At 35.1% G+C, this 127595-nt stretch overlaps 6 protein-coding genes across 6 annotated transcripts; 5 read left to right on the top strand and 1 right to left on the bottom strand.

Annotated features, from left to right (window-relative positions):
* The first annotated feature begins 6724 nt into the window (after positions 1–6724).
* On the top strand, positions 6725–8622 carry LOC132546238 (toll-like receptor 13). The gene is given in 4 exon segments (XM_060209946.1): positions 6725–6806; positions 6809–7226; positions 7228–7553; positions 7556–8622. Coding segments are annotated over 4 exon segments (1893 nt in total).
* A 9733-nt stretch (positions 8623–18355) lies between these two features.
* Positions 18356–20553, top strand: LOC132546179 (toll-like receptor 13). The gene has a single exon (XM_060209888.1). It carries the CDS (start codon positions 18356–18358, stop codon positions 20489–20491), a length of 2136 nt encoding a protein of 711 aa, XP_060065871.1. The 3' UTR covers positions 20492–20553.
* A 9136-nt stretch (positions 20554–29689) lies between these two features.
* Positions 29690–40018, top strand: LOC132546176 (tumor necrosis factor receptor superfamily member 1B-like). Its single transcript, XM_060209885.1, has 4 exons — positions 29690–29751; positions 31443–31971; positions 37995–38171; positions 38964–40018. The coding sequence occupies exons 1-4, from the start codon at positions 29701–29703 to the stop codon at positions 39458–39460; spliced, it is 1254 nt and encodes a 417-aa protein (XP_060065868.1). The 5' UTR covers positions 29690–29700; the 3' UTR covers positions 39461–40018.
* An 18756-nt stretch (positions 40019–58774) lies between these two features.
* LOC132546162 (uncharacterized) lies at positions 58775–72948 on the top strand. The gene is made up of 7 exons (XM_060209868.1): positions 58775–58891; positions 60321–62682; positions 65028–65159; positions 67909–68013; positions 68574–68661; positions 69753–69858; positions 70381–72948. Exons 2-7 carry the CDS (start codon positions 60321–60323, stop codon positions 70462–70464), a joined length of 2877 nt encoding a protein of 958 aa, XP_060065851.1. The 5' UTR covers positions 58775–58891; the 3' UTR covers positions 70465–72948.
* Positions 72949–73166: 218 nt separating this feature from the next.
* Positions 73167–101505, bottom strand: LOC132546191 (cytoplasmic FMR1-interacting protein-like). Its single transcript, XM_060209901.1, has 30 exons — positions 101434–101505; positions 99891–100121; positions 99222–99299; positions 92922–93023; positions 92309–92490; positions 91449–91674; positions 90469–90573; positions 89994–90197; positions 89156–89272; positions 88195–88272; positions 87410–87553; positions 86967–87037; positions 86038–86185; positions 85299–85452; positions 84644–84726; positions 84337–84410; positions 83910–84006; positions 83567–83643; positions 83270–83378; positions 82543–82662; positions 82139–82338; positions 81567–81654; positions 80672–80815; positions 80176–80266; positions 79712–79842; positions 79319–79397; positions 79024–79139; positions 77992–78230; positions 77158–77305; positions 73167–76654 (listed from the first exon to the last, which is right to left on the bottom strand). The coding sequence occupies exons 2-30, from the start codon at positions 100101–100103 to the stop codon at positions 76487–76489; spliced, it is 3786 nt and encodes a 1261-aa protein (XP_060065884.1). The 5' UTR covers positions 100104–100121; positions 101434–101505; the 3' UTR covers positions 73167–76486.
* Positions 101506–107271: 5766 nt separating this feature from the next.
* On the top strand, positions 107272–126478 carry LOC132546237 (sodium-coupled monocarboxylate transporter 2-like). Its single transcript, XM_060209945.1, has 16 exons — positions 107272–107616; positions 108561–108629; positions 108806–108857; positions 109555–109622; positions 113203–113283; positions 113759–113832; positions 114394–114531; positions 115049–115184; positions 115730–115818; positions 116709–116821; positions 119931–120001; positions 120986–121072; positions 123290–123459; positions 124203–124306; positions 125908–126026; positions 126377–126478. Exons 1-16 carry the CDS (start codon positions 107272–107274, stop codon positions 126476–126478), a joined length of 1818 nt encoding a protein of 605 aa, XP_060065928.1.
* The last annotated feature ends 1117 nt before the right edge of the window (positions 126479–127595 follow it).

Raw genomic sequence — 127595 nt, 5'->3', positions numbered from 1 at the left:
ACAGCTTCATTAATAAGAATGGAGAAGAATGTTAATACATATTTTTGTTTAAATTGATATAAGTAAGACTTATGCCTTATTTGAACGTAGATAACAAAACAATGTATTTTACAGGCATTGCATTAATGATTTTGCAAATACATTTTCCTTCATCCCTTTTTATGGTGTCAATTTTTTTCTCTAGTGCCTTTCTTTAAGTTAATTGTTATCCATGTGTAGACAGTATCATGCGTGCACTGTTTATTCCTAAATGTTTGTTAATTGTTTATTGTTCGCTGCATACCACTTGCTGTATACAACATACTGCTTGCTGTATACAACATACTGCTTGCTGTATACAACATACTGCTTGCTGTATACAACATACTGCTTGCTGTATACAACATACCATTTGCTGTATACAACATACTGCTTGATGTATACAACATACCATTTGCTGTATACAACATACTACTTGCTGTTTACAACATACTACTTGCTGTATACAACATACTACTTGCTGTATACAACATACTGCTTGCTGTATACAACATACTGCTTGCTGTATACAACATACTGCTTGCTGTATACAACATACTGCTTGCTGTATACAACATACTGCTTGCTGTATACAACATACTGCTTGCTGTATACAACATACTACTTGCTGTATACAACATACCGCTTGCTGTATACAACATACTACTTGATGTATACAACATACTGCTTGATGTATACAACATACCGCTTGCTGTATACAACATACTGCTTGATGTATACAACATACTACTTGCTGTATACAACATACTGCTTGCTGTATACAACATACCGCTTGCTGTATACAACATACTGCTTGCTGTATACAACATACTGCTTGCTGCATACAACATACCGCTTGCTGTATACAGCATACTGCTTGCTGTATACAACATACTGCTTGATGTATACAACATACTGCTTGCTGCATACAACATACCGCTTGCTGCATACAACATACCGCTTGCTGTATACAACATACTGCTTGCTGTATACAACATACTGCTTGCTGCATACAACATACCGCTTGCTGTATACAACATACTGCTTGCTGTATACAACATACTGCTTGCTGTATACAACATACCATTTGCTGTATACAACATACCATTTGCTGTATACAACATACTGCTTGCTGTATACAACATACCGCTTGATGTATACAACATACTGCTTGCTGTATACAACATACTGCTTGATGTATACAACATACCGCTTGATGTATACAACATACTGCTTGCTGTATACAACATACTGCTTGCTGTATACAACATACCGCTTGATGTATACAACATACTACTTGCTGTATACAACATACCGCTTGCTGTATACAACATACTGCTTGATGTATACAACATACTACTTGCTGTATACAACATACCGCTTGCTGTATACAACATACCGCTTTGTGTATACAACATACTGCTTGCTGTATACAACATACTGCTTGATGTATACAACATACTACTTGCTGTATACAACATACTGCTTGCTGTATACAACATACCGCTTGATGTATACAACATACTGCTTGCTGTATACAACATACCGCTTGCTGTATACAACATACTGCTTGCTGGATTTCAGTAATTCACTTGTTGCATCTTATTCCTCACTGCTTGCTAGACTAGATTGCAATTGCTGATTATTTTCTAGAGGGAAGAAGAAACGCCAGTTTTATTTTCAATTATAACTTACCTGATTCATTGATGATTAGTCCATTGTTTGGGTTTCTCAATTTTTTCGTTATTACTGGATATGTTTTGATGATTTTCGTTGTCCCATCACAGACGGCGTTTGCGTGAAAAGCGTTAAAACAAGGGTACCCTGCGCCGTCTTCTGATCAAATCAGTAGTGTGTGTGTCCACCCCTGGGTTCAGTCGCTGCTCTTTCTCTCTTCTCTCCTTAACATTGACCCCATCAAGGTGTTTATTGTCCTTTGAGGGATATTATTCCACTCCTGAATAAGGGCTCACGCGAGTTGAGCAATGTCATATGAGACGTTGACGCGCGTCCCATAACTGCGCTACTGGGGACAAATCTGGACTGTATGATGACCAATCAAATACTGGGACGTTGTTTTGAGTCAGATAGTCACGACACACAGCAAAATGGGGCCTCGCGTTGTACAGAAGCAACGGAAAGTTACGATGATGGATAAGAGGAAGGACGAGATCTTTCCATTACTCAAGCGTCAGAAAATCCACGACGTCGATAGACACGTTGTCGTCCATCTCACCTGTACCATGTGAAGCAAGACTTGTCCGTAAACAAGACGCATCTCCAATGGGCCAAGCGAAGCTGATATGGTGCATGTGCAAGTAGCCACTGCATTCGATGTTGGCGTTGCCTCTGCGTGAGTGGCGAACTAACACAGGGACGTCGTGGCCTTCAATGAAACTCCTGTAACCCTTTCTTAACCGTTCCTTGACAGAATGGCCGACCATGAGTTCCAACAATTTGGCATGCCGTCTCCGTCGCCGTTTGAAATCAGTTACGGAGGGGCGAGAGGCGTATGCCTCTATCTTGACGTCGCGACGTTACGCGAGGGCGTCCGCTCCTGAGACGGTCATCCAATCTTTCTGTGGCTTTGAGACGCCCAACAAGATATTGTTGTCTCATGTACACCATATTGCCTGGCTCCATGACGTTGCGAATGCCCTTGCATTATTAGAGCAATGAGCCTACCCTATCGATAATCGCTTCGAAAAGAAACTATGTGTAGCTGATCTGTACTGTTCCAATGTTCGATTTATTATGAATTGCCAGCAGAAATGGTGCAGGAGTACCCCGGTCGCAAGTTTTCTTCAAAAATCTAATACATCAGCCATCAATGTAAAGCCACGTTTAAAACATACACCTGTGAATAGCACATTTCAATAGAAATTTAATAATACACAATGTTATTTCAATTGAATTATTTAGTTCTCAATGTAAATAAAGTGATAGCGATAGGGCAGACACTATATCGAAATTAAAAAATATGCCATTGAAATGGTATGTCACCTTTGCTGGCTTTAGGTAAGGATCACTAGTTTTTTTTTCCAGTTGGACAGTGTATCACGATAAATGCGAATTATTGGAATAAAGACGACGGTCGTCTATGGTAGTTGTGTGTTGAGTGTGGAGCTATCTGCCTAGCGATATCTTTTAAATCAATATTAATACCTGCCAAGACAAGGCAGTCAAGATGACAGTTGCTTTACAACCAGGGTATTGACAGAAGAACGTGCTATTTATAATCAGGTCAACATTTGTGCACGCTTGCAGGTAGCTTCCCCAAAACTTTCGCGCACCGCATGATATCTCCGTTTTTCATAGCTTAATCAATTTATAGAATGCATAACCAGAACCATTTATATCACCATAATTGAAGGAGTAAATACCACCTTTCAATACCAAATTCAGAATTATATACTGTAGAGCCAATATAGAATATCACAGTACAGTGTTTTGGCTTTCAATGACTCATCCTTGACGCTGAGGCCCAAATAAGCAATAAAGAAAATACACGGCAAAAAATGTGAAAAAATTATGTCATATTTAAAAATGTGACTACACGGACTACAACAGTTGCAGTTTTTTCTTCTATGTTAACTGAAAATTACCATGTGTCAGTACATAGTTTTAAGATTTTGATATCTTAAGTAAACTAGAAGCTGAGTCTGAGGAAAAAATAGTGTCAGCAGCGTACACGAACATTTTAATACAAATATCTCTTAGAAACAGTACACCACGTGATGTATTAAGACATTCATTTACACTCATTTACACACACTGAATAAAGAATTAGAGTTTTTCTTTTCCTTTTTTTAGGAATATTTTCAAATTTTCCTTTTCCCACTACTCCTACACATTTTGAAAACATTTCTGTTTAAACTATCAAAACCTTAGGTTATTTTCAAAATAGCAGTATTGCATACGACTTTTTGCAAGTATATGTATATATTATGAAATTATTCTGGACACAAAAAGTTAAGGATCATACATAAATAGGATTTTTTTCTATCATTGAAATAAATTAAGCCTGACACTCCTTGAGCACTGTTTTATCACTAATGTAGGCACAATAACAATAACTAAGAGCCTAGACTAAACTTGCGATAAGACATCATGTAACAGTGTAAAAGGCAATTGTGGCTTTATGTGTGAAATGAACATCATGTCAAACCACAAATTGTGTGCTTCTTCTGAATGTCCTGTCATTTTGCATCCTGTTTTAAACATTTGTTAACATGAGACGCCACATGACAGCTACAGAGGCTGGCCTAGAATTCAGGATGCTGCAAGCAGATCAATCACAAATAACGAACTTAAGAGTGCCATTTCTCGATTATGTTATTTATCCCAGATTATCGGAAACGTCACTGAGACACCTCGATCGGGCAGACAACGGTATACGACAGCCCGTCTGGACCATTATTTAAGCACTCTTGCTACGCGAAATCGGTTTGCAAGTTCCACTAGGTTAGAAAACGACTTCTGTCAAACAACTGGGAGAACAATTTCTGCACAAACAGTGAGGAATCAACTCACAGACCGCTGCACGCCTTTGAAGCTCGACAGCATTGTGCAACTGACTTTGCGAATTGGCGACTACGTCAGTGACGGCCTATTCTTTTAACGGATGAGACTAGTTTTTGGGTGAACTGCCATGTTGGCAGGAGATGTGTTTGGCATAGGGTGGGTGAGAGGTGTGCTGACTGCGTGGCTGAGCATGACCGTTTCGGTGGGAACTCGGTAATAGTTAGGGTAGGGATCAGTTATAATTGTCGGACTGACTTGTACGTGATTGAAGGTGGTAGTTCCACAGGTTCACGGAACCGGGATGAAATCCTTCATCCAAATGTAAGACCCTTTGCAGGTGCTTTCATCCCTGACTTAGTAATGATGATAATGTTCGACCACCTGACAGCAGCTTGCTGATGCTCCTATTCAGGAATGACCTCGAATTTCCCAAATGGCTGTACGGTTCCTGATTCGCAGCATGCCAATCCCATGTTGTGCCATTATTTGGGCAAATGAATTACACACTCACCATTGATAGTGTTGCTGAACCCATTGCATTTTGAAAGCGTTATTGGGACTTTGTTTCGAGGGTTATGAACATTGTATGTAATCATATACGACACGCATGAATAAAATCTCTTTGTTTTCTTATTGTTTAACTTCTCTTTTGTTTTTCGTATTCAAAAAAGTGTTTGCTTTTGATACAAATAAATTTATTTTCAGCTTATCAATTTATTAGTCTTTTTTTATTGAAAATGTCAGCGTTGTCTGGATATATTTTATTTTGTGAATATGTATATTGACAATTTTGATGAAAGAAATCTTGAACTTGAGTAATAATACAAAAATGCTGAGACCAGTTTAGTAGCTTTTAGTTTAAACAACTCTTGTTGATTAATCATGCTCTTATTAAAGAATGAATAGTGAAGAAATAATACCTTTTGTCAAACTGGATAGAAATTTTACTTTATCACGGAAAACATGAAATACTTTTGAAACTACCGGAATAAATACTTCATTAAATTTTGCAAAAGTCTACCTACCTACCAACCTACCTACCTACCCCAGTGTCTACATACATTGTACCTACCTACCTACCTACCTACCTACATTGTATCTATCTTCATACCATCTACCTACCTACCTACCTACCTACCTACCTACCTACCTACCCTACCTACCTACCTACCTAACTACATTGTACCTACCTACCTATCATCCTACCTACCGACCTGCCTACCTACCTTCCTACATCGTACCTACCTACATTGTACTTACCTACCTAACTAACTACATTCTACCTACCTACCTAACTACATGGTACCTATCTACCTATTATCCTACCTACCGACCTGCCTACCTACCTTCCTACATCGTACCTACCTATATTGTACCTACCTACCTACCTACCTAACTACATTCTACCTAACTACCTACCATCCTACCTACCTACCTTCCTACTACCTACCTACTTCAGTTGTACCTACCTACATACCTGCCTACCTACCTAACTAACTACATTGTACCTACCTACCATCCTACAAACCTACTATCCTACTACCTACGTACGTACCTAACTAACTACATTGTACCTACCTACCTATCATCCTACCTACCGACCTGCCTACCTACCTACCTACTTCAATTGTACCTACCTACATAACGGCCTACCTACCTACTTACCTAACTAACTAACTAACTACATTGTACCTATTTACCATCCCACAAACCTACCTTCCTACTACCTACGTACCTACCTACCTATCATCCTACCTACCGACCTGCCTACCTACCTACCTACTTCAATTGTACCTACCTACATACCGGCCTACCTACCTACCTACCTATTTTTTTTCTATCAGGTACCGTAAGCGACGAGAAACAAAACCATTAACAGTATGTGAATACGCGCTAATGTCTCAATTTCATTTACATGGCATTAAACTTTTTTTAAAAGCATTAATGCATATATCTCTAAAGGGTGGAGAAATATCCTTATCTAATCACACAGCTCTATTCCAACATCAAAAACGTAATCATTACATTAATTTTCATAATAATTATTGACTATTTTTACTTTCAGGCCAATATTGTCATCACCATGTATCAACGCTTAGGAACGACTTTGATGCTGTTGGTATTCTACCTGAGTTGGGAACACTATGAAAGTTTCAATCATGTAGATCGGTGTCCTGAGACCATGTGCAAGTGTTATCCTAAAACGATGCTGGTTAACTGTACTGGAAGTGCTTTGTATTATGTTCCGGTTTTCCCGGCGTATACACGACTGTAATATTTACAAAGACAAACTTTCCGAAAATAACGGGGAAGTTTTTGTTCAATCTGACCTTAGTCCAAGTGGAAAGATTACATTTCATCGATATTTTGACTAACATGATAGACCCGGATGCATTCACCAATCTAACGAACATGTTTACCTTGGAGATCAGCAGAAATGGTGACTTATGGCAGAATGTAATATCAAACATTCTACAGTATTCGCCTAGAATACGAATTCTTTCGTTAAAATCCAATGACTGGAAGACCATTCGGAAAGACATGTTCTCAGGAGTACATAATTCCTCAATTCAAACGTTGTCCTTCAGTGACAATTTAATCGAGAATATATATGGAAGTTATTTCTCTAGTTTGCATTTTCTGCAAAATTTGGATTTATCGAACTATGTTATCTCGAACTTCAATTGCATCTACTTCAATATCCTATATAAATCTGGCAAACAATGCCATGCGAAAATTACCGTCTTTTTCTGGACCGACCGGACAGTCAACAGGAAAAATCAAGAAACTTGTCTTTCGTCAAAATTACCTTCATGATCTGGATGAATATTCTTTTCAGTGTTTACCATTTTTGCGAAATCTATATCTTGATAAGACTTCTCTCGTAACTATACGCAATAACACATTTGCACGGTTACCAAAACTTTCAATGACTTACATCGGTGATCATTTACGTTACATTGAAGGATTTGCATTCAACTCTTCAAGTCTTAAAAAGATTCCCAATCTCTTCGGGAATTGTTTACACCATTGGTTAAGTTAGAGAAGCTTATACTACAGAACACTGCCTTAAAAGCACTTCCTCGCAACGTCTTTCAGCAAATGCCTAATTTGAGATCTTTGATCCTTATCGGGAACTACATAAGTGGTTGGAACGACGACCCTGAAGTGTTTGGTAACGTAACATCACTACGAAGCTTATATCTTGACGGAAATAACATAAAAGTTATAAACAAGACGCCATTTCAGGAAAGTTTCCTAAATTCGTTAGATGAATTTTGTATCACTGATAACCCCTTTTCATGCACGTGCGATTTGATGTGGTTCCTTGACTGGATGAAGTCCACAAAACATACGAAAATTGTCAACTATCCTCGGAGATATACTTGTAGATTTCCTCCTGAAATGAACAACGTGCTGTTGAAGAATTACAATCCTACTGTGGAAACGTGTTCACGTTTGAATTTTCCACTCATCAGAAACATCTGTATCGCTGTATTCGTACCGTCAGCTATCATTCTTATCGCTATATCACTCGCCTATAAATTTCGTTTCCGACTAAACTACTGGCTTCACATTCTTGGAATAAAGAGAGTTGGTTACAAACGAATTAAGGATGACCGGGACTACGAATACGATGCTTTCGTTATCTATTCAAATGACAACAGGGACTTTATTTTCGATCACATGATCCCAGAATTGGAGGAGAAAGCTGGTTGTAGGCTATGCGTACATGAAAGAGATTTCGAGGTAGGGCGGTTCATTCTGGACAATATAACGAGAAAATTTGAGGTCAGTAAAAACATCATTCTTGTCTTGTCCAGAGATTTCCTAAACAGCGAATGGTGTAAGTTCGAACTTGTGTTGACTCAGTCGAAAACTGCATTGGAGGGCCCCGGGGTGTTAACGGTGATATTACTTGAGGAACTAGACACTGCTGTATTACCTTCCTCTGTTCGGGCTATCCTGGATACCGTCACATACACTGAATGGTCGCAAGAGAACGTTAGGCAGAGCAGAATATGGGCCAAAGTGATAACTGCATTGAATACAAACGGTTTAAGTGGTGAAGCTCACTGACATATTCAACGTCATTCTTAGTTTAATATTCCAGTACCGGAGATGGTACAAAAAACACAATAGCTGATTTCAATACAAAATTAAAATAAGATACAGTAGAGTGAAATAAACAATTAATATCAAGAAAATCAAAATTGTTAAGGAGACATTTCAAAATGGAGATGGGCATCTGCACTCATCCAATGATTTAGTAGAAGTCGTAATTTTCAAATTTCTGATCATTTGAAAAGAACGTCATTCTGAGCTGTTTAAAATGATTAAAAACGCGTCATGCAGGTTACTGCAAACCTCGGGGACTAAAAGTCCACTAGCTGTGTCTACCATCTGCAAAAGACACTTAAGGAAATAATATCTTCCAATGCAGAGGCTACACATTATCATAAATTTCATAATGAAGTGTTAGTCAATCAACAATAACATATCAGGCCCCACCTGTATAAAACATCTCAACTTGAGATTTCCTCAAGTCGAGATTTTCCTCAGCTGATATCTCCTCAAAAACGGCTTGTATAAAATTTTCTCAAGGAACAGGAGGAAGGCATCGGCTAGGATGTCCTGAAATTCCTTGAGGAATTTCCATGCAAGATATTTTCAAGGAGATATTAGCTAAGGAAAATCTCGACTTGAGGAAATCTCAAGTTGAGATGTTTTATACAAGTGGGGCCTGATCTTTTGTACCGTTTTTATCATAACATTCTGAACAACAAATGACATCTTCATTGTTTTATCTTATTAACAAAATGTAAATATGCCTTGTTCATTGACAGCAATGAAATACCACGCCGTGAAATGTTATATCAATATGAATCATCTGCTTCTATCAATTTCACACAAACTGAGTTTCACGATACCGTTAGATGTTAGAGAGTTTTTCTCTTCACAATATTGATGACAGACAAGCGTCACTCTCTAACGTCAGTTAAAATTAAATAAAGCTATACATTACCATCTAGAAAACTTCGCTTCTATGACATTGGGTTATCTTAAACCATGTCACTATTTTGATATATTTAAACGTGACATTTACATTGCAGCTATCTCAGGAACCAGTATAATAATAGGGAAAAAATGTACATTGAATAGCTTACAAACTAAAAGTTAGATACAACAGAATCAAATTATGAAGTAAACTATATGAAACAGCTGTTTCGGCCTTCTTAGAGTTGTCCGTGATACTTTGGTCAAAATTTGTTGAAAAACCTAGAAGGCCGAGGAAGAACCAACTTGGTCGACATAAGTGTTAAACACTGACTGGAATATACACTAAACTTCCAACATTTCCATCAATTTCAAAATTGATGTTAAGTTTCACAGCTCATCAATATAACCTTATACAGAAGAATGCAATGCACATGTACAATATACGGTTGGCAACATTCTCAAGCAAAATATGAAAATTAACCGACATTGTAAAAGACACGGAAAAAATGATAGCTTGGCGGACAGCTGAATACTTATTGTATGTATTAAAGTAATACAATTGTGAATAGATTACCTAGATAATATAGATATTTTTCTATTAGGTACCGCAAGCGGAGAGACAAAATCAGTAACATATTTTGATATAACTTTACCTGAATGAAATGGATCTAGCCTTCTATCAGATTACTGCTGCAAATTCAATGTGATCTCGATATCTACCTTCTTCTGAACATAGGTGGTGATACGATACTCGAAACTCATATTTAAGCCTAATGAAAATTATCTAGGATATGTTTTGTTTGATAGTGCTGTAGAATAAAAGGGACTAACAATAATTTATACAGATAGCATTCGATGAATTAACAACAAACTCATACCGTCGTTGAAAAAAGAATAAGTAAAGGGTAAAAATCATCATGTACCTACTTTTAGTTGGTATATAATAAAATTTGATTATATGATCTGTCCAAAAAACAATAGCTAAAAGTCTTTTTTTAATTTTTTTTTTATTTTGTTTTTCAAGATTTTACAAAGGTATGCAACACACGATATATACTAGACTCACATACACATACACACCCTGGCACACATCACACTACACCAATGTACACTCACTCAAAACATGCACTCATTATTTCCTACTCTTTCCTCTTTGCTGACATGACATACAATGTACTACTGTGTTTCATTCACAAGCCCCAATAATAATACAAACTCAATTACTGCTATCATCATCATCATCATCATCATCATCATCATCATCGTCATCATCATCACATAGTTATCATCATGATCATCGTATCATCATCACTTCATTATCATCATCATCACCATATCATCATCATCATCATCATCATCATCATCATATCATCATCAGCAGTAACACATATTCAGCATAGTAATCATCATATCATCATCACCACTCCATCATCAACCTTTCATCCTCATTATTACATCATACACTGATCAACAACAGAGCTGTTTATTATTATTAGTGTTTTGCCTCATCATCATCTATTCACACCTAATCCCCAAACTTTATTCAAAATTATATGTTTTCAATAGTGTAATCCCAAACCAGAAGTGCAAGCATGGATTGGGAGTAGCGAGATACGCCCCACATAACAGCCTTTCCATGTTTCAACTTCTGCTTGTTTGAAACAAAGTGTAATTTACATTAAAAAAAACTAAAAAAAAAAAAAAAAAAAAAACCTTTGTAAATAAAAGGTGTGAATAGCTGGTGATGATTCTTTGTTATCTGCCCTTGTTGTCAAAGATTACACAGAGCATAGTACAGCCAGACTAAATGATAGCATAGAGGAAATATCAATAATTTACATTATACATAGATTGCTCTCTCTCACTCTAGGAAGATAAGGGATGGGGAGGGGGAAATGACATAAGAAGTCCATAGGATGTTGAAACAAATTTTTTGCTAAAGACAGTGAAACAAAGATATGACAGCAATGTCAAGGATAAAAAGTATTATGATTATTTAAATATTCAATTGGATAAGGTTTTCCCATTTTTTCCAATCATTTGTGAACTTTTGTAAGACATGTTTTTGCTATTTGAAATATATTTTTGAACAGAATAGTGATTTTGTATAATCTTTACAATGGCGTTGATATTGAGAGTAGCATGGAGGCATCTTGTTTTATATATATAATGTTTAATCATAAGAATTACTTCATTGTCAACTCTAAAGCTAGGGCTATTGTTCCTTTTAATTCCAAGTATAAAAGACTGTTTGTTGACTGAGAATGGTGTTAATAAAGAATCTGTTAGTGTTTCAAATGATTGTAAAAAGTTTTACACTTCCTGACATTCCCAAAGGAGATGAGTGATCGATTCTCTTTCTGAGTTGCATAGATTACAAAGTGGACTGGACACAAGTTTTGCCTTAAAAAGCCTACTATTAGTTGTCAGAATGTGATGAGAGATCCTATACTGGAGCCATTGAAGTTTGGTATTTTTTGTAATTTGAAATGGCATTTTGTAGAAAATTTCCCAATCACTATTTGTTAAATCAAACTGCTCTCCCCATTTAGCTTTACCAGTTGGCTCTGTCCGAGTTGTATTTAAAATATTATAAAATATTTTTGAACCTTTTAAATGCTCGAAAAACATCTTTATATATAATGGTATTACAGGCCGTTGAGAGTCATTCTTCACAGGTGGATTATCTCTTAGGATTTTTAAACTGCAGAAATGATACCTTGATAGTTCAAAAAGTTAGTTGTCACATTGTATATTCTCTGAAAGTCTTGAAAACTAAGAAAATTATTAGTATTACCTGCTTCTAGGAAGTCTGCTATTGTTCTTATCCCTTTTCTATACCATTGCTTATAAAAAATTGATTTTCCAGATAGAGTGATATTTCTATTAAACCATATAGGTATTTCCAAAACTGAGTTTTCCTTTCCTGTACACATTTCAATTGTTGATTGTAGTTTGTACCATACTCTGAAAACATCTTTCCAAAATTTATTTTTGATTTCATTTTTGCAGTTTTGTATATACTCACCTCCAATATTCAGTAGGATGTCAATGTTTACATTAGTCTGTAATATTGCAGACCACTTACCTGCTTTATGATAAAGTCTCCTTACCCAACTTAGTTTTAATGCATCTGCAAAAGCTCTTATATTTATCATTTTTAAACCACCATTTATAAGGTCTTGCATCACTACATTTCTCTTGATTTTGTCTATTTTACTACTCCACAAAAATTCAAATATGATAGATTCGATTGTCTTAAATGTTTTTTCATCAGGATTTGGTAAAGCTATAAAGAGGTGGTTGAGCTGAGAAATTAAAAGGGATTTTATTATGTGTATTTTACCTATTGGTGTAAGATTTCTTCTTTTCCATGTATTTATAAGAACTTTTAGCTTTACTATTTTCTTGTCATAATTAATTTTTGGCATAGCATGAAGATTGACATCAAATTCTACTCCTAGAAGAGTAAACCGCTCTTGCCCCCATTGTAGATTCAAATCTGGTAAAAAAGTATCTTCACTATACTTCTACCCTATCCATATAATCTGGGTCTTATCAATGTTTACTTTAAGACCTGAAATGCTATTATATGTATGAAGTTCTTTTAAAGATTCCGATAATGATGGTTCAGATCCATCAAGTGTGAAAAAAGTGTCATCAGCGTATTGAGATAGCAAAATAGGAAGCTCACCTGCTTTGATGCCTTTAATTCTATAGTTATTTCTAATTCTAATCGCTAGAACTTCAGCACAGAGGATGAAAATATAGGGTGCGAGCAGGTCGCCTTGTCTACAGCCCTTTCTAATATCAAAGAAAGCAGATAAGTTACCTCCCTGGTTAATTGAAGCTGATACATTTTATGTAGCGTTTTAAACCATACAATAATATCATTTTTGAATCCAAAATAGATTAAAACCTTTTCAATAAACTTCCAAGAGACAGAGTCAAACGCTTTTTCAAAGTCTACCATTAAAATCATACCTGGTACATCATTTTCTTCTGCATATTGCATTAAATCATATAGTAGTCTAGTGTTTTCTCCTATATAGCGTCCCAATATAAAACCAGTTTGATCCATATTAATTAGCCTGTCTAAAACTAACTTAATTCTATTAGAAATAACCCCTGATGCTATTTTGTATGTAACATTTAATAAGGATATTGGACGCCAGTTTTTAATAAAATGTCTAGGCTTATTCCCTTTAGGAAGGCAGGTGATCACTGTTTGTCTCTGAGTAACTGAATGTTCTCTATGTGAATACCCATAATTTAAAGACCTGACAACATAAACACCTATCTTATTCCAAAAAAAAATTTTAAAAATTCTGCAGTGAACCCATCTGACCCAGGACTTTTGTTGTTTTTCATATTCTTTAAACATTTACTGGCTTCTTCTAATGTGATTAAACCTTCTAAATTTTCAGCTTCTGTTTCAGAGAGTTTAGGAATACTGTTAAAATTTAGATATTCATTTAGATTAATGTCTGTAATATTTCCTTCTTCATATAGATTCTCATAAAACAATTTTACTGTTTCTAAAATCTCTTCCGGTTTTATAATTATGTCTCCTTCATCTGTCTGAACTTTCGGAATTATTTTTGATGTAAAGTTTCTATTTAATCCAAAAAAATAGCTTGTTGGTTTTTCCCCTTCCTCTATCCATTGTGCTCTAGATCTCACTAAACTGCCTTTCATTCGAAGTATTCTAATCTGCTCTAATTCTCTTTTCTTAGATTCTATCTGGTTTATATCAATATTATCCTCATTTTCTAAAACCTGTATGCTATCTTTTAATCCATTTTCTCTCATATTTCTCTGTTTTTTCCTGTATGATGAATAGGAAATACTCTTTCCTCTTATATTCATTAAAAGAACCTCTAAAAACAGTTGGTCATTTATAAGTAGTTGCAAATCTGTATCTGAAATAAATTCTAAATTTTCAAGATTATAAATTGGTACACAGTATTCTTTTTTTGTTTCTAAAATGACATTCTTAACCAGTTCTGCATATTCTTGATCATATAGCAATGAGTTGTTAAATTTCCATAGCCCTTTACCTTTTTTAAAATCATTGAACTGAAGAGAAATGTTTGGAAAGGAGTGGTCAGACCTGTAACCTGGTTCGATAGTTGCCCTTTTTATACTAGTTAAAAGGGAGTCTGAAATAAGAAAGAAGTCTAGTCTAGACTGTTTCAGTGGGTTTTCCGTTCTCCAAGTATATCGTCTTTGATTGGGGTAGCACTGTCTGTAAATATCAATAAGGTTTTTGTGCTCTATTATTTCTAAAAGTTTATCTCGTGCTTGGGGATTATGAGTGTTTTTGTAAGTCTTATCATAGTCAATCTCCGGATTTAGAACTAAATTAAAACACCACATACCACTATTTTCTCATTACCAAAATACTCTATAGTTTCTAACAAGTTATTTAAAAAATCTGGGTTGTCTGAATTAGGGCCGTATAAGGTAATCAAAGTAAAAGTAACTGACTCAACATCTACTTCAATTGCCAAGAAGTTCCCATTTACATCTCTTTTTTCTTTCTTTAAATTCGAAATTGTTATTAAACAGGATAGCAACACCCCTCGAGTTTGACTTATACGAACTAAAAAAGCATTCATATCCCCATTCATTCCTAATTATGTTTTCTTGCGTTTCTACGAAGTGTGTGTCTTGTAAACAAAAAATATTGTATTTCTTTTCTCGGAAAAATGAGAAAACATCTTTCCGTTTAAATTTGTCACCTAAACCTTGACAGTTTGCCGACAGAATAGTGATGTCATCCGAACCCATTGCTATACAAGTACTTCAAAGCTGAGTCTTTTAAATAATGTTCAACATCCAATGGAGAAAGAGAGAAGATAAGAGAGATACAAAAGAAAGGAAAACATTTTAAAATGGACATTTGAGGTCAAAATAGTTCACAACCACTAACTTTCACACCGTCATCTTGTCTTGTTCCATGACGCCCAAGTACAACCGGAAGTAGAAACAAAATATGGAAGTAGTATAAGAAAAGAAGATCCGGTAGCCGGACATCAAACTCCGGAAACTATTACAAAGAGGGATATTTTCGGTATAATATAATCGCAATTAATTTCGTAGCGTGTAACTCTTTTAAGAAATATCAGTAATTAAATAAATAGATAAATAAATAAATAATGCACTGTGCTGTGCATCTGCTAACAGAAATAGAGAACGGGAAAAATATAATGCTATAGCATACGTAACATAACGTTTAAAAATCAGTGATCACGGAAGTGTAACCTTATCTGAGTACAAGAATTCACACCAGTTGCCGTTGCACGTACACGTAATCCTCTGAAAACACACATTTATTCTTCAGAAAACACACATACACTATACATAAAAACACTGAGGATATTTTGTCAGGATAAGATATAATTTCTCGACATTCGGGCTCAATGGTCCCGGTTAGTCCAATGCCGAGCTATCATTCAGATCTATTCTAGCCAGCGTATTTGAAATTTGAATCATTCAGAAGATGTTCTTCGGTGAGTGGCGTATCATAGAATAATCTCCTAATTTTATTCTTGTCTTGTCACTTTAAGTACAGCGAACAGTTTTCCGTCCACACTAAACGTGTTCTTTACACATTCCAGTCCGTATGCTTTACGTAGTCTCTCCTGGTTATATTTCGTTAGGTCCTCTGATACAGAATATTGCGAGTCCTTCAACACCTTCCTGGCACTCAGAATGTCATGTTTTTTCCTCCTTTGGGTAAACTTGACGATTACACTCCTCCTTTTACTAACCTGAAATCTACCTAATCTGTGCGCGAAGTCGATATCGTCACTGTGAAGCGGCACTTTCAACTTCGATTTCACGAATTTCACTACCTTTTCCACACATTCTTCCACTGTTTCACCTTCTTTAGGGTCTTCCTGTCCATAAATTCTAATAGAGTTTTTTCTTCCTTGCTGTTCAAGGTCATTATACTTTATTTCGCTTTCCTTTTTGCTTTGTTGAAGTTCTGATACTTCATTCTCTAGGAATCCAACAGTTCCTCGAAGACTCTCATTCTCTTCTTCTAACTCGGTAATTCTGTCCTGTAAGGATTCCACTAGTTCCTTATTTTCATGCCGGATATCTTCTCTAAGTTCTTCTTTCAGATGTAACAGTTTCTGATCAAGAATATCATTAGTGACCATGTTGGTTAGAATTCTAGTAATATCGTCCAATCGTTGAGTAATAGATTGCTCACTATTTTTCGCTGAAGAAGTTGAGGTTCTAGTAGGTGGAGTCATCGTGTACTAGCCTGTAAATCTACTTCACGTGCACCACAGGTATATACCACAGGTAATTCTATAGGTGTGTCCGTTAGCAGTTGTCACCGCGTATTGTCCCTAAACCATTGTGTATTTTCAACGTCCAAAGCTCACTTTTCTTCCAGTTTCGTAACCTTCTGGTAAGATATGTTGAATTTTGAAGTTGTTAACCAAGCATTGTCGAAATCTTGTTGTTTTCCGAATTATAAAAAATGCAAAAAATTAGGTCTTTTACCGGAGCCAAAATAAGTTGGACGCTATCGGTCCGCGTGACCTTGACCTTTCATAGCTAAAAGTCTTATAACATTAATATTTAGATATTTAAAATCAGGATGAAATCAATTTCCATTTGATCTATATGATATTAAGATGGCTTCTGTTTTATTGAAAGTAAGTAGTATATCCTATTTATATGCACATTTAAAAAAATTTGTTGATATGTCATATCTCAAAGTAACCGCTTATAAACTTGTAATAGAGATATCTAATCTCTAATTATGTCCTTATGTACTCATATGTACTTTTTTGTATGTGCAACCCCGCGATGTTGACATTGATCAATCATTATCCAATACTGTTACGAAATATTTTAACAAGTTTCGGATGTTTTTTTCAGTTGTGTCAAGTGTATTATAGTGGAAACGGAAAGCATTGCACATGGCGTGGGCACTCATGAAATATTTTAGATACTTTTTCCTATGCATTTTCACATCAGTAGTAGTACTGCATTACAAGGAAGAAGATAAATTACTCCAGAATTTATATCCATCTGATGAAGGATAGCGTGATGTGATCAGAGCTTATTTTCTCCTTTTGTTCCAGACTAAGTTGGTAAGCATAAACAGTATACAAGTTTATATGATCAGAAGTGCAATTTCTTGAGTAATTACGTCTGAAACTTGGCTGGTTTATTCAATACGCGATTTGAGCTTAAAGTTTTTGTTTCATGTTTTTTCTAAGATGGCTCTAGGGTATTCCTCTATATCGGATATAAATAACTGACTGTTATAAAATACGTTGAGTTCAAGTTAAATGTTATTTTGGATAAATTTTATCGAAATATTGATATTTTATGTGAATATAAGCTAGTTTGGCGGACAGCTGAATAATTGTTGCATGTATCAAAGAAAGACTTGTTACCGGACGGTGTAGTATTACAGGAAGTTATCTGAAAAAGATACATACTGATAAAAACTATCAACATTAGGCTTTTAACGTTGAACATGATAACTCATTCATTTGTGAATAGATTACCTAGATAATAAAGATATTTTTTCTATTAGGTACCGTAAGCGACGGGAAACGAAACCAGTAACAGTATGTGCATGCGAGTTAATGCTTCCATTTATATAGCATTAAGCGGGATTCTGTTTTTTAAGTTTTCACGCATATATTTCTAAAGGGTGGAGAAATATCCTAATCTAATCACACAGCTCTATACCAACATCAACAAGGTAATCATTACATTAATTTTCATAATAATTATTGGCTATTTGCATTCACAGACCCATATTGTCATCACCATGTATCAACGCTTAGGAACGACTTTGATGCTGTTGGTATTCTACCTATGTTGGGAACACTATGAAAGTTTCAATCATGTAGATCGGTGTCCTGTGACCATGTGCAAGTGTTATCCTAAAACAATGATGGTTAACTGTACTGGAAGTGCTGTGCATTATGTTCCGGTTTTCCCGGCGTATACACGAACTGTAATATTTACAAAGACAAACTTTCCGAAAATAACGGGGAAGTTTTTGTTCAATCTGACCTTAGTCCAAGTGGAAAGATTACATTTCATCGATACTTTGACTAACATGATAGACCCGGATGCATTCACCAATCTAACGAACATGTTTTCCTTGGAGATCAGCAGAAATGGTGACTTACCGCAGAATGTAATATCAAACATTCTACAGTATTCGCCTAGAATACGAATTCTTTCGTTAAAATCCAATCTCTGGAAGACCATTCGGAAAGACATGTTCTCGGAAGTACATAATTCCTCAATTCAAACGTTGTCCTTCAGTGACAATTTAATCGAGAATATATATGGAAGTTATTTCTCTAGTTTGCATTTTCTGCAAAATTTGGATTTATCGAACAATCTTATCTCGAACTTCAATTGCACCGGATTTGAGTCTACTTCAATATCCTATATACACCTGGCAAACAATGCCATGCGAGAGTTGCCATCTTTTTGTGGACCGACCGGACAGTCTACAGGAAAAATCAAGACACTTATCTTTCGTCAAAATTACCTCCATAATCTGGATGAATATTCTTTTCAGTGTTTACCATTTTTGCGAAATCTATATCTTGATAAGACTTCTCTCGTAACTATACGCAATAACACATTTGCACGGTTACCAAAACTGGAAAAACTCTCAATGACTTCCAACGGTGATCATTTACGTTACATTGAAGGATTTGCATTCAACTCTTCAAGTCTTAAAAAGTTGTACTTTGGACAAAATCGATACAGATTTGAAAAGGTCTCTTGGCTATATGGGAAGTTGTTTCATTCCTTACCGAACCTCTTGTTGCTTGATCTCACAGGAAATTTCTTACCTTCGGATTCCCAATCTCTTCGGGAATTGTTTACACCATTGGTTAAGTTAGAGAAGCTTATACTACAGAAAACAGCCTTGAAAGGACTTCCTCGCAACGTCTTTCAGCAAATGCCTAATTTGAGATCTTTGATCCTTATCGGGAACTACATAAGTGGTTGGAACGACGACCCTGAAGTGTTTGGTAACGTAACATCACTACGAAGCTTATACCTTGACGGAAATAACATAAAAGTCGTAAATAAGACGTCATTTCAGGAAAGTTTCCTAAATTCGTTAGATAAATTTTGTATCACCAATAACCCCTTTTCATGCACGTGCGATTTGATGTGGTTCCTTGACTGGATGAAGTCCACAAAACATACGGAAATTGTCAACTATCCTCGGAGATATACTTGTAGATTTCCTCCTGAAATGAACAACGTGCTGTTGAAGAATTACAATCCTACTGTGGAAACGTGTTCACGTTTGAATTTTCCACTCATCAGAAACATCTGTATCGCTGTATTCGTACCGTCAGCTATCATTCTTATCACTATATCACTCGCCTATAAATTTCGTTTCCGATTGAACTACTGGCTGCACATTCTTGGAATAAAGAGAGTTGGTTACAAACGAATTAAGGATGACCGGGACTACGAATACGATGCTTTCGTTATCTATTCAAATGACAGCAGGGACTTTATTTTCGATCACATGATCCCAGAATTGGAGGAGAAAGCTGGTTGTAGGCTATGCGTACATGAAAGAGATTTCGAGGTAGGGCGGTTCATTCTGGACAATATAACGAGAAAATTTGAGGTCAGTAAAAACATCATTCTTGTCTTGTCCAGAGATTTCCTAAACAGCGAATGGTGTAAGTTCGAACTTGTGTTGACTCAGTCGAAAACCGCAGTGGAGGGCCCCGGGGTGTTAACGGTGATATTACTTGAGGAACTAGACACTGCTGTATTACCCTCCTCTGTTCGGGCCATCCTGGACACCGTCACATACACTGAATGGTCGCAAGAGAACGTTAGGCAGAGCAGGATATGGGCCAAAGTGATAACTGCATTGAATGCACACGGTTTAGACGGTGGAGCTCATTGACACATTTACCACCATTCTCTTGAGAATAGTTTGATCATGGGATACATATGTGGTGTTTCATGCTGCTGATATCTGATTGTCTCTTTTCGAATGATATATCCAGGATACCCACATTCGTATTTGATTTTCTGTCATGAAGATGTGCCAATGTCAAGTATTAACAAACTAACATTCGTGTATCATTACACATACATTCTCTTCAACTGTTTTCCGGGACAACATTTTACAAAACTCTTTTGCGAGATAGTCATGATGATAAACACGCAATACAAAGACATGTAAAGAATTGGATTTAGACTATATATAGTGTGGTTTTACTTCCTTTATGTTCGCTTCCCGGTTAGTTTAGAGTACATTCCTGATTGTGTCCTGGCTCCTAAACAAAGTGGCCATCCTTAAAGTAATCTCTCACCACTCGGTAAATCTAGCTCCAATGAAGAAAAGTTCTTTTCCCTTCCTGTTTACAATATGGTATTAACTGTACTTTCGTTTTTATAAGTGAATATCTGTTTTCGTTCTTGTTATAATAGTATTACACGATGTTACAATTTATATTCCAATGAATTAATGCGGTAGTAGTCTGAGGGTTAAACCGATTTCTTAATCTTGACTAGGATCAAGTGTCTTCCCCGTAGCATTTAGCCTTCAAAAAGTTAAGTGTTATTGACTCTTATTGTTATATTCACAGACTGCATCTAGCAGTGCTACAGGTCAAAAGTATGCAGAGGCACAGGAAACCGTGCTTCAACATGTTTTTTTCAAATCCACAAGGGAAGAACTCTTTAGGCCTTACACTGACTAGTCCTTACATGTATAATATCCTCTTTACTTTAAGAAGAAAAGTAATATACTGTACAATCAGCATGCTTTTTTTAAAAACAAAAGGTGTATATGAGCCAAAACCCAATATTTTGAATAAAGGATATTTGAGTCATTAATCTTGTATTGATTTTAGGGATTTATTTTCATTAACGCAATATAAATTTGTTGGATTCAATAGTCACGAGGACTTTGAAAATATCATAGTAACTGATTATCAATATAAATGAATAAACAAATAACAAGCCAACAGCTACTCAGAACTCTTATTCAGGCAAACAGCACAGGGATTATTGTGACCTATTCACAGTGCTGTTGCAGCATGAATAAATGACTTCTCTCTTACCTACAAAACATTATTAACTGACTATTTACAAGTCAAGTCTCGTGCCCAGTTCCTCCATCTCATCTCCATGGCTCAATTGACCTTGTGTATAATTTGCAGTTTCCGTGCTCTCACTTAGATGTCTCCGATTCCTACGAAATAACTTTCCACTTTCATTACTCCTAACAATGTATAACCTAGGCTTGGCTGACTTACGAACTATGTTCCTGTGTTATTTGATGTTTTCATTCCGATTGCAGTACCTTCTTCAATTGGCGACAACTCCTTAACTCCTTTCCCTCTATCATAAAAGAATGTTTTTGTTTGGTCTTTTGTGTGTCTCATTTTCTCGCTGTCATACCTGCAGGGTTTAAGGATCTACTGATCAGTGGTTGAGCTGATGACAGGTTGATACGTTCAAGTGGTGTTGTGCTATAATATGGCAACGCTTTTCTTCAATACTGTTTCACAATCTGGCTCATCAATCTACACGTTTGAACTTGCGGACTTGACGTTTCATTGTGCAATATCATTAGTTAGAACGTTTTTAATTCTGTAGAAGTAAACTGAGGTCCATTGTCAGAGCGCAGTGCCGTGGGTAACTCATGACAGGCGGACTTCTTGGCTTCAATGACGGAGGTAGTAGTTCCAGACTTGCGTTTGACAGCATAAATGTACTTGGAATTGCAATCCACAAGTATTAGGTAGCTCTTAGACTTCAGCTCGAAAAAGTCTCAAGACAGTAAGATCTGCTATAGGAGTAAGCTTTAGGGGCCCTGCTCCTTCTTGCTTCTAATGTCCAGTACACAATGAACAGTTACTGACAGTGTCCTCTATATCTGAGATCATACCTGGCCAATACATGAACTCTCTAGCGCGGCTTTCACACTTAGTAATTACAAGGTGTTAGTTGTGAGTGCGATTTGGCATCTCTTCCCTCATGTTAGGCGGAATGACAATTCTGCTGCACTATCTAGAATCGAGAGTTGATCTCCGGAATCCCAGCAGGAGTTTGCTTTAACGCAAACCTCATTCTTTGAGTCTGGCCAACATTTGTGTATTGTGACCATCAATACCTTAAGTTCACTGATATGTCAGATTTCATCAAAGACATTGAATCCTCTCACACACTACAGTCAACTGCTGGTAGGGTAGACGATCTTGTCGAAGCATTCAGTTCTGGTATAAATGACCTGATAGACAAACATGCACGGCTGCAGACCATCAATGGTAACTTCCGAGTCGTTTAAAAGCTTCGCAATACTAACTTTTCTCAAACTTGCACATAATTTAGAGCAGAGTGTAGCATTATGAACAAAATGGCGGCCTAGACATACAGGGTATATTGGAATTTTAAACAAATATTCCGGCAAGTAAACTTTGTAGAACGTTCTCGTGCGATCAGATCATCTAATTTAGTCAATATATACCCGGATCAGTTGTTGTATAGTCGCCATCTTCATTAACAAAAAAATAAGTGTTATTATAGAAGTTCTTATTTAATAACTAGCAAATCGGTAATAAGTATTGATATATTGGTGTATGATGTACGAAATCTGCGTTTTTCATTGAATAAAAACCGCTAGCAGGATTCACCGAAGTAACATCAGGATACTAGTACAACACGAATTCCACTGATATCGTTTAATTCCGTTTTATTGTTGCATTAATAACTAGTTTTAGGTTCTATATCTATCATCATACCATCAGTTTACATTGTTGACAAGATGTAGAACTATCTAATTTCGCCACCGTGGTTTTATCGGATATTTGCACCACAATACATAAACATTTAGCCGCCTTGTTACTAAAGGAAAAAGTAGTAGATAAGGTTTTTTGCATGTCCCTTGTTTTATACTACATAGCGACGGCATTATGAAGTTATGAACTGTTTGCTCCACAATATATTAGCAACTGGTCTATAAATAATTCGTCAGGTAACTAGCTTCTTAAGGAAAGTAGTCTATAAGTGGTTGGGTGTGTTCAATAGTAATTCAAACAAGATGGCGGCTAATGTACGAGCAGACGTATTAAACTGGAATTCAATATTTAGACAAATAAACCTTGTGCAAAAACCTTGTGTGCTCAGATCATTTTATTAAGTCAAGATATACTCAGAACAGATGTTATATAGTCATAATAGTCATTATCATAAAAATTATCATAATTATGAAAATATTTGTTTACTGTTTTCTGAATGAAGAGCGAGTCGTGTCCTAAATTTCTTATTCTTGAGGGTATACATTCAAAACCGTAAATACGTTGTTTTTTGTCATAATAAGGCATGACATCATAACTATATCTACAGTTTATGTGTATTAGTGAAACTGACAGATTTGGCGATGTCTTGTTTGAAACTGTCTACTTCCCCGATCTTTATATGTCACAGTTATTCAAGAGTTCGTTCCTAGTCTCATAGGGAAGTCATAATAAACCCACTGGGATATATTATATTTAAATATACGATGTGATGTTCCGTCTTCCTAAATAGTCTTTTCTATTAGAGAAATTGATGTTGCCTACTTGAATTTACCAAGATTTACATGGTGGATGTTGTGGATGAAGCACAAGACGCGTACTCTTCCGGACCACATTTTTTTTACCTTATGAAGGGTATCCATATCAATAATTTATAAATCATAAACAATAACGAGGGTACAGACACCAACCATAAACAACACAAAGGTACAAACACCAACCATAAACAACATAAAGGTACAAACACCAACCATAAACAACATAAAGGTACAAACACCAACCATAAACAACACAAAGGTACAAACACCAACCATAAACAACAACGAAGGTACAAACACCAACCATAAACAACACAAAGGTACAAACACCAACCAAAAACAACACAATGGTACAAACACCAACCATAAACAACACAAAGGTACAAACACCAACCATAAACAACAACGAAGGTACAGACACCAACCATAAACAACATAAAGCTACAAACACCAACCATAAATAACAACGACAGTACCAACACCAACCATAAACAACAACGAAGGTACAAACACCAACCATAAACAACAACTAAGGTACAAACACCAACCATCAACAACAACGAAGGTACAAACACCAACCATAAACAACACAAAGATACAAACACCAACCATAAACAACAAAAGGTACAAACACCAACCCTAAACAACAACGACAGTACCAACACCAACCATAAACAACAACGAAGGTACAAACACCAACCATAAACAACAACGAAGGTACAAACACCAACCATAAACAACAACGAAGGTACAAACACCAACCATCAACAACAACGAAGGTACAAACACCAACCATAAACAACAAATGGTACAAACACCAACCCTAAACAACACAATGGTACAAACACCAACCATAAACAACACAAAGGTACAAACACCAACCATAAACAACAACGAAGGTACAGACACCAACCATAAACAACATAAAGCTACAAACACCAACCATAAACAACAACGAAGGTACAAACACCAACCATAAACAACAACGAAGGTACAAACACCAACCATAAACAACAACTAAGGTACAAACACCAACCATCAACAACAACGAAGGTACAAACACCAACCATAAACAACACAAAGATACAAACACCAACCATAAACAACAAAAGGTACAAACACCAACCCTAAACAACAACGACAGTACCAACACCAACCATAAACAACAACGAAGGTACAAACACCAACCATAAACAACAACGAAGGTACAAACACCAACCATAAACAACAACTAAGGTACAAACACCAACCATCAACAACAACGAAGGTACAAACACCAACCATAAACAACAAATGGTACAAACACCAACCCTAAACAACACAAAGGTACAAACACCAACCATAAACAACAACGAAGGTACAAACACCAACCATAAACAGCAACGAAGGTACAAACACCAACCATAAACAACAACGAAGGTACAAACACCAACCATAAACAACAACGAAGGTACAAACACCAACCATAAACAACAACGAAGGTACAAACACCAACCATAAACAACACAATGGTACAAACACCAACCATAAACAACACAAAGGTACAAACACCAACCATAAACAACACTCAGGTACAAACACCAACCATTAACAACACAATGGTACAAACACCAACCATAAACAACACAATGGTACAAACACCAACCATAAACAACAACGAAGGTACAGACACCAACCATAAACAACACAATGGTACAAACACCAACCATAAACAACAACGAAGGTACAAACACCAACCATAAACAACACAAAGGTACAGACACCAACCATAAACAACACAAAGGTACAAGCACCAACCATAAACAACAACGAAGGTACAAACACCAATCATAAACAGCAACGGAGGGTTTAACAACAAACGTAAATAACAAAATGGTACAAACACCAATCGTTAAAAGTGCCAAGAGAATTGCAGGGGACGGGACTTCCAATATATCAATGAAACGAGATGGCCGTACCGTTCATTATTCACAACATTAAACAGCATGATAATGACAAGTTAAGTTACAGAAGTATACACATCAGCCACAAGTGAGTTTATATTTACAGTCCTATTATGGACTTAGTTCATGTACTTCGTTCACGGAGTCTTCACTCATGATTAATGTTTTGGCTGACAGCCATCACATGTGCAAAATTATCCAATAAAATCATTTTATAATATTTGTGAGTAAACCACTACATAAAGCTATGACCTAATTACACCAATCCGGCTAATGTAACTCACAGACATAACTATAACAAACAAGAACAACGGGCTGTCGAACATCTGCGGAATCAAAGCGATACTGACTTACGACGACGATAATCAAAGGATTCAAATAGTTATTAATCAAGCTGAAAGGGATGTGTAGAAAACAAAAGAACAAACGTTATCGATTACAAGACTTAAGACTATTTTCTATCATATCATATTCAATATAATATAGAATATATTCACACGGTTGGTTGTAGAGATTCTAAACCTATTTCGGTGCCATAATCACTTCAATATATCCTTCTATACAATCACATTAATGTAGGCCAGCTGTGATCGTTTTGAATTCCTTCCTAAATGGACACAAATGCCGTCCTTTTGCATATCTCATCATAATCTGTGATTTTTTTTTATTGTTAATTGAATTTATTATCGAATATAATAAAAATCATAACCACCTCTTTGGCTGCTGTTTTGCCTAATGAAAGGATTAACCCATATGTAAGAACAACTGAAGTACAAACACCAGTAATACAGAACAAAAGTACACACAAGTAATAATTAATAGAACAAAGGAGATACAAACACCAGTAATATAGAACAAAAGTACACACAAGTAATAATTAATAGATCAAAGGCGATACAAACACCAGTTATATAGAAGGAAGTATACACAAGTAATAATTAATAGAACAAAGGAGATACAAACACCAGTAATATAGAAGGAAGTACACACAAGTAATAATTAATAGATCAAAGGAGATACAAACACCAGTTATATAGAACAAAAGTACACACAAGTAATAATTAATAGATCAAAGGCGATACAAACACCAGTTATACAGAACAAAAGGAAGTACCCACAAGAAATAAATTATTACTTACTTGATACCCAAAGTGTCAGGAAATTTTTATTGAACCAGAACTGCCATCCTGCGGATAACTAATACCTTCCCGCTGATGCGAAGATTTAGTTTCAGTCCAGTGATCTCTGCGTTTGATGTATGACCTTGAATTTCCCTCGATATGTACCATTCCCCTGCCATGTCCGTTCTCATTACCTTATGATAATCGTCTGTATCGAGTGAACATTATATATCTCCCTTTAAAAATGTATACCTTGCGAGCTTTATTTTTTAATTAGCTGGAAGGAGGATGAAGGAAGCACACAGAAACAAAATGATACAAAAATTCTCACTCTTGAAAATGAAATGACATCTTTAGTTATAATTACAATGCTCAAATCATAAATACCTTACCGGCTCAGTTTACTTCCATTCATTCCTCTCTGAACAAACAAAAAACACTCTTAAATACATACACTAGATTCTTATTATATTGTTTTTGATAAATATGTGCAAGAGACAAATAGTTGATAGTTTTATTTCAGGTTAGATCTAACACTCAAAGTTTTCTCTATATCAGACTTTGTTATCCGTATTGATCAGTTGAATCGATAACTTGAATCGAATGAAGTCCATGTGTTATTGCATAATTCTGAATGAATAGATACTTTAACAATAAAAATAAACATATCGTATGTTACTTTCTTTTAATTCCAAACCCCACAAATAATCCAAGGGCTTTAAAAACTGGTTCAGACTTTTTGTGTCAACAGTACAAATCCGTTAAAACATAGCGACATGATTTTAATTAACACATGCGAATTATTTTCAAAATTGCTTTATGGAATAAACTGGAATAATATTGTAATGATACAATTACAATAGTACAACTGGCTAGCTTTACTGATAACGAAGAACGAAAGTAGCTTTCGGAGGAAGGCGATAATCGAGAAACCAACTCTGCAAATGGCGTACTCAAAAGGCAGCTACATTTGTACTCGTTATCACGGAGACTCTAAGCAGACTAGAAGAGATTGGGCCTACAAAATATTGTAGACGTATTTATCATACATTAATGATTTTCACTAAGGAAATATGCATTAGGCTGTTATATTATCTTGTAATATATGTTTTGTTGATAATGTTGTTTGCCATTTATTCAGAAGAACTATGTAACTAAAGTTAAGAAAAAGAGAGTTAAATTGATAAATTTACCTTTAGAACGAGACATTATTCAGAAACTGAAATTGTTCTTAAGTGTGCAATTCTCAGAAACTACATACGTATCATCGGCTTTGTAATCTGATCAAGGAGACTCGGTTTGTTGTTGTATGGAAGCCCATTTGGGGCTTATTAGATATATTTATTTTTATTTTCATTTCCCGTTGTTGGTTGTCTTGCTGTTTGTTATTTACATAAAGTTTACTAATTCGGACTTACTATATCACAGGTTTGACACCATGATCACCTAACATATTTTCCTTTCAAGACACCAGCAATTAATTTGTAAAGTTAGATTTATTTGAGAAACCTTACATCAATCTACTTACGGAAGCCGAGGACACGTATACATGTCATCCGTCTTTTTTCTACACTGTGGTCATAAGAAAACACCAGTGTATTCAGAAATCTGTGATATGGACGTGACAGAAAAAAAAACAAATACGAAAACCCTCTACTGTACCTCTATAGTTATGATTGACCTCATTGCCAAACAAGTTTTCATTTTAAGAGTAAATATAGAAATATGTTTTGGAGACATGCCAAAGTATCAAATGTTTTTACTCCTTAATTGAATAGGGACATTTTAGCAAAACAGGTCACCTACATGTCGCCAAGATTTAAATAAACGCATTACTTGTACAATTCGAACTATTTATAAATATGATCCGATCGGAAAACCTCTTCTTTTGATAATTAAAATTTAAGATGGCGTCTTATGGAACATTTAAGAGAGATCTGCAATGAGATATTGTATTTAGACTAACATTAATTGTATAAAGTAATAATAGACTTCCTTTAGCTATATATAGCTGTCGACAAATGAATTATATCTAGTTCCTGGTCGTGTAGACCACGGACTTATATCTAGTTCCTGGTCGTGTAGACCACGGACTTATATACACATGTGTATATAAGTCCGTGTGTAGACAAACCCTTTACAGCTAATCAACATTCATATTACAACAAAAACACGCCCTTTTTAATTGAGGTTCTTAACGTCTGTAACAAATATTTAAATATTCATTTGATATCATAGAAAAACATTTATTTTCATCTCTGATTATATGCTTGTTTCATATTTTAAAAGTCAATTGATTTATGTATGTTCATACGATAGTACTTGTAACCGTCACCTGAAATTTGATTTATTCGTTTGCGTGTAGTCTAAAAATAGCCACAACACACATATCGCTTTGAGCTTAAAATAGTCGGAGCGGGGAAACCAACTTATGTGTCATATCACGTCTGGATCTAAAACATGGTATACCATAATACGAAGAAAAATGTTGTTGCCGTTTCTCGTCTTGATGTCTTTCACTGTTCACCAAACCGAGGTAAGACGTAAACGATCACTCTGTAAGTAACTGGTACAGAACTGAACTTCTGTTCACAGACGTAGTCTGTCGTATGTTAAAGGTAGGAAGAGATATGTGGTTGGGTGTATGTATGTATGTGTGTCTCATGTAATGATATTTTTGATACACAAGGTATGACTTCCTATACAACCATTCCGACGTGTTTTCTGAGTGTTCAGACGTAATATTTCCAAATCATACATCATATCTGTAATACATCTCTACATCTATCTATGTCTTAAGAAACATTTGACACTGGACACTGCAATTGCGGGGCGAAACATAGGTAATAGATCTAAACACGTTTATGTATATCTTAGATAACACAAAATCAGCAGTGAAGCCGAACTTTCTCACAGTAAAATATCGTAACATGTTTATATGTAAAGTTACTTATCAATACATATCAATTGCTATCTTTTTACATACTTTTTTCTGATCGTAATATACAAAAATAAACTACGTCTCAGCGCTTTACTGACCCAGTTCAATTGTGTAGAATGTTGTACAGTTTACATATATATATATAGAGAGAGAGAAAATTAAACACTTAACATGACAATGTAATGTACATGTAATGTAATCACCTGAAGATGGCCGCGAGGCCTGAAAACGTTAGTGATATATTTGTTTGTCATGTTAAGTGATTAATTTTCTCTGTATATATGATACGCAAAGTTTTTTTTATCTTTTTAAATTATATATATATATATATATATATATATATATTTGTCAAATAGTATTCAATAACAATGATAATTATATACTTATCGTAACTTATTTGAAATCTTATGATATGATGTCATGTAGGAAATTGTCAAAAAGTTAGGGCCATTTGTGGCTCCCGCTCCGCCCCCACCCACGCCCCCACCCCTGCTTCCTACGCCAGTGGAATGAATCAGACGGTGAAAAAACAGGATTTCCGGAATTTTCTTACATGACCACGACAAATGAAAGTTGTTGAATTAATTTAATGAACTTCTGTGTGTATTTTTATTCAGTAAAATGAAGAAATGTATCCCTTTTTAAAAAGTTCAAATGAGAAAATTGTGGGGGCAAAAAGATATGATAACCCCTCCACTCAAAAAAAGAGCAATATCATTCCCTGTAAGCCGACGAAGCATGCAAAACGAATCTAAATTTAGACCACTGTCATCCAAAAACTCCTTGAATGAAAAATTCCACGAAACTGACTCATTGTTTGGTTAAAGGAAACCTGAGAAGTTTCAAGTACAGCATATATATAGACCCATCATGATGTTAAGTCACTCACTCGGTGAAAAAACCTCCGCCCAATGTTTTGATATGTTGATAGAATGAAAAGTTCCCCATCTCTTTTATAATTAAATAAATTAGTATAATTGAAAAACAAAAATTTGGAATAGAAAATATAATTAGTATAATTGAAAAACAAAACAAAACTCTTCCTTACACTTTTTAAATGACGTTTACAAATCTAGTCGCTAGTTTAACATCAATGAGGACATTAATACTATTCGAAAAACTCGGGGAAATCCAATCATATTTACATTCAAACATCCGGTTCGTTTCAGTCTAACTAAATCTAATTCAATGCCTAATGTTCTGAGCATACATTATACGTGATTAGCAAAAAAACACGGAAGTACTTACTGGTAAAATTATGTTAATTGGTAATTTGGTAATTTCAGGGACACCGACTGAACAAAGCGACATGTCAGACAAGGAAACATCACTTTTTGGACATATCTCTTAAAGGAGAAACGTTGTGTAAGACATGCACTTCTTGTAGACCAGGATACAAACAGGTAACTCGATGTACAAAGGTTAACAACACGCACTGTGAGCCGTGTAGGCCAGGAACGTACGCCTACAACAACGCCAAGCGTTGCCATCCGTGTCGGCACTGTGTTCGAGGACGCAGACACGGGCGGAAATGCAGGAAGATAGAAAAGGCACAGTGTTGGTGTCCGAAACGTACATACTACCGTAGAGGAAATTGTATCCCGTGCACAAGATGTCAAGCAGGTTCATACGTCAAGTCACGATGCTCCTTTACAAAGGACACCAACTGCCAAGAGTGTCCTCAAGGCACTTTTTTCTCAAGGTCAAAAAATTTCTCAAAATTCTGCGCAAAATGTCATGAATGTCGTCACGGTGAAATGATAGACCAGCCATGTAACTCAACTCATGACACCGTCTGTGGTAAATGTAAACCGGGTATGTACCCTGATTTACTATAGGGTAGGAGAGTATTCCTAGTAGCATTACTTTGGTTCCTAACAGCGTCTAAAATGTCCCTATATAGTGTTTCAAGGATTTTTTTTATTCTAACGGCTCAGTGTTACCTAAACTAAATAATGTCCATAGAAGGTTGTGATCAGAATGGATCAGCGTACCCTAAACTAAATAATGTCCATAGAAGGTTGTGATCAGAACGTCTCAGCTTACCCTAAACTAAATAATGTCCATAGAAGGTTGTGATCAGAACGTCTCAGCTTACCCTAAACTAAATAATGTCCATAGAAGGTTGTGATCAGAACGGATCAGCGTACCCTAAACTAAATAATGTCCATAGAAAGTTGTGATCAGAACGGATCAGCTTACCCTAAACTAAATAATGTCCATAGAAGGTTGTGATCAGAATGGATCAGCGTACCCTAAACTAAATAATGTCCATAGAAGGTTGTGATCAGAATGGATCAGCGTACCCTAAACTAAATAATGTCCATAGAAGGTTGTGATCAGAACGTCTCAGCTTACCCTAAACTAAATAATGTCCATAGAAGGTTGTGATTAGAACGGTCCAGCTTTACCTAAACTAAATAATGTCCATAGAAAGTTGTGATCAGAACGGATCAGCGTACCCTAAACTAAATAATGTCCTTAGAAGGTTGTGATCAGAACGTCTTAGCTTATCCTAAACTAGATAATGTCCATAGAAGGTTGTGATCAGAACGGCTCAGCTTACCCTAAACTAAATAATGTCCATAGAAGGTTGTAATCAGAATGGATCAGCGTACCCTAAACTAAATAATGTCCATAGAAGGTTGTGATCAGAACGTCTTAGCTTACCCTAAACTAAATAATGTCCATAGAAGGTTGTGATTAGAACGGTCCAGCTTTACCTAAACTAAATAATGTCCATAGAAGGTTGTGATCAGAACGTCTCAGCTTACCCTAAACTAAATAATGTCCATAGAAGGTTGTGATCAGAACGTCTCAGCTTACCCTAAACTAAATAATGTCCATAGAAGGTTGTGATTAGAACGGCTCAGCTTACCCTAAACTAAATAATGTCCATAGAAGGTTGTGATCAGAACGTCTCAGCTTACCCTAAACTAAATAATGTCCATAGAAGGTTGTGATCAGAACGTTTCAGCTTACCATAAACTAAATAATGTCCATAGAAGGTTGTAATCAGAATGGATCAGCGTACCCTAAACTAAATAATGTCCATAGAAGGTTGTGATCAGAACGTCTCAGCTTACCCTAAACTAAATAATGTCCATAGAAGGTTGTGATCAGAACGTCTCAGCTTACCCTAAACTAAATAATGTCCATAGAAGGTTGTAATCAGAATGGATCAGCGTACCCTAAACTAAATAATGTCCATAGAAGGTTGTGATCAGAACGTCTTAGCTTATCCTAAACTAGATAATGTCCATAGAAGGTTGTGATTAGAACAGTCCAGCTTTACCTAAACTAAATAATGTCCAGAGAAGGTTGTGATTAGAACGGCTCAGCTTACCCTAAACTAAATAATGTCCATAGAAGGTTGTGATTAGAACGGCTCAGCTTACCCTAAACTAAATAATGTCCATAGAAGGTTGTGATCAGAACGTCTCAGCGTACCCTAAACTAAATAATGTCCATAGAAGGTTGTGATCAGAATGGATCAGCGTACCCTAAACTAAATAATGTCCATAGAAGGTTGTGATCAGAACGTCTCAGCGTACCCTAAACTAAATAATGTCCATAGAAGGTTGTGATCAGAACGTCTCAGCTTACCCTAAACTAAATAATGTCCATAGAAGGTTGTGATCAGAACGTCTCAGCGTACCCTAAACTAAATAATGTCCATAGAAGGTTGTGATCAGAACGTCTCAGCTTACCCTAAACTAAATAATGTCCATAGAAGGTTGTGATCAGAACGTCTCAGCTTACCCTAAACTAAATAATGTCCATAGAAGGTTGTGATCAGCGTACCTAAACTAAATAATGTCCATAGAAGGTTGTGATCAGCTTACCCTAAACTAAATAATGTCCATAGAAGGTTGTGATCAGAACCCTAAACTAAATAATGTCCATAGAAGGTTGTGATCAGAACGATACCCTAAACTAAATAATGTCCATAGAAGGTTGTGATCAGAACGTCTCAGCTTACCCTAAACTAAATAATGTCCATAGAAGGTTGTGATCAGAACGTCTCAGCTTACCCTAAACTAAATAATGTCCATAGAAGGTTGTAATCAGAATGGATCAGCTTACCCTAAACTAAATAATGTCCATAGAAGGTTGTGATTAGAACGGCTCAGCTTACTCTAAACTAAATAATGTCCAAAGAAGGTTGTGATCAGAACGTCTCAGCTTACCCTAAACTAAATAATGTCCATAGAAGGTTGTGATCAGAATAGATAGGCGTACCCTAAACTAAATAATGTCCATAGAAGGTTGTGATCAGAATGGATCAGCGTACCCTAAACTAAATAATGTCCATAGTATGTTGTGATCAGAATGGATCAGCGTACCCTAAACTAAATAATGTCCATAGAAGGTTGTGATCAGAACGTCTCAGCTTTCCCTAAACTAAATAATGTCCATAGAAGGTTGTGATCAGAACGTCTCAGCGTACCCTAAACTAAATAATGTCCATAGAAGGTTGTGATCAGAACGTCTCAGCGTACCCTAAACTAAATAATGTCCATAGAAGGTTGTGATCAGAACGTCTCAGCGTACCCTAAACTAAATAATGTCCATAGAAGGTTGTGATCAGAATGGATCAGCGTACCCTAAACTAAATAATGTCCATAGAAGGTTGTGATCAGAATGGATCAGCGTACCCTAAACTAAATAATGTCCATAGAAGGTTGTGATCAGAATGGATCAGCGTACCCTAAACTAAATAATGTCCATAGAAGGTTGTGATCAGAACGTCTCAGCTTACCCTAAACTAAATAATGTCCATAGAAGGTTGTGATCAGAACGTCCTAAACTAGCTTTGTGACCCTAAACTAAATAATGTCCATAGAAGGTTGTGATCTAGAACGGTTCTAAATAGCTTTTGTGACCTAAACTAAATAATGTCCATAGAAGGTTGTGATCAGAACGTCTCAGCTTACCCTAAACTAAATAATGTCCATAGAAGGTTGTGATCAGAACGTCTCAGCGTACCCTAAACTAAATAATGTCCATAGAAGGTTGTGATCAGAATGGATCAGCGTACCCTGAACTAAATAATGTCCTTAGAAGGTTGTGATCAGAAAGAACGTCTCAGCGTACCCTAAACTAAATAATGTCCATAGAAGGTTGTGATCAGAACGTCTCAGCTTACCCTAAACTAAATAATGTCCATAGAAGGTTGTAATCAGAATGGATCAGCGTACCCTAAACTAAATAATGTCCATAGAAGGTTGTGATCAGAACGTCTTAGCTTACCCTAAACTAGATAATGTCCATAGAAGGTTGTGATCAGAACGTCTTAGCTTACCCTAAACTAAATAATGTCCATAGAAGGTTGTGATCAGAACGTCTCAGCGTACCCTAAACTAAATAATGTCCATAGAAGGTTGTGATCAGAACGTCTCAGCTTACCCTAAACTAAATAATGTCCATAGAAGGTTGTGATCAGAACGTCTCAGCGTACCCTAAACTAAATAATGTCCATAGTATGTTGTGATCAGAACGTCTCAGCTTACCCTAAACTAAATAATGTCCATAGAAGGTTGTTATCACAATGGATAAGCGTATCCTAAACTAAATAATGTCCATAGAAGGTTGTGATCAGAACGTCTCAGCTTACCCTAAACTAAATAATGTCCATAGAAGGTTGTAATCAGAATGGATCAGCGTACCATAAACTAAATAATGTCCATAGAAGGTTGTGATCAGAACGTCTCAGCTTACCCTAAACTAAATAATGTCCATAGAAGGTTGTGATCAGAATGGATAAGCGTACCCTAAACTAAATAATGTCCATAGAAGGTTGTGATCAGAACGTCTCAGCTTACCCTAAACTAAATAATGTCCATAGAAGGTTGTGCCTAGAACGGTTCAGCTTTACCTAAACTAAATAATGTCCATAGAAAGTTGTGATCAGAATGGATCAGCGTACCCTAAACTAAATAATGTCCATAGAAGGTTGTGATCAGAACGTCTCAGCTTACCCTAAACTAAATAATGTCCATAGAAGGTTGTGATTAGAACGGCTCAGTTTTACCTAAACTAAATGATTTCCATAGAAGGTTGTTATTAGAACGGTCCAGCTTTACCTAAAATAAATAATGTCCATAGAAGGTTGTGATCAGAATGGATCAGTTTTACCTGAACTAAATGATGTCCAACGACTGTTATTATATGTAATTAAGCGATATCCACACAACTACTCGGATTTACCTGTGATTTTACCATGGACACGGAATCATTGTGTTACTTAATCATGTCCATCGAAGGTATTTTCTTTATGCTTCAATTTAAATGCAACTGCTTATTTGCTTCTACAAACATTGTTCTTAAGAATGAAATCGACTTACCAGGACTAGACATATTCTTATTGTAAAAACTATTTAAACGGTCACATTCTCAAAGAGAACAAGGTAGGTATAAAACGGCGGAACTAACAGGCAAACTAACGAGCATCAAAGACCTCCAGTTTTATTCCGCAGAATATTTCTCAATGAGATCTATATGAAAACCATAAAACATCTCCATAATTTTTATTAATTTGTTTGCCAGTCAGTTGATGACTTATTGCACGAAAATCATGATAATGGGAATAGGCCCTTAAATATCAAATCAATGTTAATCATAGGTTGGGGATACATGAATGTCATTATCAAGAAATTGGAAATTTTGAAATCATCACGCTTATCAGACAGCTTGGAGGAAAGCTGTACATGTTGGTTTCGTTATAGGAAATGTTCGAGACAAGCGGTTCATCATAGGATGTCGTGTCCTTAACGCCGAGTACATGTGTATTAAACCGTGTCAGTATTTTCATTTGAAATTACTTCCTTCTCTCATCTCGTCAGGTCGCTAGGCAATAACCTGTATAGTGGGAGAAACCTTTTTGAATATCCTAGAGTCAACAATCGTTTATTTGTTTAGGCTTTCCTGAAACCATCTCTTTGTTCATGACGACACACTCTGAATCATTAATTACTTATTATACGTAATACAGAAAGTTTATTTGGTGGGAAGCTGAAAGAGATTTGTCAAATAAAGGGAGCTAACCTAAAACTAAAAAGTCTTTTTATGTCAGCGAACAGAGAAATAAGGAAAGTTGATTTAGCGTCACTGTTGATATGTAAACAATTGAGTGATAATGTACGTTCTGTTGTGTCTTCCCCGTGTATTTAAAGGTACCTCACTGTATGCTATGTGCATGGCCATCCCACTAATTTTTATATAAAATCGATACCAAGACTTAATTAAACATATTTTATATGTTGGTTTTCTAACGGGTGAATTTGCCCTATATTTTTACTCACAGGAATGTTCCGAATGGTGAGCTCGGGTGAATGTACCCTATATTTTTACTTACAGGAATGTTCCGATTGGTGAGCACGGGTAAAATGTGCCCTATACTTTTACGTACAGGAATGTTCCGAATGGTGAGCTCGGGTGAATGTACCCTATACTTTTACTTACAGGAATGTTCCGATTGGTGAGCACGGGTAAATGTACCATATACTTTTACTTACAGGAATGTTCCGAATGGTGAGCTCGGGTGAATGTACCCTATACTTTTACTTACAGGAATGTTCCGATTGGTGAGTACGGGTGAATGTATACTATGTTTTTACTTACAGGAATGTTTCGAAAGGTGAGCACGGGTGAATGTGCTGTATATTTTTACTTACAGGAATGTTCCGATTGGTGAGCACGGGTAAATGTACCATATACTTTTACTTATAGGAATGTTCCGAATGGTGAGCTCGGGTAAATGTGCCCTATACTTTTACTTACAGGAATGTTCCGAATGGTGAGCACGGGTGACTGTACCGTATACTTTTACTTAACAGGAATGTTCCGATTGGTGAGCTCGGGTGAATGTGTCCTATGTTCGTATTGTTATCCGGATGTGAATGGAAGTTACTCTGACGTCATTATCGTAGACGAATGCCGTACACGGAACCCTGATCAATCCAGGATATGTATGCCCTCTGCCGCCAGGTTCTTGGAATACAGCAACAATACAGGTAAAATATCCACCCAACTTCTGCGCCATTCTTGTTTTCTAAACAAATGCTACTGATGAATTTATCCCATAAAACCAGTGATGTTTGTTTTCACTGTCAAATGTTTCCAAAAATAAAATTCAGGGAAAGTTCTACCCGTAAAGATTCAGCGACACAAACACATATAGTCATATACTGATAGGGAAAACGATTTTCAAGACACATAACATGACTACAGTGACTACATGCTGTGTTTTAAGCGAAATAGTTTAATTGGTTTTGTCATATGGTAGAAAACTTCTGTGAGGCCAAACTTTGCAAAACTTTGTCATAACTTTTAATGTTTTTGAAAACGGCTAGGGAATATTGAACAGTGGGAAAAGGAAAGACGGATTCAATGATGATGTAATAATATCACTAGTAACACTACCTGTGTCAACAAAATTGGTCAGAACGGATTCTGTTCATTTTCATAATTGAGCTATGAGGGAGTCTCTTTTACCTATCAGTCAATTGCTAATGATTTTTTCTTAGACTATTAATAATAGCACTCATGGTTATATTCTGTAACAAAAAAAAAAAAAAAACATATTCTATGAGATATCATATATATGCTTGAACATATGGTTGACACAAATGTACCGGTCGCAGTACGGATTTTGTTGTCGATTTTGCTTCATCTGTGTAGCTAAACATGTGATAACTTTAAAGATGAAAATATTATCTTTCATAGCGATCACAAGTTTGAAATATTGAAATAATTGGTATGAACCATTTAAATATATCCTAAAGTCTTTGTTATTTCATTTTCAGATCTTAATTCAACTGTTAAAAGTGTGTCGGATGAGGTTGAAATGAATTCACTTGTCTCAACTGGGCTTTTCGAAGGTGACTATTATGAACTTATTTCTGTGGTATGCATTGTGTTAACACTTTGCGTTTTAAGTCTTTCGTTAAGTGTATATATTCGCATGATATTTGTGAAAAGAAGATATTCATCTTCCAAATGTGAAAATAAATCTCCAACTGCGCAAAGAAACCTAATGGACGAGTATTTGGCTGAACAAAGATCTTCAAATTCAAACACTATAGTCAGATCAAATAGCGAGCTAATAGCAGTTACAAAGACCTATCTAAAACGGCAAGAGACGACTTTGTCATTAGAAACAGGTAAAAAAATACTCTACAGGGAAGACGAGTTTTATTCGCCTATCATATGGAGTGTTGGTAAAGGCCCTTCTTCTATAACATCGTACTCCGATATGTTTTCAGTTTCCACAACAGAAAATGTCGCTAACTCTTTAACCTGAATGCAAGTACGTTATGTAACTGATATTCTATATTATCAAGCAAAACATCTGATATGATAATATCTAGCACTTGGAAATGCGTTGGTTTTTAAAGAAAATGGATCCATTCAAATAATTTACTTATGAAGACCCTGATATTAGATAAAAGTTGACCGTATGATGATTAAGTGTTTCAGATAAAGAAAGGAGGGCTTTCAAAAATCACAAAAATACTTTTAGAAAGAAATTTTCACATAAGCAGTGCTAATTGGTGAGGAATTATCACACTCTGAGATACAGTTGCCTCTCCGCCAGTCGGTTTGATGATTTTGATAAAAAAAAATTCAGCAAATATTTGTTGTTTCATCATTACCGTGAATAAAGGTATCGTTTCAAATGAAAATCTTATGTGAAACAATCATCCCACAAATCTTTTTTGTGAAAAGTTTGATATGGCAGTAAATTTCATAACATACTATGATTTTAGATGCAATGTCAAGGTCATTTAACATGTCTTATATCAAAGAAATTGATCTACTTTCAAACAACAATGTTTATTAATTAAACATTGGAGAAATAAGGAAGATTTCGTAAATATTATATATATATATATATATATATATATATATATATCTGTCAAGGAAATTACAAATAATATTACATACACGGAATTTGGCGATTACTTGTTAACTAGATACATAACAAATAACTTTAATATTACAATTTAACCTTTTGTAATGAATGTTGGATACTAACACAAATTTTATGCAACGTAACCTAAGAAACAGAAATATGTATATGTTGTGGAACTGAGGTCTGTGTTTTGTGTTTACCTTCAACACAAACAACGATATTTAATCATATGTATTTATCTATTTTTTAAAAATTTATTTAAAACTTATTTCTTTAATCGAGCAAAGAGTGCAAATTGTGGATTGATGAATGAAACATTTGCTGTTTGTGTTGTAGATAAACATCTCCTTAAATTCTGGCTATATTTATTATTGGATGTTGTCATGAACATTCCGTTTGATCCTCTGTTTGATCATGTATCTAATGATGTCAAAGTGTGTGACATATATACCAAGTTCTAGTATTGTTTGGGGTTTTCAAAACTAAATATGAATACGAGATATTGTTTTCTATATCTGATGAAAAAATACAGTATACTAAGAGTACTTGTGAGTGTTCTGGAGACAAAAATCCTTCATCCACTTAATGGATTTCTAAAACAAGTAGATCAATGCGGATTAAGTACATACTGTATAGAATATATATTAGTTTAATAATAAGATTATCTTGACGTTTTTATCTGTCTCCGGTTTTGTTCCAGATGTGGTTTGGAGTTGTTTACATAATATACATTATATACATATACATTATTACATATATGTTCTGTTTTTCGGTATAGGTAAAATGTATAGCCTTGTATAGACTTGATATAGATCAAAATGACATGTCCTCACTTTGAACAATTTCTGTAAAAATAATTCTATTTTTTCCCGATTTCCTGGTCCACAAAATGATTAAGCATGCACACCGTTTTGTTGTGTAGTTCTGTTAACTACTACACATATATATGTTCGTATTTATTTGTTTCATATTTCTTCTACAGTTAAATTTACTTATTTCATATCTACAGTGTACATACATATACATCTATATAAATAATTAATTTTTATATTTGCCGTTAATGAGAAACTCATGAAGAAACGGTTGTATCTAAGCATTTTAAGACATCATAAAAATTAACTGTCATGTTACGACAGACGTTATCTGCAAAGGGTGAAAAGGTCAAGCCGTGCTTTACAATGGTATTATTTTTTAATTGTACTAACTTACATCTTGTATATTATATATGTTATTTGTACACTTTTTATAAAATAAAGATATTCTAAAATCGGCCTTCAAGTTTGGTCGGAATTATTCGTCTTCTGATATCGACTTTATTAATTTGTTGTGAATCGTTGCAAAACAGTATTTTTAATCAGGTACATTTGTACAAGCAACAGAATACACCAACATCATTCAAGCTTGTAAAGTAGTATATCATTTATATCTACATGATATACACATATACTTGACCTTGCTCTAATGTTACCGGTATTCAGTTGTTACAAAACCTAATTCTTTTCATGTTCATTTCTTGATTTTAAAACAACAAACCCAGTTAACAAAACAAAAACAGCACATAAGCCTTACACACAAACAATCATACTTAACACACTTGCATATTTGGTATAGTAGAAGGGCAATAACTCTGTCGATATCTGCTTTAATATAACAGATATATTCTACCCTATCAAATATACCTTACTAAAATTCTAGTAAAGGAATTAGTTAAAACACATAGCTGAAACATTCTGGACCTTTCAGACACTCGCCCAAAGCTGTGGTGTGGAGGTTTCTTTCAATTTCCCTCCATGCAGGTATTCTGGGTAATTCAACCAACAGCTTTTCACTAAAGTAATAAAAATTTATCTCATAAATACCTGAAACCTTATGAATATAATGTAATGTACAAAGAAATAGAATTTAATCAAAAAATATTTTTAAATCTTTACAGACTCAATTTCTCTTTCTTCTTGAAATTACTCAATCTTGTTTAAAATAAAATTTTATAATAACTTTCAGAAGTAATAAAAATCCAAAAAAAAAATTAAACGAATTGAGTAAAACAAACTTACCAAATGAATACTTGACTTCTCTCAAATTTAAAAAGTCTTTTACGTCACTGGTCAAGAGCAAAGTGCCCAAGGTGGCCGGAGCCCCTACACAAATAAACTAAGGCACCTGCCCTGACCAATCATATGGCATATGTTCTTAGTCAGGTGTCATAACAACTCACCCTCATGCACACACAGTATGTTCATATCCCATACCTATTCATGCAACCTTTCACCGCTGTAGACCATAATAGACTCTTCCCCCTAAATGGATGGCAATGTCTACCAAAGTTATTTAGGTCCAGACAGCAATTTTCTTTCCAGACAACCGTATATAACATATAAACAAACCTAATACCTACAATATTATACAATTATACTAGTCATTTATTTATAACTGGATTTAGATATAGCCAATAACGATCTAAATATATATTTTATTACAATATTATCTGATATGTAAAAAGTACTAAATTTATTTAATTAAGGAGCTAATGCACATCACAGTCTAGACTTTGTCTTTTCTTTCGATCACACTGGACTACCTCATAGTCTTCAAAATCTATACCTGTAACATCACTGACGAGTTATAATAAGACGAAACAGCTGTATGGTGTAGTCAAATTAGTTGTGTGACTTTAGTGTTTGTAACTGAATTTATATTAAAGGTGATATTCACTTGTGTGTCGTTTGTGCCAAGGCCTGTCCAAACTTGCTGTCTCAATTTCTATTTCCATGGGAGAAATTGTGCGTTTGTAAAGTAGTCTTATTTTCGTTACAGAATTATATTTGTACTGTTGTTGACATTTTGTGCATGTATATTAATATACAGTCGTTGTCAAAATAAATGAATACAAAACTTTATCGCGTGATGAATCAACTTCAATTTTAGAGTTCTGGTCTACTTAACAACTGTACTAATATCTATTAACGGTTACACCTATCAATCGAAGGAGAAATGGTGCTAGTACCGAAAAAATGGCATAATGGCAGAAAATGTATCACCTGTAAGTCCTTTTTTTGTATGTTCAGTATCACTTTCACCTTCTGAATATGCTATCATACATTTAACATCTATCATGTATATGAAAGGACCGCAAGGACAGGACAGGACAAATTCCATATTTTGCTATTTTCAAAGAAAATACAGAAGATCAATACTGTGTAAATACAGAAAATCAGAGAAAACATTCTGCTTCTCTTAAATTTTTTATGAAACTGCGAATGTTTAATTCTTTTATTTCAATGTTGTCAAAAAATATTAAATTAAGAAGTGTATCTTTTCAATATTGGTTCAAAAATTATTTTTAACATTATTCGGTCATGAGAGACACGAATAGACTGAGTTATTGTGTAACGATTGCTTGTAAGCATTCCAGACAATCTTGTTATCACCTTGCACTGTTACTGAGTATCGTCGACCTTCAGTCTGTAACATTACATACAGGTATAAACAGGTGATTATTTAAAGCTATCACAATGCACTAGGATCGGATAACTGTGCATTTACATAGCAACAGTCATGAAGAATCCAATAAGGTGTCTAGTGATGAATCACAGAAAATCTGACTAACGTTCACGCTCTGGCTTATAAGTAGCATCTTCATGATACGAAAAAAACTTAACTCTCACGAAAATATTGACACAATATCAATGTTAAAGTCTTTTGGCACATATCTGTCCAAATGCACTATACAATATTTACTAATAAAGACTAATAATATTGTACATATGATCGTGTCCCGCAATGTTTACGTAGAAATAGTTCTTATGAGAAACATATGGTCGTACCCCACAATGTTTACATATATCTATTAATTATATTAAACATATAATCGTGCCACACAATGTTTACATATAAATATTTATGTTGATAAACACACCATCGTGAGGATCTAACATTAGTGCCGAGGTAATATTGGATATATCAAAAGAGCTTAGGAGCCTTCATGCGTTTGATAAATTCCATATAACATGGATGAGAGTGTTAGATTCTGTTTATCATATATTCTGTATTTATGAAAAATAAGCGAAAACTCTCGAGTAATTTTTCCTACAAGACATTGTCTTGAATGGTACATTTTTCGCTACCGAGACAATCATATGACGACATAAAAACTTGACTTATTCATTACGTCACAAAAGTTTTATCAAACGTGTGTTTTTTATGATATTTGTGACATGAGTGTATGACATGACACAACAGGGCAGTTCTGTGATAAAGGATCTTACTTAACAATAAACAACAAGAAAATACCAACAAATCAACATAATTGTATTCTGAAAATATAACGTAAAAGAATAATAAGACCAGGTGTCCTGGAGAGTAAGAGTCTTGTGATACATCGATGTCAAGCCAACGGAATCAACAGGCGACCTAATGAGCATCAAACATCGTCAACTTTATATCGCAAAGAGAAATAGAATGTTTGTCAATGAGATCACCATGACAACCGTAAAACTTCCCCATATTTTTTTTTATCAACGTGCATCTTTCGAAACCCTGTGTTAAGAGTTTGTCCGTCAGTTGACTTCTTCCACGAAAATCGCGATAATGGGAACAGGCGACTTTTGAATACCATAAGGTGGGGATGCAGGAGGGCTTGCTATCCAGAAATGGAACATTTATAATAGGAAAATTAAAATCCTCACGCTTGGTGGAGACCTGTCCATGTATTTTAAAACTTTCAACTGTAACCTTTCTTTCTAAATTGTGTAATAAAAGTAAATTTCTTTTCACTTTATATGAAATCTAATGAAACTCGTCCCGAAGTCTATTTGTTTCCTCGTAAAATTAAAAACTTCTAAAGAAACACTCGTTTCATCAAATATCATATGAAAACTCGCATATATATTTATGAATTATGAAAAAAGTATGAAGAAAAAATTGGCTGTTAGATGGCTACAGCCTCAGTCCAATTCAAGATGACACAATTGTTTACCTCTTTGTCCGTCTGTCCAAGTACTTGTTGGAGGGGATGAGTCAAAGATCAAGGGCACTATTGTAGTTACATAACTCTTCGTGGGTCGTGCTATACACGGAATTTATAAAAGAAGATTTCTAGATTGTGTTGCCATTGGTAGAAAGCCGATGTTAATAGGTTCAGACAATAAACTGCTATTTGAAGCAATACACATCAACTCAACAAGAACATAACATTACGATTAAAGCTGTTTGGATGTCTGATACGATCGTATGATACATATATTGACAAACTACAATGTCATGTTGGTACCGCCCATTTGTCTGATCGATATCGTTGCGTGCTGCAGAAGATGCTGTAGGGAACCCGCTAATCAAATTCCAATCTACTTAAAATGACAGAGCAGTATATATAAGGTGAGCTTGAGATACAATTTCAGTGTTACAATTTCATTAGCAACTGTTGCTTTCGAAGACATTGAGAGCTGAGGAAACTCACTTGTTTGACATAGCGCAGGTATAAAAGTTTATGCACAGAACCGACTGAGTGATTGGACGGCAGTATATTTCCAAAGAAACCAGGACTTATTGGGACTATGACATTGTGTAATAAACCCAATATAAATACACGGATATTGCATGACAGTAGTCTGGTGATTAGTACATACTTGTGTTCGAGGTGGTCGTGAACATTTTTTTAGTTTGCATTGAAAAAATAACAAGAGGAGAAAGCATTCTTGTGAAATCAACAAAGATTGTAGAACAATGTCCGTGGGAGTTGAACAGCAGCAATACGCATGTGGATGTGGACCGAGTTCGTCAACTAAGGGAGTGGGCGACTACGAGGTTAAGTCAGGCCAGCTGTACATGTTTCGTCATCAGGACGGTATCACAGTTAAGGTGCCCGTGTTCGTACGAGTCTACAGGAACTTTTTCGAGCACTATGCAGTGATATGCGGAAGCCAGATGTTAACTAACAATTCTCTGTACGTAAGTTTAAAGACTTGCGTTGTTACGGCAAGCGAGACGTGTGACAGAGATATAATTGTGATTCCTGACAATGGGGAGGGAGGTGCGGTCACTTTCCAGACCACATTTTCTAGTGACGTAGCTGACTGGATATCAGTGCTGCAGCCGTCGCAGTCAATCCAAGGCATTCGTAGGAAATCTAATCCTCTCATAATGCCTAAAGTCCCACTGATGCCAATGTTGCAAGAACTTAACGAGGAATCGGAAGTTTGATTTCGACCATTTGTTGCCTGTACTGTTACTAACATGGTGTGTATGCTAATGTGATCCATTGTATGGTAGGTCTTATGTGATTTTCGTTACATTGTTTCCAGTGACTATTGTTTTGCAATCCACCACAGACAATAAATGTTACTGTCCATGTTCTGGAAGTCAAATGTTATTACTTAAAGAGTCGACTATTCACCATGAAACATGTGTCTATATGTTCTGAATGCTCCACAAAAGGAAAAGTTTTCCTGGTTACACCGAGACGATAACATAATGACAATGTGAAAATTAGTTTTAGTGATAATACAGAGAGATGATAGCTTGATATAGAAAAAAGTTCACTTGTCTACATAAGGACATGTTGTTCTACTGGCAATGAAACAATTGTTCAGATGGTAGTGAGACAGTTGACCTACTAGTTGTGGTCTCATGATGGTGAGACCATTGGTGTACTGGTTGTGAGACCGTTGGCCTACTGGCTGTGAGACCGTTGACCTACTGGCTGTGAGACAGTTGAGACAGTTGACCTACTGGTAGTGAGACAGTTGGTCACCGTGTGACAGGAGAAGTTGTTCTACAGATAGTAATACAAATGGCCTACAGGTAGTTTGACAGTTGATCACCTTGTGACAGGATGAGTTGTTCTACAAGTAGTTTGACAGTTGGTCACCTTGTGACAGGAGAAGTTGTTATACAAGTAGTTTGACAGTTGGTCACCTTGTGACAGGAGGAGTTGTTCTACAAGTAATTTGACAGTTTGTCACCTTGTGACAGGAGGAGTTGTTCTACAGGTAGTAATACAAATGACCTACAGGTGTTTTGACAGTTGGTCACCTTGTGACAGGAGAAGTTGTTCTACAAGTAGTTTGACAGTCGGTCACCTTGTGACAGGAGGAGTTGTTCTACAGGTAGTAATACAAATGGCCTACAGGTGGTTTGACAGTTGGTCACCTTGTGACAGGAGGAGTTGTTCTACTGGTAGTTTGACAGTCGGTCACCTTGTGACAGGAGGAGTTGTTCTACAGGTAGTTTGACAGTCGGTCACCTTGTGACAGGAGGAGTTGTTCTACAAGTGGTTTGACAATTGGTCACCTTGTGACAGGATGAGTTGTTGGAAATTGAACTGAATTTGAATTGAATTGACCTACTGATTATGATGCAGCTGGTTTACCTACGGCAGAGGAGTTGCTCTGTTGGTTTCGAAAAGGCGCCTGGTGAAGGCAGAAATCATTGCTTTGCGTAAGGAGGCAGAATTAGAACACCAGTAAACTTGAATTTTGTTAAATTGTTTACGTCATGTTGTACATCGGTCAAAATAAGTATTTTTATATATATTACTGAAGTTGATTGCTTGTATTATTGTTTGATCCACGTTATATAAAGTCAGAAATCAAATACCATGCACTGTGCTTTTTTTATTTTTCACTTGATATTATTGTATGTCAATCTCTTGAGTGCCACGTTCTAATAACAAGAACTTGAAGGTAATCGAATCCATCTGATATATAATAAATTTGTCGAACTTCATATCTGACCGCGACATTTTCCTCTTCGTGCCGAAGATAAAGTTCCAGAGAATCCGTGATGATGCATCTATCGAATATTATATAGTATGAGTATATTCGCCCAACATGGTCCCAAGATCTCTTGATATCATAACACAATTTATCGTCAACATCCTAACATGAAATTTGAAGTCTTTACAAGGTGGTTCTCATCTCTTCTAGCATGATCTTTAATTTTCAGAGATACATATACTTTTGTTGAAATCTCTTGAACATCATCGTGTATGTCTGATCAATCTCGTCAACGTTCTGACAATAAAAAATTATTTTGTTACTTGTTACACGGTGATGTTATATCACAAACTATGTAATTATATTACGGCCCCATTAAAAAGGTGAGCGTTTCGCCGACGCATGCGCGGTTGAACGCGGTAGATTCGGTTGGGCTTCTGACGTGATTTTTTCACGGCAAACAACATTCAACCTATAGAATGGCCCTAATATAGCCTCAACATGTTTCCCATTGAGCATTTGTGTGATGAGGTGAACAGACATATTAGGAAACGTCAACCCCCTCCCCTCTCCCCTCCAACCAACCGTCCCAGGTGATCGGAGCACAACATTCCCTTAAGGCCACTTAATGTTCTCATGAATTCAATGCATATAGGAAAATCCGCAAAGGGTTCTTGCAATAGGTACCCACACCATGTACAGAAGTGTCATTTTGGTTTTTCGCGGGTATTCCACTTTGAGTAACTACTGACGACACGATTGACCTCACACAGGCTTTTCATCAACAGTATTGTAAAGAGTAGACTTGTCTCTTCTTATTGATACAAGATTTTGTACAAATTTCCCAAAATATCATAGGCTATTGATTGCAAAATTTAATTGTGCGTTTCTTTTTTTGTTGAGTATATATCAATCTGACTTGTCTTAACAAATCTACAGCTGTGAAAAGATAAGAAATATTCTCAATCTTGTTTATTTCTTTTGAAATTTTTCACTAAAAACTATTTCTAACCGGTCTTCAAACAACCTGGCCTGGATGCGAAATATAAAAATCAATGCATAAATTATTTTCAAATTGTGACATAGCAATTAAGATCAAAGATATAGAGCGGACATGACTTCGTGTTTGACGTATAAATCTCCGTTACCGTCGTTTGCAGAGCTGTCATTACCACGTTATCAACTACAACATGGTCAACACTAAATTCACCACGTCTTTCTTTACAAGCGAGTCGACTGTAACAGACAAAATAAATGATCGTATCCACGGATATAACACGATATAACCAGCAATAAGAATATGACTACATGAAAACAGTATATGTCGCTTTACAACATTAATTTCACGTCAATTAACAGTGCGACGAAGTGACTCTCTCTTCTGGTCTATCATTCGTCACCTTATTGGACAGAAAAGGGTATTTTGCCTCTTGCCAGACTGAGGCTGATAAGTAAACACACAAATCAACTGGAAGAGTATGGAGCTTTTTTGCGTCCTTGCTTTTAAATGGGTTCAAGAAAACTCGTAATCCGGACGAATTTAGGCTGGAAACGAATTATCCGGATTATCGATAGTCTAATGTACTAATGACATTTCCAACTATATCTGGAATTTGTTGACCACGTAAACTGAGAGTTTATTAAATTTTTAGAAGTCCAGGAGCCAGGATTACAGAAAAAAGTAAGATGGCATTACATTATTACTTTGGGATGTAAATATCACTGGCCACGGGAACGTTGTTTTCTGAAAGTACTACAAGGTTGCTGATAATCTTTTGGTTCTGATGAACGATATATGCTAGGTCTTAAATAATAAATACGAACTAGCATTTGTTAAAACCCAAATCAAGCTAAGGCGATGAAAATCTTAATTCTATAACAGGTTCTGATATAATATTGGAGTTTTGTCTGTAGATTTTATGAATAATAATCTGAAATACAACATTAGATCTGACTGCGTATTCTATGAGAGAGAGAGGGGGGCGAGAGAGAGAGAGAGAGAGAGAGAGAGAGAGAGAGAGAGAGAGAGACAGAGAGAGAGAGAGACAGAGACAGAGAGAGAGAGAGAGAGAGAGAGAGAGAGAGAGAGAGAGAGAGAGAGAGAGAGAGAGAGAGAGAGAGAGAGAGAGAGAGAGAGAGAGAGAGACAGAGACAGAGACAGAGAGAGAGTACCACTGTGCATCCTAAAACAATGGAGGCTTTTTTTCTATGTAAATTTTGCATTCGGTCATATTAATGACACATATCTACAAAACTATGTTGACATTAATAGTTTGAAAGAGGAGAGGATAGTTCTATATCAATGTATTTGTGTCTGACATACATTTAGCTTCAGCAATGAAAGTAAGGGCAGTCAGTTTGATACTTCTATGTTCACGCCAACTATAAACACTAATTAGGGTTTTTCACTTACTGGTGAAAAGACCTATTGTTTTTGTTATGTTTCTTATTATTATTATTATTCCAATTTTGTGGGTTCGTAATCTTTTAAATGTAAATATATAGATATACATTCTATTCACCTTTATGTAGATACGTATATGAACTTGTCGATGCCGAATTTTTAAGTAGGTCAAAAATCCAATATGGCCGCCATGACGTCATAAGTTAAAAACTTAAAAACGACGATATCTCCAAAATCGTTGATTATACAGAATTTGTGCAATTATATTATTTTTAGAGAATTTCCTTATCTAAATTTTTGTCATGACATGTTATCAGAGAATATGTCAAATAAAAAAGCTCGCTGTTGGGTGAAGTTTTCAAAATTTAACAAATTTTTAATTTTTTTCAATTTTGAACTTTCTTGAAATTTTCTTCTTCAGATCGATGCAGAACATCCTTCCGATGAATTTAATGTTTTGTTTTTCGGTAGATTGTCGCCAAAGAAGTGAAAAGCCCACAAAATTGTTAGCAACAATTTCTAGTTCTTATTATTATTCTTATTATTCTTCTTCCAATATTGTGGGTTCGTAATCTTTTAAATTGTAAAAGCTAGATATACAGTCTATTCACCTATTTGTAGATACGTACATGAACTTGTCGATGCCGATTTTTTAAGTGGGTCAAAAATCCAATATGGCCGCCATGACGTCATAAGTTAAAAACATAAAAAACGTCAATATTTCGAAAACCATTGATTGTACAGAGTTTGTGCAATAATATTATTTGTAGAGAATTTCCTTATCTAAATTTTTGTCATGACATGTTATCAGAAAATATGTCAATTAAAAAAGCTCGCTTATATGAAGCAAATGTAACTGGCAACAAAGTTTGATAATATAAATGACCTTGACCCACTTTCAAGGTCACAGAGGTCAATTAACTAAGAATAGTTAAATGACAGTTTCTCACTTTCTAGAAGGCACACAATGATGAAAATTGATTATAAACCTTCTGTTGACACTTCCTATTGATTGTCATAAGAAAAACTTCCCTAAAATTTCAACTTCCGGTTTTCAGTAGGGCACAAATTTGGAAAGAGCTATTTAGGGTACCAAACTTTGAAAAACTACTTCTCAAGTTCTGGAAGGCCTAGAGGCTTGATATTTCACACATAGGAAGCTTCCTAGTGATTGTCATAAGAAAAACATCCCTCAAAATGTCAACTTCCGGTTTCCGAAAGGGGTCAAAGTTCAAATATACAAAATAGGGTACCAGTGTTTAACAATCTTCTTGTCAAGTTTCACAAGGTCTAGAGAACTAATATTGGGGATATATTATGTAGTTATATCTCCTTAACGTTTCAAGATTCAAAGCTCATCTTTTGATATGTTGTAGAGACTAACAAACAAAGAAACTTTCTCATATATTGTTATCAGGATGATAAATGTCAACTTCCGGTCAACTTGTCGCCAAAGAAGTGAAAAGCCCGCAAAATTGTTAGCAACAATTTCTAGTTGTAACTTGTATCTGTGTTAATGTTTTGATATCTTAACTTTTGAAGGAGATTCATCAAGAGTTCAAATATTAAAGACCTTAGAACTGTTTTCGAAATGATATACTTACTATAATATGCTTTATCGGCACAAATACAACATACAGATATGCTCTAGACACGAAATTTTGGCATGTCGCTGTAACGGTGTTATTAAGTGATTTCTGTACATTGTCTTAGAATTATTAATGTGTACATTATCCTAGTTCAAATATAAGTAAATTTATGATCTGGACAAGAAATTTTATCAAGGGGAAATAACTTTGTAATTAAGGGATTGCGGACCCTAAATTCGATACATCGCACATCGTCTTAGTACGACAAATGAATACACCAAGTTCCATTACCCTGGCATAAATGAAAGCACTGTTATGCTGCGGACACGAAATTTTAACTAATGAAAATGAACTGCACTGCATATTGTCATTATGAAACTGATGTACAAACCAAATACTATGATCATTGCTTAAATGTTGACAAATTCATTTTCTTGACACGAAAATGAATGAAGGAAAGACGAACGTACAAAGTGGCATCTATATTCTTCGTGGTAAATTTTTTTCGAGGAATGTAAAAATAGATGTATGTCAGCAGGATCTTTGTTTGAAATCTGAACTAAAATATAACAAGAAGCCCGCAGGCAACTGTTCAAATGGATATTTCATATAAAAACATTTTCTACGTAACAACATTGAATATTTTCTAAAAGAAGAAGGATGTTTAAGCCACAGCTAAATTCAGTCAAAGTACCTCCAACCAAACAGAAGAAGAATTTCAAATGTTAACGTCTATCATATTGGGCCCTGTCTGTCTGCCGTCTTGGGACTAGACTCTCGTTTTTTACAACATTCTGTCCTCTCCACCCCAAGATATTCGAAAGCAAATCTGGTCAGAATCCCTTCCGTGTAACAGCAGAAAATGTTTTTTTCTAAGATTTTTCCACTTTTCGTCCTATTGACTAGGGAGGTCATTGTCACCAGTAATACAAAAAAATTGTTCCATTCACCAAAAGATGTATCAGAATAAGTTTAGACGTTATACAGAATCAGAAAGAGTGTGAAGAATATGATAATTCACCCTATTTGGTTACAAATCCATTGTTTATAAAAAAAAAATGGTTTTTCCTTTTTTTTCAAAATTCCCTCATCCGACCGAACAGAAGAATGATTTTATTGCTATTCTTATTTCTTTTACTTGGACTCGCCCAAAATAGGACCAGACCTACCTTTTATACAAACCTGAGTCCCCCTCCACCCAACGATGCCTCAGACCAAATCTGGATAAAATCCTGTTAAGTTCCTATCTAACAGAAATTTCTTAATTCTCTTTACTGAACCCAGCCTTTTTAAGCTCCTGGGGGCCAAAACTGACCATTCAAACAAAATTTGCTCGTGATTTCATTCTTATTTGTGTAGTACTGTGTTATGTATCAGAATAACACAAAATGAGTTTTCTGAACCTAATATAACTTAAAATCTGATTTATTTGTCTGTATTTTACTATACAATACCAGTCGACCATTCATAGCGTTTCCATAAACAACACAAACCAAAGGGAAAAGCGGAGGACAATCATTACCAATACATACACGTGGAATAATGTACGTACAACACGTGTTCGCAAAAATTTCAATAACCTGAAGTCGACTTACGAAACTAATTGATCCCTGCAAATGGCGATTGGACAGGAAATTAATAGATTGGCGAACGGCAATACGGTAGCTTCTAGCTTGCATGCGGTATAGTGCAACGTCAACCAAAGTCACGTTCCAAACCAACACGTGCTTGTATTTTTTTTTATTTCCACGAACTAGAATGTCACGTGTGATTTCTTATTTCAATATGAAGATTGCTTTTGTTTACAGCATTGACCTCCCTTAATAGATTTCTTAATGCAATACTTACCATTGATTATGTTCTCAGACAAATCCAGACTACATAGCACTACGGTTAACCAGAATACATGTGCAGCCTACAGGGGTCAATCATCACAAAGACTGATTTACTATTCTGCTATGAATTCAAGGTAAATCCAAGAAATTATTGGTTTGCAAACAGACGTAGAAACAGTGTCTGTAACTTTATTTGTTTATTTGATGCTATGTAATGGCATTGCTCGCCCCAGAAACGTTTGTCAATAATAAATGAAACAGCGATACAGCATGCCATAAGGCAGTCTTTCCAAACAAAACTTTTTTGAATTGGGGAAAGAATACAAATATAGCTTATCCCCTCAGGAGCCCCGGTTCCAAAAATAAATACGATTACAAAATGAAGTATTGATTTTGAATAACAAAATTACCCACCAGTATTGGAAATCAACGACATAGACTCTTCTGCACCAGGCGTTTATCTCGATCTTTTAATGCAAAGAAACTAGTATGGTCAGCTGTATGATAAGCGTGATGTTTCATTTTCCCGGTTGTGAATTCACCATTTCTTACTAGCAACAATTCTGCATCCCTAACCAATGGTGTTAACATGTTCAAGGGGATACTCCGAACATCACGATTTTAGCGCAAGATGATCACAACTGACAGACAAAATTTAGCGTGTTCAAGATGATCACAACTGTATGGTCTGTTTATTTGTACGGTATAGAGATTGCTGTTGTTGGTGCTCGTAAGTTTGCCTATTGGCTCCGTTGTTGTATAACCTGTTCTCATTTGCGAACATGACATTACTTATTCGGATTGACGAACATTTAAATTCAAACAAATGAGGAGACGGGATATGTTTTAAGCCAAATCTGGACCATTCGGCTGCCTCAGTCTAAGAGACGATGCATTGCTCCTAAGCCTTAAACCGGAAATCAGTCATGTTGATGAGCAGACGTGCTCTTATCTTGAATGGTTAAAATTGTATTTTTCAACGAGATTTTGATCACATGCATTTCGGACCAATAACGTATATATTCGTTGAGTTAATTTGAATTATTGAAGACTTAAAGTATTTTGTCGGAGTGTGTTGTGGGCAATGAAGTTCCAGCCACGCTTCAATTTAAAATTGATCACATGGGCAGCTTGTTGCTTTTGAAAACCACACAAATCAAGCGATTGCTAGGCGCGCTATAATTGTCTACGATATTTTCGTAACTTACTTATAAAAAAAATAGTTTATCAATCAAGAACTCCCTAGTGTTGGAAGGCATAATAGTGTTGTATGCTAAACCTCCATTTGCTGTAAGTAAATATCCTGCTATTTTGCATATCTTCAGTGTGTCCGTACAGTGCATTTCCCGAGGTGAATGAGGTACTGCATTCGTGTTGCACTTCTCCAAGCACTGCAGATTTGTAGAAACACCTTTCACACATTTACCGTAAACGGGCGAACAACAAAAAAGGACGAAATCTGAGACCTACAAAAAAAAAGAATTGTCAATAGACACGCAATATAACATGTATTATAATGCAATAAAATAGGAAATCATATTGAACACTCCCTCCACACACACACACCACATACACACACAAAAATAAAAACAATTCCTTAACTATGACCATGTGGTTTTTAAAATGGAAAGAACATAATGAAACTAGTTATAATTAATTCACAAAAACCTAAACAACAAAAAGCGAAAAACCTGGTCTGTAAATGTAGAGACTAATATGGAATAGCTTACAGAGTTAAGGGCAGGATCACCGAAGGGCCAATGACACGGTCACCAACAACGTCGGGAGAAGTATTAAACTACAGGTGCTAGTGTGATGTCACCAAAGGGGTCCAGAACAAGGTCACCATCGGGTTCTGGTAAACATAAACACGCGGAATAGACTTTCCAACATCAAAGGAATGGAGGAGATCCTAGCATGCAGGAACACTATACAGTCCATGGCGCCTCAGGCATATCGCAGGTCGCCGGTTGGTATACTCAATCATGATTTGTCTGAAAAAGTCTATGCTTGTGGATTTTCTGCTTATATTGTTATAAATCTATATTTAGAAAAAAATAAAGAAGCTTGGTTTCCGGCGCAAGTTCTTTAATATCTGATGCACTTATGATGTCTTTGCCCGCTACCAACACAGGTATGTCGGAAAGCCTCTTTACCTCTGCACCCACTCGGTCGACCGTCCCCTTTCCGTGTGCAGCTTCTAGGAAATTCCAGGCTCCTTCCTTCCACCTGCTTTATCCTCACGTGCACTTCTTCCTTCTCTGTTGATTTTCTTTCTAGACCTTTGCCCGATCCTTCGTCACCTTGCAGCTCATACAACATACGGACAGTATGCAATAAACGCTAATCAAAAATTCAATAAATGGATTAAAAGAGCTTGTTGGAACCACGCTTATAGATTAACAACATGCACAGAAAATAATGGAAATAAATTGATAAATACTACAGGCTAAAAAGACAATTAGCATGCTTAAACAAGAAACATCAAGAGTGTATCGGAAGTCGACAGACCGTAACGACTTATCACGTCTAAATTCTTAAAATCAATTAGGAATATAGGGGGGAATACTATTTTCGGGAACTTTGTTCATGCAACAACCTAGGCTTGCCAGGAAAATCACAATTGGCTTTGTTTTGAAGACGTGTTGAAATCCTGCTGTTGTATTCTATATATTTACAACAGGAAATAAATTAGACGCGGTGTTTCAAATGATTCATTTCAAAACACACTACTTTTAGAATACCAACGAAATCAGACAGCAAAGTAATGTGGTGTCTTTGTCTCAAAAGGGCACTTTTAAACGTCACTATGTCCAAATTTTACACCATATTTAAATGCGTTATTTAAATATGCAAATTAGATTTTACCCGATAAATCCGGTCTAAGCTTGATCAGAAACAACATATTATGAAAAAGTAATTAAAAGGACTAGAAACGTTAGTTTTTAATCAGCCAGCAATTTTCTTTTTCTATTAAACTTTTAAAAAACAATATTAATGACACGCAGTAAAATGATAAAATGAACTTGTTTATATTTCATTTAATATATGACCAGCCAGTAACAAAAAATTAAACCCAGGCTGATCTTTTATAAAGATTATACATAATGCATAGAAAATGAAAATGCATTTCACTTCAATGCCATGCATGTTTAAAACACCAAAAAGGGTTAACTATGCATTCACGAGCATCATGAATGTTACTCTTAGTTCATAATACCCATTTTAACTGAGTTGAGTAAAAAAAAGAAATTAGTTTCAACAAAACCGATGATTTTTCCTGATTGAACGTAAATCACACAATTTTCGTCAACTTAATTATGCGGCGTTTCATGGTCATTGAGGGAGCATAAGAAATATTCAGCAAGTCAGGTGTAACAGCTGTTCCGTTTCTATATTTTCATCATATGTCATTAAATTTACCGTCAATTTGTGTCATCATCTCTCTTGCTTCGACAAATGCAGCATCCGGAATAGTGACGCAATAGTAATGTTCACAGGCACGCTTACAGATATGGGGTTTAGATAAAATAATATACAGAATTTCCGATTTAGAAACCGTGCCAGATTTCTTGCTTACGACCTCTTTAGAGTAAATTTCAGTGAGACAGCTGAATATAGATGTGGTAACCCATGTGAAGATTTTGATGACAATTTTTTATTCTGTGTCTAATACACACAGAACCGAAACCGTCCGTTACAACCATTCAGTGAGAATTTCACGTTTGGTTTACTTATATACGGTTATCCGAAGTAAAGAATTGGTCATATCTTAGAAGCAAAATCAGTTCAAAATTACATAAGTCGAAATAAGCGGTTTGAATTAATGTAACCGACTCTTCTCCCCCCACCTCTCTCTCTCTCTCTCTCTCTCTCTCTCTCTCTCTCTCTCTCTCTCTCTCTCTCTCTCTCTCTCTCTCTCTCTCTCTCTCTCTCTCTCTCTCTCTCTCTCTCTCTCTCTCTCTCTCTCTCTCTCTCTCTCTCTCTCTCTCTCTCTCTCTCTCTCTCTCTCTCTCTCTCTCTCTCTCTCTCTCTCTCTCTCTCTCTCTCTCTCTCTCTCTCTCTCTCTCTCTCTCTCTCTCTCTCTCTCTCTCTCTCTCTCTCTCTCAACTCTCTCTCTCTCTCTCCTCTCTCTCTCTCTCTCTCTTTTTCTATTAAACTTTTAAAAAACAATATTATTGACACGCAGTAAAATGATACAATGAACTTGTTTATATTTCATTTAATATATGACCAGCCAGTAACAAAAAATTAAACCCAGGCTGATCTTTTGAAAAGATTATACATAATGCATGGAAAATGAAAACACATACTGAAAGCGTCATTTTTTTACTGTAATACAGGTTAGCTTAAAGAAAAACAGAAAGAACACAATTCGTTTCACCGATAGCATACCACATTTGTATACTGTTTTCGGCGTGTATATGTAGGACGTGGGTTACAGGGTTTGATAATATGGACTTTCCCCCTATGTACACAAATACAAAAAAAATAATAATACTAAAATACTAATGTGTTCGATATTTGAAGGGAACAAATAAGATTTCAAGCATACTGAAAGCCTCGTTTTATACTGTAATACATTTTTTTTTTATTTTATACAAAAAAATATGGTAAAATTATTTATTTTGTTTATTTTTTTCCGGCAGAAATCGGGAACACCCACCCCTATATATTTGCTTAATCTAACGGTTGTGGGTAATCATGCCACAGCGAGGCTTTTTTTAATGTTGAATTGAATGCGTCTTCTGTACAGAAAGTTTGAAGCTTTTTGTTCAGCGCACTGTTCTTTTGATTGAAGTATTTGTGTACATAAACATTTGATTTACTTCATTAGTATAAATCACATCTGCTTGTGGGCATGATTGTGATTTTTTTTAAACATGGCAAGTTAGGTGCTTAATTTATAGCTACGCGTGTTGTCATTTTTACGCTTTTGAAAGGATCTGTTAAGTATCTGGACGTTATGAATTTTTTTCATATCTTATTTTAAAACACACATTATCATGTCCTCAAACACATTTTAGTATACATTCATGAAATGCTCACTTTTCCAATTTGTGAGCTTGGATGCTCATAACGTTTTCAGAGTAGGCATCTGCACGTCATGTTGTTGTATTCGAACGCGCCGCAATACAGATAGGTCCTTCCGGTTATGGACACATGGCTGCTCCAAAGCACTTTACTAGTTTTCCAAGAGACTATGGGTGATGTCTAGAGAAAACTCTGTCAAAACACTTTAAAATTTATGCGATATAAGTTTTTGGCAGAAGCTAACAGTAAGTATGTCTGGACCTCATGCTCGTGGTTAACTTATCAACGACACTGTCTTGGGCCACTTATTCACTTCGACTAAAATTTTAAAATGTTCAAAATGTCCCATTACGAAGACATAAAGCGGATCCTCAAAATTTTTGTTGACTGCCATAGGAAAATCACGAGACCAGAACTCAAATACCTGGGTCCAAGAAAATCATTTTCTTAATGGTATTGTCTTTTTGGGACAATTCCAATATCGTGACCAATTTTGAGGTCAATGTGTATCGGTCAAAGTACCTAGTGATCTCATTGTTTTTATTCCTCAGATCAAAATTTGAAAGGGGATACAACGATTTTTGGGACTCAAATATTTGATTCCTGGACTCGTGCTTTTCCTGTGGGACGAACTAAAATTTTCAGAACCCACTACATGTTTTTGTAACTGGACTCATCAAAATTTTGGAATTGGTGCTATGGATTCACAAGAAAAATATTCTACAAAAATTACTGGGATATTGCCATTGTAATTCTGATGTCTATTAGCGGCCATCATTCCATAATCTGTTCTTTCCATTTCTCTGTCTGTCTGCATTATAATTTTCATACAACAACTTAAGTTCAAATTAAACTAAGCAAACTGCTTCCAGATTGGGAGTGCATGCTTGGAATTGCTTTTCAGCCCAAAGATCACCATTTTCGCACAATAACATATGTTGAAGTGGACCAATCAATCTCAAACTAAATGTGTCGCTGCTTTCTTATTGGGAGTGCTTGTAAGACTAGGAATTTATTATCTAGGTCAAACCTCAAGGTTACTGTTACTATAAATAGTAAATTGATTCCTACTCAAATAGTCAAGTTCTTATACATGTATATTTACATGTATGCATTGATACAATCAATAAAATGATTCAATTAAGCATTTGGTTGACTTAATGCAGTGAGTAGGGTGACGAATGGATTTGATCTTGAGACAAATTTAATAAACTTAGAAGCAGTTCTTAACTTTGTCTCAAGACAAAACTCAATTCGTCATCCTATGAAATCAACCAAAGCAAGATTCAATGCTTATATTTTAGTTAAGACAATGACAGTCTGACTACAGTGGACTGTTGACATAGCATTATCTTATTTCTTGTCAAACTACAGTGGACTGGCAACAGAGCATCAACTTATTTCTTGGCAAACTACAGTGGACTGGTGACATAGCATCAACTTATTTCTTGTCAAACTACAGTGGACTGGTGACATAGCATCAACTTATTTCTTGGCAAACTACAGTGGACTGGTGACATAGCATCATCCTATTTCTTGTCAAACTACAGTGGACTGGTGACATAGCATCAACTTACTTCTTGTCAAACTGCTGAATTCCAAACAATTAAATTTCCAATGGCTGTTAGTTTGTGTAGTTCTTCTCTGACTGTAAATATGCTTTCTGCATTATAGATGTTTCTGAAGATGGCAGATCCACTTTCCAGACTTCTGTGTTCTCGAGTCACAGATATATGTTGGAGAAGTTTTTCATCGGGCCTCAAGAGAAAGCCTTACATTTCTCATTCAATCTGCAGTGCTAATGTCAAGGCACCACTTTTTAGAATTCAGTCCCAACATATTGCTGTCAGAAGTGGAATTGGTTACAAAAAAATATGGCCATTTTGTCGACATCAATGTTTTTCTTCGCATACTAGATCAGACTTGCTCATCAAAGAATCAGGTATTAGAAGCCATGGTGGTGTTGTAGTGAATTGTCAAAAAGGACAAGAAGTATTGAAAGATTTTCTGAAGGTGGCTAAATCTCGAGGAATGAAAGTGAACAGCAGGGAAATAGTGAAAACTGTTGATGATGTTATTTCTGCTGTTTACCCCAATGGTAATTATCCCTTTTTAGTTCTGAACGATAACTTTAAAAGTGGAAAATCTTTAGGGAAAATTGGATTAATTGGAGAAACAAGTGGTAAGCAGATGTTTGCAGAACAGTTTTTATTGAAAGACTTCTTCACCTGTCCAGAGATTGAACCACTGTTGTCGCTGATCAATGAAAATTTACAAACTATGACTGCAAGTGAGAAAGCTCATGTTTACCTGTGTCTTAGTTATCTTGGAATTTACGAAGTACATGCCAACCACCCAGTGATGCACAAGCTCTTCTTTGTTTTAGCTGAGCCAGCAGGGGAACTTGGCTATGAAGATATCAGGAAGTTTCAGATGGTTTTAGTAAAATGTTTGAATCCAGAAGTGTTAAGATATAAATTTTTACTTCCACATTTGAAGCACCTCAGTTCAGTGGGTTACCTGAATGTACAGAATAAGCAACAGTTTGTCCAAGCCATATCCTATAACGTTGAGACCATGCATATGATCGGAGACCGCTTTCGATTCCCTACTGATTTCTCCCAGGTTTGGCATGCTCTTGTCACAGATGAAAGTATAATGCAATGTCCAGATACTATTGTGACTATTTTAAACCATTTATCTTATTCTTCAAAAGATAACATTCCGCATGTCATTGAAAAAGATATTTTTGACAGAATAGAAAAAAGTCTATTACTACAGATAGCTGATATGGACATGAGAACTTTTGTTAAACTAGCTGCTGTATGCACAAAGCTACCAAGATATATCTTTTCTGAAAAATTGCAAAAAACACTTTCAGATCATTGTGAGAAAATATTACACAACACACAAAATTTGAGTATTACAGAAATGCTAAGTATAATGGCGTTTTACAGAATGGAGAATTTTTGTCTCTCACCTGATTCCTTAGCTATCCTTACTAATCATATGGAGCAGAAATTTCCACATCTGCAACAAGCTTATTCTTTTGACTTTCTGAAAATGTTGGTTGAAATGATGACAAAACATAGATTTGAAAACAAACATTTTGATGGACTGATGGCACTAATGAAAACACACTCTGATGCTGAAATGTTTAAAAGTGTTTTCAAATTTGAAATTTTATTGATGAGATGGAAGCTGTACAGCCTGCCTCAAGAGGCATTCAGGAAATATATACAGATAAATCTACTTAACAAGAGAGGGTTTGGACGTAACAGAAGGTTATTACCTGTTGTTTTAGGATATATTCATGAAAAAGTAGATGATCCGGTCATGAAAAAGGATTTGATGGACAGGATGTTATCTCTCTGTAGAGGCGAAAAAGAATTGAAGAGACTGTTTACTGTTTGTTTAAGTCTCATTTATGTTATGAACGTTTACAATAATCAACAGATTGCCTTTTATGAAGTGATTCTGCAACTGATCAATACAAAAATGGCTGACATAAAAGACTTGGACGAGTTGGTAGCTTGCTTTTTGTTAGGCTTTGATTTCAGGGAATGCTGCCGCAGGTCTTTAAGTGTGAGGAATACTCTAAGCAACTTGGTAGACAGACTTTCAGAAGTGATTCTACTTCCACATCAAAGATCAAGTGCTGTTTGGCTTGGTAAAGAAATAGGTCATCACTTCTATAACCGATCAAAGGACTTTTTCCATCTTACGACACCTGCTGTGGACCAGCTGGTCAAAAACATCTTGAAGGAAGAACAAACATGTGAATTGGACTGTTTTATTGCACTGTCAAATCTAATAGCTTGCGGTGAGATGAGTAAATCAAGACGGAAAGAATTAGAAAAGTTTGCCGATGTGATATTTGAAGAAAATATGGATTTCATGAGGATAGACTACTTATTACTGTGTGTGGACAACTTGTGTTTAGCAGGTGTATATCCCAAAAAGACTTTAACAGCCATCCTGTCCAAAAATTTTCTAGATGTTGTGGATGAAAGCATCACAAAGAATTCTAGCCGAGGTAAGTTCATAGATTTTCACTACTTTTTAATAGTTTGTATCTGGAATTATGAAGAGTAGTTAATTATCGTGGGCAAATTAAAATTGATATTGACATATAATGTGTACACTGGGTAACCTCAGTTAGAACTGGTGATCAGTGACCAAGATCCAAACCCAGGATCTCTGGCTTAAGTTCTAAGGTTACTTTATATTTGTACTGTTATGAAACAGCCTGACCTGTGAAGTACATTATGAAACTGGTTTTACTACCTGGACAATGTGAATACATAGGAAAAGAAACAAACTACAGTGTGAAAAATAATAATAATAATAAAAACTACACAAATAAATATATATCGGAAATATACAGAAATTGAGTTCAGGAATCATGCTTTTCTTGAAGGATTCAATTTTTAGCTCACCTAGCCTAGTTTTTCTTTAAACAGCTTCTTCTCAATAACCATTTGACCAAATGTTTTGATATTTGATTGGTATGTTCCTACAAAGATGGCAAAAGAAATGACTTTGACCTATGTTCAAGGTCACCGGTGTCAAATTTATTATACCCTTAAAATGACTCTCATGAAATAAGAGGCCTAGAGGCATGATATTTGGTTGTGTTCCCAGGACGAAGCCTGACAAAGTCAGTGAAAAGAAATGACCTTGACTTATGTTCAAGGTCACGGGTCAAAATCTATTACAACCGTTAAACAACTTCGGATTTACCAAGATGTGCAGAAGTATGGTATTCTACTGATAGATTGCTAGGATAAAGCCTAACATATCAGGTTTGCCAGTTTTTGTTCTAAAATATTTTATTATTAACCCCTCACGGCGACCACAGTGGGAATTTACACAATGTAGCATTCCGTTCATACACATGTACGTATGTTCACTTTTTGTCATTCCTCTAGCAGATTTCCTTTGTTTCCCAGTTGTACCCTTTTGATTTTTAGACTGGTCTGAAAAGCTCCTGGTGAAATTCGGTGTTTATAATGAATTTGGATATAGCAGGTTTCTATTTATTTACTCAAAGTAATTTTTAGGTATGCTGAAGTGTAATGTATCTCTCAAATTTATACCTGTTCAATTCTAGTTTATTGCATAAACTTCTGGTCATTTTAATTTTAGGACTCAAAGGAGAAATGAAACAAAATGTCAGATGATATTTTTGATGTCCTGTATTGATATCTTGTATCAGCAAATCTTTTTTAAAATCATTTTATGATATAAGATTGGCTCAGAGCAAAGCTCCCAGAAGTAAAGAAGACTAATATTAATGTAAATAGAGATGTTGTGCCTGTTTGTACCAGGTCAGATGATATTTTCTATCAATGATAATGAACAAAGACTCTGCTGAAGCATCAGTTTCACTGACAAAAATCAGCGACTTCATCAAATAAGTGTTCAGTATCTGCTCGCCTCATTCGTCGCTACTAAATACAGCTTTCCTGTCACTAATAAAACAGATATTTATGAAATGTTAATTGACTTTGTCATATTATGCTTGTTACAAATTTTTACATGCCTTTCGAATCGTGGATATCAGTGATGATTTATGGTCCTTAGAGATTTGTTATAACCCCGTTTTTTTATTGTAGTAAACATAATTTGCAATACATTTATTCAGTGAATTAAGTTTGATTGACAGCTAGTGTGGAGAAACTCCAGGCAAAATTCCCATCTTTCACAGTCTATTTATAGGCTTTGATACTGCATGTTACTTATTATAAATAACACATTCTGCTGTATGTAAATTATGTAATAGTAATGCATGTATTGGAGATGCTTAAATAATGATTATTAGTGTGTGTTATTTGCTATTTTGGTGAAAATGGCATATATTTCACTCATTGCATACAGGTTTTTCAAAATATGATGACATTAGAAAAAAAAACAACACATTTCAATGTAATGACATAATCTATGCAGAGGTAACTTTGGTATACTAACGTATTAATGGAGTTGAAAAAAATTGTGTTAAATGTTTTGCATTTTATAGTAATTACATAAGAAGTTATTATAATTTACATTAATCACGCTAGTTTGCTCAGACGGAAAGTTGGCATAAAGGGTATAGAGTCTGAGGAAACCTAGATGAATGGGAACGTGACCTTATATCTTAGACTTTTCAAGTCTGTTCTGGGAATCAAACCTCAGACATCTAGATAAAAGATAAGAGCAATACCACTGCACCACTGAACAACCCCAAATTGGTATTGCGGTAACAGTTCAAAAGAATATGAATATACATATCCATAGAGTGATACATGTACATATCACTTGCAATCGCACAGTGCACTGGCTGTATATTTTATTATGGAATATCTCAACAAGAATTTCTGAATTTCTTTTGTTTTTCAGTTGTTTCCACTGCACATATTGAATACCATTTGCTTCGATTGAATCGTGCTGTTGTCCTTGACTGTCCAGCTTTGGACATTCCTTGGTTCTGTGGGCATGTTGATGTTCCACACAAGATCCATAAAGAGAAACGTATGTATGTTTTAGATCTGTTCTGACAGCACTGTTTTAGATCTGTTTTAACAACACTGTTTTAGATCTATTTTGACAACACTGTTTTAGATCTATTTTGACAACACTGTTTTAGATCTGTTCTGACAACACTGTTTTAGGTCTGTTTTGACAACACTGTTTCAGATCTGTTCTGACAACAGTTTTAGATCTGTGCTGACAACACTGTTTTAGATCTGTTCTGACAGCACTGTTTTAGATCTATTTTGACAACACTGTTTTAGATCTGTTTTGACAACACTGTTTTAGATCTGTTCTGACAGCACTGTTTTGACAACACTGTTTCAGATCTGTTCTGACAACAGTTTTAGATCTGTGCTGACAACACTGTTTTAGATCTGTTCTGACAACACTGTTTTAGATCTATTTTGACAACACTGTTTTAGATCTGTTCTGACAACACTGTTTTAGATCTGTTTTGACAACACTGTTTTAGATCTGTTCTGACAGCACTGTTTTGACAACACTGTTTTAGATCTGTTCTGACAGCACTGTTTTGACAACACTGTTTTAGATCTGTTCTGACAACACTGTTTTAGATCTGTTCTGACAACACTGTTTTAGATCTGTTCTGACAACACTGTTTTAGATCTATTCTGACAACACTGTTTTAGATCTGTTCTGACAACACTATTTGAGATCTGATCTGACAACACTGTTTTAGATCTATTCTGACAATACTGTTTTAGATCTGTTCTGACAACACTGTTTTAGATCTATTCTGACAACACTGTTTTAGATCTGTTCTGACAACACTATTTGAGATCTGATCTGACAACACTGTTTTAGATCTATTCTGACAATACTGTTTTAGATCTGTTCTGACAACACTGTTTTAGATCTGTTCTGACAACACTGTTTTAGATCTGTTCTGACAACACTGTTTTAGATCTATTCTGACAACACTGTTTTAGATCTGTTCTGACAACACTATTTGAGATCTGATCTGACAACACTGTTTTAGATCTGTTCTGACAACACTGTTTTAGATCTGATCTGACAACACTGTTTTAGATCTATTCTGACAATACTGTTTTAGATCTGTGCTGACAACACTGTTTTAGATCTATTCTGACAATACTGTTTTAGATCTGTGCTGACAACACTGTTTTAGATCTGTTCTGACAACACTGTTTTAGATCTGTGCTGACAACACTGTTTTAGATCTGTGCTGACAACACTATTTGAGATCTGATCTGACAGCACTGTTTTAGATCTATTCTGACAACACTGTTTTAGATCTGTGCTGACAACACTGTTTTAGATCTGTGCTGACAACACTATTTGAGATCTGTACTGACAACACTGTTTTAGATCTATTCTGACAACACTGTTTTAAATATATTCTGACAATGCTAACTTTGATATTACTACATATCTTTGTCAAAAAAAATGCTCCTTGTCTGAAAATCAGTGTGCTCATATCAAGATAATGCCAACAGACAATATGGTGTACAATTTTAGATTGCCCAACTTGTCCAAGAGCTGGTTGAGATTTTTTTACTAACCTTGACCAAATGTTTACTAACTCAAATTTTAACATATGTTTTCAAGAAAATGTTTTTAAATCACCATATATTAAAAGAGAACAAAAATATATGCAGGTCATCCAGTCCAAACAAAGCACTTCATGTATATATCATTTGCCCCAATGAGCATAACCAAGTCTGTCTTCGCATCAAATTGACAAATATTGATGTTTTCACTAATGTGTCTAGTTTGCTTCAACTTATAGACCTAGTGGGCTATAGAAAAGTATACATTGTCTGAGCCAACTGACCTGAGAAGTTTTTCATCGCATATAAAAAGATTGCATAATCTTTATCCATAGATTAATACACATGGCGAAACAAGGCAATTCGAATGATGCTCACAATGGCCTGTTTTGGGGGGGGGGCAACATGGGACAAAATCTCATGGTGATATGTTGCTTGTGTGCAATGTGTGGTACTGTGTGCTGTGTGTCATTTGTTGTTAACTTTAATAAACCTTTTTTACTTCTTCTAGTAAACTTCTAAACTGATTTCAATTAATTTTGGCAGAAAACTTAATGGCCAAAGATGAACCAGAAGTGTAAATTATTTTATCCCCATTTCCCAGAGGTCTGAGGGGCGGGGCCAAAAGGGTTGAAATTGGCTCAAATTTCAAAAATCTTCTCAACATCAGATATGGTAGAATCAAATGCTCTTCCTGAATAGAGGTGTCTTAAGGTGCTTTGCCATAATTGTGAATTTTACGACTCCAGGGTCTCACATTTCCCTTGGAAAGGGGGTAAAGTTTACTATTATTTATTAAGGAAGGGTCCTAAGGTGTTCAATTTTATGACCCCAGGGTCCTACATTTCACCCTGGGCAGAGGTAAAGTTTACTATTACTACTAGTATTATTTATATAGAAAAAATAAATTTGTTAGCATACCATGTAATTTGATTTATTTACATTAAAATGATTTTAAACTTAATATAAGATGGCAGTTTGATAGTAGGCACATATTGATCCTGGCTGACCCTCAGGGACTGGGCCCCAAAAGTGGAAGTTAGACAATACATTTTCATATTTTGCTTCAAAACATTACTCCTTCCTTCTTAATGCTTGGGTAGATTTCAACCAAATCTGAATCATTATTACAGATGGGTAATCATTTCCTAATTCAGAAAGCCGATCCTCAGGAGCCAACTCTTGTTTAACATTTCTGTTTGTTTTTATCTTAGATCTGTGGAGGTATTGTAAAAGAACTCAGGAAGCGCTGTGCAGTATTCTTGGTGGAAAAGAATTCCTGAGTGAGAATTCAACAACTCGATTCAAGCATGTCGTAGGTAAGAAAGGAAGGATAATTATATACCTTGGTGGAGAATATATGTAGCAGTTTAATTCACTCCAAGAGACCAAATGTCAGTTGTAAAATCCCACAGAAAGCCATTTATTCCATATGAAGACTGTCCTTGTTCTAATTAACAGAGGTAGAATACACACCATGACTGTCCTTGTTCTAATTAGCAGAGTTAGAATACACACCATGACTGTCCTTGCTGTAATTAGCAGAGGTAGAATACACACCATGACTGTCCTTGTTCTAGTTAACAGAGATGGAATACACACCATGACTGTCCTTGTTCTAATTAACAGAGATAGAATACACACCATGACTGTCCTTGTTCTAATTAACAGAGGTAAAATACACACCATGACTGTCCTTGTTCTAAATAACAGAGATAGAATACACACCATGACTGTCCTTGTTCTAATTAACAGAGTTAGAATACACACCATGACTGTCCTTGCTGTAATTAGCAGAGATAGAATACATACAAAGACAGTCCTTACTAGATATAAGAGTTAATACTTTTACTGATATAATAAATTCTTTTCATTTCAGATTTTCAGTGTTTTATAGATGCAGATGGCACTCCAGTTCAACCAGACACATTAGATCTGAGCCAACCTCTACCAGCTAGTATAAAAAGGTCAGAAATTCTCCAAAAGTTGTATTATATATACATTCATTTGTTTTGTTAGGAGAAATATCTATATAAATAGATAATCAAAACTATTTGTTTTTGCAATATGATGTCATCTGACCAGTGACCTGTGCCATGCATAAACATTTTACATTTTTAATTTTTCTAGAGTTCCACCATTGGGATTCAGCTAAACTTACCAGAAATAATCTAGATATGGTTATGCAATATTGTTGCCATCCTTGAAAAACATTTTTAATTTCTGAGGTTCCACATGTGCCATTGAGTTGGAAGTTGGTTGAGATGTTCAGGAATGGAAACTGACCAAATGGGTTGTTATTCAGTTTTGTGAAAAGTTCTATGTGGCAGCCATTTCGTAACGTGACTGCACAATCATTGTTTCCATGAACAACACCTATTTAGATCTTCTCAAGTTCCATCTGCAGGATTCAACTGAAACTTGCTTGCAATGATCCTAACATAGTCATCAACCAAGTGTTGTTATATTTCGTTTGGTTTGGATATCAGTTATGGCCACAATCTTGACAAAAACATTTTAACCGTCTTAAATTCCATTGGTACCATTGAGATGAAAGTTAGTGGGGAGGTTAAGGACAAAGCATTGTTATTTTACTGAAAATTAAAAATTTGGGACATGGCTTGAACTTGCCTGAAATGATTTTGAGATGGTCTGGATCATATAGAGTTAGTTTTTAGGTATGCCCGAATCCGAGATGCCCCGGGTCCCCCAGACCATTCACTCAATTAGTCAGGATCTTAGTCTTTTTACAGTATATGTTCTTAACCACTTTTTGTCAGTTCTGTGTATAATCACTCTGATGTAGAGTTACTTCCCTTTGTTTTACATGCCAGCGAAGGGATATGATTAACGGCTGAGAGGAGCAGAGGACTAGATGTGATAAGATGAATACAGTCATGTTATCAGTGTTAGTCCGGGGATCTGATCCCATCTTTGGATATGTATTAGTAATTCTACTTTCTAAATGATGATATTTTGCCAGGTACGTGGTACCAGTCTTCTTGAGTAGTTGTTATCTGGGATATCAAACTTTAAAACCAGTTCTTATATTATTCAGGGTCGCTGTAGATGTGATTCCTGACAGCATTTGGGGTAATAAACCTGATGTCATGTACCAAGAAAAGAAGAGACATCTGAAAAAGGAAGGCTACAAATATATACAAGTAAGTTAAATACACATTGAAGTTTCTTCCTTATGAATACAGTGTAATCAATTTCTGACCTCGTAGTTGTTTGTTAATACCCAACAATTCTATGCCATATTCTCTTGGCTGGCTAAAATTCCTTGATATCTCAACCTTCAGAAAAAACTTTATTTTCATAATTATCTAAAGAGGTTTGGATTAAAATTGGAATAAAACAGCATTGGGTCTTTTAAATTCTGCTAAATTTGTGAATTCCTGATAGTAAGGTGCTATAGATAGAATAATGTTAATGACATCACTGCTTCTTTGATTTGATTAACCAAAAAATACAACAGACTATTTGGATTTACATTGTTTATATAACATGGCCAATGCCATTTGTACAATGCATGTTGTTTTTATTTTGAAAATTCCTGACACTGCAATCATGCAAACCCTTTAACAAACATTCATCACCCCCTCTCCCCCCACGCCACTCCTCTTTTCTTTTAATATGCCTTCAACTTTGTTTAACATATGAATGATTCATGATTCTTGCAGGTGAATAGGGACCGCATGCTTGGACTGGCTTTATCAGAAAACAGATTTATTGAAGAGTTCTATGCTGAAGAAATTTTCAACTAGATACGATGTACCGATGTACAAGGATAGCGAGTTCAAGAGATATTGAGTGAAAATTGAATCAAGGATCTAGTCATTTCTTTAATCTCAACTTCATCGACAAATTTGGACTAAGACACAATATGGAATAATTCTGCATTTTTTGAAAAAAGTGGTTTCAGAACAAGTTAGATGATGGTACAGAGTAGGAACAAATTACTGCTTATCTGGCCAAAATTCAAAAGTGTGGATATTCTATAGTCTCCCCAGACTTACTTGTTCAGAATGGCAGATGTTAAAGTGTTGTTACCATTGGAGCAGATGAGTGAGGCAGGTGTTTCCTGTCCTATCCCACCATACAAACATATAGTGTTGTTCTACATAACTGATGGATACTGTGTTCATTGTTCAGAGCTATCACCACATGTGTTCCTATGTGCCGTACAGGCTCGGGTAATGAACATTTTTCTACGTTTGTCTCTCTGTATATGTTTGTGTGAATTGAAAATTGTACAACTAAAAATATTTGACCTATTTACTCAAAACTCCACACTGTAATTATTTTTGGTACTGTACTATGACAGTGCTACAGAAACACTATGGTAGCAATACGACAGTGCTACAGAAACGCTATGGTAGTACTATAAGAGTGATATAGAAACGCTATGGTAGTACTATAAGAGTGATATAGAAACGCTATGGTAGTACTATAACAGTGCTACAGAAACGCTATGGTAGTACTATAGGAGTGATATAGAAATGCTATGGTAGTACTACGACAGTGCTACAGAAATGCTATGGTAGTACTACGACAGTGCTACAGAAACACTATGGTAGTACTACAACAGTGCTACAGAAACGGTATGGTAGTACTATGACAGTGCTACAGAAATACTATGGTAGTACTGTGACAGTGCTACAGAAGCGCTATGGTAGTACTACGACAGTGCTACAGAAACACTATGGTAGTACTACAACAGTGCTACAGAAACGGTATGGTAGTACTATGACAGTGCTACAGAAACGCTATGGTAGTACTATAACAGTGCTACAGAAATGCTATAGTAGTACTGTAACAGTGCTACAGAAATTGTATGTTTGAAGTAAATACTGTGCACCTTTCTGATTTACAGTATAATACATATGTTACGTTGGAGATAGAGTTTCTAGAGTGCATAAACTCTTGGTATCAATGCACTCATACAGCATTTGAAACACCTAGGTGAGATAATACATAAAGAAGGAGTTGTAAGGGTTACCTCGGCCAAGTTTATTGCTTGAAAGTGTATAGCAATGCAATCATATAAAACAAGAGAGAAATGGGATTTATAGGGCTGTAAATGACATTCCTCAACCAGTTTATGTCTGTATGTTAAACATTGTTATGAACCCGATGTGATATAATAAGGCAATCAAATATCTATAAAGATGTCAATCAAGCTGTTTAGACTTTAAAGTATATCTCATGTTGATTAAAGGATGATAATTTTGTATGGAGGCAATTTTATTTGTTTATGTGAAGTGATATTATGGAGAGATAATGTGAAAAAATAATTATTTAAGGTTGTATGCTATCATCTTCATATGGTGAATGACCAGGTAAATTAGTTTGTTTGCTGGGTTTATGTTAGGTTGTATCAGACATTTCAACCTCTGGTTAAGATCTTCAGATCTGACATTTTATTCCTACTTGAGACGGTTTGTGTTTTTTAGGAAGCTGATATCACAGATCATCCTGTGCTATTGTGGTTGTATTCTTGGCAAGACATTACTCAATGGCTTGGAAATGACATGTGATGGTGTGATGGGCCTCTTGTATCTTGTTCAATGAAGTAGCCACCACTTACTATAAGGAGACCCTACTTCAAAGTCACCCCAGCTTTTTCACTTAGCAATATACCCAGCAAATCACACAAAAACCAATTCTGCTGCATTTCCACGCTCACCCATCTGCAAGTGCCTAATTTGGCATGTGTCTTTAGAAAGCAGAGGGGAATATCACCAGCTAATAGTGGTTCACATGCCCACCTCATACAGTTTACTTTTGAATAACTTTTATTGGATGGAGTTTTTTTTCTTTTTTCTATTTTGGTAATTTGACATTCCATTAAATCTTTTACATTATATGAATTGACCATTGTTAATGAAAAACCCAAAAGTATTTAATGAAATTTGATCACTTTGATATATGTTTGAGATTATGGATTACTAGGAGATAAGTGAAACTGTGATGAATTCTTTATGTAGTCCCATAAGTCTTTACTTATCCGTTAATTCAAAATAGAGAGTATTTTATACTTATGTTAATGTCATATTCCCTTCAGAATAAGGATAACCAAGCCATTATGATTTTAACTAACATTTGTCATGTTTGTGCCTTCGAAGTCAAAATTTTTTCATTGTGTTGCCAGAATTTGGAACACTGATATTTGTAAATAATTTAAAACTATAAGCTATTGATGAATCCTATTTATCAATCACCACGTGAGATCTTGTGTATGTACATAAATAGACAAATGTTTTTTTTACAATAAAAAGATTATTTATTCATTGTGTCAGTTTGTACTTTCATCCTTCATGGAGAGATCAATGATTGCTTTTATGAAACTTTTTGCAGATATTGGTACATATCAAATATTTTATTAAAACAATGCCCTATCCCATCAACAGAGACATGTCATTATGGGATCTCTTGGTAAGACGGAGACAAAAGAAGAAACAAAAAATTGTATTTATGATTTATTGAATTTTGTTTACATATGGTTATCATTTCTACATAATAAAATACAAAGTTTGTATCATGTTACTCTGGCGTTATAGAACTTGTATTGCACAGAACATTAATGTCTACAGTTTCATGGTGAAGTGTTAAGACATAAGCATGGTATAAAAGGTTTTCTACTTACAATAAAGAATTATATAAATGACCGGGATCACACAACAAAATCAGGCTAGTCTTCTCACACATGATTTCAGTGACTCTAAAAACACACCCAAGTCTTTACATGTGATTATTCTGCTTGCTTTGTTTTATCAGTTTTATTTTAAAATGGGAATTAAATGAAATTAAATGAAAATTTTAAGTAATTTTGAGTTTTTCACACCATCACTAAAAGGTTTTGCTCTCAAACAACCATGAAAGTATTTTGTTGACAGTATCAAATATTACACCAAAGTTGCATATTTGTCAGTTTGTGACTTCAAATACCAGAGCCATGGTATCCTTATTACTGTCAAATTAAGTGACTTTTTTTTCTACAACAAAAATACTTCTCTTTAGTTGACATATTCACAGTATCAACAAAAGAAACCCCTTTATAGTTTGTCATGGCCATTACTGAATTTTAAGTACAATTTATAATTTTACCATTGCCATACCTGAAAGAACAGGTAATAGTTATATTAACATAACTGGTAAATAGACCTACCATAATGGGCATTCACAGAACCTCTACCAACAAACTTGTCTTCATATCAACAGAAAATGATGGATTCTAACAGGTTTCAAAATATCCTAAGATAAAGCTAAAATATTTCTTCAAAAAGTTTCAAGTTCTTTTAAATTAGTAAATATTACAAAAATTTATGATAAAAAATGTTTGTACTTAAGTGCAAACAGAACAGGCACAAGGTTTTACTGGTGTCTTTATATCACAACGCTAAACATTGTCTAAACCAAACTGTAATCAGTTTTACCCTGTAGTCTCTCCAGAAAGCAAATATCTTCTTATCATAGATTAGATAAAGAGAATGTAACTACTACAAGGTTGATTTCAGAAGGATGTGTGATACAGATCTACTTCATAGAATATCAACAGATTCCAAAAAGGAGAAAAAGTTAAATAATCACAGAAATTGATTCTTTTTAAGGTATTGAGCTAACTTTTCATCAGAACAGTGTGATCAGATCCTAACTACTACTCCACATAGCTCTAGTATATTATTATATTTATCAGAAAAAATTGTAACTGGAAGTATCAAAAATTGATCATGCTTAATCAGAGATTCTTGTAAAACATGAGAAATAAAAGAAAAAAATATTCATATGAGGAAAGTAGAGACTTAAATAATGACATTATGATCAATTAAGGTATTTATTGATTTCTGAAATATCATTTTGGAGATATTTGCACAGATCAGCGGATATTTGAACAGATCAGAGAAAAGTGTCAATTACAGTAGCAATAATTCAAAATATGAGACAACAAAACTGCGGTTGAAAGTTATTTTTCATCTGACGAAAGTAATGTACATGAAGATAGACTTGCTCATTTCCCTTCATATTTGATTAATGTATTCATATATGTAAACATTCCTTTAAAATATCAACATACTAAAAGATATTAAGTCAATTACATCCAAATCTCTAAATAACACTCTTTTTTATTTGTATCTGAAGCAAAACTGGATAAAAATATACACACACACTACAAATACAAACATATTTAAATATATGTATTGACAACCAGAGTTCTAGATTATATCTACCATATCCTTATGTAGTTAATGTGTAATTATGGCAGTAAACACACAAAGGCTCAAAATTACACACATGCATGTATCTCTTTACATATGAAATATGTGAATCAAAGCTTGTTTACAATAATATTGTCTAATTATACCCCTCCCTCCTCCACAAAGAAGTCCGTCATTTGTTTTTCTAATACATCTAGATCTGATTACTTTAATCTAGAAACTGTTACCAATACTAATTTGCTTCTCTTTTAAAGATTTCATCACACAAAAATGAAATATATACCAATGTATTTTCCTTTAGATTTTTTAATCTCGTGACTTAATTTTTTTTTTCTAAAACACAGACGCAACTATTTCTTAATACATAAATGTGAAGTGATTTTGTCAATTATACTTTGTCCCAGAACTGTAAACTCACAAACATTTCAAATTACTGTTCATGATCTTTGAAGTCCAATGCTGAAAAGAATACCATCCGGTCCTTAGAATACATTTTAAACAAAGCTCTACCTGTTGTGTAATAGAAAATATTTCAATACATATGGAAGACTGCTGCACTTCTTCAACATTATATAAAATATTGTAAATGTGTCGGAAACACAAAAATGCCCTGACAAGCAACCATGGAGAAGTTTGAAACTTTTCAGTGTCATGCCTTTGTTAAGTGGTGTACTCTAAATTTAGGTATTGGTTGACCATGAATGGGTTGCCAAGTAAATCATCGCAACTACAGTGGCTATGGCCTTCAAAATATTGTCATTTACAGAGTTTTTTTTAATTCCTTAAGGAGTAAGGCAAGACTCCAATTTTGGTTTTATCATTTTTATGAGTATTTAATTAAAATTCTTAAAGTTTGATAGCAATAACTCAAATCAACCATAACCAGATCATACTTGGTCTGCATATTTTCATATACAAATACATACCAAATTACTGTTCTGCATCAGTAAATCAACACAAAATAATGACAGAGTGACAGCCAGAGGAACACCATTTGCCCTAACCATGAGGGGCAGGTTATCTTTACATCATGTATGACGAATGCATGAAGCTGTGATAAACTATTTGTCCGTTGATTTAATCTCATATGTTGATATCTTCGTAAATAATTAGCGAGCCATCAAATAAATATCTTGTGTCTCTGATGAGTTACACGAGGCTGAACTGTTACTGCCAACAATGCCTCTTTTAACTTTTCTACTGATCACATATATTATTTGGACTAAGCTGGTTACAATCTGCCATTCAAACTCTCCAGGCGATACACAGTCTCTGTAGGATACACAGTCTCAGCGAGATACATAAACTCTCCCAGGAATACACAGACATAACTACCTGTCTGTCCTTAAGCTTTTCACTGTAGCCATTTTTCCAAGGTCTTAAAAAAAATTAATGTGACCTCCCATCATCTTAAAGCAGATTTTGACACAGGTGAGACATATTTAACCTAATATGTCAGTAACTGTGACATGTGACTTGGAATCCATCAATATGTAATGTCACAACAAAACCTGGTACAGGTCAGACTGTATCTTGTAAATGCCCAACAAGTTAACAGTCCTGGTGCTGTTCATATTGTAGTGGCTAAGGATTGGTGGATAGGTGGTTGGAAACACCTCACATGTTCTACAGGTATACTGTCGGAGTCATTGGTCTTTAGATATTTGTTCAACACAGCAAATATTTGATTGTTTAATATTTGGAATTTCCTGATTCTGTCCACCATCTTCTTTAATTGCTGTAAGAGAGGAATACATATTGATGTTATACGACAGTCTACTGTATATATTATATATATATGATATCATTTCAGAGATTTAAAATGTATATGGTAATTTGTATTAAGGAAACAAAAACAAAGACTTTATTGATGGTTGTCTTTTTCCTTAGACAATGGAGTTAAAGTACATGTATGCCAGTCAGCTACTTGATATGAAGAATCTATTCAGTACTTAACTGAGAACTCACAGAATAACTAATCTATTTTGATACAGATCAAAGTAAATGTTGAAAATATGTTACATACATTTTTTTTAGCAAGGTTTGACATTCCTCAATTCTGAGTCTGCATTTACCTGTGTCTCCTGAGTTACATGTATTTACAATTCCCTAAACATAACCTGAAGTCCCCTGAGTTACATGTACTTAAATTCCCTTGACATAACCTGAAGTCTCCTGAGTTACATGTACTTACAATTCCCTAGACATAACCTTAAGTCCCCTGAGTTATATGGTACTTACAATTCCTTTGACATTTTCATCTTTCATGTCTACCCTGTTGACCTTGAGGATGTGGTAGCTGAAGTCGAGGGCTTCAAACCTCCTCTGCTGGTTAAGAAGGATGATAAGAGCACATCCTGCCCAGTTCAGACCCTCACCATACAACTGCCTATAATAGAAAAGTCACACATGATTTAAGACTACAGTACACTTCTACTTGTATGCTAGAGGAGAATATTCTCGTTGTTTATAAATTGTTAGTCTTCATTGATGCCTTCAAAATGCTAACAGTACCCATTACTGAGATTACAGTCAAATTTGAACAAGAGTATGCAGCAAATTACAATCCCCCATCAAATACAAAATTATATGCAAAACAAACTTTTGCTTTGGTGTAGGTCAAAGGTCAAAATACAGATTTAAGTGACCTATTTCTGATAAAGATAAAGATCTTCACAACAGTAAAAGTATGACTTTCCAGTGACAAGTAATGTAGGCAACAGATCCAGGAAAAGATAGCGGACAGACATATGGATGGACATTATGCCAAACTAGTTCCCCCTCCCCCTGTTTCCCAGTAGTGGAAATTCTGAATTTAATATCACTTTATGTAGACACTGTATCCACTAAAATGTGCATTATCATCAACCAAACAATGATTGTTTGTTACATTCATTATATTCATAATGGAAATCAGTATATAATCTTAAGTCAATGCGCTAGTTATATTTACATATTACACTTTACCTTGTTTTCATTATTTTATCAAGATATGGAGAATATAGAATTTCCACTATCTAGTTCTATATAGTTCACAAAAGCAGGATAAAAATCAGAAATTGACATACTACTCACTCTATGGTGTATTCATTGTCCCCGACAGGGATGGAGAAGACAAACTGGATGGCACTCCACAACCTGTGGAACTCTGTACATTCATCAATATTCATAACACCATTGGCTGGAGGCTGACCAACCCAGAGTGGATCTTCCACAAATGTACGGATTCTAGTCAGCACTATCTCAAACATGGACAGTCCACAGCACAGTCTCTCTCTGGTCAAAAGATCTCCTTCTGCGGCAATCTCACTTTGCTGTCATATAAAGTAACACTCATCATAATTATTTCAAATTTTTCAAACTTTAAAGGTAAAAAAAATCAAAACTAAAAACAGAGTGAATGTAATCTGACATACTAGTGGACTACTTTTGTCACTACAGAGATCCCAGAAAGTAAAAGATACTGTTGGATTATTCCAAAACATGTATCAGATCAACCGTTTGTTTTCCATCATCAAGACAATAGGTACCACTAGATGATAATTACCTGACTATTTTCCAGCTTGAGATAACAAGTACCCCTTACCTAACAATTTCTAGTTTTAAGATTCTCTTTGAGTACAACTTGCCTGACTATTTCCCAGTTTTGAGATGACGAGTACCACTTACCTGACTATTTCCCAGTTTTGAGATGACGAGTACCACTTACCTGACTATTTCCCAGTTTCGAGATGACAAGAACACTTACCTGATTCTTTCCCAGTTTTGAGATGACGAGTACCACTTACCTGACTATTTCCCAGTTTTGAGATGACGAGTAACACTTACCTGACTATTTCCCAGTTTTGAGATGACAAGAACACTTACCTGAATATTTCCCAGTTTTGAGATGACGAGTAACACTTACCGGACTATTTCCCAGTTTTGAGATGACGAGTAACACTTACCGGACTATTTCCCAGTTTTGAGATGACGAGTAACACTTACCTGACTATTTCCCAGTTTTGAGATGACGAGTAACACTTACCTGACTATTTCCCAGTTTCGAGATGACGAGTAACACTTACCTGACTATTTCCCAGTTTTGAGATGACGAGTACCACTTACCTGACTATTTCCCAGTTTCGAGATGACAGGTACCACCTGAAGAGCAGCATATTTTGCTTCTAATCTCTTCATCATCATCTTCAGCTCCTGTTCTTTCTCCTTCCTGTTGTCACCCTCTAAAACAATAGCTTCTGAGTCAATATCTCATGTTTCCATTTACAAACTTAGGAGTCAATATAATATATATGATATATTAATATAATAATAGAAATCTGGTTTACACTATTCTGTTCAGCAGGGCAAAATGCATGACACTGCCATCCAGTGATATTGCTCACTCAGCAGATAGGCTTACCTTTGATAGGAATAAATGGTTTGGGTATGATATTCTGGAACGGTGCAGCATGTTTCAAGTCACAAACCTCTTCTTGTGTCTGAAATATGAACTCATATCTCTTATACATGAATCTCTTTGTATTTGTCTTTTAATTATCAAAATTAATATTATTTTTCTTTTTAAAAAAACTTGGAGAAATACCTTGTGTAATCATTTCTTATTGTAAAAATCTATGTTTGGTTTCTTTGTTTTTCCATTATTCTCTTCTTTTTAGTTTTAAACACCACACTAAAAAAGACAATTAATGAGAAATAACTGCAAACACATATCCATATTGTACATAATTTCGTTTTGGATGTTTTTGATGTAGACATCAATTTAAGATATATTTAATGCTAATGCAGCACTCACCAGAGACTGTTCTACCAACATACAGAACAGGATGGCATTTCCGACCTCCCGGAAACTCTGGAACACCTCTGTCCTCAGATCTGGGTACTGAATCAGATCATTTAACTGGGCCTGGTAATAACCCATCACACCTGTAAATATACATCAAAGTCAGGTTTACAGGGTTCTCTGGTATCCTAGCAACATGACAACATCGCCAAGGGTTACAGTGATAATGTAGTTTCCTTCATAACACACTTCTGTTATGATGAAACAATTGAGTAACATGTTCGGTTTTTTTCCCACAGCGTCAATTAATTGAAGAATTGGAGATTATCATTCATCATTAAAGAGACGAGACATCAAAACTAAGGAAGTTACAGGTACTACAAAAAGCTTTAAGAAATAAATGTGAAAAATGAAAGTAGCAGACCTTTACCATAAAACATCCAAACATTGATGAACTGCAACAAAATAGCACTTGCCTGGTGATCCATAGTCGTATCGCAGTAATCGGCAAACATTTGGCATGACTCTCATCAAAGTCTTCACATAATCAAACAGGGTTCCTTTCAGCTGTAAACAGCAACAATAACAGAAAGTTACATTTCACAGTCCCTCTAAATTGATTATTTGTTCATTTTTCTCTATTTAATGTTGCTATAATCTGTTCAAATGGATTCTGAAGTAAGCAGTCCCTGTAACGTCCAAATCCTATTACAATTTCTACATGGACGTCTTCTAAGTGCATGTTATGTAACAGATCTAAGACTATTCCATACATTAATCATAACCATACAATTTACCTTCTAGATATAGTTAGCTAAAGGACTGATAAAAGCATGAATCCTAATTAGACAGGAGAGTACAGGTACTTTGGTAACAAAGTTACTCTCTGCCGATTATCATTTAATAAAGAGTTTAAACTTGTCAGATAGTGGATACCTATAAAATTAAAATAGATGTATCAGGTCTACTTACCAAAGCCTTGACTATCTTCAGTAGTTCCTCTATCACCACAGCGATACCCTGATAGCCAATCAGGCGACAGATGGCTCTGAAATGTGGAGCTCCAACAAAACCTTGGTATAGGTTGTAGATAGCACTGTATGAGGTTGTCAGGGCCTGTAGATCACACAGAAACACGGTTTAATACCAAACTTCACAACACATAGCAGAATATCAAAACAGGCATAGCAGAATATAGCATAGAACCACACACAATGTTTGTAGTGTAGTAGTCTACTTTGCATCACAAAATTATAACCAAGAAATCTCTAGTGAGATCCTATACCCAGAAAATCTATAAGTTGATTTACAGCACAAAATTACATACCGTTGTAATACCTTAGCCCAGATAAAGACAACATACCCTATTATTATACAGATCTAAATTTTTTAAAACAAAACATTAGCTTATTATAAACACAGAAAACCTCTGTCTTCTTGATACTATGTAAACCAACAGACATTTATATATCATTTTGTACTTTCATGTTTTACATAACAGTAATATTACAATGGCCACAAAGATATACAGAATTCCTTACTAGAATGAATCATAAAATTGTAAAACAGACAAAGAGATCATTCAGGTCTGCTGATGAACTGATATTAACAAAACTTAGCAAAATTTAATTGAAATTATACTTATAAGGTTTCACTGACAAAACTTGATAAAATGCTTTATTAATATTCAAAGATCTGAGAATTTAAAGTATTTTCTTTCAACTCAAAGTTTTGCCACACTGAATGGTGTGTAGAAATACAGGGTTAAGGTCAAAATTTCATCATCGTGTGTTATAACTATGATTGTGGACTTACTGGAAAGAAAAAACATAGGTATATGTACAGATGACAGTGAAATAAGAGGTACCTTTGTGCCCCAGATGTAGTGTGGTGAAGCATTGGGAGGTTTCTCTCTCTGACTCTCAGGACCAAATGGCAGCTTTGTCTTTACAAACCTACACAAAGTGACACAACACCATTTTTAATATGTTTTTCTTCACTACAAAAGCATCTTTTTATTACATTTCACTTTCAGAATTTAGTCTTGTAAAAGTAAGAAATCTGCTTTTTTAAATATTCTAGACTAAGTAAAGTTAAAGATAATGATATGCTGTAGAGGTTTTGTTTCTCATGGTCCAAATTTTCGGGGTGTTACCAAAAACAGAAGAAATGAAATGGACTACTGTTTCCATCATTAAATTTATTTACTTTCTTTTTTTTCTTGCAATTTAATTCCATCCTCAAAAATGGTAAAAAAAAATGTAAAAACCTTCAAAATTCAAAACTTTTACAGCATATGACAGTTGCTACAAGTTAATTCTGCAGCCATCAAGACTTAATAGATAGTAAAGATAAACAGATTATTGCAGTACTGCAGGAACCTTTACAGTATTGCTGGACCGTAACATCACAGTGACCTTGTCATGACTATAACCTTACCTGTTGGTAGCAGCATTGTAACAGTAATTGGGCAGAAAGTCATAGTTGACCTCCCAGAACACATGCAGTGTCGTACGTCCATAGGGTGCAGACACATTGTGGTTGGCTTCTCTCAACATGGCGTCAAAGTCATTCAATGTCAAGTACTTGGCTAATAGTTTATGGGTGAGTCTGTTACACTCAATCAGCCCCTCTAGTTCCTATACATGAACAAAAAGGAGTAAATTCAGCGAATTCAGGTTTAGGTAAAAAATGGTAAAATTCAACCGGTAAAAATAATCTCAAATTTCACAAATTTAGAGACAAAAAATCATTCTACATTTGGCTTAGTATTTGATTTTGTATTCATGTACTCTTATTAATCAGATGTACTATCAAAGAAGTTATAAAACACAGAGACTTACCACAATTCCAGTGATGTCACCACCCTCAAACCTGGCGATGGCTACATCTAGGGCCTTTTGTAAAGCAGCATTCACTCGCTGGCCGATCAGCTTGTTCAGATCAATAAGTCTTCCTAGGATCTACACAAAAAAAAAAAAAATTGGTAAAAGAGTGTTTCCATGGTCAGAATATAAAAAAATGATTACTTGGTATTTCATTGACCTTATGGCTTGTCACTGTCACTGTAAGGGTTATTGAAGAAATTTCTGACTTTTACATTTCTTTCATCAGACTGGGTTTTTTCAATATTTACTAGTCAGGAGAATAAATCAATGATATACTATTAACATTAAAAAGTTAACAAAACTTAAAGGCTCAATACCCTTTATCTCTCAAAATGGTATTTTCTAAACTTTTTAATGGTTCCAATCATTTAACTGATCTATCCTTGCAACATAATGTATAAGTTTTAAATTTTCAAGGAATAATACTTCCATAATTCTTTATTTAGTCAAAGGGATCTGACTTTGATAGCCAACTCAAAGATACCTAGTTGGATCCCATGAACCTAGGACTCAGGTTCATCTCTTCAAACATGCAAATTAGTATGTTTGGTTTATCGGTACAGATCACAATTGTTTTCAAATAAGGATCCATGGGCTATTTTGTACCCTGGGTAACGCTAAGATGTGAACAATTAAAAATGAAATTTCATTCCATACTGATAAGGATGATTTCTTTATATACCTGTACATGTCGCTGTCGCAGCAAAGTCTGGTATCTGTTAGCAACTGGGTAATTCACTTTGACACCCATGCTTGCACACTCTGAACGAAACCTCTTGTCAAGCATAATACTGAAAAAAAACCATATTGTTAAATAGCAATCAGCAAATAAAATTTGTTTTAATAGCATGTTTATATTAATTTATTAAATTACTGTTCTACTGCCTTGTTTAAATGACTTTTGGACATGTTAACAAAGAAAATAACTAAATACATTACAATGCAATAGAAAAATTGGAAATGAAACCCAGCACCTTACCTTCCTGCCAGATGCTTATAGTAGGCAAATATCTGGTCGCTTAACTTGTACACAAACTGATCAAAGCAGAGATTCACCTGGGAGTAAAGGGAAATAAGTTTTTCTTTAACTTAAAGTTCTCAATACATCTTCTATATATATCTTAACAATAATTTAAATAATAGCCAAATAAAGACTCCTCTTTGAGATAAAGCTCTGAAATAATTTTACCATCTATAATAATTGTTTCCTTAATCAGTAATTATGTTTCTTAAAACGTATATCGTAACATAAATGAAAACATTTTCCTTGGAATTCCTTTTAATTAAATTTTAATTGTAAAATTTTCACTTAGAATAATTACCTCAGCCTCCACTTCATCATACAGGAACTGCTTGTGGAACTTGGTGAGTGCATAGTGGGCACTGTCATTGTATAAGTCCAAGGGGTACAGAATGTACCTAAAGGTGAAAAACAATATAATACCTTGTTACACATCCAAGGAGTAAAGAATGTATCTAGGATGAAAAGCATTGAGGCACACATCCAAGGGGTGCAGAATGTACATACTGATGACAACAGAATGCAAAAGTACACATCCAGGGTTCAGAAAGAACCCAACGGTAAATAAATTTCTAAAAATTAAAGGAGATACAGAATTTTCTGAATCCATACTGATATATGCAAGTTTAACACCTTGATCTTGTTAATCTTTACCCACATACACCACTCCAGACCTACGTTTACCAGTCTAGAATGTTTATTTGACCAGACTAAAACAGAAATCTTACTCCATCATTGAAGGCTCTTTGGTCTCCAGTATGTGGTCTGTTAGCACCCATGGCAACGACATTTCTATAGGGAACTAAACAATGAAAAAAAAACCCAAATCAAATTCGAAATTCTTTGTACATGTATAAAATTATAATCATTCATGTAAATATTTGTTCCATATAATCTTAAATACAGCATATTCAGGATAACAGACGGATACAGATAATCACATTAAGTCAATTCCATGACAGCAATGCTGATGCTTACTTTTAAATTAACCATCTATTCATTTGCCATTGTCAATTTCTATTGTAATATGTTTACCTGTATGCGCTTGCCCATGGTCATCTCCAAAAAGAATTCCCTGTACCAGAGCTGAGACAGGTCACAGCATCGTTGGAGAGATTCTATAAGTTGTAAAGTTAGAGTAAATCAACTAGACACAAAACTAGAACACATTCAACCATGACCATCAGATACTTATCATTCAGTAAAGATAAGGTACATTTCTTAGAATTAAACATCTAATGATCTAAAATTGGGCTTGCCATATGGGTAATTTAGAATCTGTTTCAATGATGTATCATTTTTTAATCCTTATGACTGAAAAAAATTAAGGTCATGATGATAAATTTGATCTGCTAATGTTCTATACACAGTTCAAACATCCTTATACCAGAAAGACCTACATTGTACAATTTTTAAGAATATAAATCAGTCATATGTTAAGAAATAAAAAAGACGGATAACAACAGAATATCTCGACAGGTTCCATAAGGTTCATATATACTGATCCAGCAAGTTTCTTAGAAGGTGGAATAGTAATCATTTATATACAACAACTATTATAAATAAAATTGTTAAAATATTGAAGTTGAAAACACAAAATTAACTACTTTTTCTTTTGAATATGAAAACATGAACTCTTTTGAATTCTGTTTCTTATATTTTCTAAGATGAAGATTGTATGTAAACTGACCATTGAAGTTGAGGAGATAGTTCCAGAAGAATGAGGTTTTGTGGAAGTTGTCAATGGTTAACAGATGTTGGTAATCAATATCCTTTCTCAGTGTCTTCTTTCCACCACTCTTTTCAGCAATCAACGACTCCAACATGGTCCTCACCATATACAGCTGGAACGGTTATATCAAACCATCAAGATCATAAAAGATTACACAGGCTCTTAAGGATAGAAAACATTGAAGGTCTACATAATATCAGTAAGAGAGGGAAAGGAATGGTAAATTTAAACAGACAAAGGGCCAAGTAAGATAAAACAACATATCACAAAGTGTTAAATGGATAATTACATATCACAAGTGAAGAAGGTTGCATTGCTTGTGGACTTTGTCAAATGATAAACAAAACTTTAGCCTGAGCTGGCTTTATAGGTTAAACACAGTGTATCATTGCTTTACTGCTTCTTTGTACACGTGTATAAACTACCTTGTAATTCAATTGATACTATGTCCATTATTAATTGTTCATGACGTAATATTTTCACACCGCAATGTTATACTTCAGTACCTGATAATCTGTATAAAATTGTATAAACATGTCGACAATGTGCCAATAATAAAGATAAACAGCCGTTCTTGGATGTTGAGAATCCTTTATTTTCACATTATGTTACGTGTATAAACTGTAATACACCAACATTTCATCAATTTATGATGTTGAGAGAGGGCAGATGAAGTGAAGGAACCTGATATACTTACCTGCGTTGTTGAGGGGCCAACATTCCTCCTGGGGACCTTGATCATAAAGCCCTCATCTGGATCCTTCTTGCCCTTGAGTGAGGGGTCATCTTGAGGCTCCGTTCCTCTGAACCAGTCAACACATGTGTCCCGTACTGCCATAATTATCCTGTGTAAACATTAATAATAGCCACCATTATGTACTTTCAAACATTTTATACCTTTCTATAAGTTAATATTTTATACTTTTACAGGACTTGCATTGGATAACTTTCCTATAAATAGCAATAAGAATACACTAATTAAGTAAACAATATTGATACTTACTTCATTATTGTAAGTCAAAAAAACATTTAACTATATCTGATTTCATTTCATATACAACTGGTTCATTTACAGTTAACTGATATTAAGCAATATTGACTCAAACAGCCTCAAAGTTTCACTGAAATCAATCCACAAGATCAAGAGTAGTCTTGATATGATCATCTAATCATGACCTTATGTGGTTACCATAGCAACCAAATGACATCAAATATTTTTGATATACATTTCAATTTTCATCAGAATCAAACAATATTTCAATTTTAACCCTTTAAGCCTTCATCATGTTTCTATAGTAACGGTTCTAGAAACACCTGATGAGTCAAATTACAGGCATTAATAAGTTACACCACTATGACCAAGTTTCAATAAAACTGATCAAATGATTGACGAGTTACACAAAAACCTGTTTGTAGTGATCTGGTTGCCATGGCAATCGAAATTTCTGTTAAAAAAATCCTGCTTGTACATCTACACATATCCCCCAACATTCCTGTATAGTTTCACTGAAATTGGTTAACAGGTTTCTATGAACAGACAGACAGACAGACAGATAGACAAATTAACTCCAGTGTTATCCTATTTCTGTATTCATACTCAGCATGACCTGATTTATGTATACTTACACTTTGATGACGTCACTGCGTTTTTTGATGGACTTGCGGAGTGGGTCCCTCAGGATAAGCTGTACAAAATCCTGAAATTATAGATAAAAACCTATTACTTATGTTGTTCAAAGAAACTTCAATTTTGAACTTGGAAGTAATCTTCTCAAAGTTCAGAGTTAGGAAATCACAGAACCACATCTAACCACAGAACGGTAAGTACATCAACATGATTAGTCTCTCAAACCTCTTATAAAATGTACTGTTATTCTTCCATGGACTATAGTTTGAATATAGTTGCATACATTCTTGCTTTTTTAATGAAACAATTGAAATTCATTTTAATCTATCATTAATATTTAGTGAACAAATAGCTTTTTTGTTGATATTGTTATCACAGAGCTTTACATTCTGAAATACTTTATGTCAAACCAATTAAAATGGCTCCCAGGACTGTAACGTACCTGTAGTTCAGCATAGATGTGTCGTCGAATAGCATCCATAAACACTGTTTCCATTCGGGCCATCAGGAGTTGTAGCCCCTTAATCATTGCAATAACTTCTATGATGGCAAACTTTTCGTCACTGTTGTAGTTGTACCTGATAGACTGTAAACACAAGATGACATCAAAATTAACCTCACAAACTTCACTATATCCTGTCAAGATGAGACTTACAATAAACTCCTCTACCTGATTTAACAAAAAAGTGGAGTTATGGTTGCTAAATTTGGATGATTTGTTTGTCTTAAAAATTTTACATGGGGGGGCTCTGGGACTTGGTCTTACACTCAAAACCTTGCAAGTAGGTTTTAGTATTTGCTCTTCCAGTCAAAAACTTCACAGGAGAGAGGCAAGCTAGCATCTGCTCTTGAAATTTTCAATGGGGTTCTGACACATGCTTCTGCACTTAAAACTTTACAGGATGCTCAAACATGTTTGTTCATATACTTTATCTTAAAAGGGTATTCAGACATGTGTTCCTATACTCCAAACATTACAGGGGGCTCTGGCACTTGTCCTATATTTCAAACTTTACAGTGTTCTCAGACACTCATTCTATACTTCAAACTTTACAGGATGCTCAGACATGTGTTTCCATACTCCAAATATTACAGGGGACTCTGGCGCTTATTCTAGTCCTCAACAGCAATGTGCAACGATAAAAGCTGAGGTGAGAGAAAATTCTATAGCTTCATATATGTACTTTTACCTTTAAAAAAACAAGCACCTAAAAAAAAACCACATACCCGTTCATACTCCTCAGAAGACTGTGGACAGTCAGGGTTCTGGTGGCTGTCTGTTGGATGCAGCAACTTCCAGGAATACTGAAACATACATCTCTTATCACTGTATGTTCTCCAAAGTACACATAAAACAATAAAGAGCAGCATCAAATGTTCTAAATGATTCATGATAATAATATTTTCATCCCTGAAAAGTTTGACCATGACCTTTGACCCACTGATCTTGACCATTTGGGACCAGAGACCTTGATTTTTGCTCCATGCTAAGTTTACACCTTGTTTAATTCTGACCAAACTTTGCATCACAACATTATGACAAAATGTTAATCAGTGAAAAGAAAAAACACTGACCTTGACCAATGGAACTACTGACCTTGTGACCTTGATTTTTTGGTCAGCTGATTGTTGTTCAATTCTGAATGCCATTGCTTCATAATGTCACAACAAACTGGTTATCAGTGAAAACCTCCAACACTGCATAATACTTTGTTAGGGAGCAAATATCTTATGATATTTTCATTTGTATCTTGAATATATCACAGTAACAACTCTACTCGTTGATAACAAATGTTCTCATATCTTCATCTACATAGAAGTTAAACCCAGCAAAGAAAGGCTGACTGTACTTTACACACTGGAAAGGAGTTTCTTTGAAGTCAAAGTGAGAAACTCATGCCATACACAAAATAAGCCACAAACAAAATATTGGCCAAGATAACGCTTCATATGTAATCTGTAATGTGATGACTTATGATGGTGTAACAGTAAAATATCTTGATCATATATTATGCAGCACAACCTTCATCAGAGCATTTTTTCACTTGTAATTTTATGAAGTAGTAACTTGAATGTTACACCTAACTAAGGATAGAAAATCATATCACCACAACAACATTTCTTTACTAAGATGTAATGGAACTGTTCCTCAGATGTTTAAGCAGGGCACACTGTTGTCAGTACATACCAGCTCCATGACCTGTTGTGTCCAGGCTGACATGAGATGTAATCCACGTAAGGCAAGCTCACTCAGTTCTTTGTTCTCAGAATCAGGTCGTGGTGACTCGCGTGTTGTTGTGATGGCCTGTTTCAAGGAGACAAATGAACAGTTTTAAATACCTCTTTGTTGAAATTACTCTACTGTTTCTTACTTTTGAAATTATATCTGATAAATGTTTAGTCAGTGAGCTTGGCAGGTAGAGTCTGCCCAATCACCTGTTCACTGGCTGTAAATGTGATTCTGCTATTTACACAATATATCATATGTTTACTAACCATTTTTGATATTTTAAGAAATACATGAGCTGTCTGTTTTATGCTGTATGCTTGTGATTTTTATGCTTTTGTGATAATAGTACTGTCCATGTGTTTATAACTTGTATGTGCTATATAATTTCCTGAGTTTTTGCTTAGTTTTTATGTACACAGTTTTTGCTGCACAACCCTGTTTTTTTAACTAGCGTGCTCATTACCCTGTTTATGCTGCACACTCCTCTTACTTTCAACTAGCATGCTCATTACCTTGTTTTTACTATGTTTTATTCTTAGTTTTGTTGTAAAAATACCTCCACAGAGCTTATGTTCAAATGTTATTCCATATATAAGAGTAAAGAAAGCTTCTTGTATCTAGCATGTTTTCAAAAATGGCTTCTGTTGAATATCCTTGTACTCCATTACTCTATCACTTATCTGACGATGATGATGACAATGACGATGAGCATCATCATCATTATCATCATCATTATCATCATCTAGATCTGTTACATCTATACCTGAACATTAAACAGTAAATGATTCTGTAATACCTCGTTACTGTGTTTGGAAAGCTGACTTATATATGCCATGTGGTCCTCTCGTATCGCCTCCAGATTTGCTAGAATGTTGGACTGAGGACTGATGTGGCTTGATTCACAGAAGTTCCACCGTGATGCATCATAGTTACAGCTGCCTTTGATGTAGGTATATGGGTTTATCTGCATATCTCCATACAGTGGAACAACTTCGAGTTGCTGAAATGTAATTTATTTTACAAAATCTGATAGCGAATGCAAAAAACAAAGTCTGTGAATAAATTACTTATATCTATATATCAGACAGAAAGTTTGATTTGTGTATCAGTTGAAATTTCAATAACCATTTTTTTCACATTTCTTTCAAGATTACTCATAAAAGTTCATAAGTTTATAAAAGCTGAAAGTCCCCCTCCTTCTCTTGTAATGCTTTATATAAAGTATAGCCTTTTTACTACATTTAACATACTATAATGAGGACACTACCAACCTTAAGAATCTTGTCTATTTTAGAGATATTGATTCGCTTCCTTTGGTCCATCTTATAGATGCTACAATCTGGTCTATCCAGCAGGTATATCCCAAACGCCATTACCTGTAAGTCAACAACAGATTTCAGAATCAATTTTTAAATTCAAGTTTAATATAATTCATAAGTAAAAACAAAACCAATTCATGTCATTTCTGTCTTTATCTTAAAACCATCGGACACATTGCGGAATGGTTCCACAGTACAGCCATAGTAATCCTCAGCATAACTCTATTTATATATTCTGAATAAAAAGGTAGGTGTTGTAATTTTTTTTATCACTTCTGAAGGCCCAGGCTCTTATTGTGGTATGCACCTTAAAAAGGTCATACACAGTATAATTCCTGACATGTGGTTTCTAACTGATTTTCATCTATACAGAATTATTTACTGAAGTATGGTTTCCAGTTATTTTTACCTGTAATTACTGAAGTATGGTTTCCAGTTATTTTTACCTGTAATTACTGAAGTATGATTTCGAGTTATTTTTACCTGTAATTACTGAAGTATGGTTTCCAGTTATTTTTACCTGTAATTACTGAAGTATGGTTTCCAGTTATTTTTACCTGTAATTACTGAAGTATGGTTTCCAGTTATTTTTACCTGTAATTACTGAAGTATGGTTTCCAGTTATTTTTACCTGTAATTACTGAAGTATGGTTTCCAGTTATTTTTACCTGTAATTACTGAAGTATGGTTTCCAGTTATTTTTACCTGTAATTACTGAAGTATGGTTTCCAGTTATTTTTACCTGTAATTACTGAAGTATGGTTTCCAGTTATTTTTACCTGTAATTACTGAAGTATGGTTTCCAGGTATTTTTACCTGTAATTACTGAAGTATGGTTTCCAGTTATTTTTACCTGTAATTACTGAATTGTGGTTTTTACTTATTTTAAGTTGTTATATGAATGTGCTTTCTAAAACCATCATTCAACTTACCTTGACCAACATGTACTTTTCACTAGGCTCTAGGAAGAGACGGTTCTCATACATGCTCACACAGATGTTGATGATGTCAGCCAGGAGCTCTTCACAACTGCCAGCATCCACTAGGGCTTCCTTAAGCATTTCTCGTATCTTATTTTGAGTGGCCAAGAACATAGAGAGATTCTGTGATTCCTGCAGGGCTTGTGGATCGGCCATTACCTTCAGGAACATGGCTGACCTGTAAAAGGGGAGATAACCTCACACTCATTTCAGGGAATTCAACATGACTCACTACACTGATTTATAACTTTGACTCAAACAAAGAATTATTTGGTGAAAGGCAAGGTTATGTTGCCCTCTGATTCAGCAGAACAATTTTTCTTAAATTCATAATGTTTTTAGAAATGACTGTAAATTAGAACCATATTGTTATAAAATTACAGACTTAATGATCAACAATGGGGTTAGGTAATAATTCTTGATTTACAAATGTCAGTACCTACTATAACATGTTACTAAGGGAGACCATCATCTGTATTATCAGATGATGAACAGTATGACTAAAGCAAAGTTATCTGTTTAGCTCCAGAATCATTTTCTTAAAGTAGGGAAAGATTGTTTTACATAATATTGATAACCCAAAACAGGCTATAGTGGTCTACAAGTATGGCAGTGAGTGGAGCTGTAAAACCTGTCACTTGACACTAACAATCAGAGGCCAACCTGCCCTTGGACATCTCTATATTTACAAGACAAGTCACCAAAATTGAAATTCAGCATACTCCAGGGGTATACTGCATTCCACCACAATATGCATATCTATTCATGTCAATGTGTTTCTTGGCTTCTATTCGGCTTGAAGAAACACTTACCTTCTATAAGCAGAGTAGTCATTTCTAATTCCAGCCTTCATGTTCTTCAGCTCATCCAGTTCAGCAAACATATTGATAAATTTTCCCAATGTAACCAAATAGGCTTCTGACACAAAGTCATTTCTCTTTTGATTGTGGGACAAGCGCTTCACTTCACTTCCAAACCTCTGTATAGCTCGTCTCTGTAGGGAGATCATGACTTAATATAATAGTTGTAATTACGACAGTTACAAAAGCTCACAACAGTGGAACACCTTACTACCAATACACAAACATAAGTGACTGAATTACTTCAATTACAATATTAATTAGCATAAAATGTAACAAAATACTGATAAATTCACAATGAAATAGTAAACAGTCAAAAGAAATTGAAGAAAAATTCCTAGAACAACATCTAACATCGTCTCATGTGTATGTTGTAGTTTGTCTACTAAATGCTTCAGAGGACCATATGGCTTCTTTTTATTCAACAGCTCACATCTGTTATGTTAGAAAATGAGGATAGATATTTAAACAGGAATAATGAGTTTGGTTGATCAAAGATAGACATAGAAATGTTGTAAGATTGTAAGAATGATTTTGGTTTTAACAATTATCAGCGATATTTTACCGTGAAATACATGAGATCCATCAGTTTGGAGACCTGTGGGTCGAGCACTTCCACAGTCTTTTGGTAGATCTCAGTCCTGTTAGCCTGTTCATTGCTCTTCACCTGGAAATAGTTTCTAATATTATCTAACTACAATAACATGAAACAATCACTATTGTTACTACACTGTTTAACATATTATAAACTTTCACTACTTGATAGAGTTTAGGAAAGGTTAATTTCCCAATAAATGGTAACTACCATTCATCGCTTACATATCAAAGTAATTGACAATCAAAGTAAGGAATACATGACATTTACAATTCAACGAAGAAAAAAACAGACATACAAATCTGCAGAAATAAAGGTATTTATTTTATGTGTCCATGCAAACACTTTTTTAATTATTTAATTCTAGAAACTTATCATATAAACATTTTGATTTCACTTATTAACAACATCCAAAAAACACCTTTTTAATAATCTATTTTAAAAAATTCTTTATAAATAAATCTTGTTTGATCAACTGGCTTCATTGGGTCACAGAACACATCAGGAATCATGCTGTTTACATCTCTCTGACATACTACAGGACTCGCTATTCTACAGCACCATGTATATACAGGTTCAAACACTGTCTCATGAGAATGGAAACCTACTTTTGAAGTTTCTTATTTTTTTTTTAAATTTCTGTCTGAGAGATTGATAGATAAATAATATCTCCTGTACTTGTTACAATTATTTATCAGCAATGGTAACTGTAACATGCAAAATTTATTTCTTGTCAGAGCATAACAAGCAAAATCATTTTGTACAAGATTGCTGTTATTTTCTAATGAATCCTCTGCTAAAACAGTGTATAACAACCTGCTTGGGTAGAAGGATCAACTTATATATAGACCTGGCTTAATACACACAGTAAAACAAAATTCCTACTTCAGTTGCAAGATATCTCCTGATGTCTCAAAAACATGAACAACAGTGACATGACATGGCATCCCCCATCGTTAAAGATTCCTGATGTCTCCAAAATCTTACAAGTGGCATGGAGTCCCTGTCATTAAGACTTGTAATGTCTCAAAAATCTCATTAGTACTGCAGCATAATACCTCATCATAAAGGTTCCTGACGTCTCATGAAGTCACATTTATTTTGGGCAAAACATATTCACCATGAAGCTCATGGCCAGAAAATGATAACTTTAGGATTCCAACTTTTAAAAAAAATTATGTTGACATCTATAAAACTTACTTGATATGTAGTTAATTTTGTTTGTGAATCTATATATGTGTATTGCAAACAACCTATGATAAACAATTTTATTATATATAGTAAATATATCATAAACAACGTCTAGCAACTATGTATATCATAAAACACCTGTGACTGTGAGCAAATGTCTTCTCATACAGCACATGTTCATCAAAGTATAGATGTTCTACAATATCAGTAAATTAAAAAGTGACATTTAATACAAGCCTGATCTCATTAAATGTAACACATCCGTATGTACAAGCACAAAACAGCACGAGGTCAACTCACAGACTAGTCGATGTAAACACAACGACACATAGGACATTAAATTAAGCGTAAACTAGTTCTTAATTAATTTGATTTTTAGTATTTGATGTTAGGAGATGAAGTTGTGTTATCGTTTTAAGTCCTGATGAGCAGCGATTTGTCAAAGCTAGCAGATCTATTCAAGCCAGCGACAGGCAAGTACTAAGAATAAACTTTAAAATTTGTTTGCTTCCTTAGTATTTAAATACACATTCTACTTTTAAGGGACAATTCAGCATATAATGTACTGTATGGCTGGTAATATGGGCTATGTTTGCAGTCAATAAAAATAGCATGGAACTGAATATCAAGACAACATTTTCGCAGTAAATGAAATCTCAGAAAGCATCCGTTATGTCTGTATACAGGGACACCAGTTTATCAACTTCCATCAAATTTAATACCCATGAACTAGCCCACACCAATATAACTTAATACCGCGAAATTAAACAAAATGTACAGGGTAGGTGAAATTGGTCAGGTTCTTGAGAATTATCACTCCTAAAGGAACCTTACAGAGCTGACAATCATATCATTTACATTTTTTTATGTATGATGTCCACTGTGGTTACAATTACTGTCTGTTGGAATCAGTTCTAATTCAATCCTTACAAAAAATGCAAAAATATGTCCAAAATCATAATAAGACATTTGTATTGTGATTTTCAATTTAATCGGATGGTTTATATATATATTAAGAAAAAAATATACGTCCAAATAAAAATATCATGTGATGTATCGTCATGTCTACAATTTTAAATAGAACAGGTTTTAATATAAAGAGATGGTGGCTCATAACAAAGAAAGTAAATAAGAGAACAATATTGCTAGCCTTAGTCTCCAGGATAACATGTAAATGGGGTTACCCAGGAGAGAGATTTTAAGTATGTTGTCTATACATAAAATAGATATCAGACATAAAATGAATTATTCATATATTTTTATTTCTTTCAGGACTTTTCAAGTCTTGGTAAAAAGTCTGATGATCAATGCATGAATTGAGCCTCAGTACATGTGTAGGTCAAAGAGTCAAGAACTGTTAACATTATTAGTTTATATGTACAATCAATAAATAGTACAAGTACATGAACAATTATTATAAAATTGTTAATGTACTTGTAAAGCTGTTAAATGGTTTATTGTACCTGTATATCCATTAAGTTGTTCCTGTATATATATATATATATATTTATACACAACAAGATCAAGGACTTTTCTAATTGATCACAAATGCCAAGAAAACTGTGGGTTTGTGACCATTTTAATAAGAGTTGTTTATAAGGATAAGGAAACTTTCTTTAAGTAAGGCCTTTGTAACATAATCATAAAGTACCAACAACACCAAATTGTCCCTTTGCAGTTTAGGTTTTTGCTAAAGAGCCAAAAGAATATAATTTACACTATTACATCAGTGTATAGCATGATGTAGAACATATATAACATCCTTGATACTCCAGGGATATGACCACTTTCACTCTCTGCACCCCTGGAACATTTCATGGCAAAATTGAAGGTTCCATGTGTGATACCTTCTGGATATGACAAGAAGACTTATTTGATCTTTTGATGTACATCAGTGTCTGCGGGCCACATGACAGTATGTTGTATTTGATGGTGGGTGTTGCTGCTTTGTGATCTTCAAAGGAACCTATCAGTCTGTGGTTGCTCAGTTTGTTCTCCTGTGCCATGCTCTAGACCAATCATGTTGCTTCGCTAGTGCCTTAATTTCACCGTAAAATGTCCCAGGGATGCGGATAGTGATAATTCTTGTAACCACTGGATTACCATTTGAGGATGTATATACAACGAATGATCATAGTTTACTGCCTTCTTTTTTTATCTATTTGGTGAAAATGAAATCACATTTAATCTGAACATTATAAATTGGGTTATTTCTGTGAGGTTATTCACAGCTCATAGTACTTATTTCATGATGAGGTTAAAGCAATGTAAAAGATCGTCAAAAATGTTTATATGCTTGTAAAACACAGTAAAAACTGAATTTTAGGCAAAAATTCAAAGTAACTTTTTTTCATCAAAAACAAAAGTATATATGAAGGGAAAAATACACGACAGTGACAAATGAACTTGAACTATCTAAATGATATTTAATCATTGTTATCAAGAGGGAAAATAAACATGCTGCTTATGGATGAAAACATAAGACTGAAATAACTTAAAACTCTCCTCTGGTTTTCAAATACAAATATATATCGGCAAACAACATTAGTGTCATTTAAAAAATATTATATTGTTACGACATGGAAAGGAGGTGCAATTACATCAAAGCACACACTTAAACTATGACTGCAGAAGTCATCATTTAGAAATTAAAATCATACCACATTTTTTTTGGATATCATTCTTATTTTTTTTTTTTTCAAAACCAAAATGGTGAAGTAATTTAGAGAGAAACTCTTAGTAAGTTTCTTTATGAAAATCCTATTTAACATATAAACATTTTCAAAGAAAAAAAAACAGCATGTTACATGTCCCTGGACAGGACTTTAAGCCTATCACTGATGACTGCTTATGGCAACAGTCTCTTAACCCTTCAATTATACACATCATGTCATAGTTTAAATGTATTTTGCACAAAAAATAACCCAATTTACAATAAGGGATTCATAACCTAAAGTTGAAAATAAAGACTTGATACCCACTGGTGTATAATCACCCAGAAGAAAATTGTACTGAAAATCAAAATCAAAGTCTTGTAAATCCTTCCACATTACCAAAACATGATACTGAAATTGTCCTATCTATTCATAAAGGGAATCACACATTATTGAAAAGTAATCAGACTTAAACAGACGACTATCTGAAAACTGTAAGTAAACAATGATTTATCAATTACCTTCATTTTGAAGTATTATATAATTCTAACTATACAAGTCAACTTTCTCACAAATATTTAAAAAAAAAACCACAGAAACAAAAATTAAAACAAAACCTATTACAGGAAAAAAATGAAATGGTTAATGTGAACTGCACAATGTGCAATATCATATTACAGCCATTTGTTCTGGTTAATTTATAGTCTGCATAATTAAGTGATGTAAGCACAGTCAAACTTTGACCTTTCCAAGTTCAAAGGACTAGAAAAAAAAACTTTAATAAACCGAGACTTCAAGTCATTCGTGTTAGGTTATATCAACATTTTCACGTCCATGACCTTTGTTGATTACAAAATATTTCTTACTGAACAGACACAGCAAATACTAAAACAAAGTTTAAATGCAGAGAGATATTTTTTATTTTAAAAAGAAATATTTTCATTCATAAAACAAAAACTTTTAACAGAATTTAACAAGAAATGGACATTGCGTACTTACGTTTATATTTTCCTGATAGGTATGTGTAAAGTGGTTGTTACTCTCTATGTTTTCACATTTCCATAAACTATACCTCACTATATGCTTTTATCGCAATGGTGGTGGTGGTAAATGTCCTAATATCATTGTTGAGTAATGTCACGGCTTGTGAGTAGGCAATAAATTAAACTGTAATCTGTGCCCAGTCATTAATTAACTTTGTAACACAGAGTAACAAACAGTATTCCATTGTAATCCCTTTGTCAGGTAAGGAAACGTGCGAAATTCTGCTGCGGAGCTTAAGAACTAGTACAGTACATATAATATTTTGTTCGAATCATGAAGTGTAAACGACTCATGTTTTCGTAACTAACAACTGTGAAAAAACTTCGATACATCGAAAAGTTTCATATATCAAAACGTCAGTTGAAAAAGGGATAAGTTAGGAGTATCATAAAGGAATCAAATTCAGGACCGAAGAAAAAAAGATATAGGTCAAAAAATTTGAATCATAGAAGTTTGATTCATAGAAGTTTGACTGTATATGGTTAGTATTCTCCTTCCTGTAATCTATATTTTGCTGAGTATCAATATTTACACCATGGTTAATCAAAACCACTCAAAACAGAAAAAGATTGAAAAGGAAAAAAGCACCTATTAATAAAATAAAGTGTGTAGCTGATCCAGAAAGTATACATTTAGACAAGGAATGGCAGCAAGCTTAACATTTATAGAAAGATATTTAACTTTTCTGTAACTCTATGGATAAATATCGTTCAGAGAGGTGGTTCAACAACTTTTGATTTGTAAATATACTGTATACTGTAGTTAACCTAAAATTCAAATAACTGTGCGTTACTCTGATTAAAATTTATTGTAATTTCTTTCACTTTTCCTCAAAATATTGAACTGTGGTATGTTCCTGCCATAGTTTGAAAAGTCTCTTAATTCATTTTTCACAAATGTGATTTTAAAATTTTCTACATCAATAATATATCAAGAGATTTTTTCTGAAAGATATGAAAAAGCATTTATTGATTGTATAAGATGTAGATTCTGTGAAAAAAATTTCAGTATGGTGTGAAATTACATGGCAAAATACATTTAGCCAATAAAATCCTTGGACATTAATTGGTTTCTGAAATCGCTTCTAAGCTTTGAAATCTATAAGAAATAATTGATAAGCATGTACACTAATCATGATCTAATTAAGAATACTGACATACTTGTTGATAGTCAACTAATAAATTATATTTAACTACTTTGTTTTTATTTCAACATGGATCAAAATATCTATATTCAAAAATGGTTTATATTTTTTAAAACTACATAAACATTGAATTCTATTTGACAGTCTTTCATATCCATGAAGTGAAGTTTTCTAGTAATGTTTCTGCTCTTGATATATGTCTCACATTATAAAATGTCGAAACCCTATCATGCCTACCTGTGGTAGAGCTCGGGAGCAACACCTCCATGTATATAACATCACGGCATGTTCCTGGCCCTCCTCCAGCAGTTTATTCTACAATAGAATATCAAAGATGACCATTAGAAAAAAAGCATTGGTGCATGTGTATATATAGCCAATTTCCTCCTGAGTACAGCTTAGTTGAAACATCACATAGTGACTGCTATGATGAACATTATCAGAGAGATAGTCAATGATTTATTCATAACAGCCATTCAGGGAAAATGTCAAATGTTAAAGAAAGACAATCACTGAAGGTAGGGTTAACTTATACAGAGTGACAAGTGACAACATTGGTTTATATAACATATAAAATGTATGTAATTTGATTCTTTAAATTTATTATTCCTGTAATCTGGATTATTACTGGTACATCAGAATCATAATACTCATAATCGTAATAACAGAAAATAAGACAAGAAACTAAAAACATCCTTCAAATACAAAGAAGAAAAATCAACACATTAATAAAGTTGTCCTCTAGTTTTCAAACACTTTTTGTGAATGTGAACTGTTTCTGTCATCAGATATGTGTATTAATATGCAAAGGCATTTAAATTTCATAGAATAATGATATTACTTAGAAAATACTAAAAATTCAATGGCAGATGGTCACCTAACAGGGTCTATTGTACAGTGTATTACCAGTTCTGCATGAACAGTTGCCTCCTCAATGTATCGAGCAACTCCTGTGACATAGGCATTCCTGTCCTCAAAGTTGGTGTCGAAGTTGGCCTGATAATGGATTGACAAGGACATGCCCTCAATACATGGCTGTTGGTCTGGCAAGGGAAGCTCATCCAACACATCCACATTTTGTAGTGCATCTGTCAATGTGATTTTCTCCCCTGCTGCCATGATGAATATCAATGGTATCTGAAACATCATTATAACATACTTGTGTTCAAATTGATTTTATACCAGAGCGTTTAAACCAAGTTCTAGATACTTGTGTTTACATCTCCACTTGCCAAACTATTATATCAAATACAAATAATACAAATGGTCTAGAAGGAAATTTGATTTTCACTATAATCGTATATAACCATTTTTTTAAAAAAGAGATTTTAATTATTCACTTGCACTGTTTTATGTAATTATTAATTATTTAGGTTTTTCCTCACACTTTGATGGTTGTAATAATCGTTTTTCTACCACGATAATATATACATGATAATGTAAATTCATAGTGTGATTGGTATAACGTCCACTACATAAATCACCTATAGGAATGAATTGCAGAGAAAAATGATTGTTTGAACTGGTAGATAATTCAATCAGAATGTACACGAGGAGTAAGAGTGTATGTAGAAGTCTTTTGTTGTCTGTAAGTTTTGAGTAGAGTGACTGCCTATAAAAATAAATAAAAATGAAAATATGTCATACAGACATTACATTAGTGCTCACAGCTACCAAGACAGATACTCTTACAATGTCAGAGGCTTATATGGAAAGAAACTTAAGACAGGCACATCATGCTGATTTACCTAAAGCTGACCGACACATTTTCAAAGTTCAGATTTCAATTATACATAACATTTCCATATAATTTTGAATAATCAAAAGGTTAATGTAATTACTTCTAACAACAAATCCATGATGAAATCAAAAATATTTAAGCAAAAAACTGGATAAACAGTTATTCTTTCCTCTTCCACCATAAAGATGAGGAAACACTTTCCATAAGAGATATAAAAATGCAAATATGCGGATGGGGAAAAAAAACAGAACTTATTTTCTGATTGTTTCTTGGAGTACCAAGGCAGAGTGAAAGATACGCGTAAGAGGACAATGTTGTTAACACCTTTTTGTAGAAATAATTGAACAATAACAAATAGAAAATATATCCTATTGGTCTGAAAGGTCTGCCATTTTATGGTATGTATTACAAGCACGAATAAACTTTCTCTTGGTAATTGTCCGGCAGCTCTCCATGCCAGTAGTGTTTTGAGTGTTATCAGAATGCATTTATAATAACAAAGTCATATGTCATTATGCTTTAACACATGTCTTTATACCGATGCTTCGTTGTGAAAAACATAAACATAATAACTTCCTGTCATCATCAGACTCATTTCCAATCAAATGCCATTATAAAGATAAAAGAACGAAGAGTTGTTGGCATCATAAACAAAAGTGGTTGCAATGACTTATCTTACAAATATTTTATCAATAATAGCTGACAAACCTGCTAAATAAAGACCGAAATCGATTTTTTCCTCGTTTATATCAGCCCTGCCCCATTTTTACTTCACTTCCGCTTTACTGTACAATCTTTACACCACTAGAGGCCGCTGTAAAGACGCCCCTAAACTTATCTATAAAGAACCGTTTGACGGAACGGCATAAATCCGGATTGATAAGAAAATCAAAAGATGAGATCGGAAAATTGTCGTTTCAAGATCAAATGTTAAAATAAGCCCGAATTTTTGCATTTATTTGCAACCATATTCTACCATATTGCAAAAACAATGCATCCATTTGATATATCATTCAAGATTCAACTAACTAAGTCCGAGATATTGTCTGTACGGTTAAAATACTTGGGTCCTATGAATTTTACGTCGGCTTGCGTTATTGTACAAATTAAGTGTAATTAATCATCAACCGCGATCAAGACCCCCAAAAAATAAATGCGTAGATAGAACCATTCGGACAACACTTCATTTGTAGGAATACGAGCTGAAATAGCCTCGGATTTTCTCGAGTTACTTCCCTTCGTTTCCGTGTGTCGGCTAGGTATCATGACGGTTCAGGGGACCGGGAATGTGATATAACACTGCCACAGTTATGGATAGCCAAATGCTTGTTTACATAAGATAATACCTTACTGTTTAAAGATGTGTATCACATAAGATGTTATGATTGTATATAACATTCTCGTTTTTTTTGTTTACATCTTATGATGTACCTTAACATATCAAATCAAGATATTACGTTGGAATTTGCTTAAACCGTTTGTGTTACATTCTTACAGTCTAGTAAGAACTGACCGCTAGGGGCTATGATAAAGTGCTGAAGATCGTTTTATAAAACTTATCTGAAATGGTAACGAATGTAATCTTCTGATTTTCACATAAATCACTCAAATACAAAATGCAAATTTGCGATATTCCGTCATTTTATACACTTAGCCATAAGTTAGGGACCATTGATGTCTTTGCCCGGGCTTAATTTTGTTTGCTGCATTAAAGAAAAACATTCAAGGATAAATCAACAGGCCGATATATGTAGGTGTTTTTAGACGTGTGACGAAACTAAACACAATGTTAAGAAAATAATTTACTGAACCGGAAGTGCTGTATTATTTCTGCAGGACGTGCTCAAAAACGAATTCATAAAGTCTAGAAAAAGGACTGACTTTAACTGTATCCCATTAATATATACGTCATCAAATCACAAAAACGTTTTAATTTATCAAGATGAATGACTATTCAACGGGTATGAAAATGTCAATATGTGGTTTTGTACCAGTCGTCTTCTATCATTGACCAAAAGCCAAAGCTTGTTATGAGGAAACCGCTGTCACTCCTGAATCAATGCAGGCCGTATTTCTTCAGTTATTGACATTTTGGACCCCACGCATTGACTTTGTGTACGGGATAGTCCTAAACATGCTCAAATGGGTTCATGTCTGTTGACAATGCACGTCATGTGGGCATCTTTATCAGTCCTTTTTGAAGGTAGACTTGCACTAGGCGGTCTCGACGCGGTTTATCATTGTCATCCATTAGGATGAGCCGATATACCAATAGATGGACATCAAAATGCGGAACAACTATGGGTTGGAGGACCTGAATACGGTACTTCTGTCCACTTTAACTTCAGTTTAGAGAAAAGCATCCCAAACAGTAAAACCGCCACCGCCAAATGCTGTTATTGCCATAATGTTATTCTGATGGCATGCCGTATTTTGGTGATCACGGGCACATTACAGGCTTGCTTGTTTGTGCAATACAGGACGTTTTACTGGTTGACAAGAGCCAAGTCGCTTATTGTTCAAACGTTTGTTGACGGTACGTCGGCTAATGCGAACACTGTCGTTCTAGCTACTGTTCATTGAGCCTGTTTGCACTCTCCTTGCTGTATACACACAGGTCTATCTTCCCTATGAGTAGTGTTTCGAGGTATGCTAGACCTGGGACCCTCATCAACATACCCTGTCCGGTTCAGACGCTGCATGAACTGAGAAATACCAGAATAGCTGACATTAAAATGTTCATCTACTTGCCTGAAACAATGTGTTATCAAGAAGCTTGCTGTCTTTCACCATTTTTTTTATTGACGCGCTTTTTCTAAATATAGCATGGGTAGTTGTATGATTTATCTGTAATACCCGTGCAAACTTGTTGGAGTACATGGTACCCCGGTTTAATCCGGGTTATCGTTAAGTTGTATATATCGCTTGGTGGTATACCAAACACAAACTAAGAGTCTGCAAGTAGTACGGCTTTTTTGTTTGTTTGTAAGCTTTTGTTGTTATCTGATGATAGAAGGAAACTATAACAAAATGATACCTGCAAGTACACGTGTTTAGTATTTGATAAACTCAAAATAGGTCGCATATGCATCGCTGTTATTTTAACTTTCGTTTTTCATTTACTTATCACTGTCAACATGTTGTTCATTGTTCTATGCATACAGATCGTCAGGAAATGTACATATCCCATATATATGTACGTCTGAGAAGTCTGATACTGATACGTATCTGCCACCTATCATAATGAGAGACATAGTTAGTATTACCAAGTACAATCAAATCGATTGATGCGATTGTGTCGCCCTAAGACGGAACATGTGTACGAACTCAGTGACGTTTCAGACTGTTACTGACGATCTGGCTGCTTACCTGTCGTGGTCGGCCAATCCTTGAACGGTCGGATGTTGAAGCGAATGCATTATATTTTTTTTTAATTGCCATAAATAACATGCAGTCTTTTGGCTCCCCTCTAACCGACTTCCAAACTCGCGTGGCGCCGACTTGGAACATGTCACTAGCCATTGCCCTCTCTTCTTTCGACAGACGCGGCATCGCATTTCAATTTTCAATTTAAAACAAAACGGTGATTTTCAAGTGATAAGGCCTTTGAGAAAATGCATGAAATCTTTACGGAATTCAAATACACATATCTCGAGTAAAGTGAATTAACTAGTTTTGTTTTATGAATGAATGAATTTCGCGCCTGACTGATTTTACCAAAAATGTTCGCAACTAATTCAAATAATCCCGCGTAACTTAAAAAATTCAACCAACGTTTACTGTACGGCAATGTAATTAACTTGGAAATGAGATAATTCGTGTCATCAAACATATTGTAAAAGCAACATTATCGCAGCTTATTCTAATGTTTTTCAAATATAAACAATATAATGTCGATAATCCGACGGATTGTAACATGTGGTAGTCGTCAGGGATACGTATTCAGTTCCACTTGTTTTTAATGATGATTGATAGGATGATATATAAAAAAGCACGATAGCAAAACTACATGCTGTCCAACCAAACTGACGTTATGTAGATATGTACATATACATTGTTTTTAGAATGAGTACTTTCCTGCTGTTCAAGCTGATGGTGGGGTACTAAAAATAAGCTCAACAAAAGCTTATCTTTTTTCCTATTTAAAGGTATTGCATTTAGCAATGTTTATTGTAGTAAATATACATGTTATATAGTTGGAATACACCTGTTACGTCTATAACTACCATGTATTCTATACATCATTCAGCGTAGGTACCAACATTGCATGTCCTCTACAGAGGTCAACATGGAATCCAATCCATTGCACGTTCCTATTCAGAAAAAAAGTATTTAATTTCATTGCATAGAATAATTTATCATTGTTAAAACTGTTTATTCTGGAAGAAATTAACTGAAAAAATAACATTTCACTATGCAATTTGGCTCTTGATAAAAAGACAAAAGTGGCTCGCCAATTGTGTCTTTCTTAACCCTCGCAAAAATACAGCTTATATTTTAAGACGTTGGCCACACGTATTCTCTATAAATAGTACTATTTAATGATGGGACCCTAAAGACTTAAAATGACTTCTGTGTAATCATTGTAGTACTTTGTAAAGATATGTTACACAAAGCAGATATATCATTATAGTTTCATGTCGTTGGCAATGTTATTTAATTCAGTTTGAAATTTCCTATCATATCGTTCAGTTTGCCTTTGGATATTTTAAACCCCCAGGTGTCGCGGGAATGTTACCTAGTACTGCTAGATAAACATGTAGTTCCGTATGGAATGTGTCTTTTACAGTAACTTGCCCTATATAAGTATTAGTTACAAAATCACTACAGGAGATATGTCTTTAAACCTCACGAAGAAATCACACGAGCATTTTTATCACAAGCCATGTATTGTAACAGTTCTTAAGTTTTGCTCCACTTTCTAAACTGTAAGGTTATCTGTACATATCGTGTGCTCATACGAAACTTTAGCGTTTTCCTTGTCCCGGATCTTACTTTAAACAATATATGTCCGTTTGACTTACGTTTTAATTCATTCGTGTAGTGACATGGTTCAGAATATATGCATGTACTTGACATTGTTGTAAAATGATCTGATGTGTGGAAATTACCAAATTAAGCATCTACCCATCTAGATATTTACTTTTCTTTCGATCACTTTGATCTCCTAGGCTTCAAAAGTTAGGCCCTTATTATCACCGACGAGTCCTAGAAGGACGAAATAGCCGTTGGAAGAAGTTCTAACTTTAAATTTTGTATTAAATTATGCTATTTACTATAAGTAACACTATAGATCTATATACTTTTGTCACATCTATGAAGTGATATTCGTGGAATCGGTTCCAATTCAGAATTCGTACACTAAGTACGTCAGCGCTAGTTCGCTTCACACTTATCATCTGTCAGATGAAGGTGACCGTGTTGTCATTGAGACGTCACAATTAAATCGTCTACATTTTTTATGTTATAAGCACTTCTATTCTACTGACTTTACCAACCCGACGAAAAAAAATGTTTTAAAAAGGCCAGAGTTTCGTTTAACATTTCGAAGCCATAGTGTGGGTTTGTCTTCGTGGTTTCAAGTCACGTGATTCTGTTGTGCACTTGTAACTGATTTACTGCTATATTTTAATGGCAAACTGCATGGTAAGCCGTAGTAACACGATTGTGTAAGGATGGGATATTCAATTTGTCCGAACGAAACCCATGACACTGCGATGGGAAAATACCATCAATCACATCAAAACTACGTCTTCTTGACCAGTGTATGATACACCATTTTCCTCTATCTAGAGTTTGATGTCATCTCTTAACACCGCTGTGTTGACCTGATGACGTGTCTGCCATTGTGATTTTGATGGAGGCACACGACACAGAGTTGAATTATAGCTTTGATAATAATTATGATGAAAAAACCTACAGTTAATGAATAGATTATTCTATTTTCAATCATTATTAAATTAAGGTATTTAATTCGCTACAAGTCTTGGTACTAAATTTCAAGTTAAACATCTTGTTTGACTTTGAAATGTCAAAGGGATTTGTCAGTAGCTTATGCCGATCAGCGACTCACCGACATACAAACATATAATTAAATAACAAGTCATCAGATGGAGTGTTAAAGAATAAAAAAGAGATATATTATGCATGTATTCCCATAAAGAATGTTAATTTACTAGAAGAGAGAGATAGACAGACAGACAGACAGACAGGCAGTGTGAGAGAGAGAGAGAGAGAGAGAGACAGGGAGAGAGGGAGTGAGAGAGAGAGAGAGAGTGTGAGAGAGAGACTAGGAGACAGTGAGTGGGAGAGAGAGAGAGGGGGAGGGGGAGAGAGGGGGAGGAGATAAAGAATCATGAAATATTTGTTTTTGTGAGGGAAGAATCATGACATTTTAACTGTCAAAACGATGAATTTTAGCTTTGTGAGCAGGAACTCGAGTGTAAGGTAGCTAGTATCCAATCCGGTACGCGGATTTATGAATGATGTATGATAATGCAGGTTTACATGTCTTTGTATGTATCATTTCTCCATTAACAGACAGACATGTCGTCTGAAACAGCCGGACTTGGGGTGGCAGACTACCTTGTTTTTGTCTGTGTTATCGTTATTTCTATAGGAATCGGGACATTCCATGCTTGTAAGGGAAGGAAAGACAACAGCAGTCTAGAATACCATTTAGGGAGCCGGAAGATAAAAACACTTCCTCTGGTCGTGTCCATGCTGGTTACCTCTCAGTCATCCATCTTGTTGCTTGGTATCCCTGCCGAGACATACCTGTATGGCGGTATTGTGCTAATGGCGTCATTTGGGTTTTGTGCGTCGTTCCTGATCGGAACAAGAATTATTGTTCCAATGCTCTATCCTCTTAAGCTGACTACTGTTAGCGAGGTAAGTGCAGGTTGGCACCAAAATCAGATAAGAAGTCGTACCCTTTGACCTTGAACACATTTGAAACATAACTTTATACGGCGTAAAGTTGGCTTAATCTGGTACCGCATACAATAACCCGTAATGTTTATATCAATACCAACATTTTATATCATGGATATCTTAGATTGAATATTATTTTTAAAGATTTTATACTGTACCAAATTTATTTCCGTCAAGTACAGTCGTCAACAGTACTTCATCTTTGTCAAATGTCATCGATACATTAAACCTATTTCGTATAGTCACTACTGTATCGTCACTGTTTTGCGTTTTTATGACAACTCAAGATAACGCACAACAACCTATGATGCAAGATAGATACACATATATGCAGGCGCCCTTTGGTTAACAACTCAATTGGGCACTACCTACACCGGTGGTAATATGTAACACATGAGCAGGCGTAACAAGTTAATTTGACACCTGTACAGGTAACCCTGTTATCTTTGGTCAACTAACCCACCAACAACCCAATGAATATACAGCAAATATGTAAAACAGATGAAGTTATAGTAATGATCTCAACGAGGAATACAAATGCTATACGTAGAATATTTTTATGATATACAAAAAAGTATCCCCGGATACATTTATGACGGAAGAAAAAGTTCCGGGTACTTTATGATAGGGAATACAAATATGATATGACATCAGTTAGCATGAACAAAAAGCGTCAGCTTGCATGACAGTCAACGATGTATACATGGCGAGTGTCGTCGATGAAGCAGAAGACTCACACTCTTCCGGAACATATGAATTTATTCTCTCAGTACCGTTTCCGGATTCCCGTGTAAATCTTTTTGGTCCATATTTTGCCATAGTTTTATTGAAATTGATTATGATTATGTTGACATGTTGGTATTTTCTGGTTGTTCAGTTTGACTTGTCTGTTTTGATATCAGTTTTTCCAGGTACGCTACAAAGGCAAGGCCGTGAGGCTATTTATAGCAACGTGTACCTTACTGATAAACGTAAGTAAGATTCATAGAACAATTCATATATTTAAAATATAATATGGAACGTGCATCGTTTCATAAATAGGTGACATATACACTATATTATATGAAGAATAACATTAAGCACCATTTTATCTATATCTCTTCTTCAATGCTTTAAAATAGTTAATCTCATTTGGGTTTGTTTACAGGAAATATACATCGGTGTAATTGTGATGGCACAAGCTGTTGCTATGGAAGGAGGTAAGTCTCCTTTCAACGATTAGTGTAAAACAGCTGTTTCATTGAGATTCAAAACTGCTAAAAGGTGTTGGACCATACGTTCTTAATGCGGCCTTGCTGAATTGTTGGGAAGGTTTTTATTCCGGAACTAAAACAGGAACCTTACAAGATGATTAGTAAAGTCATTTTGCGCAACACTGTACTATTTAATTATTTATTCATATTTCACATAAGAATATATACATCGGTATATGTCACCAGTTTGATACTTTTTGTGATTTGAATCCGAAATTTAAAAGAGCTAAATCTCAACGTTTGAATTTAAATTTTAAGATGTCTAGTTTTAACATGCAAAAAAGATGAGCAATATTCCCCCAGAGTGCACTGCGTTACCCAACATGTGATATGTGACTGGAGGGAACGGCCACAGTAAAAATCCTCATGATGTAGGCAAGGTAAAAATGATGAATATTCGGACAAAAATCTTAAATATGATACACAGCGGTAACTGTATAGTGAACATGGTAATATTAGGTCTATGCGCTGCAGTTAGGGTCCAAACAACAACTGCTTCAGGTTTTTTATAGGTCGGTTATAAATATATGTTAATTATTCAGTCATTTTAGATGTCACGAGTAGGTAAAAATACGAGAAAAAACCCATTTTGACTGACTGCATATCTGTGTAAGCCAATAGCCTAAATGTATGTCTTTTTCAGTAACTCGAATCCCCCGGGTTGTTTCCATGCTAGCGCTATCGTCTTCTGCTGTACTATATACCTCCATTGTAAGTATACCACACTTGTGATATCAAATAGATCCCATCATGATTCTGTTGACTGCTTATTCGTGTACTTCATTTCTCTCAGAAGTCATTTATGTTTAATAGATGTTTTAGCAACCTTTTACTGGTCTGCGGTAACGCCTGTTACTTTTAATATTTACATTTTGATGATGTATGTTAATGTAAGAGTATGGCTTGCTACATGTTTTCTTTCTCCATAACGTTCAGTAGCTAGGTGTTTTCTCACCTAAGGACATCACTGTTCTGACTACCGATGCACACCTTCAGTAAAATTTGATCTCTGCTGTGACGTTAGCAACTGTGAGTTACTCCTTCAGACACGTGTAATCGCTGGTTACGGTCTACTGACGCATGTTGACGTTTAAACTGTGGTGTACTTTATACAAACATATATTGACATTGGTTACGATATACTGATACGTGTCGACGTTAGTATCTCTAGTATTATTGTTATGGTATACTGTACCATATAATATTGCATTTCCGGTGTGCAGTCTTCATTTTGCCCTACCAACAAAATTGATGTTTGCATTTTGGTAAACGTAATGTCAGGCGCTTTGGAAGCCGAACCGTTAAACATGTATGGTATAAAATTAGAGTGAATCCGCTAATGTGTTTGTGATAATTATTTTTCATTTTGAGAACTTATTTTGTATAAACTAGAAAATTTCAAAGCAATTTGTGAATGGAAATGAAAGTACTTAAAATACTTCACAAAAGGGTAATTAATAATGACGTTATCGTGCAGCTGTGTTCTGTTTTCTTTCTGAAGTTGACAAAATTTCCTGCGAAATCTGAACGAGCTGTTTTGCTATTCCATACGATGTCGAGGTGTTCCGTCAGTGCATATAATGTCCAATGAACGACGACTGTTTTCAAGGAGTGTAAATAAAGAAAAAGAATGCTTTCAAGATATGAATATAAGAAATAATTTTTCTTTTTAGTCTTTTACTGGTTAAAATGCAGTTAGCACACCAGTAAACAACAAAAAAGAATAATGGTTTCTTAGTCAACGCCTGTTCACGTTAGTGACTGTTGTTTACGATATACTTACGATTGATAACTGTTGTTTACAGTTTACTTATCATTGTTGACATTAGCAACTGGTGTATACTATTTACTGGGGCGTGTAGGCGTGAGCAACTGGTGTATACTATTTACTGGGACGTGTTGGCGTGAGCAACTGGTGTTTACTATTTACTGGGGCGTGTTGGCGTGAGCTACTGGTGTATACTATTCACTGGGGCGTGTTGGCGTGAGCAACTGGTGTATACTATTCACTGGGGCGTGTTGGCGTGAGCAACTGGTGTATACTATTTACTGGGGCGTGTTGGCGTGAGCAACTGGTGTATATTATTCACTGGGGCGTGTTGGCGTGAGCTACTGGTGTATACTATTTACTGGGGCGTGTTGGCGTGAGCTACTGGTGTATACTATTTACTGGGCCGTGTAGGCGTGAGCAACTGGTGTATACTATTTACCGGGGCGTGTTGGCGTGAGCTACTGGTGTTTACTATTTACTTGGGCGTGTTGGCGTGAGCTACTGGTGTATACTATTTACTGGGGCGTGTTGGCGTGAGCTACTGGTGTTTACTATTTACTGGGGCGTGTTGGCGTGAGCAACTGGTGTATACTATTTACTGGGGCGTGTTGGCGTGAGCTACTGGTGTTTACTATTTACTGGGGCGTGTTGGCGTGAGGTGTATACTATTTACTACTGGTGTTTACTATTTACTGGGGCGTGTTGGCGTGACCAACTGGTGTATACTATTTACTGGGGCGTGTTGGCGTGAGCCAACTGGTGTTGGCGTGATACTATTTACTGGGGCGTGTTGGCGTGAGCGTGTTGGCGTGACTGGTGTATACTATTTACCGGGGCGTGTTGGCGTGAGCTACTGGTGTTTACTATTTACTGGGGCGTGTTGGCGTGACCAACTGGTGTATACTATTTACTGGGGCGTGTTGGCGTGAGCTACTGGTGTTTACTATTTACTGGGGCGTGTTGGCGTGACCAACTGGTGTATACTATTTACTGGGGCGTGTTGGCGTGAGCTACTGGTGTTTACTATTTACTGGGGCGTGTTGGCGTGAGCTACTGGTGTTTACTATTTACTGGGGCGTGTTGGCGTGAGCTACTGGTGTTTACTATTCACTGGAGCGTGTAGGCGTGAGCAACTGGTGTATACTATTTACTGGGGCGTGTTGGCGTGAGCTACTGGTGTTTACTATTCACTGGGGCGTGTAGGCGTGAGCTACTGGTGTTTACTATTTACTGGGGCGTGTTGGCGTGAGCTACTGGTGTATACTATTTACTGGGGCGTGTTGGCGTGACCAACTGGTGTATACTATTTACTGGGGCGTGTTGGCGTGAGCTACTGGTGTATACTATTTACTGGGGCGTGTTGGCGTGAGCTACTGGTGTTTACTATTAACTGGGGCGTGTTGGCGTGACCAACTGGTGTATACTATTTACTGGGGCGTGTTGGCGTGACCAACTGGTGTATACTATTTACTGGGGCGTGTTGGCGTGAGCTACTGGTGTTTACTATTTACTGGGGCGTGTTGGCGTGACCAACTGGTGTATGACCAACTGGTGTATACTATTTACTGGGGCGTGTTGGCGTGAGCTACTGGTGTATACTATTTACTGGGGCGTGTTGGCGTGAGCTACTGGTGTTTACTATTTACTGGGGCGTGTTGGCGTGACCAACTGGTGTATACTATTTACTGGGGCGTGTTGGCGTGAGCTACTGGTGTTTACTATTTACTGGGGCGTGTTGGCGTGAGCTACTGGTGTTTACTATTTACTGGGGCGTGTTGGCGTGAGCTACTGGTGTTTACTATTTACTGGGGCGTGTTGGCGTGACCAACTGGTGTATACTATTTACCGGGGCGTGTTGGCGTGAGCTACTGGTGTTTACTATTTACTGGGGCGTGTTGGCGTGAGCAACTGGTGTATACTATTTACTGGGGCGTGTAGGCGTGAGCAACTGGTGTATACTATTTACTGGGGCGTGTTGGCGTGAGCTACTGGTGTTTACTATTTACTGGGGCGTGTTGGCGTGAGCTACTGGTGTTTACTATTAACTGGGGCGTGTTGGCGTGAGCAACTGGTGTTTACTATTTACTGGGCTGTTGGGTGACTGGGGCGTGTTGGCGTGAGCTACTGGTGTTTACTATTTACTGGGGCGTGTTGGCGTGAGCAACTGGTGTTTACTATTTACTGGGGCGTGTTGGCGTGAGCTACTGGTGTTTACTATTTACTGGGGCGTGTTGGCGTGAGCTACTGGTGTTTACTATTTACTGGGGCGTGTTGGCGTGAGCTACTGGTGTATACTATTTACTGGGGCGTGTTGACGTGACCAACTGGTGTATACTATTTACTGGGGCGTGTTGACGTGAGCAACAATTGACTTGCAATGTATCCTGATGCGTGTTGACGTGAGCAACAATTGACTTGCAATGTATCCTGATGCGTGTTGACGTGAGCAACAATTGACTTGCAATGTATCCTGATGCGTGTTGACGTTATACTATTGATATTTCGTTGTTTCTTGGTTAGGGAGGAATCAAGGCGGTGATATGGACGGACGTGTTCCAAAGTATAATCATGCTGATCGGTATATTATCCGTCATTATCAAGGTATTTAACACTATCTTACTCAATGTATGTTATATAATCTTAATCAAGGTATTTACATAAACTTAGTCAATGTATTTCACATCATCTTAGTCAATGTATGCATGTCATCGTAATAAAGTATTTCATATCATATAAGTCATAACATCTTAAAGTATTTCACATAATATTAATAAAGTTATTTACATCAATTAAGTCAAGGTATTTCACATTATCTCAGTCAAAGTATGTCACATCTTAATTAAGGTATTTCATATATTCTTAATTAATGCACGTCATATCATATTTAGGTATTTCACATCAACTTAGTCAAGATATTTTATATCATCCAAATCAACATTTATCAGAAACTTTGACAGCCGTACTAGTAATCCTACAATCATAAAATTCCATTGGTAAAATTTGGTAACAAGAACTTACGCATTAATGCAAACAATGTTTTATAAGATTCCGTGATGAGTTCACATATTGTTTACAGGGTACGATAGAATCGGGAGGGACGGCCTTTGTGTGGGAGGTCAATACGGCTACAGACAGAATGAATTTCTTCAAGTATGTACAACAATGATGTTTATTGCGTGTGTGATATTTTTTTTAAATCACTTCCTATTAAAAGGAAATGTAACTGACAGTCATCTTGTCAAATTTGCTGTTAGGAGTTGATGGCTTCGTAAACTGCAATAACTGCAATACTAGGGAAATGTGACAGGCGAGGTCATCTAACATTTAATGTAGAATATTTTTCATTTGCATTACCGTTTACAAAGGATACATATCAGGTCCCTTGTTGTGATATTTCAATTTACGGAAGCCTGATTGTGTTGTAAGGGCAAAACATGTTAAGTCGTAATTTCATGAACGATAACGTAACTACGTAAAACAACAAGTCGCGGTGCATTTTTCGTCTCCTGTCGACTTTAACGTGTAATTAGGACAGTTTCGTCCCAGTGACAATAATATACTTTCACGTGACTACAAATTCAGATATACTATGCTGTTAAATATCTTGCATATAACCTTGGAATCCACAATTATTGTTGGAAGTCAAGGTAGTTTGTATATCAGATTTTTGAGGTGAAGTCATGCTGTTCTCAACCAAATTTTTTCCCTAAGTTTTGACCCGGATCCTCTGGTTCTCCACACCTTCTGGACTTTTGTCATTGGCGGACCGATAAAATTTTTCTTCAATGCTATCACACAAACATCAGTTCAGCGCATGAATTCCTGTCAAACAGAGAAACAAGCAAAACTGTAAGTTATTTTTACCTTCTGCGAAACGTTAATTGACTATAGGATCAAAAGTTTTCATTTTTTATGCAGTTTTATCACGTGTGATTTAGAAGTTTTATTAATCGAGCAAAACTTTGAGACGAGTATATGAAATAAAAACAGTAATAAGATTCTTTCTGTTACATCATTCAAAACAGTTAAAGTTAAAATTATTAATAATTTATGGCATGAAGTCATTGTCCATATTGTGATGTTACTATTGACTTCCAACTGGCACAGCCAATAAAACAACTTAAATGGCATATTACACTAATGATAACTGCAAAAATATTAAACGGGAAATTCTATGTACAATATCTCAGTTCTGTAATATTTAAAAAAAAAAAAATATTTATCGTTAAACTCTAGTTAATAACAAATTATAAATATCTTTTGTGTATTATAATGACTCTCCCATTTTGTTAACATAATGTTTACGTCATTTTATCATTACTTTATATGAGGTGACGTCGTTAACATGAATCCTCTGATTATTCAGTGTGTACCTGGTAACTGGACCGGCCTTTCTGTTAACGGTTTGTTTCGCCGGTAGTTCGGGTTTGGTGGCTTACGCATACTTCACTGCGAAGGGATGCGATCCATTTACGTCGAAACAGGTGTCCAACCCTAACCAAGTAAGTCGAAAATTAGGGACTATATCGGTGGACAAAATTGAGTAAATATTATAAATCAAATTTAGATATGTCCGTCACATAGTATTTTCCGGGAGTAAGACGTGTATAAGACGCATTAATCTGAGGTAATGAAATTATATTGAAATGACACACTTGCAGATCACATCATGACGTCATGTTAAAGACAATGAAAGCACGTGGTGACTTCAATAACTCGAAAACAATGTGTTTTCTGCAGTATTTGAAAAGAATCATGTGGAGGAATTTTGCATTCGTTTTTGTTTCGTATTATATCTATATTAAAAAAAAAACCATCACATTCTAAACTATATTTATATCTAGCTAATTTCATAACTCAAGAATACATGCTATGATCTTTTAACACAAGGATATCATTACATGTTATGCACTATTGTTTTACATCTCTTGTGGCACAATACAACATTTTTTTCATTTGTAACAATCTATCCCCTATATCTAAGGTTTTCAATTTTACCGCCGGAAATGATTTTTCACAGTTGTTTCCCTTTACGGTTCTTTAACAGTTAATTCCCTTTATGGTGGTGGAAATGTTCAGGGATTATCCTGGCATGTCTGGGATGTTTCTGGCAGCAGTCACAGCTGCTACCTTGAGGTTTGTAGTTATTTTTCTAATACATGTTGCGTTTTTAATATCTACTGGAGCAACAACTAAGACATAAACGAACTATAGATCTTTGATAACAATATGTTTGATTTAATTCAACATTAACATAGGTTTGTTGTAATACATATTTATGTGAAAGTAAAAGGACATTAATAGTTGGTTATCACCTGTAAAAAGAGTGTAATTAAATTCCTCATATGTTCAACGTTGCTATAGTGATCGACTATTAAGTATTGTGTCGTTGCAGACTGTCGGTTAATAAGATATTTAATAGATTCTATACCGGTCAAACAGCTACTATATTGACACAAGTTTTACATAGGTCATAAACCATCTCGTTTTGTCAACAGGCTGCACGAATGCATGTTCATTTGTCTTATTTCTAATCCAGAATATAGCAATTAATATATATCTTTCTCGTATATCTAAGTTCCACAGACATTCCTAACTTTCTCGGCTTTAACATTTTTGGTAAATATTTAGAAGAAATGGCGGGGTGAAGTGAAATAGCTGTTCTATGTAGTTTTATACACTCTAAGGTATAAACTCATCTTTTTTATTATTCATATGTGAGTGGAATTTAGCATGCGTATTTTTCCAAACCCCAGTTTGCTGTGTAGGAATCGCTGCTGCCGTACCTTTGCGTTCTTACGTTTTAAAGACATCGATTCATTACACATGCAGACAATCGATACTCCTCTAAACTTATTCAGTGTTTTACATGTGCTTCTTTTTTCAATAAAGATTTAGTTGAACCTCCCAATGCGCCGTTTTCAACGAAGATAAGCTTGCACAAAATCTCAATGCTACTACCGTTTGGTCCATCAGTATGTCTGCACCGTCCTGTTGCTTTCCAATTTTTATGATCTATGTTACAGTACCCTCTCCTCAAGTCTGGCAGCTATGTCTTCCACCACCCACGAGGACTTCATCAAACCGCATTTCCCTCGTTTATCGGACGCAGCTTTCACCCGTTGGTCGAGACTCTCAGGTGAGGTGTCAACACAACGGATAACGTATAAATCATAATGTTATAGGGTGGTGCGTAAACCAATATTATTTCGGATTTTTTTTCGTAAAGATAATGTCAATAGAACAGATGTTCTTATAACACAACCAGTAGAAGATTTGAGTGTGACGTTTCGATGACTACGCTGTCACTTTCATCAGACAAATGCCAAAGACTCACACACCTATAACCAAATGTTAAATAAAGCGTTGCCGAATCGAGTACACTACTTTGTTACCATGTTATGTATTTGTTTCTATAATCTGTTTACCATCTCGTCACAATATCCTTCAACCTAAGTGTACATAGGATTATAGTTAAGCCAAAAAAGTTGGTCGACTCCTTACTGATCTCGTGCTTGTTGTTTCTATTCTTGTCTCATTTGTTTTATGCTGTATGTATCCCGGTATATCCGGGTATCTATACCGATAAGGTAACATTACTTTATTTGCATTATCTATAGATCATTATCAATCATGTTTGAATAAACAATTGATCAATAAATCCCAGCAGGCATTTTACGTCAAATTTACGTCGGATTTGGACTTAATCCTGACGTCAGGATTACGTCAAAAAATGGTCAGAAATGAAAGTAATATTGACGTAAATGTCTGACATCTATATTATGTCAGTATTTTACGTCAGATTTTCGTCATTTATTAGTCAGAATTGGTCAGAATCTGACTTCAGATGCGTTACGTTGCGGATGCTTTGAAGAATTAAAAAGTAATATTAATAAAATAAATCAAAATATAGGTCCTCTTACAAATTTTATTTACAGCATAATTGCACAAAAAATTATATATGTATCATGACAATAATCAACAAATTTACAAAAATGACAAGAGCGACAAAAGAAATTATTCAAGACATGATCTTCATTGTTTAAATATAACAAAACTAGTCTTAAAGACAATAAAAACAAGCTTCTGTATATATGAACTCTCGTGTGTAAATTTTCTATCAAAGTCATTTTTTTAACACATGCACAATAGAAACAAAATATTCATTTTCTTTTCAAGATTTTACAATAAACAAGAATTGGAAAAAAAAACTTGTTAAAGAAATTATTGTAATAAAATATTGAAAACCTAATTTATAAATACATACACAAAAAGCAACCATGAAACATTCCAAATGCACAAATTACAAAATGTTTGAAACATAAAATGTTCATATTTATTCTCTGTTAGAGTGAGCCCCTAACAAAATTAATGTATATTTTATTATAATACCAGTAACCCTTCTTAAAATTAAGATTTGAATACCATATTTCCCATGAAAAGTTGACAATGTTTTTCCCAATACATGAATGTCACAATATGTTACGTGAAGAACTTCAAATTATTAAATACAAAGAAGAGGAGATAATAAAAGAGGAAGTTTTCCATGAAATTTTATGCCTGAAAATAGGTTTGCAATATTAAATATTGATTGTTGGTACAGAGATTCATGTAAATAAATGTTGATAACATTATTTACTGGTGTCTTCCTCCTCCTCCACTTCTCCTGTCGGGCACATGTTTTAATGTGTACCCGATCACTGCTTCCAGGTCAGCGTCTCTGCAGTCTGTACACCTTTGTGTGCTTTCTGAAAGGATCAATGCAATAGATCTTAATACTAATGTAACATTTGTTGTTCTTTATTTTTTTCTAGTATTGCATTTAATGTTACAAAATATTGCAATGGGGAAGAAAATTTATTCCTTTAAAGATTTAAAGAAGAATGTAGAATATGAATATTATACCCAAGGTGAAGAAGTTTGGGTTATAAGTTTTTTTCATTTTCAAAATATTTTATTGTTAATAAATAGTATACATAACAAAATATATAACATATTATAAATAAATAGTCTAAACTTAGTATTAACAATGGGATTAAGTCTTTTCCCAAATGATACCGGTATATTTTAAATTAATTAATATATTCAATTCTTTTTAATAATAGGATGGTATTTTTCAGTTTATAATAATAAAGAGAGAATAAAGAAAAGAAAATAAACTACTCACATACTCACTCCCACACTACATCCACAACTACTTAAGTATACTAAATGTTATAACTATAGGATTTGTATGTATATATTATTACTTGTAAATTGAGAATCTTTTAGTTTTTTTTTCATAAGAACTAGTATGATAAAGTATAAAACTACTAAATTCATCTGACATTCCAATGATACCATAAAGCAAAACAATAAGGTTAACATTTCCTAATAAATTATATACTGAATTAACATGATGTCTAACATGTGAGTAAAGAGGACACTGGAAGAAAAAGTGTATAGCATCTTCAAAATTCGCACCACACATACAGGAGCCATTTGGGTTATAACTTTGAAGCCTCCGTTAAGACCCCAACTTATACACCCTTAGGTAGTATATCCATATCACACATACCTACATTGTACATTAACTATTTTAATAATTACACGTTAGGACGTTATTCTGTAACAGGAAAGTTCTGGTGACGCGACTAGTGTACGCTTGTTCCTTATTCTGTTCGAAACGTCCCGATATCCAATGTTGGTTGTATTGCAAATTGGTTCTACTTTCCCAGCAAATACTTCCCCAAACCATCACATCTCGCCAATGCAGATAATTGGTAAGCTTTCAACCTGTTGAGAACTGTTCAAGTAGACACGGACTCTCAGATCATGCCCTTTTTGTTACGAATTGATTGCACAAGTGTATCAATCCGTATACAACGGACATCCTTAGCGGTTGTTTTGCGGGGTCGACAGCCAATCAACATCGGTACCTCGTCTTCAACCATTTCTCTTTGTATTTTCGACAGACGAAACATAATGTCTAGGTTGATAAATATCAAAATGTGCCCGCCCGCCCGACATTCACCATACTATAACTCGGATTTGCACTATGTGCAACCCGGCCAAAAATAGTTTTTACACATTTACAGGTATTCGCCAAGGAAACACACTAACCTTTATTTGTGTTGATGAGTATATTTACTTCTCCATAATACAGATTTTACATACTCAAATGATATTGTTGAGATATATTTATATATATGTATGTGATATATTTTAAGATGTTGATATATGTATATTACAACATGGTTTCTTTACAGTTGTTATATATGGCATAATAGGAATAGTCATTTCGTTCCTGACTGCAGAATTACCAGGATCGGTATACAAGGTATGTGAATTATAACATCTGATCATAATCCAAACTCAAATTCAGTTTAGCGAAGGCAAAACATGAGCAAAAGAAAGATTTCCACGGAGACTCATGGAAAAAATTCAAGGAGAATAAGGAGTCAAGTGTTCAAGTAAGCGTCGTCTGCTTCATCAGCTATGAAAAATGTTTGTCAGTCCACATAAGAAATGTTTCGTTCCAATATGGGGCTACACGACAACGGGGCCAACAGGCAGACTAGCAAGCATCAGACACGTCCAAGGTTTCTTTATGTGACATATACAAAAAGCATATGCGGAGAATTTACTACTGCGTAGATAATCGTGATAACTGCGTACTAACAGAATAAACAGTACATTTTCATAAATTTAAAAGGCAACATATTTAGAATCTTATGCAACTGCACCTCTCCATCTAGATTTTGACTTTGCTTTCGATCACTTTGGATTCTCCTCATTCATCTCCAAGGCCTCAAAATGTATGCCCTTAGCATCATTGACGAGTCCAAGAAAGACGAAGCAGCTGTATCACACGGGTTTATTCACTTTTTGGCATTGCTGTATCTAAGCCTAAATTTAATTTGTATAAAAAGTAGAAGTAAAACAAGACCAGGTGTTCCGGAAGAGTAAACGTCCTCTGCTTTATCGACGACACCCGCCATGGTCAATCCAAGTAAGTTATGTCTTGTTCTCAAAGGAGAACAGGGTATACAACAACGGGACCTAGTGGCAAACTAATACGTATCACAAATGTTCAACTTTATATCGCACATAGAATTAAAATGTTTCTAAATGGAATCACTATGACGACTATAAAACATTGCCTCGAATATCAATTCTTCTTGTTACTTTCATAAGCATCAAACAATAGACTTAAACAGAATGTTATAAATCACCTATGATTATTATGTAAATGACTTTATTTACTTTATATACATAAGTGTTTCCATTAGATCCGATACTAATACATATTCTCACCTTTCAGATAGCCATCAGTTTGATGTCCTTGTTTGGACTTCCAGTTTCTGGAATTTTCCTTTATTCCATATTTTGTCCGTCCGCAACCCAAGTCGTAAGTCTTTCAAAGCTGATTTATGCAGTGTTTATTTCTTTCCGCAGATGGTGGAAAGTTATCACCCCTTCACCATAATCCATACTGATTCATTATTAGAACCCCCGCAACGAAGGCAAGGGGTATTCTGCAATCACCCTGTCTGACCGTCCGTTTGTCAGGAATGTTTGTCAAGGGTATCTAAAAACAGCTACTGAAGCAATTTATCTCAAACTTGGCATGCAACATCCTTATGATATAAAGTTGTGCCGTTTCACGATTCATACAATTTTGACATCATTTCTTAGAGTTATGCCCCTTATTGTATCTTGTAAAGTATTGAAGCAATATATCTTGAATTGGTTTATTAAATCCCTATGATATGTAGTTATGTCAGTCTAGTTAAAACCTACAGTAGGAGGCAGTACATTTTTCAGAAACTTGTACTTTGGTCTCTGATTATTCACAATTTATATATTATCCAATTTTGACCAAATGACCTGTCTCACAGACATGTTATTTAGGTGTTATAGCATTATTCTTTATATTGGCTTGTAATTAATCATTCATGCTGTTACACATACCCTTTTCCTTTGCAAATAAAATGGATGGTTTTAACAAACTGATTATTTTACCCCTAAAAAACGCTTTTTAATTTTTTAAACATTGACCCTATTTAATTTGTTATTCAATATCATATTTAAAACAGTGTTAAACGTCTGCTAAAATCTAACGCGATTCCATAGATGATGTACACATTTTCATATATTAGTTATAATATATCTTAAATAAGATATAATCATCTGCTTGAATTCTGATCCATTTTCAATTGCATACTTGATTTTATCTAAAAGAATAGGAGAGCTAAAAAGGATAAGATTATAGTGCTTAATATAAGACATTATTTTTTATAAATATCGTTTATTAAAATCAGTTTTATAATCGGCTTCAATTTTGTAATATCAGACACTTAGAGTGTTCTTTGAATGCATTTTTATCTATTTCATTGTTTTATTTGATAAATATTCGGATTTCACATGAAGTGTAAAAATATCGTAGATTCATATTAAGTAAACAGTTCTGTATATTTACTATTCAATTGATAATACCACCGAAAAAGTATTTTTAATGGAGTACTTTTACCATTACTCGTGATTTTTCATCTTTTAGATCTTGTTATTTACAGCGTACTGCCTTGTAACATATATAACGCTCAGTTTTATAAAGACAAATGGGAACTGATTTTCATTCAGATCGAATCATATAGAATTATTCACATATACATTTAATTGTTAATAGAAGTTTTGTACACTTATCAGACCGTACGTTTTGCGATTTCTACCTGTATCAGTCATAAGCATGCTTCGTTTATTGGATACAGCCCAGCTCTGTGTCACTGACTTGAATTATATGATTGCACGTCTCAGATAGTAAACAAAACAAAAAAGTGTAACGGTACAGTATATATCATGCGATGGAAATAGGTTTAATGTCCTTGAATTCTATGTTGACTCTATGTTGTTGTGAGGACAAATTTAGACTGATGGTCATAAGTTTATGCAAAAACAGTACAGGACTTTGTCCTGCTCTATAAAACATTACACAGCTCTGCCTTCAATACGTGAGCCCTGTGACGGGTTATAGAGATGTATGGGTCGCGACTTTTCCTGATCATATCTATAATGAATATAAAATAGCCAGTTGATAGAAAATTATCCCGTGGCAGTATATAATGTAGACATTAAAGTATGTCTATGCAAAGAGGTTGATGTTGAACTGATATAAAAACAAAATAAAACAGACAAAACACGTATTGATAATTTCACCGAAGTGTGGAATTCATCATTTTTATGCTCCGACAATTCAGAGGATGACAAAAATACCCTTTTCGAAAAAAAATCGCAATCAGCCACGTATCTAAAAATTTATCTAGTTTGACCAGGTCTTTCCCTTGAAAATATGGCTATATGCTGAGTTACGCCTGCTGAACATTGCCTTTCAACAAATGATTAAATGTCGTTTCCTTATTAAAGTCATAGAGTGGAAACCTGTGTGTTGATAACGTTAAACATATTTTACGTGCATGAAAGTATGCTGTATGCATATGACATATGGCTATTTAGTAACTGATGTAAACCTAAATCATCGTGGCATACATGGCATGCGCATACACCTATGTAACAACATCTTAAAACAAACACTTCTAGTAATATCAATGAAAGGATATATTTGTTCAAGAGCGTCATACTTGGAGGAATCGTGAGCAGCTGTTTAATGTTTTGGATAAATCTGGGTAGTGCCTTCAACAAGAAGTACCACACACCTCTCCAACCCGCTCCTACAGACCAGTGTTTGAACAGTACACTAGACAACACCACAACACCTGTAATCAGTGATGTAATGAAAAGGTACGTCAGTGCATATAACTGTCTATGCATTAGAGCGAGAATATGAACACCGAATAAGCTTTAGTTTTTTTTCTAAAACACTTGATACCAATAAAGTCCAGTCCAGTCAAATTACTAAAACAGTTTGGACCTCAAAATAATTGCAATATCATTCAATAAGTTATTCATTTATCTTGTATCTATTTATTTGAACTGCAAACTTATTTAAAAATGAAACCCGGAAATTGATATTCGGGATTCCCTTCATTTGCAAATATTTACCTTTCATATTGACTTTAACATCGAGAGAGAAATGAAAGGTTCAGTATCATTACTGCCGCTTTAATAAATATTTTCTATATTTGGAAGACAACGAAGCCAAATACGTCATTTCGAAGACATTTTAACGGTTTTAAGCTTTAACATTTGCAGTGCCTCTTCTGGCATGATTTGGTAAATCTGTATTGTTTGCCTCATTAAACACTTGTTTTATCCAGCGTTACAAAGGAGGTATGTATTAATTGTCGAATAAGCTGAAATATCGCACTTTGTAAGATCAAGCCAAAACATTAGCTGTATTAGTCCCTAACAACTGAGAATATTGATAGAATTTCACTGTATTGCTCTCGCGGACATTCTCCGACAAGCAACACCTCTCTGTTCATTTGAGGAAAATGCTAGAAAAAACTTATAATATGGATAAGATTTTGTCACTGGTACAGTTCCATATGAAGTTTTTTTTCTATTTCATTACCATATTGTAGACCAGAAGGCTTGGACGCTGTTTATTCAATTTCTTATTTATGGCTTGACACAGTTGGACTTGCGTCGTTTGTACTGGTTACTGGTCTACTGAGCTTTGTGACTGGTAAGTCAGCATTTTATTTCCCTCTCACATCTTTGTCTATCTATATCGGGTGGCGTAGTTGATGGGCTCCATCTCTAAGATTTATCTGAACACTCTTGCGCAGTATTGTATACGACAAGATGTCAACAAAAGGTAAATGATACGGTAGACAACACACTCTTACGATGATATATCAATACAAAAGAAAATACCAACATATTAACTTTAGGGGAAATCCTGGAAAAGAACACGGAGAATAAGGCCAGGTGTTCCGGAAGAGTAAACATCATCGTCGGCGACACCGTCATGTAAATCTTAGTAATCCTTGTAAGTAATGTCACGTTCTTGAATGAGAACAATCTATAAAATAGTGGAACATACAAGCAAACTAACAAGCATTACATCCAGTTTCATATCGCACAAAGAATTTTTTATTAATCTCGTTGAGATCACCATAACACTGTCCACCAATTTAAATCAATTATATTAATAGTTGACAGTATTACATGCATCAAACAATATTATCGTACAATGATTTAGTATTCAGTATTACACAGATGATGCTGTACAAGAATGTTACACTCATCGTAAAATAAAATCAACACTATATTGCTCTCATCGTACAATATTATAAACTGAATGTTATTCTCAACGTACAATGCAACCCATTCAATATTACATCATCACACAACATAATCAATGCAGTGTTACACTCATCGTTTAATATAATGATACATTTTTTATAAAAAAGTATTACATGCGTTCTACATTTAAAGATGATGTAGACTCATCATACGATACAATCAGAGAACGATTTACTAAGATTTTACAAAAGTCACACAAGTGAATACCACCATTTAATACAAATTTAGAGTTATATAATGTATAGCCAAACACTGAATTAAACTGCATCATATTTGGTCCTAAGGAGACGACTAAGGAAAATCTAAAGTGATTGAAAGAGAAGTCAAAATCTAGATAGGGAGGTGTACTAGCCCCATGTTTTTAAAAGAGTATATTTTTATACATTTAATAATTTCAGAACAGTGTCGAGTGCATGTGTTTATTCTGAACCGTGCTCCTCCTATTCGAATGAATTAAAACGTGGCATGTCGATAAGGCAAATCTCGGGGACTTAAAGTCTATAAGCAATGTCTACCACCTGCTGTCTCAAACATTGTACAAAAGAAACACAAATATGTAATACAAATCTCAAGTTCCACGCGCGTATTTCATATATTATTTTATTTTTCCCAGCAAGCGGGTAAAGAAGTTTAATATCTTTATATTTAATGTTGATTCTTTAATTTTGTAGACAGATGTGTAATAATCAAGTATATGTTTTCACGGGATTTGACGAACAAATGCATTTGGAAATGAAAACTCATAGTGGTACTCGTTTCCTATCCCTGTTAAACAAAGCGGACAGTTTTTATCTTAATGCTCTATCTTGGCTTATCACCTCATTCCTAATTTAAAAGATAAGTTTGTTGTTCTTAACTAACAACAAGTATTTCCTTTGATTGAGTCTAGTCAATTACATGTTATAAAAAATTCAGTTTTGAAATAGACTTGAATGAGTCATTCTTATCATTGAAATTATATTCGTTGTTTTCATTCAGGTCGACCTAAGTTGAATGATATAGACAGTCGTTGCCTGTTTAGTTTTGGAGAAAGATTATGTCCCTGCTTACCCAGGTTTATCAGGCGAGTGGTCTGTTGCGGGGACAGATTGGAAAAGGTATTTATGAGTTTTTTTTTATCATGAATATTGTTTTATATCATTCGTTACGTCATGAATGTTGTGATTATAAATACTTCTCATATCCACGTCCTGAATTTCGTTATTATGAATATCATTTTTATCATATATCATGTCATGAATATCGTTATTATGAATATTGTTTCATATCATATATCACGTCATGAATTTAGTTATTACGAATACTGTTTCATATCAGGTCATCAATTTCGATATTACGATACTTTTTTTATATCATATGCTACGTAATGAATTTCTACATTATGATAAATGTTTTGTATCATATATGTGAGATAATGTCGCATATGTGCACATACGTTCCATTTTAGAAACGCGAAAATGCGGGATGTTTGACGGAAACGAATGAGATGACAAACGGATGTGAGAATACGCCATTAGGGCGTCTACTTGATATAAAACAGGAATGCTGAATGATTTTCAAGAAGATGATTGAACAGAGTGCGTCTACCTTGGCAAAATTCAAAGACAAATATCCCTTCAACGGAGCAGTTTTTTACAATGAAGTTACTAAGATTACGTAAACGATACCATACAATGATAAAACTCATCAAATCTTACCAATTAGAAAGGCCATCATTAAGTCACCGACAAAAGTTTAAATAATGTAATTGTAATACCACTAATCCATTGGTAATTTCCCCGTTTTAATTTCTCAGGGCCGATTACTTTCAACTCAATTCAGAAAATGCACTTGAACTTCGAAGACAAACTCCAGCACTTTCAGAACCCTCCACATTTGTTATCCCGATCGACGATTCAAAACTCGTAGTCTGTAAATTGAAGAATGTAAATTTGTGACTTAAGGTATTATATGTCGAAATAACGTAACCGGTAAACACTAAGCCAAGAAATAATATATAGTAATAAAATTGAACAATATATATTTTATACAGATATATACTCCGCTAAACCCCCTTAGTGTGACAATAAAAACTCACAGAAACACGTCCAGTACCGAAATTTCTAATAGAAATTAATAAATAACAATAAAAATGAATGAAAAAAACAACAGCTTAAGATTGAGAATATGGTTGTATTTAATAGATAAGCATCCCCATATCCAGTTCAGTTTAAACTAATTTACTTGATTTTTTTACGGACAGTGTCGTCATTATAAAAACAAAATGTACTCAATAACCATTGTAAAGTGAATCAAATATATGACAAGTGACAGTCTCATTCTGTAATATATTGCGGTTTTAGTGTACCTCGATTTGATAAACCGATTATATCACTACATTAACAGATTTATACAAATGCTCCTTTCCAGAAAACAACGCTACATATGTGCATGGAGTTCTCTCCTTCCTACGACTTAATGCGAAACTTGTATAATTAACATTTAAGTGACGTCTAAATTGGTGTAACATCATAATTTGCGAATTAAGTTGGTGTTGTCAAAACAGTGTAACCATTAAATCTGCAATAAACATTACACGATTTTGTTTTCTATTTTTCTTCCTATTCAGACTATTTCATGCATCCTCAATACTCCACGGAATACAAATTACTCTCGTTCTTTGCACC

Source organism: Ylistrum balloti, unplaced genomic scaffold (assembly GCF_031769215.1).
Source record: "Ylistrum balloti isolate Yb309-2 unplaced genomic scaffold, AGI_CSIRO_Ybal_v1 Utg369876, whole genome shotgun sequence".
NCBI classification, from domain to species: Eukaryota; Metazoa; Mollusca; class Bivalvia; order Pectinida; family Pectinidae; genus Ylistrum; species Ylistrum balloti.
Note: the sequence above shows the minus strand (reverse complement) of the source record. Positions and strands in the feature narration are given on the sequence as shown.

What these genes read in the sequence shown, in the direction of transcription:
- LOC132546179 (XM_060209888.1), top strand. Translation starts at nt 18,356, where the DNA reads ATGTATCAACGCTTAGGAACGACTTTGATGCTGTTGGTATTCTACCTA.
- LOC132546191 (XM_060209901.1), bottom strand. Translation starts at nt 100,103, where the DNA reads ATGGCAGCAGGGGAGAAAATCACATTGACAGATGCACTACAAAATGTG. An exon ending in GCTCCCGAGCTCTACCACAG is followed by an intron (nt 93,024 to 99,221) that starts GTAGGCATGATA and finishes AACTATTTCCAG; the next exon opens with GTGAAGAGCAATGAACAGGC. An exon ending in ACCATTTATTCCTATCAAAG is followed by an intron (nt 79,140 to 79,318) that starts GTAAGCCTATCT and finishes CTATTGTTTTAG; the next exon opens with AGGGTGACAACAGGAAGGAG.
- LOC132546237 (XM_060209945.1), top strand. Translation starts at nt 107,272, where the DNA reads ATGTCGTCTGAAACAGCCGGACTTGGGGTGGCAGACTACCTTGTTTTT. An exon ending in AGCTGTTGCTATGGAAGGAG is followed by an intron (nt 108,858 to 109,554) that starts GTAAGTCTCCTT and finishes TGTCTTTTTCAG; the next exon opens with TAACTCGAATCCCCCGGGTT. An exon ending in ACAGAGAAACAAGCAAAACT is followed by an intron (nt 114,532 to 115,048) that starts GTAAGTTATTTT and finishes CTGATTATTCAG; the next exon opens with TGTGTACCTGGTAACTGGAC.
- LOC132546162 (XM_060209868.1), top strand. Translation starts at nt 60,321, where the DNA reads ATGTTTCTGAAGATGGCAGATCCACTTTCCAGACTTCTGTGTTCTCGA. An exon ending in CAAGATCCATAAAGAGAAAC is followed by an intron (nt 65,160 to 67,908) that starts GTATGTATGTTT and finishes TTTTTATCTTAG; the next exon opens with ATCTGTGGAGGTATTGTAAA. An exon ending in AAGGCTACAAATATATACAA is followed by an intron (nt 69,859 to 70,380) that starts GTAAGTTAAATA and finishes TGATTCTTGCAG; the next exon opens with GTGAATAGGGACCGCATGCT.
- LOC132546176 (XM_060209885.1), top strand. Translation starts at nt 29,701, where the DNA reads ATGTTGTTGCCGTTTCTCGTCTTGATGTCTTTCACTGTTCACCAAACC. An exon ending in TCACTGTTCACCAAACCGAG is followed by an intron (nt 29,752 to 31,442) that starts GTAAGACGTAAA and finishes TGGTAATTTCAG; the next exon opens with GGACACCGACTGAACAAAGC. An exon ending in GGAATACAGCAACAATACAG is followed by an intron (nt 38,172 to 38,963) that starts GTAAAATATCCA and finishes TTTCATTTTCAG; the next exon opens with ATCTTAATTCAACTGTTAAA.